The sequence below is a fragment of the Dendropsophus ebraccatus genome, chromosome 14 (genome assembly GCF_027789765.1).
Source record: "Dendropsophus ebraccatus isolate aDenEbr1 chromosome 14, aDenEbr1.pat, whole genome shotgun sequence".
NCBI classification, from domain to species: domain Eukaryota; kingdom Metazoa; phylum Chordata; class Amphibia; order Anura; family Hylidae; genus Dendropsophus; species Dendropsophus ebraccatus.
This window is the reverse complement of record NC_091467.1, coordinates 48,811,898-48,942,947: the sequence shown is the minus strand read 5'-3', so window position 1 is coordinate 48,942,947 and position 131,050 is coordinate 48,811,898. Positions and strand designations below refer to the sequence as shown.

Sequence of the window (131,050 nt, the reverse complement as noted above, 5' to 3'; positions counted from 1 at the left end):
ACCATCTATAAGGGGGGGGGCCATCTATAAGGGAGGGGGGAGAGGGGGACCATCTATAAGGAGGGGGGAAGAGGGGGACCATCTATAAGGGGGGGAGGGGGACCATCTATAATGGAGAGGGGACCATCTATAAGGGGGGAAGAGGGGGACCATCTATAAGGGGGGGAGAGGGAAGAGGGGGACCATCTATAAGGGGGGGAAGAGGGGGACCATCTATAAGGGGGGGGAGAGGGAAGAGCGGGACCATCTATAAGGGGGGGGGGAAAGAGGGGGACCATCTATAAGGGGGGGGGGGAGAGGGGGACCATCTATAAGGGGGAAAGAGGGGGACCATCTATAAGGGGGGAAGAGGGGGACCATCAATAAGGGAGGAAGAGGGGGACCATCTATAAGGGAGGGGAAAGAGGGGGACCATCTATAAGGGAGGGGGGAGAGGGGGGCCATCTATAAGGGAGGGGGAGAGGGGGACCATCTATAAGGGAGGGGGGAGAGGGGGACCATCTATAAGAGGGGGGAGAGGGGGACCATCTATAAGGGAGAGGGGACCATCTATAAGGGGGGGAAGAGGGGGACCATCTCCTAAAAGATCAGCACCCTCCTCTCCTGACATCCTCTGTGCTGCTGGGACTTCTTCTATAGGATTAGCACCCTCCTCTCCTGACATCCTCTGTGCTGCTGGGACCTCTCCTATAGGATTAGCCCCCTCCTCTCCTGACATCCTCTGTGCTGCTGGGACCTCTCCTATAAGATCAGCCCCCTCCTCTCCTGAAATCCTCTGTGCAGCAAGGGACCAAACATTATGTTTATTGGGGACAGCAGTGGGTGGGTGGGGGGGGGCAGTAGTGGATTATAATGTGGGCGGATTGACGGGGGGGGGGGGGGGGCGTCATCCTATAGTTCGCCTCGGGAAGCAGAGAGGCTAGAATCACTGCTGAATAGGAGGCAGTATTATAGTAGTTATATTCTTGTATATAGGGGGCAGTATTATAGTAGTTATATCCTTGTACATAGGGGGCATTATTATAGTAGTTATATTCTTGTATATAGGGAGCAGTATTATAGTAGTTATATTCTTGTATATAGGGAGCAGTATTATAGTAGTTATATTCCTGTACATAGGAGCAGTATTATAGTAGTTATATTCTTGTACATAGGAAACAGTATTATAGTAGTTATATCCTTGTACATAGGGGGCATTATTATAGTAGTTATATTCTTGTATATAGGGAGCAGTATTATAGTAGTTATATTCTTGTATATAGGGAGCAGTATTATAGTAGTTATTTTCTTGTATATAGGGAGCAGTATTATAGTAGTTATATTCTTGTAAATAGGAGCAGTATTATAGTAGTTATATTCCTGTATATAGGAGCAGTATTATAGTAGTTATATTCTTGTATATAGGAGGCAGTATTATAGTAGTTATGTTCTTGTACATAGAAGCAGTATTATAGTAGTTATATTCCTGTATATAGGAGCAGTATTATAGTAGTTATATTCTTGTATATAGGAGGCAGTATTATAGTAGTTATATTCTTGTACATAGAAGCAGTATTATAGTAGTTATATTCCTGTATATAGGAGCAGTATTATAGTAGTTATATTCTTGTACATAGGAGCAGTATTATAGTAGTTATATTCTTGTACATAGAAGCAGTATTATAGTAGTTATATTCCTGTATATAGGAGCAGTATTATAGTAGTTATATTCTTGTATATAGGAGGCAGTATTATAGTAGTTATATTCTTGTACATAGAAGCAGTATTATAGTAGTTATATTCCTGTATATAGGAGCAGTATTATAGTAGTTATATTCTTGTATATAGGAGGCAGTATTATAGTAGTTATATTCTTGTACATAGGAAGCAGTAGTATAGTAGTTATTTTCATGTACATAGGGAACAGTATCATAGCAGTTCCACACATTTATAAGGTTAGAGTTTTAGAAGTTTGTTCTGGTATAATAAAGCTATTCTACTTTGAGCACCGAGCCGTATAGAATGTAGTTTTCTGCACCATTGATGTTACAATTAGCGTGACTGTGTAGACATTACCTGTGTGTTATACAGGGGAGCGGTAATGAATATACATTGCAGAATGACTTGTAGATGACGTCAGGTCTATTCACTCCTTTCTCGCTGTATTTAAGATGGGGAATGTGAGAAGATCCGTGTCTCTCATTAACACATGGCCGTCAATGAGAAGAATTATCAGAATGCTGCATTACACACATGCGGTGCCCTTCACACATTAAACAGCTATGTTCCTTTTTTCATCCCAATGGGTTTGGCAAGTTGAGCGTTTGTTGCTGTCACATGCCTTTTCCGCCTGCGGTGAGGGATGCGTCCGGGCTTTGAACATGTCCTTCATACAACGTCAGCTAGTCTACAGTACTTTACCAAGATTTACAGAGGCTGCAGATGAAAGGCGGCTGATGTAGAGATCACAGGCGTGTGTACTGCCTCCACATTGAGATTTAAAGGCAAATATCATAGATAGGTTGTTCTCTTGCCCTTTAACCCTCATTGTTCTTTTAAAACACTTGAAAAAAAGACACCAACTCAGGTTGGTCACAGCATTAGTATTATAATAAGGGGAGAGGGCGCCCCAACACTATTAACATGCACTGCAAGGGAACAGTGACACTTGTTTACCATGATGTGGGACATGATAGTATGGCCAGCTTTTTCTTAAAATGTTTGTTCAGGGTTAGAAAAAACACAGCTATTTTCATGCAAAAACAGCGCCCCCCCTGTCCTCAGATTCTGTGTGGTATTATAGTTCAGCTCCATTCACTGCAATGCAACTGGGTTGCAATACCACACCCAAACTGAGGACAGGAGTGGTGCTGTTTCTCGAAGAAAGCAGCCATATTTTTTGTAAGCCTGGATAACAACTTGGAAATGTTTTTGCTTTTCGTCATAACTTTTTTTTTTTCATCACTACAGTCAAATGGGGGCAGTTTTCAGTTTGTACAGTGAAAGGCATCACAGCAAAATAGCCCCACACAAGGGGATAAAGTATTAAGTATATAACAATGGTATCCTAATAAAAAACAGGAACCCTCATCCTGGCTGCTTCAGTGTGACACTGTTTGACTATGGGAGGGCTCGCACGTAGAGATGAGCGAACCAGGTTCGGGTTCGAGTCCATCTGAACCCGAACGTTCGGCATTTGATTAGCGGTGGCTGCTGAACTTGGATAAAGATCTAAGGTTGTCTGGAAAACAGCCAATGACTATATCCATGTTTTCAACATAGCCTTAGGGCTTTATCCAAGTTCAGCAGCCACCGCTCATCAAATGCCGAAAGTTCGGATTCGGATGGACTTGAACCCGAACCTGGTTCGCTCTTCTCTACTCGTGCGCCTTCGCTTCCATCGCTCTCCACTCAAAGAATTGACATGTCAATTCTTTGAGTGGAGATTGGAAGCGCACAAGCCCTCCCATTGAAACAGATGGCACGTGGGATTCTGCGGCGGAGAGCTCCACCACGGAATTCTGCCGATTTTACTCTGTGTGGAACTGGCCACAAGTTGAAGTGATGTTTACCTGGCCGGTACTGCAGTATTGGCCGGGTTGAACATCTCAGACAGCAGCCGTTCTGGGACAAGGCCGTGTCACAGAACGACCGCCGTTACGCAATGTGTGAACATGGCCTTAGGCTGAGTTCACAGTATTTGCTTCTCTGTCTAACCACCCTGATCACAATCTCTAATAACCAAGGCGTCTAGGGAATTAAATGGCCACTATAAGCTATAGATGGCTCAGCCCTTAGGGTGTGTTCACACCTACAGGATCCGCAGCAGATCTGCAGCAGATCCGCAGCAGATTTGATGGTGCAGATTTGATGCTGTGTTCAGTTATTTAAAGGAAATCTGCTGCGGATCTGCTGCGGATTTGCTGCGGATCCAGTAAGTGTGAACGGTGACTGGTCTGGAGAAGTGTGGGATCCACATGAAACAGCTGTCACGCATTAGCAGGGTGTTGGCGTCGCAGCCATCCGAGGATGTTTGCCATGAATTTTAAAAGAAGTTACCAATAAAGTGCAGTTCAAGATACGGGTGAGTGCCAGCTCATTTCTTTTTTGCGAGTCACTTTACACCATGTTTGATAAATCTCCCTCTATATACTGACATATGTCCCCAGCCCATTTCCAGACTGAATATAGTTGAATAATAACATTTTAGTTGCCTGTAGTCACCACTAGGGGAAGCTTACTGCATACAGTTTATACGCTGAACTCAATACTGGCACAGAATGCAGTAAGCTTCCCCTAGTGGTAGTTGCATATATTGTAACTACGTATATACAAACTGTAGGGATCTTCCCGGGGGATGGTGTGGTTGGACACAGTTCAGACAGCAAACTTGGACTTATAAAAAACAACTGGGTGTTTATTAGCTGCATAAACAGTCCTCAACAGAAATGTAGCAATACCATGCTTTTCAGAACAAAACAAAAACAAAAAGGTCCTTGCCCGTCCGGGCACTTACTAACAACCGGTCACCTATCTGGCACTTGGTAAGCAGAGTCGCTGAGTAAGCCCCCAGCAGCGACAGTATCCTTTGCTCGCAGCAAACCCAGCCTGCAGGCTGTTCACTTCTGGCTGAGAGCAAACCAAGGATCCTCTGCAGGGCTTTTCTCTGTCAGGCTGATTAGGGCCAGAGACACCTGACCCCAAAACCTGACCTGGATCGGGGGGGAGGGAATGGCAAATCCCACTACCAAAACCTATCTGCCATTCCATGTAAGTCCAGGCCCGGCAATAATAAATAATAGCTCAGCAGCATAACACTGCTGAGCACAGATGCCTCCTGGACTCACCATCTCACGTTCCGTATTAACCTGGGTGAGATGTACACCCCCTCGAGCACTTTTCCCGTGACATGTCCACATATCCCCCCCCTCTTTTTCAGACCGGAGGGCTGAGCGTATTGTCCCCACAGGCAGTGTACCCTTGATAGGGCGTCCGCATTTGCCTGTAATTTCCCTGGCCGGTGTTCCACAGTAAAATTAAAGTTTTGTAGGGACAAAAACCATCTAGTCACCCTTGCGTTTTTCTCCTTGTTTAGCTTCATCCATGTTAGGGGGGCATGGTCTGTCACTAACCTGAATTTCCTGCCTAGCAAGTAGTACCTCAGGGACTCTAGGGCCCACTTCACTGCCAGACACTCTCGCTCCACAATGGCGTAGTTTTTCTCGGCCGGGGATAGCTTCCGACTCAAGTACATCACCGGGTGCTCCTCGCCATTCACGACCTGTGAGAGGACGGCGCCTAACCCTGTGTTAGAGGCGTCTGTCTGTACCAAAAACTCTCGCCTAAAGTCAGGGGTAACTAGCACAGGCTGTTGGCATAGGGCAGACTTAAGGCTTTGAAAAGCCTTCTCAGCCTCTGGAGTCCATGTCACCATTGCGGACTTCGTACCCTTTGTCAGGTCAGTTAGTGGGGCTGCAACTGAAGCAAAATTCGGCACAAACCTTCGGTAATAGCCCGTAATACCCAGGAAAGCTCTGACCTGTTTCTTTGTGAGGGGTTGGGCCAATTCTGTATTGCCTCAATTTTATTTAGTTGTGGTTTCACTAACCCCCTCCCAATAATGTAGCCCAAGTATTTGGCCTCCTCTAAGGCTAGTGCACACTTCTCTGCATTGATGGTTAACCCCGCATCACTTATGGCATCTAACACCGCCTGGACCTTACAGAGGTGACTTTCCCAATCAGGGCTAAAAATGACCACATCATCGAGGTAGGCAGCGGAGTAATCACGATGTGGTCGCAGAATCAAGTCCATCAACCTCTGAAAAGTGGCAGGGGCTCCATGTAACCCGAATGGCATCACTACGTATTGGAAGAGCCCATCAGGGGTGGAGAATGCAGTCTTCTCTCTAGCCTTAGGAGTGAGTGGGATCTGCCAGTAGCCCTTAGTGAGATCAAGGGTAGTTATGTACCTGGCATTACCCATCCTTTCTATCAACTCATCTACCCTGGGCATGGGGTAGGCATCGAACTTGGAGATCTCATTTAACTTTCTAAAGTCATTACAGAACCTCCAAGTTCCATTGGGCTTTGGGATTAACACAATCGGGCTGGACCACTCGCTCTGGGATACCTCAATGACTCCTAGGTCAAGCATACGTTTTACCTCGGATGATACCGCCTCCCTCCGTGCTTCTGGTATCCTATAGGGCTTAAGGTTTACTCTGCTTCTAGGCTCAGTTTCAATATGATGACTAATGAGATGCGTACGCCCTGGTAGGTCAGAAAACTTGTCTTTATTTCTCTGCAGGAACTCCTTAGCTTCCTGCTTCTGGGACACTGATAGGGTGTCACCAATCCTGACCGGAGGGATTGGTGGTGACAGATGACCAACAGGCTTTGTCGCCACCAAGGATTCCCTGTCTTTCCAGGGCTTGATCAAGTTTATGTGATAAACTTGGAAAGGCTTCCTTCTACCTGGTTGGTGTACCTTGTAGTTGACCTCACTGATCTTCTCTACAATTTCATAGGGACCCTGCCACTTTGCTAAGAATTTGCTTTCTACCGTGGGAACAAGTATGAGGACCCGGTCACCTGGGCTAAATGTCCTGACTCTTGCAGAACGATTGTAAATTCTGCTTTGGCCCTCTTGTGCCCTCTGGAGGTGTTCCCTTACTAGGGGCATTACAGTGGCTATACGGTCCTGCATTTGTGCTACATGCTCTATAACACTCTTGTATGGGGTGGACTCACTTTCCCATGTCTCTTTCGCTATATCCAACAAACCCCTAGGGTGACGACCATAGACTAATTCAAAGGGAGAGAACCCTGTGGACGCTTGGGGTACTTCCCTAATAGAAAACATTAGATAAGGTAGTAAGTGATCCCAATCACGACCATCCTTTTCCACCACTTTTTTTAACATATGTTTCAGGGTTTTATTAAACCTCTCCACTAACCCGTCTGTCTGTGGGTGATATACAGAGGTACGTAGGTGTGAGATTTTAAACAGTTTGCATAGCTCTTTCATTACCTTTGACACAAATGGGGTACCTTGGTCGGTCAAGATTTCCTTGGGGATCCCCACCCTGGAAAACATATAAAACAATTCCCGTGCAATTGTTTTAGAGGCAGTGTTTCTTAGGGGTACAGCCTCAGGATAGCGGGTCGCGTAGTCCAACACAACTAGAATGTACTGGTGTCCCCTAGCCGACTTTACAATGGGACCCACCAAGTCCATTGCGATCCGGTCAAAAGGTACCTCTATGATGGGGAGGGGGACCAAAGGACTGCGAAAATGCGACACTGGAGCGCTAAGCTGACATGTGGGGCACGACTCACAGTATTTTTTTATGTCAGCATAAATCGCGGGCCAATAAAACCTCTGGAGGACTCTCTCCTGTGTTTTATCTGTCCCCAAGTGGCCCCCAAGGACATGATTATGGGCCATGTCGAGTACCTGACGCCGGTACGACTTAGGCACCAGAAGCTGTTCCACCACCTCATCATTAATCTTAGTGACTCTATATAAGAGATCATTAGTCATAGAAAAATGTGGAAATTTTTTCTCAGCATCTGGTTCCTGAGGTACCCCATTCATAACAGTGACCTGCTCTCTCGCATTTTTGAGAGTGGGGTCCTGTAATTGTGCAGTACCAAAATTATCCCTAGACACCTCTAAGTCTGGAACATTCTGCGCAGTGGGAGGAGCCTCTTCCTCACCAGCCAGGACCTGCAAAGGAAAAGCATCATTTTCATCCTGTACATTTTTAGCATTTACCGTGGGTAATGCAATAGACTTAGGGGTCTCCTCACTCCTTTCAGGGGATTGTTGTTTTCCCCATAGAGCCCAGAACAAAGGAAAATCACGCCCCAATATCACATTATGCATAAGGTTTTTAACCACACCCACTTCATATTGTACCGTGCCTAGTTCAGTCCCGACATTAGCCAGTACTATAGGGTAAACCTTTGTATCACCATGTATGCATACCACACTCATATGTCTTTTTGGCACAAAGTCCCCAGTCACCAGGCTGGCATGCACCAAGGTGACAAGGCTTCCTGAGTCCAGCAACGCCTTAACAGGGAAGTCATTTACAGTAATGTTGCAGACTTGTGGTTCAGTCTCTAGTCCAGTGACTGCAACAAAAGACGGCTCCGCAAATAGCGACTGACGCCGGCTAGCGTCACACTCCATGGGCTCAGTGGTAAGAGGGCAATAGGCAGACATATGTCCCGTCTCATGGCATCTCCAGCACTGGATAGGGCCTGGTCTCCTTGGCAGGGAGTCCTTTTTAGGGCCACTTAGCCACCGGGGACCATCACCAGTCTTTTTCCCCTGAGACATCTCCTGAGCGCTCTTCCCTCTATCAGCACCCCTCCACACTCCCCCAATAGATGGAAGTCTCTTACCAGATGATGGCACAGATCTGGCACTCCGGGGAGGTGACGGTGCTGCAGGAACATCACGGAGGTAGTCCTCGGTCGCCTGGAACCTCTCCACAAGGCTGACGAGTTCGTCGGCACTCCTAGGGTCACCTTGTCCTACCCAGCGTTGTAGATCAGCAGGAAGGGCACGGAGGTAGCGATCCATCACGACCCTCTCTAGGATCTGGGCAGGAGTAGAGGTGTCTGGCTCCAACCACTTTCTTGCCAAATGGATCAGGTCATACATCTGGGACCTCGCTGACTTGTCCAGACTGTAGCTCCAGTTGCGGACCCTCCGGGCACGGACAGCAGCAGTAACTCCTAGTCGGGCGAGTATCTCTGCTTTTAGCCGAGGATAGTCTTTGACCTCTTGCTCACTGAGGTCATAGTAGGCCTTTTGAGGTTCGCCTGTTAAATAGGGCGCAATCACTTCTGCCCACTCAGTGGAGGGTAACTTCTCTCGCTCAGCCACCCGCTCAAAGACAGTTAAGTAGGCCTCAATATCATCATCAGCAGTCATCTTTTGCAGCGCACGCTGCACGGCTCTTTTCACAGACAAAGTCTCTGGCGTGGCTGCTGCCACCAGCTGGGGATTAGCACCTGCAGACGCCTCCTGCTTTGCTATCAGGTGCTCAATAAGTCTCTGTTGTGCAGCCATTGTCTGTTCATGGCGCAGGTTAGCGTCTGTTAGAGCTTGTTGTTGCTGCAAACTCACTTGCATTAACTGCTTCATCATCTCCTCCATGTTGCTTGGCTGTTTTTGGAGTGAAGCCGCAGCCTTCACCCAGGACATAAGCAGCTGTAGCCAAGTTGATGCACACCGTTGCCCCTAGCAACCGTTTTGCCTGCATCCTCCACCAATTGTAGGGATCTTCCCGGGGGATGGTGTGGTTGGACACAGTTCAGACAGCAAACTTGGACTTATAAAAAACAACTGGGTGTTTATTAGCTGCATAAACAGTCCTCAACAGAAATGTAGCAATACCATGCTTTTCAGAACAAAACAAAAACAAAAAGGTCCTTGCCCGTCCGGGCACTTACTAACAACCGGTCACCTATCTGGCACTTGGTAAGCAGAGTCGCTGAGTAAGCCCCCAGCAGCGACAGTATCCTTTGCTCGCAGCAAACCCAGCCTGCAGGCTGTTCACTTCTGGCTGAGAGCAAACCAAGGATCCTCTGCAGGGCTTTTCTCTGTCAGGCTGATTAGGGCCAGAGACACCTGACCCCAAAACCTGACCTGGATCGGGGGGGAGGGAATGGCAAATCCCACTACCAAAACCTATCTGCCATTCCATGTAAGTCCAGGCCCGGCAATAATAAATAATAGCTCAGCAGCATAACACTGCTGAGCACAGATGCCTCCTGGACTCACCATCTCACGTTCCGTATTAACCTGGGTGAGATGTACACCCCCTCGAGCACTTTTCCCGTGACATGTCCACAAAACATATATTAAGAATATTGCCTAGAATCTTGAAGATTCCCTTTTCTCCCATTCATCGTCATCACACAGGACACACCATAGAAATGAACAGAAGACCACAGACAGATTATCCTGAAGGTTTCCTTCATGTTTATTCACCCACCTGCTGCACACCAGCAGGGTTTGGTCAGAACACACCATTGCTTTGTGCAGTGAGCTGTGTACAGCAAATATTTAATGAAGGATTCCTTGCCACGGACGCAGGGAACGCCTTTGAAATGGATTTCTGCCCTCGGGTATCCCCAGGAGCTTTCCGAGCTCACTCATGCGAGTCAGACATAGGATTAAATATTTATATACTACAGACACTGTCACACGCATTCGCACTCTGGTCCTTCTCCTCCACTTTGTCCTAGTTTCGCCTGAAATCTTAAGTACCTCAGTCTGTTCTCGTGTCCGGTCCAGCCTGTCTGCATACACCATGCATTCATGCTCCCCTATATTCCCACCCTAGTCCGATGTTTCCCCACCCACAGTCGGCAAAGCCAGTCTGTGCGTTGTCCTAGGACATTGAGGTTATATCATTCCGGCTAACCAAGGTGGAAGGAATAGTCCAACAGTTCCCAATAGGCAAACGATGATGAACATCCATAGGAAGATCCGGTCAATCACCATAGCAACATACTTCCAATCCTGTTTTACCTGGAGGAAGGAGAGATAAATCTACTTAATGGATAGCTTATACATATACCATGTAGATGAGACAAGGAATATGGGAAGAACATCAACTTATTAAAGGGGTAGTCACACCTTATAAAGCATGAGTCTCCAAACTGCAGCCTGTCCAGCTGTTGCAAAACCACAATTCTTATCATGCCTGGACAGCTAAAGCTTTGGATTTGGCTGTCCAGGCATGATGGGAAATTTAGTATTTCAACAGCTGGAGGGCCGCAGTTTGGAGACCCATGTTATAAAGAGAAGGTATCCCCCTATTAGAGGGGATATAAACACTGGGACCTCCGCCTATCCTAAGAAAAAAAGGGTTTCAGTGTTGATCCACAGCTGTGGCCCTTTCACTGTTTCAACCTCCACATCAGTCCTGGTCATCTGCATCTTTAACAGTACCAAAATTAAAGGGGTTATCCAACGTTAGAAAAACATGGCCACTTTCTTTCAGAGACAACACCACTCTTGTCTCCAGTTCAGGTGTGATTTGCAACTAAGCTCCATTCACTTCAATAGAACGGAGTTGAAAAACCTCACCTAAACTGGAGACAAGAGTTGTGCTGTCTCTGGAAGAAAATGGCCATGTTTTTAAAATCCTGGATAACCCCTTTAAAACTCACAGTTAGCCCTGACAGTTTTTGTCAGGGCCTACTGGGAGTTGCAGTTTTGCAACAGCTAGGCAGCCACAGGTTTGGGATCAATGATCTGCGATACGTAGCCTTCAGTCGTGCTATAGTGCACATCAGCAATCCTAGGAAGGACAGCAGTAACACATCTTTAACAGGTTGATGTGTGCTACAGGCATGGCCACCGAATGGCAGACACAGGGGAAGGCCTTCAGAAGTCAAGCAGAACTGTGAGCCTGAAAGCCAGTCAGCTACAGAATGCAAAAGAGAGAGGAAGGCGATGAGTGCCGAGGAAAAAAAAATGTAAAGCCTTGGCATCCACAATGCAAGAAGTAGAGGGGGTTGAAAGCTATGGAGAAGGATGCTGAGAGGTAAGACAGATAACAGCTACTTGAGATGGAAATAGACTAAATGATTGCAGGCTGTGCGCTCACTTTATCACACTGTGAGGAGCTTGCTGACAATGGTCTCCATTTAAAGCTATCAGACGGCACAGCGTGCACCTGCTGCATAATGACCCGAGCTGAATCATAGAGAGCCAAGGTCAGCAGCGTCTCCTGCACAGGCCGAGACTAAGCAATGAGGAAGTGCTCCATGTGCCCCCAACCCTAGTATGGCACGGCAGATAAGATGCTCCTACATCTTAGGTCCACTGGTAGATCATTGCCAGTACTCTATAAGTTCTTAACATCTTCAACAGTCAGACAACAATGGCTGGCTTTTATCCATAACCAGGGTCACTCTTACCTTGGGATCAGCTGCAGAGGCCAGAGAGTGTATGAAGCTGAGCAGCAATACTGCACACAACAAGTGTAGTGCTCTCTTTCCCTAGGGAACTAAAGGATCAGTTGTTGAAATTCAACATACGTTGTTGAAATTCAACTGGCTGACTATCATTTCCTCCGACACCGACAGTCAGGTGATCCTGCCAAAATCTGAAGCTAAAATTCATGTCTTCTTTATAGGGGTTCAGCCAATTTAGTCTAAGGTATATGGTCATACATCTTAGAGTAAGGTTGGACAAACATGGCGACCACCTAATGGTTATGGAGGCCTCCCATCAGTCCTTCATTGGCAGTTGTTGGGATTGGATGGTTGGATTTCAACATGCTGGATCCTTATATATGTCTGGCAGCAGCTTACTCACTTCATTCAGAGTATATGCAAGCCAAGAGCTATCTTTCTTAATTCTGCTTCATGTCTTTGGAATGGAAGGATGGAGAAAATTGCTGCCAGATGCCTCTGGTAATTACTTATATTCCCAAAAGCAAAAGGATTGGGCTTGTTCAAATCCAACATGCATGATCCTTCTATCCTCTGTCACCTGGCATTAGGGGATAGTCAAGAGGTCACCATATACATTAAATTGTTAGCTGAGATTGTTAGGTTTGGCCAGCTTTACCTAAACTTGCTATACAATTAAGAGCAATCTAGTCTTGATACGTCAGCAAAGTACAAAGTTATAAAGAATTTTTATAAATTCACCACTAATTGGCCAGATTCGTACTGACTCGCCAATTCCCAATGGATAGACTCTTCCTATTGGTGCCAACACACACACCTTATAATTTTTTCTCCACCGCTCACATCTCCATACACCATATAATGGAATTTCCCTGCTTTCTTGTCTTTATCCTAACCGCAGGACATTTGCTTATTCCCTCCTACTAATGCACTTGCATCACCTCAGGGTTAATGCATGCACATCAATATATTGATCACCAGGATACATGCACTTAAAGAGGTCTCCTGAATGTATTACAGATACCTTTGCCTATTGCCTGTTACATTATACATTGGCCATTAAAATTCAGTAAATATTCATCAGTATACTCACAGAGAAGTCTGCATCCTCTGCTCTCAGGTGATCTGCGATGTAGTGGACACCCTCTATGGCCAGCTTGAGAGATGGGGACATTAGGAGTACATGCTGCTCTTTGGCGCTAATTGTTTTGGTCACTTGGCTGGCACCACTTGGTTTCTCTGGGGTTTTGGGCTTGCATTTACATTGGGAATTTTGACTCCCTTGCTGTCCTTCATGAACATGGTGAGACAATGGTGAGTTGCTGGACTGACCATTGGTCTGAGAGGAATCCTCATGAAGGTAGCAGTACTGTATGCTCCTTGAGCGGCAACGAATTGTCCCCTCATTGGTTTCTTTGGGGGTGTACATCTGTTGGACACTTACAGAACGCACTTTTGGCATCAGGTTAGTTTGAGGCTCTCCGAGAAGATGGGTCTTGTTTTGAGGAGAAGGACAGCTAGCCAAGGTTGACTCTTCACACAACATTGAGTATTGCCCTGATGGAGACTTGCAGATCACTTGGGTATTTGCAGTCTGTTCCAACTGGTGGCAGCACGAAGATGTAGGTGAAGCCCTCTGACTGGTGGGACTGGCTGACGATGAGCTCTGGAAGGTTGGTTCAATCTCTGTCTCATTCCACAACCTAGGTGGAGGACTAAGTCTTCCAGCATGTAAGGACTCTATCAGCTTCTTGCAGTTATCTTTTGCTGGTCTCTTCATAAATAGTACCCGAGGCACCACATCTAAGAATATTCGACGTACCCAAGCTGGCATGGTGTGTGTGCGAGGAGAGCGGTGGTGCACATTCAACACAAACACTGTGATTATAATAGAAAGCGTAACAAAGATCATAGTGAACAGTAGGTATTCTCCGATCAAAGGGATGACCAGAGAAGTGGATGGGATGATCTCTGTAATGAGGAGGAGGAAGACGGTCAAAGAAAGCAGCACAGAAATACACAAGGTGATCTTCTCCCCACACTCTGAGGGCAAGTAGAAGACCAGCACAGTCAGGCAGGAGATGAGAAGGCATGGGATGATGAGGTTAATGGTGTAGAACAGAGGGAGCCGGCGGATGATAAAGGAATATGTAATGTCCGAGTAGATTTCTGTGCAGCACTCGTACTTTTTGATGTTGTAATTGCCGACAGCATTGACGATAACCCATTCGCCGCTTTCCCAGTAGTCAAGCTGGTCGACATGGTTGTGCATACTGATAAGGTCAATCTTTGCTCTATCGTAAGTCCACGAGCCAAACTTCATGGTGCAATTCTGCTGGTCAAAGGGGAAGAAAGTGACATCGATGCTGCAGGAGCTCTTGTAAATGGCAGGAGGCATCCATTTTATGCGCCCGTCATGAAAGAGATGAGCTTTGGTCAGGTGGGTAACGGCAAAGTCTCCATCAGCACTAAAGGGAACAAGAAGAAAGGAAATTTCTGAGATGATGTGATGTTTACATATAAAAAATGGATGTGACAATGGTGAAAATGTCTCAAAAAGGGAATCTATTAAGATTTTATTAAGGCCAATTACACAGTTCTTGCCTTTACAGTTGTATACAGACCACTTGCCATCATACAGTTGTATACATGCTTCTTGCCATCATACAGTTGTATACATGCCACTTGCCATCATACAGTTGTATACATGCTTCTTGCCATCATACAGTTGTTTAAGCTCGTACGAGCTTATATATACTGCTTGCTATCATATGAGGGTATACACCCCGCTTGCCATCATACAGGCATATACACCCTGCTTGCTAAAGGCAATATACATTGCTTACCATCATAAAGACATATACACACGGCTTGTGATTATACTTATATACCCTGCTTGCCATAATACAGGTGTAATACATTGTTTATCTTCATACAGGTATTTATACACAGCGCTGTCATATATAAAATTACTCTTCCTCCAACTCTATATTTCAAGCCAGAAACCAATGATCAGTACTAGGAATAAAAACTTTATAAAAAAATTACTCGGTATATGTACATAACATTCTGGTCTGCCCCAGATAAAGGATTATACAACTTTCCCAAGCCCACTTTGACTATTGTATTAAACATGGTAAAAATGTGCTTATTGCTGCAGTGACGTCAGACCTTCTGTTCTACTAGTTGAGGAAGAAATTTGCCATTTCATGTATAGGCTAAGGGGGTTGTTCAGTATTAGAAAAACATGGATGCTTTCTTCCAGAAACAGTGCCACTCCTGTCCACAGGCTGTGAGTGGTATTGCTGCTCAGTTCAAGTAAAATGAATGCAGTTGAGCTGCAATATTACAAAAAATCCACAGACAGGTGTGGCTCTGTTTTATATAACCAGTAGCCATGCTTTTCTAATCCTAGACCTTCCCAACATGTGATCGCATGGACTCACCAGCTCTGTCCGCTCAATATATGGTGGGTGATGGCTGTTTAATGTCAGCAGCTAGAATGGGAAATAACTCTGATCCCTGAATCCATTCAATCTCTTTGATGGGGTACTTTGAGGTTAAGACAGCACTCCGGGGTCTAGTCAAAGGCAGGGCATACTAACAGTGATTCCAGCACAACACACTGCCATACAAAAGCATTGCAGTGCATTAAAGGGGCTCTGTATCCACAATCTGCCCGTCACATAGCTGCTTTGAATCGAAAATCTGTCCTGTCCTAAAAAACTACTTTTAAACAGCCCTATGTCAAATTGGTGTGGCCTAGAGTGTCTGTGCCCTATACTTGCACTTACTCTCCGGCCCTCTTTACCATTAGGAATGCCCCAGGCAGGATTTCTTCTATTCATCACCTGTCTGAACACTGCACAGGTGCTGGATCGTTAAGGCTCATTTGCAGAGTTCAGACAAGTGATGATTAGGAGAAATCCTCCCCAGGGGCATTCCTAATGATGAGGAGGGATGGAGAGGCGGTGCACGCCTAGGGCACAGACACTCTAGGACACACCAATTTGACATAGGGCTGCAAGTTTAAAAGTTGTTTTTTAGGACAATAACTGCATCACCTGCCAAACGGACCTCAGGACAGATCTTGGATTAATAGCAGCTATCTGTAAATACAAGCGGTTTAGGGGGGGGGGGGGGGGCAGATTGTGGGTACAGAGTAAGGGTGCAGGTACAGATTTCAAACAACTTCCCTCCATTTTAGCCCAGAAAAGAAGCTCAAAAGTCTTGTCCACCAGGTGTCTCCCTTCCCTGCAATCTGCTATTAACTTCTTGCCCTCGGAGGGTTTCATAACCAGAGCTGCATCTCCCATGAGGCAAGATGAGAATCTTGCCTCAGGTGGCAGATTATATGTTGCATAGTGAGCGGCTATATATACATTATATTTATGACCACTCAATACAGTACAGGAGCAGGGAGTTCAGCAAGAGACTGATGTCCCTGCTCATGTAGGCATAGTTTGTGGTGTGCTACGCTAATAGTGTACTGTACAACGGAATATGCATACAGCAGCAGGGACTCCAGTCTGATGACAGACCTTTTGCTCCTGTACTGTACCGGTGTCTTTCACCACTCTGAGGGGTTAACCTAATAAAATTGAATCGCTGAATGCACATAAAAAAATGGCATTAAAGCTCTAAATTTGGAATCGCTCTAATCGTTTTGACCTGTACAATGAAGTACGATGAACTCCATAAAACAAAGCACAAAAAACAATGGCGTAATTTTATCCCGTGTATCCTAAAATAAATGGCAACATTAAAAAAAAAAGTCGTTTTGCAAAAAAATACCAGGCCACCTGCAGAGACGTCAATGGAAAATGTAAAAGTAATGGCTCTTGTAAGAGGAGGATAAGAAAAAGCAAAAATGCTGTCGAGAAAAATTAGCTGTGATGGGAGGGGGTTAACATTGTTGCCACTAGGCAATGATATTGGGGGGGGGGGGGGTTTGGGTTAGAGCTACGTATCAACGTCTCCTTGTACGCATTTTGGCTCTTGTAATTTGCAGGTATTTATTCCACGCGGCGTTCCCAATTTTAACACTTACACATTAAGCCGCACAAATCCTCCCGTGTTGACTTATCAGATCCGGCGCTGTCTTGCATATTTAACAGACTGGGTAAAAGGTTTTCTGTATCCTCGCATATAAATAGAGGAAGTGCTCGGTTTGGTGAGCAGGAAAACACCTTTCAGCAGGCAGATGATGAGCGCCAGTGGTTCAGAGCCTGTGGTCAGACTGCACGGGATACACACAGGCCGCTTGGCAGCTCCTCACTATAATGTACAATCGTTTTATTAATGGAGAATTACTATGGAACGGCTTTAGCTTCCTAAAGACTGTTCTACATGGCGTCTCACTAAATACCGAGACCTGTGGTATGAATCTCATATAGAGACCATTACATATGTTCTGCATAGAGAATGCTGCACATCATCACGGGTCATCCATGAGAGTTGCTTTGAAGATAAACGCAGAACATTCAGACAGCCCGGATCCATCCCACTTTGTCCTCTACTTCGAGAATGTGCAAGAGACCTAAGATATAGTGATCCCCAATTTGTGGCTCTCTAGCTGTTGCTAAATTACAACTCCGATCATGCACCTTTGATTGTTCTGCGCTTCAGCTATTCCAAAACTACAGTTTCATCAAGTCTTGACAAACTCTGCTATAACATGTATCTGAGGCAAAGACTACAAAGACTTTAGGTGCCCACCATGCTGCACCATAACTCCTGAATGTGGACACATTGCAAGTAACCTCAGAGCTGTCCAGGATGATTTTCTCATTCCATACAGGCCATTCCATGCAGTTCCATGGCTACGTTCTTTTCTATTATCTGCAATGGAACAGCAGAACATACAGACTATTAGCAAAGTCACAATGCCCTGGCCCCAAGTTCGGATGACTCCTAAATGCCTCATGATTTGGCTCAGAGTCAGCCAGTGCCACCAAAATTGTCAGGTTTGGCCAAATTTCTCTCCATTTCTATAGCATATACAATCCCTATAGAATCCCAAGTGCCAATACATGGTCCTGAGGTTACAGGGGGCCATACAGCACGTAACGTTGGATGCACATGGCTCAACCCAACAATTTTGGTCAAGTTGGCCAAAAACTAATGTGTATGGGGAAGTTCTGAGTTTCCCCAGAGGCAGAAATCGGGGGAGAAAAGACCCTGGCATGTTGATTTCTTTTGTCCAATCCTGTTGTTCTCTAGGAGAAAAGGGGAATCTGGCAGCAGCTTAGCCCACTACGAACACATAAACGCTTGGCTGAACACATGCAAATATATTTGAGGGGGGGGGGAGGGGTTGAAGAGAAAGCTGTACCTATGACCACCTTTAACTTTGGGTATTTTCCTTATAGAGGGAGCCATTGCATATCAAATCAACCTCAGTGCAGAACATAAGTCTCCCCTATTGTGACATAAGCCAATGCCAACGCCAATGCTAACATCAATTCCCAATTACAATCTTCTAAAACTGGTCTATTATATTAGTGCTGAGTACAACAAACAATATAACCCCCCGGGGGAGTTGGGACCGTACGAAGCTCATTGCTGACCCCTGCTCCTTCTCATTGGCACAGATGGCGTTTCATATAATATTAATGGCGTGTTGATATATATAGAAGGAGACTGAAGTTTGTTTCGCTCTTCCTCCAGCCTGAGCAGATCACTTCTGTTCCATATACAAACATTCCCCTCAGTTCCTGTATAAGACAGTTTGACATCTGACGCTCTACGCTATCACAATCTGGGATGAAACAGCGAGATGCTTCTGCGCTCCCAGGCTCCTGTCACTATCAGCCGGTAGCAGCAGATTTTCTATCTTTCCCCACTAATGATAGCAGAGCCTACACCCAGTCCTGACCCCCGCACTAAGGAGGGAGGATGAGGAAGGATGAACCTCTGCTGTATAAAAGAGATGGAGGCCCCCAGAGAACCGCTGGTGTAAGGAAGGGGAAATTATCTCCCAATAAATAGTTGCCAAACTCAGGTTCTCTCTCTAGTTCCAGGGCATGGGAATAACATTATTTCCACCTTAAGATGCTGCGTGCAAGGAATAAACACGACGCATTATGCTGCATGTTTACTGGAGAGAACTAGGTCATTGTAGATGAGTGGTTTCATTTAATTTATATCCTTCAGGTAGGACCTGAAATTAACAGCAGCTCAGTCCGGGCCATGGATTAACATGCACCAAATGTATTAAAAAGTACATGACTCTTAGAAAATGTGACTTTCTTTACGCCAGTTATGAGATATCTGCTATAATTTTATTTTTAATTACCGCAATTGTATTGGGCGGTGGGAGACCATTTCTGCTGAGCCCAGTTAAAGTTTCTTAAAAAATAAATAAAGAAATAGAACGAATGGCACAAAACACCAAAAAGTTGTGTGCAAATATTTGTACACTGGAGAACTGGTGTATATAACATAACCCCCCCCCCCCCTCTTCTGCCCCAGCTCTGCTGGTAGGGGTACCTGCTCAGGTATAATGCCCTGGAAAACCTTGTGGGCACTCTAATTGGCACTATATTGGATGCCATCTAGATTTCTAAATAGATACATAACTTGAAGCTCTTGGGCTCCAGTTGAAAACTTGCAACAGAGCCCCTATCTACCATGTGGCACCAGGGCTCGAATGTGATTGTTCCATCTGCGCCCCAGATAATAATGCTCTTGTTCCTCAGTAGGTCAAGTACAAAAGACATCATGGGCTGGAGGTTTCAATGTAACCTACAGACCTTTAGCATGGAGACTTTAACATTTTGTAATTGATAGATGATGTCCCCAACCAACTTCTTATGTAAGCTATTCCAAATCCAGAATGCTATGTATGTGTCATCTCAAATGTGTAGATATATACATGGATGATGGGACAACATAGCCCATGGCTAATCCATGAACTCAAGTATATCAGAGCAGAAAGTGACTTTTTCACAAACAGGAAAAAGTTTTCAATGATCAATTGTGGGATATTAAATCCTCTCTGTAACCTTCTCTACAACTATACACCAAATGCATCGACTATAACCTTGTAAACCTCTAAGAAACTTAGTGGGTCCATAAAATTTTTATTTCAACCTTCTATAATCCTGTATCAAAGACATTGATTTTGTCCACTAATCCCTCAGTAGAAGCTTCTAAAGGACTCTGATCAATTTATTGATCGGATCTACTAGAAACTTACAGTACACCTGCAACACTATGACAACCATTGATTACTTTACTAGACTCTCTTTGTAACCATCTCCATGAGGAATTGCTTGGGTCTACCATAGTTTTACTTTAACCTTATATAATCCTCAACCAGGGACAAAGATTTCTGCAACTAGGACCTGCAAGAGCTTTGTAGTCAATCCCTGGTGAAATGCATCTCTTTGGCCCACTAGACACCCACTACAACCATCATTGATTGGGCCTTCTAAACTTTTACTATAATACTCACACATCCCACCATTATGACTATTGATTGAGTCTAGCATACACTCTTTTATAATCTTCTACGACTCTCCATTAAGAGGCTTTGCTTGAGTACATTTTTATTCTATAAACCTTCTCCAGACCTATAACAACAACTGAATAGATCTACCAGATTCTCTTTATAACCATCTTCTACATTGAAAAAAACATGAAATGGTTCTATGACAACCTTTTACGGTCCCTATCAGGTGATGATTTAGTCTAGTAGACCCTCTCGAAAACTTTATACTTTTCTCAAATTTCTACCATAAGTCTATCTTTACCAGGTTTCTGTATTGAGTCTTTGAGACACTCACAACTTTCGACTTTGACTTTACTCAAAAAAACATTCAAGACAATTTTATTACATACACTGTTAGGGTCTACTAGACATACACCTCCTTCAAACATGGATGACTATTAATGATCAGACCTACCGGATTTCTCACTGTAACCTTCTCATTGTAATCTTCATGATAGAGCAGTTGGGTCCACTACACTTATATTAATGAATAACATTTACAGGGGTGTAACTACCACTGTAGCAACCATAGTGGCTGCTATGGGGCCAACCTAATCAAGGGGCCTGGTGACCTGCTCCTGCACTGGCCCCCCTGATCTGTCATCCTTTACAGCACCCGGTGGCTGAGCAGACCTCCTGGGATCTGCAAATCCCTATAACTGAAAGCTCTACAGACGAGCACTTGCAGTTAAAGTGATTGTACCACCAGGCCCAGGCTGAAGCACTGGAGGCGGGCCGACCCACCCTTAGTGGGAAGAAACCCCAGCCCCTCTATGACGTGACTCCATTAGAATCAATGGAACCCTATCATAGAGGGGCTAGGGTTTCCTCCCACTAAGGGAGGGTCGGCCCGCCTCCAGTGCTTCAGCCTGGGCCTGGTGGTACAGTCACTTTAAGCAGTTATGGCTACACTTTACGGCTTAGTGGTCAGTCGGGAATGGGGGGGGGGGGAAGCAAAAGTTTGCTATAGGGTCCAGCCATTTCTAGTTACGTCCCTGATCATTTATCCAACACTAACTGATTCTGCAGCACTTAACATAGATTTGCCAATTTGGTCTTGTGTTAACCTTTTCCTATCCTAACCTCAACCTTGTGGTCCTGAGATGGTTGCAAAAAGATTTTAGATGACCAAGGGGGTTGTAGATGCAGTCAGTGCCTTAAATTCTTTAAAATGTTCCACTCAGGGTCTAGTAGAGGGTAGAGGATTGTAAAAGGTTAAAGTAAGGAGGTAGTGGACCCAGCCTTTAACCTTCTAAAATTCTCTTCCAAAGGCATCAATTTGGTTTATTAGACTCCCCCAGTAGAACCTTCTACAGTTCTCTATCAAAAGTATCAATTTGGTTATTATACTTATTAGAACCATCTAGAGTCCTCTGCATAAGGGACTGATGGGGTCTACCATACACTCACTGCAACCTTCTATGCCCTCCATTGATTGTCTCTTCTAGACTTTTACCGTAACCTCTGCGATCCTCTACTCTGATTGAGTTCTTGACCTTCTTATCAAGATTAATCCCATCAGAACTGATTATATAAATACAAAACATTTCTCGAAAGAAAAAAAAAATCTCATCCTCCGTCTCCGAGGCAATTTAGTAGTTACACAGTCCTTATGAGATTATCCCCCTCCCCTCGATGCCCGATCTCTGCATTCAGAAGTTAATCACAAATTAAGAGAAGGAAAAGATAAGAGAATTGCGATCACACGTCTGAGAAAATACAGAGACTTTGTCCCGTACAAACATTTCCATCTCAGTTTTAGCGGATCTTGAAAGGTCTGTTTGATAATCACAAGCTTCTTTCATGATAAGTGGTAATTCCCTAGCTAACACTTATCGAAGCAGACGGCCTCTCTTGGGTCCCCAGAGTGTTTTTAGAAAATGAAGACCACAAGAAGGTTTGCTGCCGGAGCAGAATCCTCCACTTCAGCCCTCCCGCGTTAATTACAGTGGAATCTAAATGACTGGAGCAGAACAGGAGAGTCGTCGAAAGTGCGTCTCAAGCATATTCACACAGTAGCAGGTTATTTAACTCTGAGATGACACAACCTCCGATGGGAACTGTGTGCAAAGACAAAACTAAAGGCCATTAGGAACTTTCCTGTTCACAAACGATAATGAGGATCTATGCGAGGCCTGGAGCTTTTCCTTGCTTGGTCTTTGTCTTGGTCAGCTTCCATATCTGCATAATACATTCTGAGAAACAATTAATTCCCAGCAATTAAAGTAGGGAAGCTGAATTTAAGGATTATGAGGCTCAGTCTCATCCAGACTGACCCCCCATACATGGGGTATCATAACCTGCCCGGATACTGCCATTGTGAAACTTATTAAAGGGGTTATCCAGCATTTAAAAAACATGGCCACTTTCTTATAGAAATAACACAACTCAAGTTCAGGTGTGGTTTGCAATTAAAGGGGTTATCCGGCGCTACAAAAACATGGCCACTTTTGCACCGCTCTTATCTCCAGTTCAGGAGTTTCAAAACCACACCCGAACTGGAGACAAGTGTGGTGCAAAAGTGGCCATGTTTTTGTAGCGCTGGATAGCCCCTTTAAGCTCCATTTACTTTAATGGAACTGAGTTACAATACCTCACCCAAACTGGAGACAAGAGTGGTGCTGTATCCGGAAGAAAGTTTCCATGTTTTTCTAATGCTGGATAACCCCTTTAGAGTTATAAAAGGTGCATAACAGGAGCCAAATTGTTTATAATACTAACTAGCAGAATAGAGAGTGTAAAACAGGATGTAACTCAGGATCAGTACAGGGTAAGTGATGTAATTTGTACACAGTGATCCCACCAGCAGAATAGTGAGTGCAGTTCTGGAGTATAATATGGTATATAACTCTGGATCAGTACAGGATAAGTAATGTAATGTATATACACAGTGATCCCACCAGCAGAATAGTGAGTGCAGCTCTGGAGTATAATATGGGATATAACTCAGGATCAGTACAGGATAAGTAATGTAATGTATATACACAGTGATCCCACCAGCAGAATAGTGACTGCAGCTCTGGGGTATAATACAGGATGTAACTATAACAGGATAGGTTATATGAGGAATGTGCAAAATGTAGAAAAATCCTGATGGGTTCACTTTAATTTTGAGACTTGTTCTATTTTCAGAGCCTCTCCAGATAATCCATTCTATCCTCCGTGTGCTTAAATGCCTTTGCTGTATGAAAACGGGTAAAGCGGGATGAGAGATTACTGCAATAAAGCGAGATCTCGGCTTGTACTTTTCTTGCGGTGTCCACTGCTTGTGTTATAAAGGCTCCTGTAGACGACCCTTCCATGGGGGTCATTCTCTGTACAGCCTATGCAGCACACGTGCTCAGGTCTCACTCCCTCCTATTCCCCTGCAGGGATTTTGAACATTTTGCTAAACTCACAAGATTTGTCAAGCAGTAAATGACATTCAGATAATGCGTTTGGTAAATGAAATGTCAGGCAGATGAAAGTAATGACATGAAACGCACCAGCGCCACCAGACTATGGAGATATTTCCTTGTAACGGACGTTTTAATTTAACAAATTTTGGATGTTGACATTGCGATTTTTATTTCCTTATCAGGCTTTATACTCCTTACTTGTCAGAACTTGAACAATCTAGAGACATCTCTAATCTCCTCCTCAGAACCGGCTGCCCCAGATCACTTTGTGGGAAGATCCTTCCTGTCTATCAGCCGGTGATGGAGAAACAATAGTGCTGCCTCACCTAATACATGCCTCAGCTGCTGCAGAACCTCATAATACACACCTCAGCTGCTGCAGAACCTCATGATTAACACCTCAGCTGCTGCAGAACATCATAATACACACCTCAGCTGCTGCAGAACCTCATGATTCACACCTCAGCTGCTGCAGAACCTCATAACACACCTCAGCTGCTGCAGAAACCCATAACACTCCTCAGCTGCTGCAGAACATCATAATACACACCTCAGCTGCTGCAGAACATCATAATACACACCTCAGCTGCTGCAGAACCTCATAATACACCTCAGCTGCTGCAGAACGTCATAATACACCTCAGCTGCTGCAGAACTTCATGATTCACACCTCAGCTGCTGCAGAAACTTATAACACACCTCAGCTGCTGCAGAACCTCATAATATACACACCTCAGCTGCTGCAGAACCTCATAAAATACACACCTCAGCTGCTGCAAAACCTCATAATACACCTCAGCTGCTGCAGAACCTCATAATACACACCTAAGCTGCTGCAGAACCTCATAACACACCTCAGCTTCTGCAGAACCTCATAATACACACATCTGCTGCTGCAGAACCTCATAATACACACCTCAGCTGCTGCAGAACCTCATAACACACCTCAGCTGCTGCAGAACCTCATAATACACACATCTGTTGCTGCAGAACCTCATAATACACACCTCAGCTGCTGCAGAACCTCATAACACACCTCAGCTTTTGCAGAACCTCATAATATACACACCTCAGCTGCTGCAGAACATCATAATACACACCTCAGCTGCTGCAGAACATCATAATACATACATCAGCTGCTGTAGAACCCCATAATACACAGCTCAGCAGCTGCAGAACATCCATGCTATACTCCGTTATCGCAATACTACAACTACCAGCATACCTTGACAACTGGATATGACTAGTATGAGATCATCTTGGCATATCCTACTGCAGTGGTCCCCAACCTGTGACTGTCCAGCCATTGCAAAACTACAACTACAACTGGGAATTGTAGTTTTGCAACAGCTGGACAGTCACAGGTTGGGTGATCAGTATTCTTGTGCAGAATCCCTTTAAATGCATCGCATTCTAATGGAATGCAAACAATGATGGCGGCCTCACTTGTTATACAGGACGATGTCTGGCCTCCAGATCAGCTCGGAGGGGATCCTGATTGATGTGACGTTCTCATATTCCAGGGGGTCCCAGCGCAGCTTGTAATCATGCCATTCCTGCAGGAGGGGGCACACAACACACGGGTTATTTACCGGCTCTTAAGAGGAATTACCAGGGGGCGATTCAATTTAAACTGATATCAAAGGATTACATTACTTAAAGGGGTCCATGATTCCTGAATAATGTAGACAAGGCGTCCTGTGTTAAAAGCTAGCCCCCCAGGAGCAAACATCTGATAATAATATAAACATTCCCTATCACTATGTAACCACAAAACACTGCAGCGCCCCCTACAGGACTGACATGAACACTACACTGTCTCATATATACTGTGTGGGGGAGATTTATCAAACATGGTGTAAAGTAGGATTGACCCAGTTGCCCCTAGCAACCAATCAGATTCCACCTTTCATTCCTCACAGACCCTTTGGAAAATGAAAGGTGGTATCTGATTGGTTGCTAGGGGCAACTGAGCCAGTCTCACTTTACACCATGTTTGATAACTCTCCCCCTATATCCCTATAACCTTTCGGTTGGTTTGTTAGAAATATGGAGGAGAGTTATCGTCCTACAGTAAGATTCTTTGTTGCCCATAGCAACCAATCACAGCTCAGCTTTAATTTCTCACATCGCTCTTATAAAATGAAAGCTGAACTGTGATTGGTTGCTATGGGCAACACAGAGAAGTTTACTTTAAGAGAGCGCCATAAATCACCCCAAAATTACAGTGTTTAGAAACCACAAGCTTGTTGATGGATCTTACTGTCAATTTTTGCCTTAAAGGGGTTAAATGGGTTAAGTGTTAAAGGGGTTACCAAAGAATAAAAATTAGAAGAAAAAAAACAAAACAAAACCCCCCCCCACAAACGCTTTGGTCTGAAAACAGCACCACCCCTGGTTGTGTGAGGTATAAAAATTCAACCCCATTCTTTGTAATGGAACTAAGCTGCAATACAACACATAACTTGAGGACAAAAAGGGTGCTGTTTTTCTAAGCCTGGATGATTTAGAAAAGATTGACCCATGCACATCCAAATTATTGGGTTTACATATGAATTCCTACAAATTTGTCTAAAAATTGGTAAAATAAAAAACAAACAACCACTTTATTTAGATGCTTGTAAACCAATACGACCTATGGCCTGTATACAGCACAATATAAGGGAGATAAGCTAAGTGTATGGCTAAATGGATCAGTCCACAGCTGCTTCATCAATCATCATCCTTGCAGAAATTCTTTGTAGCTCCACATCATGTGAAAGTACCGTGGCCCGGGCTGCTGCACACTGGTGGTGAGGAAGCTTGTGGGTTCTGGTGTTTGGAGGACCAGGAGTAGCGATACCCACCCATTGGACACACGGGCACTGCACTTGAAAAGTAGGACAGTTGTGTTGTGTGAGGGTGCAGGTGCAGTGTGAGTAAGGTGACAGAGTCCAGCACTAAACCAGTAGTTGGTACTTTACTTGTAAGGGTATAAACACACACACCGTATACACAGCGTATTTACTGCTGCGATACGCAGCAAATACGGAGCAAATACGCAACAAATACGCAGCAGATTAGATCTAAATAACTGAACACAGCATCAAATCTGCACCATCAAATCTGCTGCAGATCTGCTGTGTATTTGCTGCGTATCTGCTGCGTAAAGGGTGTGTGTGTTTGTACCCTAAGCAGTGGCGGATTAAATGTACCCTGGGCCTGGGGCTGTCCACCCAACCCGGCCCCCCCCCCCCCCCCCCATAAACATCTTGCCACCTCATCTGGTCCTTTGCTCTGCCCCCCCCCCCAATAAACATCTTGCCACCTGGTTTTCTGTTGTTGCCCTTAACATATGGCCATCTGGCCCCCCTATGCAGCCTGCCCCAATAACCATCGTCCGGTCCCACTGCCAGGCAGCCTCCCCCCAGCCTCCAATGGTCCATGTTCCGGTCCTAGCACCCCCAGTGCCAACACACACTGCTTACATGTTAGCAGGGCCGGACTGGGACTGAAAATCAGCCCTGGCATTTCAGAGCACACAGGCCCACTCAACGCGCAGTGATAAGTTATGAGAGGATGTTGTGATCGCAGCATGGCTACATGTTGTATCATCATGGTCATGACTGGAATTACAGATAATAACACAGTAAATGGGGTCAGAAGCTTCTGTCTCTGTACTATGTTGCAGTGCTGCAGTTACAGGTTGTTACCACTACACAGTGTACAGAGAGAGAAGCTTCTGGGCCTGGTCACCGTGCTGAGATTAACACCACCACCACATACTGACTAATACCACGGCATACTGACTAATTCCACCCCCTACTGACTAATACCACCGCATACTGACTAATGTCACTGCATACTGACTAATACCACCGCATACTGACTAATACCACCACATACTGACTAATGTCACTACATACTGACTAATTTTACCACCTACTGACTAATACCACCGCATACTGACTAATGTCACTGCATACTGACTAATACCACCGCATACTGACTAATACCCCCGCATACTAACACCACCGCATACTGACTAACACCATTGCATACTGACTAATACCACCACATACTGACTAATGTCACTGCATACTGACTAATGTCACCGCATACTGACTAATACCACTGCATACTGACTAATGCCACCACATACTGACTAATGTCACCACTAATAGTGACTAATACCGCCGCTGCTACTGAATAACATCCATTGTACACAGATCACTATCACCTCATCCAGTCATATAGAGGTACCCAGCTCTACACAGGTTCTGTACACCATATACATTACAGTGCTGTTATATCAGGTGACTCACTGGGGACGTCTTCTCTGATCAGAGTTCTTCCCTTTTCATCTTCGTCTTCATCTGCTCTGGACCATCATGAGAACTTCTCCGAGCCACGAATCCACAGAATCTGCCAGACAGACATATTAGGCTCCTCACACTGACACCATCCTCATCTCTATACAAACTGCACATCTGTATTGGCCCCTTTACACCCTCGTTTAGTAGGTAGGCTGACTCTATGTGACTCCCTTATAGTATATGCATCCCTCTATGTAGCCCCCTTATAGATGGCCCCCTCTCTCCCTATGTTCTCCCCCCCCCCTTATAGATGGCCCCTTCTCTCCCCCCTTATAGATGGCCCCTGCTCCTCCCCCCCTCCCTTATAGATGGCGCCTTCTCTCCCCCCCTTCCTTATAGATGGCCCCTTCTCCCCCCCCTTATAGATGGCCCCCTCTCTCCCCCCTTATAGATGGTCCTCTCTCTCCCACCCTCCCTTATAGATGGCCCCCTCTCGCTTATCCCCCCCTTATAGATGTCCCCTTCTCTCCTCTCCCCCCTATAGATGGCCCCTTCTCTCTTCTCCCCCCCCTTATAGATGGCCCCTTCTCTTCCCCCCCTATAGATGGCCCCCTCTCTTCTCTCCCCCCCCCTTATAGATGGCCCCCCTCTCTCTTAACCCCCCTCCCTTATAGATGGACCCTTCTCTCCCCCCCCTTTTAGATGGCCCCGCTACCTTATCCCCCTCCCTCATAGATGGCCACCTCTCTCTTAACCCCCCTCCCTTATAGATGCCCCCTCTCTCTTATCCCCCTCCCTTATAGATGGCCCCCTCTCTCCCCCCCTTTATAGATGGTCCCCTCTCTCTTATCCCCCTCCCTTATAGATAGTCCCCTCTCCCCCCCTCCTTATAGATAGTCCCCTCTCTCCCCCCTTTATAGATGCCCCCCCCCTTTATTGATGGTCCCCTCTCTCTTATCCCCCTCCCTTATAGATAGTCCCCTCTCCCCCCCCTTTATAGATGGTCCCCTCTCTCTTATCCCCCCTCCCTTATAGATAGTCCCCTTTCTCCCCCCCCCCCTTATAGATGGTCCCCTCTCTCTTATCCTCCCCCGCGCAAGGCAGATAAAAAATAAATAAAAAAACTTACCTAACAACCCGCTCCCCCGCCGATCGTCTCTTCTCCTCCAGCCTCCGTCTGTCCCCGTCTGATGTGCGGCTGCCGGGGGTGTCACGTCCTATCCCCGGCAGCGCGCGAATCATAGAGCTCCCTGCACTGCAGCAAACGCAGCAAATACGCAGCAGATCTGCAGCAGATTTGATGGTGCAGATTTGATGCTGTGTTCAGTTATATAATCTAATCTGCTGCGTATCTGCTGCGTATCTGCTGCATATCTGCTGCGTATCGCAGCAGTAAATACGCAGTGTATACAGTGTGTGTGTTTGTACCCTAAGGGTACAAACCCACACACCGCGTACGTAGCTTATTTACTGCTGCGATACGCAGCAAATACGCAACAAATACGCAGCAGATTAGATCTAAATAACTGAACACAGCATCAAATCTGCACCTTCAAATCTGCTGCGTTTTTGCTGCGTATCTGCTGTGTATACGGTGTGTGGGTTTGTACCCTAAGGGCCACATGTATCATGCTGCGAACTGAAGATTTTCCGCATAAAGTGCCGATTTGCGTATTTTTTTTTATACGCAAATGGCCGATTTGCGAATAAAATATTCGCAAATCGGCACTTTCCGCCGAGTACGCCAGGGGGGGCGGAAAGGGGGCGTGTAGTGGGCGGAATGAAGGGCGCGGACTCAGAGTCCGCGCGATTTACCATCCGTTCTGCCCAAATATACGCCGAAAACCTACTCCAGTCCTCAGCTGGCGTAGGTTTTCAACGGTGCGCACCGGCGCGCACGGGATTTATGTAGAGGCAGTCCGCCTCTACATAAATCTCCGTAGCGCCGGAGCTGCGGGGGCATTTTTAAGTCCGGCGTAAAAAACGCCGGACTTAATAAATGCCCCCCTAAAAGTTTCAGTGCAATACAAAAATATACAAAGGGAACTGCTCACAGCTGCTAGTGCAAAAAGTAATACAACTCTTGATTCAGACTTTAGGTAGAGGTGAAGAAAGTAGAGAAAGACTTGTAGCAGGCATAGCAGTGTAGTGTAAGGGAAGTGTAGGGACCCTTTTCAAATTATTGCAGAACTCTGCCGGGACTATGGTATAGATACTTGAAAAAAGAACTTCTAGTCCTAGTATTACAAGTACTCGTGCATATACAGTACATGGGCTTTGCATATATGACTCCCTTCTGCCCCACCAGCTCAGAGACTTCCAGCTAAGGTAGTATGAGTCTTAGGTCTCTGTCTCTAGGTTGAGCTTCCACTGAAGATTCCTCCAAGTGTATGAGCATTGTCAGTAAGATATGCCGGCACTTAGCAGCTTTGTCTTACTTGGGATCAGATCCTCTGTCACTTATCTAGGGGGTGACTGTCCTGATGGTTAAGAAGATCCACAGCGTAGACAGATTTCCCCAAATGGATGAGCATTGTCAGTAAGATACGTCGGCACTTAGCAGCTTTGTCTTACTGGGGATCAGTCCCTCTGCCTCTCTTCTACGGGGTGACTGTCATGACATTTAAAAAGATCCATGGCGTAGACAAGGGTGTCCCAACCCATGGTTACCCCATTTCTAATGGCTCAGCACTGCATACAGGTGGGTTCAGTCTCTGTTAAGAATAACAGCTGTAGTTCCCATCAAGGGCTCTGGCACAAGCCAAGGCCGCTTAGTCACTGTCTTATCTTTTCTCTGTCTCTCATACACACTGACTAGAAGATCCAAAATAGGAAGCTACTTTGACCTATATAGAGTCGTGTAACCCTTGTACTGGGACACTACAAACGCACCGGAGGTAACTCACCTGTTTGACCCAGACATTGGTCGTCATCATCTGGTTCTTCTCGTCCTGCAAAAAAACACCAATGAGTCAGTAACATACACATAGAAATCATGATGACATAACAAGCTAAACTGAGAGATCAGTCATCAGGGCTGACATGGACAGATCTCAAAGGGAACTTATCACTATGACAATATAGAAAGCCCATCAAAGAGCAGGAGTAGCTGAGCAGATTGATATATAGTTTACTGTAAATGGTTCAGTATAACATTGATTAAAATACCTGCTCAATCTCGGTTTAGGAGTCCAGTGGGCAGTCCTAATTGACTGACAGTGCATCAGTCATTGTGTAGGTCCTCCCCCTGGTGAGTAACCTGGGCCTACCAGTGGTGAGGGTTTAATCCATTCGTTTTTCTTCTGTGACCCCAGAGAGCACAGGAAGCGAGATGGGACGTAGAGTACTACTCAGAAGCTCATGGACTCCACTGCAATATCTGCTGGTGTACTATGTGGCAAAAAGGAACTTTATGCCCCCAAAATGGTCACAGCATAGATGTGACTTCCACCATTACAACCCCAATAGCTACTCCTCTGGTATACCAATCTTTTTACATTTTTTTATATGTCGGTGCTATCAGATGCAAAATAATCCTCTCTACATGTGACTTTGCCAGTTCTGACCATGACTAGATACCAAGTGCAGTTACCAACAGGGCTTATGTACTCAGCAATCCACTTAACCCTTCTTTGACCCCCTTCTCCTCCAGCAACTGTGGATTCTTTTCTTCTAACTAATTGAAGGACCGTCCAAAGAGAAGAACCCTATTAAAGGGGCTGTCCAGATTAGAAAAACTGTTTTCATACACTATATTAGTGAGTCCGTTCAGGATCCTCCTTTTTTGGAGAGTGGTTATAAAGAGGGTCTCTTGCCCTTGAGTGCCTGTCCTGAATTATACACACAACCCATTGATGTGAACAGACACTATGCAATGCTTCATTTTCTCTGGGGTGACGCTGCAGGGAAATTGAACACTGACTGCCAGGTCTCCTAGAAGGAGATCAGTTTATTCTCAATGGACTTTTCTAACAAGCAGAGTTTGTCCAAAGTGGAGATCCCCTTTAACTAATATCCCTTGGTTACAATGTCAAGGCTTGCTGGTAAGTGTGGTTCTTCATGTGATATTAGTTGTATGTTTTGACTCTCTATCATTCCGTCGCAGAGAACAATTCAGAGGGCGGCAGCTAATTTCTGCTATACATTTCCCATGCTGCTCCAGGCTGAGCCTTTCTTCCGCTCTGGCCATAGCACCACCTGCTACATAAACGCTTGCTGCAGTGAGAGGGTGTTGTGCCAGTCGTGCTGAGCCCTCGCCGTACGTGCCAGCAAAGCCCGAAGATAATTGATTATCCGGATGAGGGATATAATGGGTAAACATACACAGAGCTGGAGGCGGCCTTAATACCATTAGTGACTCATGCCCAATGCTATCAATTATTGAGGCGGCTTCACACCACTAAACGCTGTCAGTACTATTTAGAAGGGGGGGGGGGGGTGCTACGGCTGTCATTAGAACAGGACACAAGGATTGGCGGTATGTCATCCACATAAAGTCACATAGAGGAGGCAATGGGTCGCTTTCCACAATTTCATTGATTCCTTTTGATAAAGTCTTTGTCATCCAACTTTCCTACTGTCCTGAATGGCTAGTATAGAAATGCAGCATTGGGATCTGTCTCAGGCTATGTTCACACAACATATTTTTTCGTATTTATACGGCTTATAGTGTAAGGCCATGTTCACATGGCGTAAGAGACAGCCGGTGAAGGATCATGATCTTTCAGCCCGCAGAGTTCTGTGCGCGCCCGCATCAGAACTCTCCACTGCACTCTATGAAGCTTGTGGCCGGAGCCGCTCGCTTCATAGTGTGCACTGACATGGTTTTCTACGGCCGCTATTCACTGAGTAGCGGCCGCAGAAAACTGACATGTCAATTGTTTGCGGCGCCGCTAGGGGTCCCGGCCAGGATCCCATAGACACCTGGCCAGCGTATTTTCTCATATTTACTACGGCCGTTGTTGCAAACGAAAAAATACGTTGTGTGAACATAGCCTAATGTTGTAAAATTGCCTTTCATGAACCTGGAAAAGTTGAGATGACCCCTGTAGGGGTTGTGGTGGGTGTTGAATATTAAAAGTTGTTTCTATAGTCAGTATATTGTCACCCAGCTTTTATTACTGTCCTGAATGGCTAGCATTGGGTGCTGACTCATAGTATAATGTTGCATCATTTTTCAGGCACATGGAAAAGCTGGGTGATGCCCTCTATAGGAGCTGTAAGAGATGTCACATATATAAAGTGTCCACATAGTCAGTGTTATTGTCACCCAGCTTTCTTACTCTCCCTGGCTAGTACCAAGACACACAACATTGTTGGGTTGGGTGACTTGTGGTATAACTTTGCTAAACTCCCTCTCAAGAGTCTGGAAAAGCTGGGTAATAGCCTCTGTAGGAGCTGTGTAGGTGTTATGTAGGGTGTTCATAAAGTCTGTGCATTGTCACCCAGCTTTCCTATTGTCCTGAATGGCCACTACATTTAATACTGGGGACCAACTCAAGGTATAATGTTGAAAAAACTCCTTTCAGGGTTGTGGAAAAGCTGTGTGATGCCCTTTATAGCAGCTGTAATGGGCTTTCCTATTGTCCTCAGTATTGCAATTGCAAATGTGCCTTTCAGGAAACTAGAAAAGTTGTGGTAGATCTACGTAATAGCTGTAATCAATGTTAAATGTGTAACGTGCTAGTACAGTCAGTGAACTGTTACCCAACTTTCCTAGTGTCCTGAATGGCTCGCACAGAGCTGCTGCATTGGAGTCTATGAAAGCCTGGTAGGTGACACATCAAATCTGTGAATCATATTGGTGCATATTTTATCCTCTTTAACCAGATAAAATTGCTGCTCATAAGTTCAGGAAAGATGGGTGACTGTGACCATTTCTTCATATAATTCTGTTGGTCATCACCCAGCTTTTCCTGGCACTGTACTATTTATAGGGGGCTCTATAGTAATATTAATTGGCCAGTCAGTTACTATCATCAGGGGCGGATTAACTTTACCATAGTCCCGAGGCTGTTCACCAAGCCTCATCCGGGCAGCCCATAGCATATAGCAGCGGTCTGCTGCCGGTGCTCCTATTCCACAAAGCAATGCCAGCAGATCGTTGCTGTATGAGTCTTTGTCTTTCAACATTGTTCATGTCGGCTGATCGGTGCCTTCTATTACATGGGACGATTATTGGCCAATAATTGTTCCGTGTAATAGGGCCTTTAGATCTGAACCTAAAATTATCATAAATCGTTTGCTAATCGTTCGCTGTAATTTCACATTCGTTTGCTCAAGTTTACTAATCGTTCAGTGTAATTGCACATTGTTCATTGTTTTGCTGGGATCAGAAGGAATAAACGGTCATAGGGTGGTATTACAGGGTACGATTATCGTTTGAAAAATAGTTAAATCGTCCAGATTTGAACGATAATCGTTTAGTGTAGCAGACAACGATTAAACGACCAACGAGAAATCGTTGGTTGTTTAATAGAATCTGTACCTAATTTTATCGTTGATCGTTTGCAATAAGACGTCAAATAACACAGTGGCCACAACAGGACGAACGCAATAAGGATCATAAGCAACGATCACTGTTCCGTGTAATTGGGTGAATGATTTCAGGTCAGTTGGGGAACACTATTATATGGTGTTAGTATCTATATGCTCATTGACAGCAATGTGATAAAGGTAAAAAAAAAAAAAGGAAACTACATCTGAATGATTACCAAAGACAAAATAGCTCTTAATTTTGTCATCTCCCCGCCGTGTTGTATTGACTTTTACAAGCGAGTTCTTATCCAACAGGAGCCTTGTGGGATTCTTAAAAACTGGGTAAGCTCCTGACTAATTAGGGAAAACAAGTGTTTTAATTACTATAAATATATCCTAATTGTGGCCCCGGGGAGCCGCACATCTGTACAAGAGCCCAAATATTTACTTATGCATCAGTCAAAGTCTTGGGATGGAGCGGAGGGAGATTAAAGGGAAGTCTTGCAGAAAGTAATCACCCGGTAGATGTTGTAGATGTCAGTATGATAAAAAGATAAGGATGGCAGGAGGAAGGGGGGGGGGGGGGGGGTTATTTAAGGTGGAACTAGCAATATTTTAAGGATACTGGGCTTTTCTTCATTAAGATCAGAAGAAGTCTAACTTTCCCTGTGATATCTATTGGCATAGAGCTCAGTCCATGACCCTTATGTAGGACTAACCCACATAGAGGTTGAATGATGCAACCTTAAAGGGAACCTTTAAAAATACAGTCCAATCCTCAGACAGCATGTTATAGGGCAGGAGGTGCTGAGCAGATTGTTATATAGTTTTTGGGAAAATATTCAGTAGAAGTTGTATTTATTCAGTTAAACCTCTGCTCATTCTTGGTTTACTAAATACTGATTAGGACCACCCACTGGACTCCTATGCCAAGACTAAGCAGATATTTAAAGCGGTATTTCAACTTGCACAGGATAAGGCACATGTAGGGGATTTTGGGAGGTCCGACCTCCGTACCCCTCGGCAATCTCCATATTGGCCCCTTGCTCCTTCGTTTGGAATAGAGCTGTGGATATGCTATGTGACCCGTGGCTCAATTCATTCTCTATGGAGCCATCAGAAAGCGCTGAGTGCTGTACTCCATAGAGAATGAATAGAGCATGGCAGCTCCAAAGAGAATAAAAAGAGATGTGGGTCACGTGCCATACCAGCGGCTCTATTCAAAACAAAGTAGCTGGGGGCAAAATATGGAGATCAGACACCCTGCGATTTCTTACTTGTGGATAGGGGACAAGTTAGTTTTAAGTCTGAATACCCCTTGAGGGTGCGTTCACACGTACAGGATCTGCAGCAGATCTGCAGCAGATTTGATGGTTCAGAATTGATGCTGTATTCAGTTATTTAGATTAAATCTGCTGCGGATCTGCTGCAGATCCGCAGCAGAAAATCTGCTGCGGATCCGGTATGTGTGAACGTACCCTTAGGGTACAAACACACACACACACACCGTAAACGCAGCAGATGCGCAGCAGATTTGATGGTGTGTTCAGTTATTTAGATCTAATCTGCTGCATATCTGCTGCGTATCGCAGCAGAAAATACGCTGCATATACGGTGTGTGTGTGTGTTTGTACCCTTAACAAATAACTGACAAGTCCTACGAAATCTTTCCCCTATAAACATATATGTCAAACTGCTCAGCTCCTCCTGCTCTATAACCTGTTGACTGAAGTTTAGATATCATTTTCAATGTAAAGGTTCCCCAAAGGTGACAATCTTCAGATATCCGATCCATCTGAATCCCCAATTTACACAGTCCTTCAGCCAATAGGAAGCAATGGACAAACCAATCTGTCATTGGTATTGTTTCAAAATGGAGACCTGAAACATTGTCTATCTGTTTCTCTGAGGGATATGGGTGTCTTGAATAATCATGTCAAACAATTTAAAGGGAGATTTCCATTGTTACAAGGGTCTCCTGTAAATGAGGTGAATGTAGAGCGTCTTGCTGCAGAGACCCCCAGCGATTATGTGTAATCTGCAAGGAAGCCTAACAGCAAGTTTCTCTACAGTGCCACCACAGGTGAAATTAGGTATTACACTGTTCCTATAATTGCATTTTATGGGTTGCCTACACAGTATGTCTTACGCAGACATGTTGGCTCCTCCAGAGGCAGACACACTTTATAGTCAATTGATGGAGTTAACTGAATAGAGATGATCGAACAGCACTGATGTTCAGGTTCGTATGAACTCGAACCATCGGTATTTGACTCCCGCAGTCTTCCTGTTCTATGGGGAAGGTGGAGACAGCCCGAGTCCCCCCTGGAAAACAGGAATACAGCCTGGGCCTTAGGTTGTATTCCTGTTTTCCAGGCCGGACTCGGGCTGTCTCCACCTTCCCCACGAAACGGGAATATTGCGGGAGTCAAATACTGATGTTTCGAGTTCGTACGAACCTGGGCATCAGCGCTGTTTGATCATCTCTATTCCTGAATAAGGGGCCCATCTCTCCTGCTTCTGATTATTTCAACATTTACAGCTATGAGGAGTGTGAGTTGTACTTTTGCAACAGCTGGTGTGCCACAGGTTGGGGAACAGAACTGAGAATTGTTCACTAGTTTGTGGCTGGCTTAAAGGGGTGGCTCAGGTTGGCCAAAGTTGCATCTGCTTTTGCACCTATGCTCCAATGAATTGAATGAAGCTGAGCTGTAATACTGCTCACAACCTGTGGACAGGGGTGGTGCTGTATTTGGACAGGATCAGCATTGATCACCCTTTTAAAAATTGAACAGCAGAAAGAACACACACTTACCACATCAATGAGCTGAGCAATAGAAAGACCAAACCGCACAAGGACCGCATCGGATATATTAGCCACAGGGCGGGACCACTTGTTGTACCCCAGGAAAAGCTTTTTCAGCAATCTCTCTTCGGCATGGGCGCGGGTCTCGATGTGACACAGAGCTAGAAGAAAGAGCAGTGATGGATTACTCTGCAGTGAGACTGGTGTCGCCTCAGTACATTTGGTAGCCCCAACAATCTGGGGCCTGATTCAATTGCCTTGGAGTACCAAGTTGTAGTTAACATAAATTCCCCCTGGGAGGTGGTGCCAGCTGGGGATGAGAGAAACACAGACACGCAGATTGGTGTATCATATCCAGTGCACACACCCTCCTTTATATCTAGTGCACATGGCCCCATGCACACATTCCTCCATCATATCCAGTGCACACACCCTACATCATATCCAGTGCACACACCCTACTTCATATCCAGTGCACATGCCCTCCATCATATCTAGTGCACACACCCTCCATCATACCCAGTGCACATGCCCTTCACCATATCCAATGCACATGTCCTTCACCATTTCCAATGCACATGCCCTTCACCATTTCCAATGCACATGCCCTTCACCATTTCCAATGCACATGCCCTCCATTATATCCAGTGCACACACCATCCATCATATCCAGTGCACATGCCCTTCACCATATCCAATGCACATTCCCTCCATTATATCCAGTGCACACATTCCTCCATCATATTCAGTGCACATGCCCTCCATCATATCCAGTGCACATGCCCTTCACCATATCCAATGCACGCCCCCTCCATCATATCCAGTGCACATTCTCTCCATTATATCCAGTGCACATGCCCTTCACCACATTCAGTGCACATGCTCTCTATTATATCCAGTGCACATGCTCTCTATTATATCCAGTGCACGCACCCTCCATTATATCCAGTGCACGCATCCTCCATAATATCTAGTGCACATGCCCTTCACCATATCCAATGCACGCCCCCTCCATTATATCTAGTGCACGCCCCCTCCATTATATCTGGTGCACACAACCTCCATCATATCTGGTGCACACAACCTCCATGATATCCAGTGCACACACCCTCCATCATATCTAGAGCACACACCCTCCATCATATCTAGTGCACACACCCTCCATCATATCTAGTGCACACACCCTCCATCATATCTAGTACACACACCCTCCATCATATCTAGTGCACACACCCTCCATCATATCCAGTGGACATGCCCTCAATTATATTCAGTGCACATGCCCTTCACCATATCCAGTGCACATGCCCTCTATTGTATCCAGTGCACGTACCCTCCATCATATCCAGTGCACTCCCCCTCCATCATATCCAGTGCACACACCCTCCATCATATCTAGTGCACACACCCTCCATCATATCTAGGGCACGCACCGTCCATCATATCTAGTGCAAACACCCTCCATCATATCTAGGGCACGCACCCTCCATCATGTCCAGTGCACATACCCACCATCATATCCAGTGCACGCCCCCTCCATCATATCCAGTGCACACACCCTCCATTATATCCAGTGCACGCACTCTCCATCATATCCAGTGCACGCCCCCTCCATCAAATCCAGTGCACACACCCTCCATCATATCTAGGGCACGCAACCTCCATCATATCCAGTGCACACACTCCTCATAGCTGTAAATGTTGAAATAATCAGAAGCAGGAGAGATGGGCCCCTTATTCAGGAATAGAGATGATCAAACAGCGCTGATGCCCAGGTTCGTACGAACTCGAACCATCACTAGGGCACGCACCCTCCATCATATCCAGTGCACACACCCACCATCATATCCAGTGCACGCCCCCTCCATCATATCCAGTGCACACACCCTCCATTATATCCAGTGCACGCACTCTCCATCATATCCAGTGCACGCCCCCTCCATCAAATCCAGTGCACACACCCTCCATCATATCTATGGCACGCACCCTACATCATATCCAGTGCACACACCGCCCAATATATCCAGTGCACATGCCCCCATCATACCCGGGCTGCTTGCCCCACCTAACATACAGCACACATATCCTCCATCATATCCAGTGCATATGCCCCTATCACACCCAGTGCACAAGCAGCCTATAACACCCATCTCACGTGAAGCCCCCCCCCCCCCCCCCCCCCCCCACGGCACATCCCTAACTACACCCTTGGTTAAAGTACTCCGCTAAACAACACATCAATGTATCAATTAGTTTTCAGTACCAACCATCACTAGCATCAGTACTGTGCCATGTGACCTAAGTGCAAGTGCTTTACTGCAGGAGGGCGAAACATATAATAACAAATGGCACAAGACACTGCTGAAATTGTTCCATGCTCTCCTCACAAAACCCTAAGCCAATCAACCCCTCCATGGGCATGCTTCAAACAGGGAGATTGTAAGCTGTATACATCGACAAACCTGAACCCTATTATGTACAATCTTGGTGCTAGAATATTGCAGAGACTGAAGAAGAGGTCTACCCAAGTAAGTGCGACTAGAGGACCATCCTGGATGGATTTCTGGCAAACGTCTGGTCACAGTTGCAACCTTATTTGATTTCATTAGCTACTATACAGTGCAACTCAACAGTCCATTGCTGTGGCCAAAGTGGCAATGTAGTCCTGACCTTATACAAGCCCTAGACAGCAGCAGCCATCTCTCCCAATTTCCCCATAAACATACAACCACAGGAACAAAGGAGGAGGGTAAGCCAACATGCTTGGTGCTTTTATTCCTTCAAAAAGCCCCAATACACATAATACAGGTAGCCGATCCTGCCAATATTTGTGGGCTTGGCTGACTTTGGGAGAAATAAAGCTGGCCATACCCAACAGATCAAACCTGACGTCTGGTTGTATGCATGGAAGAAAACCCCAGGAACATTTACATAGTAGTGGAGACTGCAACTTTTCTCCTCTTTAACCAAATAGAAATAAAATTGTGTCAATGAGTCAACAGCATTTGTTGTGGAAACAGACGACGTGAGAAGTGCGAGCGGCTCCGGCAAAAAGGTGTTAATGGCGCCACAACGGTTATTATTAGCTACGAGGAGCCGAATACGAGCCAGGCATTGTTAGCACAATTATTTGGAACTTTTTGTTTTTCATTTCAAGAGAAAACATTTGGGCCTACAACATGGAGAACATTCAGGTCTCCTCTTTTCCTGTGCTGCACCAGGAGATTCTGAAATCTTTACTGCTGACTAATAAGAAAACAATAAGGGTCACCTGGACGATTCTATAGATTTTATTTTTTCGCCATCTTAAGGAGGGGAGTTTACCCAGCTGTTGCAAAACTATAACTCCCATCATGATTGCATAGTCTTTGAGTCCATTTACACAGAAAGATTATCTGACAGATTATCTGCCAAAGATTTGAAGCCAAAGCCAGAAACAGACTATAAAGAGAGAACAGGTCATAAAGAAAAGCCTGAGATTTCTCCTCTTCAAATCCATTCCTGGCTTTGGCTTCAAATCTTTGGCAGGACCTGAATTTCTTTCATGCCTAACAACCTTCAGCTTGTAGAAATAAAATTCCCAGTATGTGTGCCTTTAGTTTCCAAAACCACAACTCCTAATATACCCAACAGTCTTTAGCTTGCAAAACCACAACTCCCATCATGCCCCGACAGCTTTGGACTTGCAAGACTACAACTCCCATAATGCCCAACAATCTTTGGCTTGCAAAACTGCAAGTGCCACAATATCTGACAGCATTTGGCTCGACAAACTGCAACTTATTTCATGTGTAACAGTTGCTGCCCTGCAAAACTCCTGTCATGCCTGCCAGGCTATGGATTGCAAAGCTAAAACTCATTTTATGTGCAATTCCTATCATGCATTTTAGCTGTCAGCATGCAAAACCTCATGACCTGGTGAGAGTTGTAGTTTTGCAACAACTGGAGAGCCAGATTGAGGATACTGGTCTAAAGTCTTCATCATGACCTTTAGGTTGTATATGGCAGCCAGGCATTAATCTAATGACCAGGGCTCCATCCTCCTAGGGACCTTTAGATGTCATTAGACCTGTGTTTGTTCCAGGACTTGCAGCCATATTAGCGGCACAGGATTCCACCTGTACGACAGTCGTTGCGAGCCTGGCCTTTAGGAGTTCTCTAAAAATAGCGATTTACCAAAGGTCATTAAGACAACGGTCAGGACCCATTAACAACACCAAAAGCCTAATATTTTTTTTCTTTATTGACATCAAAAGGAAAAAAAAATGCAGAAAAAAATTACAATGGGAACCTCAAGGCTACGCTGTGTGAAAGAGACTTTTTTCCCCCTATTTTTCTATTTTATCAATTCAATGTAAAAATAATGACAAACTCAACTCTGCTACATCACGTCCTCACTTTCCCAGTGGTAATGATTATTTAACAACTGATCATAGGACCGTACACTTTGGAGGGAGGGCAGGAGCGGCAGCAGGTATGTGGGTCACCGGTCTCCGGAGAAGCCCATGCATTATCTATGACTTTCCTTAACGGGTAAGAACCTGCTCAAGAGATATAGCACTGACTTTGCTTAGCTGAGAACAGACTGGTTAACCCCAACATCCTGACCCCCCACTGGGGTCCAGCGATTATCATTCCCCGAGTAACAAGCCAATAGATCAAGACGCAGAGGAGCAAATGTGCGAGAACATCCTAAAACAGATTTATAAAAGTAGTAACAGCTCCCTATAGCTCAACCTCTTGGACCTCCATGTTCTATCCATAGGCAATAAATTCGATGAGCAGTGGAGCATTGTGGGAGTCTTATTTGATCTTTGTTGGGGGGAGGTTGCTGCTGCGGGGGGAGGTTGCTGCTGCGGGAAGCTTCCTCCCAGCCTTAGGGCCCTATACCCCCGGACGATTATCATTCAGATTATCGTTAAATCATTCGAATCTAAACATTAATCGTTCGGTTACAATGCAGTTAACGATTAACGACCAAACGAGAAATCGTTGATCGCTTTATTAAAACGTTCCCAAATCGTTCGCATTAAATAAGACATTGTTCGGTCGTTCGCAGTAGATACGAACGCAATAGCGAAGAAATAGCGAAGAAAAAACTATCGCAAATACGATCATAAGTAACGACTATCGTTCCATGAAAATGAGTGAACGTTTTCAGGTCTTTCACAATAGCGGTTGTTTGAAATCGTTAACGATTATGCGTACGATAATCGTACTGTGGAGTAGGGCCCTTACACCAGCAGTCTGAATCTTCTAAGTGGAGACAGAATAATGGGTTGTGAGCTGTCACATGAACCTGTAGGGTTTTAGCATGTGGGTTATATGAGGCAATATAGTCGCTCAATGTCCTTATAATAACATGAGGTCAGGGTTAAAGTAAATATGGAGGTTGCTGCTGCAGCAAGCTTCCTCCCAGCCACACACACAGCTGGAATCTTTCCTTTGCAAACAATATACATGTTTGTATCCCTTTAAGAAACCATTTCTGCATGACAATTATTGTTTTTTTTTTCAGTTGGTATCCAAAACATATTTCCAGTTTACATCACAGATGGTGTGGAGTTCCCTCAACTTGAAACAGTGAGCCTCTTTGGGTTGTGAGTTATGATATGAACTTACAGTACCCTAATTTCTTTTAGCATTACATATTTGGCTTATAGGAGGCAACATGGCCTAGTATGATGTGGACTGCAATGGACTTGTATGAGGATAGAAGGTAATGGGTAATGGGCTGGGAGGAAGCTTACTTCAAGAACAACCTCCCCCAACTTTTTTTTTTTTTTTCGATCTCCATGTTCCATCACTGAGCAATACATAGTGAATAATGAAGACTTTGTCAGTCTTTTTTGATTCCTGTATAGAGAATTGGAGGAAGGTCACTGCTGCTGCAGCAAGCTTCCTCCCAGCCAGATGCAAGAAGCCTAAACTAAAGAAGGGATAAGGAGGAAAAAAGGAAACGAATAGAGATGAGTGAACCGGGTTCGGGTTCGAGTCGATCCAAACCCGAACGATCGGCATTTGATTAGCGGGGGCTGCTGAACTTGGATAAAGCTCTAAGGTTGTCTGAAAAACATGGATACAGCCAATGACTATATCCATGTTTTCCACATAGCCTTAGGGCTTTATATAACTTCAGCAGCCACCGCTAATCAAATACCGAAAGTTCGGGTTCGGATCGACTCGAGCATGCTCAAGGTTCGCTCATCTCTAGAAACGAACATTGTCTGGAGATTCAGGTTATCCTCTACTATGTATCCCCATCATATGTGCGGCTTAGATCACAGATGAAACGTCCCAAAGAAAAAGGGCCATGAACAGTAAACATGACCCTCTGTGACCCCCACTGGGCTATATCACTACATACATGGGTTATGGGATGGCTGAATATCCTTAGAATTAGTATGAGGATAGGAGGTAAGGGACGAGCTGCTGGCTATAGATATACAAATAATAATCTTTGTATATTAACATTAATAATGCAGTTACCGGGGGGATTCTGCATAGCAACTACAGATATTGTGTTTCTCATACAGATCACACAATGCACCAAACACTGTCAAGGACATTACAGATTCTTTTGTGAGCAAGCGATGTACAGCCAGACGCCTGCTAAATGAGAGAAGGGGAGAGAAAGCGGGTCGCCTGTTATTGATGTCCTTGAATGTAAGCCGTGACCCTAATGATTGCCTCCGACGCTCAGCCAGGGGAACGGCACATGGATGAATTCTAGATGTGGAGCAGCTTGTGCTCGAAACCGTGCGTGAAGATACAGTGTAATTGTAGGGTAGTGGTCACCAACCTGTGCCAAAACTACAACTCCCAGCAAGCCTTGGGCATTCCAGTCTCAAAACACCTCAGGAGCCACAGGTTGGAGATCACTACAATTCAAAGACTCGGATCATACCTGAGCCCCACAGCCACATAAGACTATTAAGCGGTATAGATTTTGGACCCTCAAACTCTTCCAGTCCATCAATTACTAGAAACAAAGATTAAAAAAAAACTAGCTGCTTTCTACTAGAAACAGCACCACTCTTATCCTCGGGTCATGTGGAATATTACAGCTCAGTTGTATTGATGTGAATGGAATGTGAAAGTTGTAATACCACACCCAACCTGAGTAAAGAAGTGGTGCTGTTTTTGTAAGAAAGGAACTATGTTTTTTAATCCCTTTAATAAGTTTATGTTGACAGCCTAGTTAACGGCCCCATGTTACCCCACCCTCGGTTCCATTCACACATCTATATTATGGATCTAGACTGCACTGAAAGCACCATAGTGATCTTTTAGATTAGGTCACTGGACCAGGATCTGAATCTGAAATATCTCAAACTTGCTTTTGAGTTACAGATGTGTGAAGGTGATCTTACTATTTCCCAGAAAATATGTTTTAGAATTTCCTCCAGAACTGGTGTGACTATTACAACTAGCTCTTCCCTTCTGTATTTCTAGTGTAACCCCGGGGTGATGTTATGTTGGAGAAACGGCCGGTCACTTGCTAGGTGGCGAGGTGTAACTCCACGCCGGAGGTGATTGGCCGAGATACAGCCGGACCTTGGAATGTTACTTTGTGACGCCAGTCCAGAGTAGGCACAAAGGTGTGATGGCACGCCTGCTTTTATTTGACAAGGCCGTTGTACCCTTTTCCCCTGTGGTCAGTGTCCTGCCGGGTTGCTACTGGGTCCCTTGGGATAGTGTGATCACGGATGGCCAGAATGGTTTAATGACCCTCCCGGACTATCGGAACTGCCACCCACAGAAAGGGGAAATGTGCCAAGGTTGCGGTGTGTGCTGTGTCGGTGGAAGGCGTAAGATCACAGAGTCTCTTTAACTTAAAAAAGTTTGTTTTACTGAGAAGATATGTGCTTAAGGCAAGGTTACACAATTATGAGGTTTCTCTTGATAAAGCACTTGGTAATACACTTGACAAAAGTTCCAGACCAATACTTGGCAATACAGCAACCAAATCTATAGTAGGAATGCAGTGTAGGGTACAGTCGTGCCGACTGAGTAGTGTACTGAATAATACAAAAAAACTAAATAGCAGAGAGGAGGATGTTATGAGAGTCTCAACCCAAGTAGTACTGTGCTCTGCCGGGATGTTGGAGGATGAGGTAGAATACTTAGAAGAAGAAGAACACCTGTGCCGTGTATTGACCTTGAATAGTCTTCACAACACCTTATGCCCACTAGACTAGGCTGAACCTTCATAGAGGATGACACAGGCCCCAAACCTTGTTACCTGGGATGAGCGGAATGCTGAGGGTTCCCTGCTGCGAGATAGAGTTCCTAGACTTATCACAACTTTGCTCTATCCGGATCAGTTTCTAGCTTCTGTGGCTTTTATTGTGGATACTGTCCTGCTCTGTTACTTTCCTTGTCCACGGCGTGGGTTGTTTGTCTCTGACTTGTCCTCTCTTAAGAGTGTTTTAGCAGTGCATAGTGCTGTGTAGCGTTACTAAGAAGAAAGTTGTTAGAGGTGTACTGTCTTGCTTCCTACCCATATGAGGTTCTAGCCAGGGCCGTTTCTAGCGGCGGGCGGGCCGGGCGATCGCACGGGGCGCTGACAGATAGGGGGCGCTGGTGCACCCTCCGGACCTCACTCAGCCCCGTGCGTGCCTTCCGCCTGCACGCCCGCCCCATCATCTGCCCCTGCGCTCGGCCCATCACCTGCCACAATACCGCCCGCAGCTCCCTGGAAGATCCCCTGCAGATCCCCCCCCTTCCCCGGACCGCGCCTCACCTCAGTGGCGTGCGCGCCAACCCCCCCCCCCCCCCCCGCGCCCCATCACCTGCTCAGATGACCCCTGCCTGCAGCTCTCCCCGGACCGCGCTCAGCCGCCACCGCCGGGCCGCAGCCCCCGCACGCATCTTCTCTGCTGGGGGATCCTGTTTCGCGCAGGCTTGGGGAGAAGAGGAGAAGAGAGAAGGATCCCGCCGTATGCCAGGATGAGGTGAGTATAATGTGTTTTTATTTTCTCTTGTGTGTGTGTGTATTTAGCGGGGCGGGGGGGGGGGGCAGTGTTGCTATAGGGGAAAACCACAAGGGGGTTTATTACTATTACTGTGGGGAGAGCCCTGGGGGGATTATTACTATTAGGGGGGGGGGGCGGCAGTGGGGGGATTATTACTGTAAGGGGGAGCACTGGGGGGATTATTTATTACTGAAAGGGGGAGCACTGGGGGGATTATTTATTACTGAAAGGGGGAGCACTGGGGGGATTATTACTGTAAGGGGGAGCACTGGGGGGATTATTTATTACTGAAAGGGGGAGCACTGGGGGGATTATTACTGAAAGGGGGAGCACTGGGGGGATTATTACTATTAGGGGGAGCCCTGGGGGGATTATTTATTACTGTAAGGGGGAGCACTGGGGGGATTATTTATTACTGTAAGGGGGAGCACTGGGGGGATTATTACTGTAAGGGGGAGCACTGGGGGGATTATTACTATTAGGGGGAGCACTGGGGAGATTATTACTATTAGGGGGGAGCACTGCCGGGATTATTACTGTAAGGGGGAGCACTGGGGGGATTATTACTATTAGGGGGGAGCACTGGGGGGATTATTACTATTAGGGGGGAGCACTGGGGGGATTATTACTATTAGGGGGGAGCACTGGGGGGATTATTACTATTAGGGGGCAGCACTGGGGGGATTATTACTATTAGAGGGGAGCTCTGGGGGGAATTATTACTATTAGGGGGAGCACGGGGGGGATAACTATTTGGGTACTGCACAGTGGGCATTATTATTATATAGAGGCAAAGCAGGGGGCATTATTACTATATGGAGGACACAGCAGGGGATCCTACCTACAGGGGGCAACCTACATACCTACTGACTTTACTGCATATGACACAATGAAGTGGAAGTTGTTGTAAAAGTGCGGAGCCTAAGATGTTTGTCTGGCAGGTTCAGAAGAGATGAATTGTGGCTGCAAGAAATCATCATGGGGGTCCGGGCCAGATGGAGGGGAAAAGTGACGCCCCAGATCAAAGAAGACGTCACCTGTGAGTCACTGAATTACTTTTTTTCGCCTCAAGTTAAAAAAAAGGTTGAATAACACGGCTCTATGCAATAATACACACACTGCTTCTCTATAGCAACAATCGCCCCCCCTCCCCCCTCCTTGACATTACTTGAAGGGGGGGGGGCGATTTTAGCAAGATTCGCCCTGTAGTCAAAATTACCTAGAAACGGCCCTGGTTCTAGCTAAGACTGACCTAGGTAGGGGACCTGGCACAGGCCAAGGGCCCGGATAGGACCACTGTGGAGAGCTACGTAGCGTGCGTCCCTCCTGTCCAACACGAAAGACCTTCACACTTCCTCCACCCATGTGACTTCCTATCTCCCAGCATTTAAGGTGCGCTGTGAGTGGGTAAAAAGTGCAAACAGAAAAAGTAAACAGAGAGCGGATAAAGAGAAGAAGAACAGATTCCTACTGATCTGCAGGTTCATGGTCTGCAGATTTCATAAGGAAACAATAACCCTTTATACACTTCAGCTGTGCAGCCTCCAAATACACATAACTAATAGAGCGACATCTATTGGCGAAAATTTACTACTACTTTCATCACCACGCAAGTACAATAAGTACAGACTTTTACGAAGGGTGTATGGAACTATAACACCCGTGTTAGGACACCACATATTGAGTGACACCTTTTGATCCCCACAAACAAGGATATGGATTTCCACGGCCACATGGTCCTTAGAAACTAGAAATACTAACTATTCCTCTTCTTTTCGTACATTTCATGGGATGGGAAGGCCAGGCAGAACAGCTATAATATGATGGTACTGTATTACATAAAGTCCAACGTTTTAACGGTTTAGGTTATAAATAGAAATGAGCGAACCTCTAGCATGCTCGAGTCGACCCGAATCCGAACTTTTGGCATTTGATTAGCGGTGGCTGCTGAAGTTGGATAAAGCCCTAAGGCTATGTGGAAAACATGGATATAGTCATTGGCTGTATCCATGTTTTCCAGACAACCTTAGAGCTTTATCCTGCTGAGCCCCAGGTAATCAAATGCCGATCGTTCGGGTTCGGATCGTCTCGAACCCGAACCCGATTCACTCTAGTTATAAACCATCACCGATGACATCACGGCTCCTAATTTAATTCAAAATTATTTTTTTCCCCTGTAAACAACAGAAATGATCTTTGGCTGTCAGAAGGAGAATGGATGAGAAGGTTGCACAGATGTGTGAGGGCGCGGGGGGCGGCAGAGAGGGGGAGCAGGTGTTAGGATATTATGAAAGCAGCAGGTAAGGAATCCGAGTGAAGAATGAGAGGATTTGGAAGGTAGATTGAAATTTTTTGAAGAGTTACTGTCAGCTCAGTACCATACATAATGTGTATTCCCTTGCCAACCGCTCATGCAGCAGCCAGACCACCGCAGACAGCAGCAAGCAACATAGAGCAGGAAGGAAAGAAGGAACATCATAAACAAGGGATAATGCCAACTCCATAATTACTGCTAAAGTTCTGCAAATTTTTATTTATTTTTTAAGTCAGAGACTGGATATAGGACCGTGGGGACCTGAACTTATGTCAACTCTGGGCTGGTTGTAGCTGAAAACAGCAGAGTATCTCTAATACACCTCCACGTACCTCCATGCATTAGGATATGTTCAATGAGAACTGTGTAATGTCACATTTGCCCTGTGGTGGCGCTGCAGACATTGCTTTCAGATCACTGCTGATCGCTTAGGGTCTCATCAGCAAGAGACATTGTCATCCCTTTAGTAATGGGGGACAATTCTAAATCCTCAAAGTAGAACCCCTTTTAAGGAGCACTCTATGTAAATTTGGGCAGGGCCTCAGGAAGAGGAGCCTGACATGCAAATTTTCTTTAACGTTCTTTGAATCCCTGTGTCACGCTCCACCTTCTCAGACCTGCACTTAGTATAATACAGTACCAATTTTACATGGAGTGTTGCTTTAAGTGAATATAATATTTGTATCTGTAACTCATCAGCAACTTAAAGGAGAAGTCCGGTGAAAATTTTTATTAAAGTACTGTATTGTATTGTCGCCCAAAAGTTACACAAACCACCAATATACACTTATAATGGGAAATGTTTATAAAGTGCTTTTTCCCAGCACTTACTACAGCATCAAGGCTTCAATTCCTGGATAACATGGTGATGTCACTTCCTGGATAACATGGGGATGTCACTTCCTGGATAACATGGTGATGTCACTTCCTGGATAACATGGTGATGTCACTTCCTGGATAAAATGATGTCACAACCCGACTCCCAGAGCTGTGCGGGCTGTGGCTGCTGGAGAGGATGAAGGCAGGGGGACACTGAGGGACACAGGGCACTGGAGGGACACTGAGCATCCCTCTGCCATCATCCTCTCCAGCAGCCACAGCCCGCACAGCTCTGGGAGTCGGGTCGTGACATCACCATTTTATCCAGGAAGTGACATCACCATGTTATCCAGGAAGTGACATTACCATGTTATCCAGGAAGTGACATCACCATGTTATCCAGGAAGTGACATCATCATGTTATCCAGGAAGTGACATCACCATTTTATCCAGAAAGTGAAGCCTTGATGCAGTAGTAAGTGCAGGGAAAAAAAGCATTTTATGTGCATTTCCCGTAATAAGTGTATATTGGGGATTGGGTAAAATACTTTAATAAATAATTTTTGCCGGACTTCTCCTTTAATCCTCTCTGTATGTAGTTTGATGGGGCTGCAAGGTTCATCATACCCTGGCACAAATAAGGCAATAGGTTTAGCTGCAGTCCTATGTAAAACCTTGGCCCAACACAGCAGCCCCCCCTCCATCACAGCACACCTGGTTTTTATGTCGCTTGTGTATGGCGCCATGATGGAATAAAGTGCTTCTTTTCCACTTTTTAGCGCCTCCTGGATGCTGTTACCTTTTGTTAGCCCCTTATCATTGACCAGCTCTACCTATCTGTGGCAGCACCCGCCCATTACCCTGGCACTTGCCAGCTGCCGATATCTTGAACATTACATACAGCTACTTATCTAGAAGCTTCAGTCCTTGGAAATCTCCACCTTTGCCTTCGCCATCACCACTTGGGAGCTGTCCACAGTGCTGGAGGGACAGCCGCGTCTTACAGAACAAGTGGCTAATCCTTAGGAGACAGACATGCTGCTGCTGCTGCCCAGTGCTCTTATTTTGAGCACTCTGCTACATCTTAAAAGTTCTCTTACATGACGCGTTATTCTTTTCTTTACTGTATACCATTGCATGGTATAACATAGCCTACTATGCTTTTCTATACTGCAATAATCAAGATCTATTGGCATAAAGAGTCCAAAATGATACTTTAAGGGTAATTGAAGCCCTGTGGATATGATTAGTGTATGAAGCCCTATATATATATGATTGCTGTATAGAGCCCTATGGACCTACCTGGTGTATGGAGCCCTATGGACATACCTGGTGTATGAAGCCCTATGGATTTACCTGGTGAATGTAGCCCTGTAGATATGATTAGTATATGGAGCCCTATGGTTATGATTGGTGTATACAGCCCTATGGATATATCTGGTCTATGGAGTACTATGGATATGTCTGGTGTACAGAGCACTATAGATATACCTGGTGTATGGAGTTCTATGGATATGTCTGGTGTACGGAGCACTATGGATATACCTGGTGTATGGAGCCCTATGGATATGTCTGGTTAATGGAGCCCTGTAGATATGATTAGTGTATGGAGCCCTATGGATATGTCTGGTGTATAGAGCACTATGGATATACCTGGTGTATGGAGCCCTATGGATATATTTGGTGTATAGAGCCCTATGGATATGATTAATGTTTGGAACCCTATGGATATACCTGGTGTATGGAGTCCTATGGATATGTCTGGTGTATGGAGCCCTACAGATATGATTAATATATGTAACCCTAGAGATATGCCTGGTGTATGTATCACTATAGATATGTATGGTGTATGGAGCCATATGGATATGATTAGTATATGCAGCTCATCCCCTCGGAGACTAGGAAGCGACCAGGGGACCGGAGATAAAGTATACAGACACCAGCCAGGTAAGTACATGTTTTGAAAAAAATGTCCCTGCTCGTTCTCCTTTGAGTGGGAACTGTGTAATTTGCCCTGTGGTGGCACTTCAGGGACATCAAGCACTTAATGCCAGATTACCTCCCAGATTACAGCTAATTGCTGGGGGTCTCGTCAGTCCAGTGGTCTCCAAGCAGTGGCTCCACAACTACAGTACAACCTCTAGCATTCCTGGACAGCAAACAGCTGCCAGGACATGCTGGGAGTTGTAGTTGTGCAAGTAGTTTGGTTTGGAATACTTAACCAACGCAGTGCCAAATGATTCCATAAATTATCCAGAATTTATTGGTCTCTCTGTTGTCACAGACGACCCCTCCCCTCCCGCGTCTTCATCATACGCTACATTAATTTTACTGGTGCATTCTGCCAAATGTATTTCCATATGTAGCTGGTAATAAGCAGCAATTAGGTCTTCACAGTTTGGGGGGACGCGCTGATTAAACATTACGGCTTCTGTTTTTTCTATGCGATTTGGCTGTAAAATTCTACGTGCCTCCATAATTCATGACATCAACCAGCAAAATCTATAGTCAGGGTGTGTAGGAAGTAGTTCCCACTGTAGTATGGATGTAGGCATGTAGGCAGGGGCGGTCTTGGCATTTCTGGGGCCCCAAGCGAAGTTATGTCTGGGCCCCCCCCCCCCCCTCGACACACGTTCCAAAACAATAGACCACTGTGTGTTGCCCTCAGTAGTATATACCCCTTGTGCGCTACCCCCAGTAATATATACTCCTTGTATGCTGCCCCTAATAGTATATACCCCTTGTGTCCTGCCCCCAGTAGTATATACCCCTTGTTTGCTTCCCCAGTAGTATATAGACCCCTGTGTGTTCCCCCAGTTATATATAGCCCCCCCGTGTGCTCCCCCAGAAGTATACAGACCTCCTGTGTGCTGCCCCAGTTGTATATAGACCCCCTGTGTGCTGCCCCCAGTTGTATATTCCCCCTGTGTGCTCCCCCACTAGTATATAGGCCCCCTGTGTGCTCCCTCAGGGGTATTTAGCCCCCCTGTGTGCTCACCCACTTGGATATAGACCTCCTGTGTGCTCCCCTACTTGGATATAGACCCCTGTGTGCTCCTCCAGTAGTATATAAACCCCCTGTGTGGTTCCCCCAGTAGTATATAGACCTCTGTGTGCCCCACCATTATTATATAGACCCTTTGTGTGCTGCCCCAGTAGCATACAGACCCCTGTGTGCTCCCCCAGTTATATATAGACCACCTGTGTGCCTCACAAGTAGTTTATAGACCCCCTGTATATTCCCCCAGTAGTATATAGACCCCCTGTGTGCCCCACCAGTAGTATATAGACCCCTGTGTGCTCCCCCACTTGAATATAGACCTCCTGTGTGCTCTCCAAGTTGTATATACACCCCATTCTGCTGCCCCAAGTAGTATATTGACCCCCTGTGTGCTGCCCCCAGTAGTATATAGACCCCTCTGTGAAGCCCCAGTAGTCTATAGCCCCCCTGTGTGCTCCCCCTGTTATCTAGCCCCCCTGTGTGCTCCCTCCATTTATATAGACCCCTGATGTGCGCTCCCCCAGTTAAACAGACCCCTGTGTGCTCCCCCTCCCAAATAGTATATAACACAATAAAACAAACACTATACTCACCTGGGTCCGGGCGTCTCCTCTTCTCTTCACTCTTGTGGCCACAGGAAGGGTTTTCCCTGCGATCACAAAAGGCCGCACTCCCCTTGTCCTGGCGCCGATGCTCCAGTGATGTCACTGGAGCGTCGGCACCACAAGGACAAAGCTGCCACTTGTGACCGCAGGGAAAACCCTTCCTGCGGCCACAAGAGTGACTGACAGGAAGGGAGCCAATGTCTCCCGCCCTGTCAGTGCTGCTGCATGTGCTATGAGCGCTCATTATGAGTGCTTATAGTTACAGTTCAGATGGCAGCAGCAAGCGGGGCAGCGGCCCTGGATGTTGGGGGCCCCAAGCGATCGCTTGGGGTGCTTGGTGCCAAAGACCGCCACTGCATGTAGGGAAATGTCAGCATTATCTAAAGGGGTTGTATAGGGTTGGAAAAACTGGACTTTTTTTTCTAGAAACAGCACCACACCTGTCCACAGGTTGTATGAGGTACTGCAGCTCAGCCCTATGGATGTCTATTCAGCCGAGTTGCAATATCAAACATGACCTGTGGGCAGAGGTGGCACTGTTTCGAGGGGGGGGGGGAAGCAGTCATGTAATTCTGACATAGCACAACCCCTAACAATATATTGTTATGGGATATAACTATGGAAGTCCAACTTCTGGGACCACAACCAATCCAGAGAGTCAAGGGGTTTCACTTGCTGCACTGTTCCAGTTAATAGGGATGTGTTTTGATGGGATTACAGCAATACTCTAACATTGTGGCTGCTTTCTTTTCTTTCAGAAAAAGCGTCACTCCTCCCCATAGGTTATGTCTGGTATTACAGCTCACCCCCATTTCTGATGAGTTATAGGACTTCCAAATCGTAATTAACCCCCATTCTTGCCAACTGGTTATGTTTAGTATTGCAGCAATCATATAAATCATAGTTAAGCTGCAGTTCCAGATTCAGCACAAGAGTGGGGCTGTTTGTAGTTGGAGTTGATCTCCAAGTTGTAATACAGCTATGTCCCTTTCACTTCTATAAAGCCGAGCTGCAATACTAGGTACCACCTGTGGTCAGATGTGGCACTATTCTAGGAATAAAGCAGACATGCATTTTTAATCCTGCAACTCTTTTAAGCTCCTCATACCCAGTAAAAATGTGTTAATAATATGTATAGGGATTCCCCTAAAGAAACAGGTCCAGTATATCCATCTCTGAGAGATAGGTGGCGCCAGAGGTGTCTCACAGCTGCTTATCTCCTTCTTCTAATTTAAATGAATGAACTTCTAGTGATTTTATATATATATATATATATATATATATATATATATATATATATATATATCAGAGAAAGACCCCTGACAGTCCTAAGTCAATTACTGAACAACAGAGCTCCTGCAGAGTGTGTAGATTGTCAGCTCCTCTGGTGCTAAGACTGGATGTGCTCCTTGTAAATCACTGCAGACTGCACTACAGTATATAATAGAAATGCACCATTTACCAGTCCCTTCCCCCCACTCCATAACAAGTGGTCGATATGGGGGGGTCTTATCTCCTCAGGGGGTCCTGTGTTTCGCTAAGATCAGCGTTACGTCATAGTTTCCATTCCATGCCACCCCGGGGATCAGATCCAGATGAAAATGAGGTATAATCATCTCTTATTAAACCAATAACCTCAGGGATCTGAAAATTTTAATGTAGAAATAAAAGGGGGTGGGCATCAATATAACATGTACAGCAAGCCCCCAGTCACAAACAGGGGAAGCAGTGGAAGACTCAGCAAGCAGGCCGGTTAACTCTTTCCTTATGGATGGAGCAGAGCTGGATTTATCTATTTTAAATCTTCCTTGAATGCTGTAGGTTTAGTTATGTCACATAACAAACTTAGCTCTGCTACATCTGTACTGTACTAAATAGTAAAAATAATTGTGCGGTTAGACCAACAGGTTGCATCCCCCATGACTTAAGAGACTTACTCCAATATAGGTAACATACACTAAAGACCTCTGGATAGATGGGGGTCCCAAGAAAGCTGGAGACCCCAATGTCAAATATTTTCTATGTACACCATAGTTTTGTAACAATTGTAGTTTTGCAACAACCAGAGAATCGCAAGTTACGGAACAGCTAAAGGCTGTCAGGGCATGATGAGGGTTGTGGTTTTGCAATGGTCAGATGGTAACAGTTTAGAGACCAGTTACATGCTGTCAGGGCATGATGGGTGTCGTTTTGCAACGGCCAGAATAGCCACAGTTTAGGGAAGAGTTAAAGGCTGTCAGGGCATGATGGGAGTTGTAGTTTTGCAGCAGTCAGATAGCCACAGCATAGTGAACAGTTGAATGCTGTCAGTGCATGATGGGAGTTGTAGTTTTACAATGATCAGATAGACACAGTTTAGAGAACATTTAGGCAGGTATTTATCAAACTGGTGTTAAGTAGAATTGTCTTAGTTGCCCCTAGCAACCAATCAGATCTCCCTTTTCTTTCCTCACACATTCTTTGGAAAATGAAAGGTGGAATATGATTGGTTGCTAGGGGCAACTAAGACAATTCTACTTTACAGCAGTTTGATAAATCTCCCCCTTGCAGCAGTCAGATAGCCGCAGCATTGAGAACAGTTATATGCTGTCAGTGCATGATGGGAGTTACAGTATTGCAACGGTCAGATAGCCACAGTTTGGAGACCGGTTAAAGGCTGTCAGGGCATGATGGGGGTTGTAGTTCTGCAACAGCTGGAGAACCATACATTGGGGAAACACTTATCTGAACCATATGACGTTATCAGCAGCCACCTATCCAGACAGATCTAGCAGCATAGACAGACTTGCTGTAGCAGAGCGGAATCTCTCATCACAAAGACTCTGATGAGGCAGTAGATTTTCTTGTAATACCTTGAATAGTACACGTGAGTGTGAAAAACATTGCAAATCAAGGGTTCTTGTTTCATGTCTTTACTCATCCTGGAAGTTGCCTGAATAACACTTTCATCTACAGTAACTGAATGGGAACCTGCCGAGTATAAACCCATATCTATCCTAAAATAATGATAAAGGAGATAATATAAGGACGGACTAAATGGTCCAGATGGTCTTTTTCTGTTGACAATCTTCTATCTATATTGAAAATGCTGGAGTTCTTCTTCTTCTTCTATACGTTGTATACTTCCCAGTACCCCATGTCTCCCTTACCTGCGGGGGAGCTGCCTAATTCTTACAATACAATGAGATATCATCTTGATTTATAGTGAGTAAAAAACCCATCTCCACTACAGCTGTAGGCAACTAGGATGGCCAGGACATCAATTGCGCACACCATACTGCAAGATATTCTAGTGATATTTGTATGCAAGGCTTATACTTGGAGCCCAGACGCCTCCCTCCACCCTTAACTTCTATTTAGTAATGCACTCAAGATCTCTATACATCAAGTGCAATAAGACTACAAGCTCCATCATATCCTGACACAAAGATTTACCTGAAGTCCTCTATGACAGCCCCTTACCCTAACCAGCTCTAACTATCTGTGGCAGCACCCCTCCATTACCAGCGCTTACTGCCTGTATCTTGTATATTATATACAGCTACTTATCTAGAGGCTTCAGTCCTTGGAAAATCCCACCCTTTGCCTTCACCATCAGCACTTGGGAGCTGTCCACAGTGCTGGAGGGACAGCCGCGTCTTACAGAACAAGTGACTAATCCTAATGCTGATGATGCCCACTGCTCTCATCTTGTGCACTCTGCTACATCATGAACATCCAGTTACTCTTATCTGCAAGTCCGTTGACGTAATGTGAACAGTCCCTTTAGTGGCGCCTAATTGCAATGTCTTTAAGATGCCATTGTTCCTTTAGAACCATGGACAGCTTTTAAGTTCTATATTAGAGTACATTAGAATACACTATACTAACTTGTAGTTAGGCTTAGTTACTTGTTCTTGGTCCTTCAAGACACCATTGTCCCTTTAGCACCATAGACAGCTCCTTAATCCTATAACACAGTATGTACACTATGATAGCTTGTTATAAGTCTTAGTTACTTGTTCTCGGTTCTTTGAGACACCACTGTCCTTTCAGCACAATGAACAGCTGCTAAATCCTTCCTATAATTGAGTATACAGTATACTATACTAGCTTGTTATTAGGCTTAGTTACTTGTTCTTGATTTTTCAAGATTTTTCCACTTTTCCTTCAGCACCATAGACAGCTCCTTAATCCTATAACACAGTATGTACACTATGATAGCTTGTTATAAGCCTTAGTTACTTGTTCTTGGTACTTTGAGACGCCACTGGCCCTTCAGCACAATGGACAGGTGCTAAATCCTTCCCATAACACAGTATACTATACGAGTTTGTTATTAGGCTTAGTTACTTGTTCTTGGTGCTTTGAGACACCACTGTCCCTTCAGCAGCATGGGCAGCTGCTAAATCCTTCCCATAATTAAGTTTACACTATACTAGCTTGTTATTAGGCTTAGTCGTTCTGAGCTCCTCAAAATCATGGATAGCTTCACATGAAAATTAACATGGACTGGCATAACCTGGTGACTGAATAGGTGGCACTGGATCTCAGGATACAGGACAATGCACAAGAAAAAGGTCTGACAGACTGAAGGATTAACATGCTACTGTTACCTTAGAACCAAGGATTGCTCCTAAGACTGTACACATAGATTTACGTGGGCTGTGGTGATCTGACCTCTAACTTGTCTTTTAGGATTTAGCAAAGTGAACACATTCTTAAGACGTTTCTGTCTCTTTAGGACCATGGACAGTTCCTAAGATGGACAGTTTCTAAGTACCAAGATGTACATTAGATGGCAGATAAAATATATAAGATTTGGCCACAGAAGTATTTTCTATCATGAAAGTCCAGTTACTCTTATCTGCTAGTCCTCCTCAGTCCTTGTGAACAGTCTTTTTGGTTGCACTTAATGGACAAGTGACTAAGTCTCATAGGATACTTATGAAACGTGAATCATGCAAATCTCTGAATAGTCCCTTTGGCTGCTATGATGAGTTGTGCATGGTGCTGAAGGTAAGTCTTATAAGATAGTTATGCTGCAATGTGGTCCATATAAATCTCTAATAGGTCCCTTGGTTACATTTATGAGGTGGAAGGTAGAAACAGCAGTGTCTTACAGATAAGTGAGTAATATAAGATAGTCAGATTGGTATGTGGTTCATGCAAACATGTAGTTCTGCAAATCTCTAAATAGTCCATTTCTGTGTGGTACCAGGGGGACATGTTATGCTGCCATGTTGTCCATGTAAATCTTTATGAGCTGTACATCTTTGGAGCTATTCTTGGTGCTGAAGACACCTTCAGTCTATGAACCTGTCTGTGCTTGAGAAGGATACAATGAGGGGATTAAAGTCAATGTATGGGAAGGGGATTATAGAGGAGAGTTCAATTGTATCTATGACCTGTCATATGCTGTCAGAAGTGCATTCATGTGCACTCCTATCTCTCCCATCACATATTGCTAGGCAGGCTATTATATCTATGGGGCAGGTCAGCAGGGGAGCTGAATATTGCATTGGAGTTGTAAGAAAGAACTTAGACTTACCTGGAGGCAGAAACAAACAAGACAACAGGAGAAGGGAATCTTGGAGATTCATGATTGTTACTCAAGGATCAAGTGTTTCGTATGGAGAGCGGAGCAGCTGTTCACACCTGCAGTCCTGGTGTCTTCTCCACTAGAGTGCTGTCACCTTCTCCAGTCACTGTGTAATGGGACCTTCCTGGAACTGACCCTTTGCTCCATAGGCTGATGTCACCTGAGTCTTGCAGTGTCTTTGAGAATTCTCATTTCACATGCTCATCCATATAGATGCCCTCAGAGTTAATGTAGGTTGCTGGTTGCTTGATGCTCTGTTGAGATCTGTGTCTGGCAGAGAAGGGGCAGTCTGCTTCTGTTCATCTAAGTCCTGCCCACCTCGGGCACTGGGTAGGGAGAGGTGTGTAGGACTCTATAAGGTGCCAGGAGACAGAGATACCAAGAGGCAAGCTTCTCAATCCTCTCTCCCCCTCCTCCTCTTATGGATGCCTGAGTGCCAATCCCACACCTAAGACTTATGTATAATTAAAGTGCATGGGGTCTAATCACATTAGGACTAGACTGAATGGACACAGTCAATGCATTAGCCCATTAATAAAAGAATATTGCCCCCCTTCCCTTCCAGCAGCGATTACTTTGGTAATAGACTAAATGCTTTATGATGCAGGACACATTTTATCTCAGCCTACAAAGAGACGTGACAAGCAGTGCTGGAGAAGTGTTGCAGGCGGAGGGAATCTGTCTATTAACAAGCAAGGGATGTGCACGGTGCAGGGAAGAGTCCAGGAAACATTGTAACCCCCTCCCTATTGTAGCCCACTAGAATTCAATGTTGCCAAATTAGCATATGCCCAGAATATTAACCCTAACACAGGCATCAGCCTCAGCGCTACATGGTCTATATACAGTAGAGCAGAGGTGACCAGGGAATTCAGCAGCTGAGACTGATCAAACCAATATTCCTGGAGCCTCTGGGGACTTGGACAGATGAGTTGCTGGAGGATTCCCCAGTAGCCTCACTTGTTGCTTGTAGATAAGATTTCCTATATCAAGGCAATGAAGGCTTTCCTGAAGCAGTGACACACTGGATCATTGCTGTGTTTGGCATTGTAGCTACGCCTAACATTAGTGAATGCAAAGTGATGCACAGGTATGGGCAAGAGTGGTGCTGATTCTGCGAGCTCCCATCTGTGGATATTCACGGATATGCCCCAGGAACTGTCCATGCCCCACCACTAGCCCACAAAGGTGCCAGCTATTCTGCATTCTCTATTTTGCTTTAGTTCACACTAGTGATGAGCGAACATGCGAAAACATACGCTTTTACTGTACATCCATTATTTGTTTGAACACAAACATGAACCAATCACGATAATTTTTTTTTTAATGTTCATGTTCAAGATCTGAACCTAACATTGGGATGTTCGCTCATCACTAGTTCACACGCAGCAGCTTTAAATTGCAGTCATAGGCTGGGTAGGAAAAACATGGAAAAATATGATTAATGTTTAAGAAGAGCAGTGAAAAAATGCAGTTAGTTACATAAACCTCACATGGTTTTGTACACTAGGTATGTGTTAATCCATCCTTACAGACCAATATTAATATATATTGGTTTAAAAGTTTTCATAGAATAGGTGATAAGTGTCTGGTCAATGGGGGTGTGAAAGCTGGGACCCTGATCATAAGAATGGGGATCCTGTGCTCCCCTAGTTGAATTGATGGATGCTGGATATACATACTATCACTCCTTTCACTGATGACACGTTGGGCTCTGCTACCATCTAACATCCTATAGAATTTGAATGGAGTGGAAGAATGCAACCAAAATCACTAGCTTTAGCCAAGAGCAATGCAGGGGCATCTACTGAGCCCCACTTTGCATGAGAAGGACCTGATAAAGTATTAAGCTGGACATATATTTTAGAAAATGATGTCCAGACATATTGCCTGATCCCAGCATACACAGCCTGAGCGTGTATGTATTTGCAATGGAGAAAGGGGGAAAACTGCTGCCAGATTATTCTGGCTTCCTTCCAAGTGCAAAACGACTGGGAAATTGAAATCCAACCAGTCTGATCCTTCTTTCTTCTCACATCCACCTTTGGGGACAGTTGGGAGGTCCCCATACACTTTAAATGGTCAGATGGCTGAACTAAAATCTGTGTGAATGGCCACCTTTAAACTGCCTCTGCAAATAGCACTCTAACATAGATATGCATGGCCAGCTCAGCAGTATATGCATATTGTTAACCAGCTACCCGAAGGGACTAAGCCACTGCCTGACCGCCCTTGGCGAGACATATCTCCTGCATTGGGTGAGCTAAAACACAACTTGATAGCTTCTTCTTTCCTCTGATATCTACCAGTAGATAAGTGGTTACCAGCTGTTGCTTAAAGACATCCCCCTGTCTATACAGCATGCTGGGACTTGTAGCATTACAATACTAAGACTATGCCACCAAAATCATTGAATTAGGATGACATTTATCTAATGAGTTTGGCCATTCCAGAAGAGGTCTTATCTTGACTGTAGGCAAACTTCCAGCCAGATGATGCATATGCATGAGATGGTTACATAGACGACATCCCCCTATGTACATAGGCATTCAGCCAAACCAAATGTCCATGTTGGCATCTCATATTAAAGAAAGAGGTAGATCCAGCATGCCAAAGTCTATGTTAAACCCTGTCTCTGCAGAACTTTACAGTTGGATAGTGCATATGGTTAATTTCCCACCATGGGCTGCAGTTTAGTAGCAACAACTGGGCTGATTGTCCCAGGGAGCTAAATAGCTCAATTTCACTAGATTTGCATCTCATTTATGCGGCCAAACGAGACGTCTATCTTGCCGCCTGACCCACGGGCATGCAGCGGGCTCTGATGGCATGCAATAGCAGTCACCATGATGATTGTGTATTTTAATAATGAATCGTCCCTATAAGTTGTTGTTTCTCTCGTAGCCTGGAAGCCTTGTCAGATTTCCTTGTGTGGTAAGCAAAGAAAAGATGTATTATCAGTAATTAGAGGCTGGTAAGTGAGGATGAGAATCAGTGTCAGCCCCCCTGGTGGTATTAAAGCCATAAATAACATGAATGCAGAGTAAGCGTGCGAGCTACACTCAGAGTGTAAAGGGCAACACAGTGCAAAAGTCTCCACCCCCCAGGGTGATGTTATGGGGGCGAATGCTTGTACAATCACACGAGCCACAAAGGAACGGCATTTCTAATCCAACACTATCCTTCCTTACTATCTATACAGCTTAGATAAAATTTAAAAATGATCTACTGGTTTTAGAAATAGCGCCACTTTTATCATCTGGAAGTGTTTGCTATTACATTTCAGTCTCTTAAATTTGAATAGTGCAGTACCAGACATGGCCAAATGATAGAGGTAGCACTGTTTCAGGAGAAAACTGTGGATTGAATGCTTTGCACTCAATCATGGTTATGGGGGCAGATTTATACTATTTGGGGCAATTCACATCAAAACAAATTTTCACCAGGCACAAAAAGGGACATCACTTACATAAAAATGGGCATGGGTTCATTGGAAATGAGCTAAGGCTTAAGAGTAAGTCTAGAATAAAAAAGAAGTTCCAGATTTCTCATAGAGGCTCATGTTGTTTAATAACTGTGATACTGTATTGGACATTTATTATTAAATCTGCCCCATCATATACATGTGGAGTGGATTTGTGGAGTTCAATGTGCAGTCCGGTGAACTCCATGTCTCCCTACAACTTCATGTCAAGAGTTCTAGCAGATATCAACAACATTTTCCCCATAGGGAAACATGGGGCTAGTCTAAATTTTAACACTGCAGGGATTTTACCATAGCTGCCCCCTAGATTTTACCATAGCTGCCCCAAACTAGAAATATATGTCTGCTTTCATCTCTAAACCCCTGTCCACAGGTTGTGTGTTAAACTGCAGCTCAGCCGATTTCAATTCAAAGGAGCTAAAGGGTTATACCAGACACAACCTGAGGACAGGTGTGGCGCTGTATTTAGAACATAGCAGACATTTTTTTCTCTTTAAATCTACTTTTATACGGCCCACCCCCTGCATCTGATTAGAGAGCATATACTAAATGCATAGTCCACAGATCAGAGCTGATGTAATCTTATCAATGTCTGCGGATTTACATAGGACTGCATTTTAACGTTAGCTCTGCTATTCCTGGAAGAGCTGTTTAATTAGTGCAGCATAAAAATCATTTGAAGATCTACCAGCAGTCCTATGTATTACATTGTGATTGTAAAGTGATTTGTACTAAATATATAAACCCAGCTCTGCTACATCTATCGTACCATTCATATATGATTCAACAATTTGTTGCAGAGCCAAGCTGACAGCAAAGAGATCAAACATCTCTTATTAACATTGACAGGCTGAGGTGAGGAAACCAGATCCAGGCGGAGGGGAACACAATCCATCCTGTATGGTGTCTCTGCCGTATTTGCACAGTTACGTTGGAGAATCTTTCTGTTACATTTTAGCATGGGGCGAATTGTTTTGCTTCCATCGGTTACAGACACAAAGCTACAAATACCAAGATCAAAAGGTAGCGGTCCCACTGGGAAGCGAGAGATTGTCCGACCTGAGGAGCAGCGAGGGAACAAGATGGCTTTGATTAGAAGAGAGAATGTATTTATCATTGTAGCGAAGGCTGAAGCATCGCATTCCTCCAGAAAACTGATTGGCGTTAACCTTATTACAACCTCCCTGCGACCACTGCCTCTAATGAAAAGGAATGGAAGCAGTCATAATAATGGTGGGCTCCAGTCCCACATGGACCCTTGGAGCAGGTGCACACAAATGATCCAACATGAATATATGTATGATCCATTAACACACAAAATTGTCTGCATGCTCATATAGAGAAATGGACACTTGGTCCTGAATCAGATATTCTGATGAAACAGGGAAGATGAAAGACTATAACTACCACACCAATGCCCCCTATGAACAAAAACTTCACTAATATATAACTACCCCCTAGGAACAGGAAAAAAAGGAAAAAAATTGCAGCACCTCTATGCCTCTGTTCACACTGCAGGTTGCACACTGCATGTGTCTTAAGTACAGACAAAAAAAAACAGAAAGTGCAACAGCAACCCACAGGTGCAATCATTTACCGTATATACTCCCCGTCGTGTACACATGATAAAAACCTGCTCTGAAGATATAAAAAAATGAGGATCAAACAGAGTGCACCATGTCATCACGTTAAGATGTTCTCAGGGACATAGTCCTACTCTAGCATTTTCACACTAGCAATGGCCTCTCCTGGGCTGAACAAGCCAACAACTGGGCAGATAGGATCCAAATATTTTTTTTAATAGCACCCTTAGGATATGGGTGGAGTGCAAGCTAAAAGGAGGTAGCCACACCCCCCACATTAAACAGAAAAAAAAGGAACAATTGGCAGCACATCTATGACTCTGTTCTCATTGCAGGCTGCGTGCTGCATGTGGGAGTATATACGCTAAGCACTTGCTCCTGTAGGTTGCTGTTGCACTTTTTTTTTTTTTGTCTGTATTAAAGCCACATACAGCGTGCAACCTGCAATGTGAACAGAGGCATAGAGGTCCTGGCATTTTTTTCCTTGTTTTCTGTTGTATGTGTGAGTGGGGGTGGCTACCTCCTGTTGGCTTGCACTCCACCCATGTCCAAAGGGTGCTATAAAAAGAGATTATTTGGATCCCATCTTCCCAGTTGTGGGCTTGTTCAGCCCAGGAGAGGCCATTGCTAGTGTGAAAATGCTAGTTTAGGTACCATGTCTCTGAGGACCCCTTAACGTGGTGACATGGTACACTCTGTTTGTTTAAATACTTTTTTAAGAACCTCATTTTTTAAATATCTACAGAGCAGGTTTTTATGGTGTGAACACCAGGGGGAGTATATACAGTAATCACTTGCACCAGTGGGTTGCTGTTGCACTTTTTGTATAATACTGCCCCCTATATAGAAGAATGTAACTAATATAACACAAGCCAAAAAAAGAGAGCAATAGTTAGAACTCACCATCCAACAATGTGTTCTTTATTTTGGAATATTCCGTATATTACTTTAGGCATAACATCGGAGCAGGGAGAGAAGGGAGCTGGTGCCAGTGTTCCTGCATCTACTCTCCTTTTCTTTCTCCCTGACCTGATGTGATGCCTAAAGTAATATACGAACTATTCCACAATAAAGAACACAATTTTGGATGGTAAGTTCTAACTATTGCTCTCTTTTTTGGCTTCTGTTATATGAACTGTGAATTTCTTCCTGCTGAATCAGCACCACTGCGTGTGTTTGCTGTGCATAAGGACTGTTACCAGGCACTGGCATCTCACAATATATGTCCCACTACTGTTGCATTAACACTGTGCATAAAATAGATTAATTGCTGGACTCACTAAGGATAGTGCCAACAATCTGTTTTCTCTGTCTTGTGCAATATAACTACTATAATACTGCCTCCTATGTACAAGAATATAACTACTATAATACTGCTCCTATGTACAAGAATATAACTACTATTATACTGCTCCTATATACAAGAATATAACTACTATAATACTGCCTCCAATGTCAAGAATATAACTACTATGATACTGCTCCTATGTACAGAATATAACTACTATAATACTGCCCCCTATGTGCGAGAATATAACTGCTATTATACTGACTGCTATATACAAGAATATAACGACTATAATACTACCTCCTGTGTACAAGAATATAACTATTATTATATACTGGCTATCATAGACTGCTGTGCTTTGCCCTCCTCCATCATACAAGAATTAAAGGGAATTCTAATTACACCTCAGGGCACAAGGATAGTTTAAGGGTCATGAATCAAGATCCAGTAATTACCATCATGTTCGTACGATTTCATTCATTATTCTCTATCCTCATTACATGACTTATTGACAATGCAAAGTCACCCGCAACCCAGGGTGAAAATCTATCAGGATGTCACATGTCTACAGGATGAAGCCAAGGACCAATATGTACATAGAGATTAATTGTGATTAAATGTGATAATATATGCCATACATAAATGGAGAGAGCTATCTTGTGTTGTGAAAACCTAGAATATATACATAATTTGGGAGCTATAGACATTATGAGAGCCTGCATGCTGTAATTTATAACATATATATAAACCACAATTTCACGGCTATAAATTTTTTTTCTTACAAACATATTCTGTTATTATTCTGTTCTGTTATTCTATTATTCTTATGTACAAGAATATAACTACTATAATACTGCCCCCTATGTACAAGAATATAACTACTATAATAATGCCCCCTATGTACAAGAATATATCTACTATAATACTGCCCCTATGTACAAGAATATAACTACTATAATACTGTCCCTATACACAAGAATATAACTACTATAATCAACAATCAGGTAGGAGATAGCGCCCGCACTAAAGGTGAACGTGGCTCACGTCTGGATACTCGGGCAGTGTAAAGACATAAACGAACAGACTGAGATGGCAGTCGGGGTGCAGCAGAGGAGAGGAGGGCAATATTGGCATAAGCAAGGAGACAATAATCCAATGCACTCACCGATCAGATGCAGTCTTCAGTAGTTTATTGATATCGTATCATACCGAGGAGGGGGAAGGGTGGAATAGGTGCGGGAGCGTCTCTGCAATAACAGCAGTTTCACGCTGCAGCGCTTTGTCAAGTTCAGAGACAAACTTGACAAAGCGCTGCGGCGTGAAACTGCTCTTATTGCAGAGACGCTCCCGCACCTATTCCACCCTTCCCCCTCCTCGGTATGATACGATATCAATAAACTACTGAAGACTGCATCTGATCGGTGAGTACATTGGATTATTGTCTCCTTGCTTATGCCATAACTACTATAATACTGCCCCTATGTACAAGAATATAGCTACTATAATACTGCCCCCTATGTACAAGAATATAACTACTATAATACTGCCCCTATGTACAAGAATATAGCTACTATAATACTGCCCCCTATGTACAAGAATATATCTATTATAATGTGAAATGGAGAGAAGAGTGCAGCTGCACCTCACACCTATGGCTGATACTAAAGCTGCTAAGCTACTTTAAAAACAAACACCAGGAATTTGGTATACAATTTGATCAAACCAATACGCCCCGTTTACCACGTGCAGGTATCCTGGTTCACACGGGTCCCTACGCTAACTCTGTACCGTGTCAGTCAGCGACCGCCTCCCCTGCAAAGCGTGCACATGCTGGGAAGTGAGGCCATGGAATGTCCCTGCAACCCCACTGTCACAGGACCAAACCCAAAATGCCCCACACAGACCCTGCCGGCACCACCGGCAGAGACGGCTGCCCCCAAATGACACAAGTACTATTATACTACTATAATACTGCCCCCTATGTACAAGAATATAACTATTATTATGCGGTTCAGGGAAGAAACAGAGTGCTGCACCTCACACCTATCAGCCATAGGTGTGAGGTGCAGCACTCTTTTTCTTCCCTGAACCGTATTTTGTTTCTCTCTTTTCTCCGTGTTTTGCACTCCTCCTGGTGAGACCCACATGACCGCAATTAGCAGGAGACATCTGAGTGCTCATGGTTTTAATCCCTCCTGTCTGTCCCATTCTATCTTTGATAGCTATGGTGAGTGCAATACCTTATCCAGACTTGTGCTGTTTGGGGGCAGCTTCCTCCGCCGGTGGTGCTGAATATATAGAATATAACTACTATAATCCTGCTCCTATACACAAGAATATATATACTACAATACTATAATATATAAGAATATAACTACAGTAATAATCTTTGCTATGAAAAGGAACACGCATTTGAATAGGTTGAAATAACTTTTTATCCACCTACTGTTGCTTTGTAAGATTTTGTGTCTTTGATGTTAGATTGCTTCGGGGCAAGTGCTGCGGGCCATGATGGGTAATGAGTATTGGCAGTGTTGGAATATCTGAGAAGGTGGGAACCTCTAGCAACTCATTAAAGACCCACATGGGAAGAAGACTCTTGGACATTTGAGGCTCAGTAACCCGCTATCTACTGGAATAAAAGCAAGAATGATTGATCAAAGTTAGGAAGTTTGTACACTGGGCTCTTAGATCTTACTTGGCACCGTGTCCATTGTGGCTCACGTAGGGTAGATTGTGGAGATCGTAACATGCACTTTTCATTGATTGTCAGCTGTTCAGATCAGTCGGCAGGATAAACTCATTGGCAGCACTATACTCTGACACATTGTTTCAGATATTGACAAATTTATAGGATTGGTTCAAAACTGCGGCCAACTTCTGCCGCTTCATTAAATCACTAACACGAGCAGAAGAAAAAAAAAGAACTGACACCTATCAACTTCTCCAGAGCAGAGAAAATCATTGGTGATATTTGGAGCTGCGATGGATTGTCTTTGATGTTTGAAATTCAGAAAAAGGAAAGACCATTAGAGAAGTAAAGAGGGAGGAGAAAAAGAGAAAAGAGAAGAGCACAGCGAAGATGAGAGAGACAGGCGAGGAGAGAGATAAAGGGGTGAGGAGAGAGGCTAGGCATGAGCAAAGATAGAACTGCAGAGAGAAGAGAGGTGAAGAGAGAGCAAAGGGGAGGAGAGAGCACAGGCGAGGGGAGAGAAGAGGTGAGGAGAAAGCAGAGGGTACTAAGGAGAGAGAAAAGGGGAGAAGAGATCTGAGGAGAGAGTAGTTGAAGATGAGGAGAGAAAAGAGAAAGGTAAGAAGAGCAGAGAGAGCTAAGGGGACAGCAGAGAAAGAGGTGAGCAGAGAGAGGCTAGGTGAAAGAAGAGGTGAGGAAAAAGCAGAGAGAGGAGAGGAGAGGGCACAGAGAGCTGAGGAGAGAGTAGAGAGGTGATGGGAGAGCAGAGAGAGCTGAGGAAAGGGCAGACAGAGAGGTGAAGAGAAAGCAGAGAGAGAAGTAAGGAGAGAGCAGAGAGAGGTGAAAATAGAGGAGAGAGTAGAGAGGAGAGGGCTGAGGACAGAGTAGTTAGAGATGAAGAGAGAGAGGAGTAGAGAGGCAAGGAGTGAGCAGAGAAAGGTGGGCAGAGGGCAAATAGAGGACAGAGCATAGAGAAATGAGAGTAGAGAGCTGAGGAGGGGAGAAAATAGAGAGAGGAGAGAGCAGAAAGAGAGGCAAGGAGAGTACAGAGAAGAGTCAAGGAGAGCAGAGGTGTGGAGAGAGCAGAGAGAGAGAGAGGGGGGGGAGTGTACAGAAAAGAAAGGAGTAGAGAAATAAGGAGACACCTGAGAGAAAAAGATAGGTGAGGAGAGGGTTAAAGAGAGAGCACAGAAAAGTAAAGAGATAGATGAGAAAAGAGAGGGAGATGAGGATAGAGCAAAGGGAGATGAAAAGGGATCCTAGAGAAGTGAGGAGACAGCACAGAGAGAGAGAGAGAGAGAGAGAGAGAGAGACAAAACAAGGTGTGAAGAGAGGTGGGGAGACAGTAAAGAGAAGTTAATAGACAACAGAAAGGCGTCAGGAGACAGCAGAGAGGGGTGAGGAGATCACAGAGAAAAGAGAGGAAAGAACATTGAGAGCCAGAGAAGTGAGGAGAGAGCAGAGAGGGATGAGAACTGAAAGAAGAGAGAAAAGAGCAAAGGAAGAGAGAAGAGAAGATAGAGGGGCCAGGAAAGAGCAAAGAGAGAGAGGCAAGGAGAGAGCTGAAAGAGGTGAGAAAAGAGAAGAAAAAGGGTTACGTAGACAGCAGAAAATGAGAGGCAAAAGGGAATGGCAGGAGGAGAAAGGGGTGGATTAGCCAGAGCAGAGACGGGCAGCCAAAGGATTGATGAGCAGGCCAGAAGGGTGAGGAGCAGAGTAAGACGCAGACAGGAAAGGCGAGGAGCAGGCAGAAGAACAAGAAGTAGACAGAGGGCAATAAGCAGCCAGAATGGCAAGGAGCAGGCAGAAGAGTAAGGAGCAGACTAGGAAAAGTGAGAAGCAGAAAGAGCGAGAAGAGACGCAGTCAGAAGAGCAATGAAAAGCCAGAAGGGTGAGGAGCACAACATGATGCAGGCAGGAAAGGTGAGGAGCATCCAGAAGAGCGATGAGCAGTAGAAGGGTGAGACACAAACAGAAGGGCAAGGTGCAGCCAGAAAGTGAGCAACAGCTAGGATAGGAAGCAGAGAGAGGCAGGGAGGTGAGGAGGAAAGTGAAAAGCTGCTGGAAGGGTGAGGAGAGAGAAATACGTAGAAGATGTAGGTAGAGAAGGAGATGCTGAGAGTCGGCACAGACCAAGGGAAGATTGAAGCCGCACTCACAGGAGAGCGCACCATCACTAACCCCTATATGAAGTTATAATAATCTCTCTCTGAATGAAGTGAGGATGTTATATGATGTTATAATAAATCCATGTGCAGGAGGCCTTAAAGGGAACCAGTCCCTACGAAAATGGCACCTAAGTTATTGATGTCATGTTATAGAGCAGAAGGAGCTGAGTGGATTGATATATATATCTTTATGGGTACAAGCACACACACCGTATATGCAGCAGATACGCAGCAGATTTGATGCTGTGTTCAGTTATTTAGATCTAATCTGCTGCGTATCTGCTGCGTATTTGCTGTGTATCACAGCAGTAAATACGCTGCGTATACGGTGTGTGTGTTTGTACCCTATGGGAAAAGATTCAGTATAATAATTTATATATATGATATAATTTATTGATTGAAATCTGTGATGTTTCTATGCTAAAGAGTCCAGTCCATTGAGTGACACCGCCCACTGGACTCCTTAACACAATGATAAGGGATTTCAATCAACATTGACAAGTTATGTTGAATTTTTTCCCTCTTAGATATATATCAATCTGCTCAGTTCTTCCTGCTCTATATCATGATGGCGATAGATTAGATAGCATTGTTCGGTGACAGGTTCCCTTTAAGTCTGGAAAGTATAACAATGATCTGTTTGGTGGGCTTAGGATATAAGCTGAGTGCATCTACCACATGCATCTGGTGCTGCACTTCTCCCTAAAATCGTTGACCCAATAACCAACATGTACATACGTTTCTGTGTGGGGAATAACTGTGACTGTAGAAGATAAGTAACTCTGCGCAAGATGAGTACAGGCCCACCACAAGAATTCCTTCTTCTCTCATACTTCAGGATCAATAGCAAAAAAAGAGCAGAAAATAGCCGGAATAATCTCTGGATGTAAAATCCTATGAAGTGCTCAGGACGGATAGGACTGAACATAATCAATCAAGTGGCCGCTGATTGAAATCCATTCAAACTGATTTTCTATTGATGCTTTTTCCTTTGAAATTTTTTCCAAAGGTGACGCAGCTGTGACCGGGTGCTGAGCCGCATGAAGGACCTTGAGAAGCACAATGGCGGCTCTGCAGCAGCTAATACTGCCGCTTAGGTATGTTCACACAAAGTTTTTTGAGATTCACAGAACGTTTTTCGAGGGAAAAACACAGCCGTATTTCAGTAATTCCAGACGTCCATATTGATCATGATCGTTATTTAAAGCTTTTGGCTATGTTCACATTATGTAAGACACCGGCCATTCCGTGACCTGGCCGTGTCATGGAACGGCCGGTCTCTGAAAAGATCATGCCATTCGGTACTGCAGTACCGGCCGGATGATCTTTAGCGTGGCAGACTTCTGATGTTGGCGCATCTGTGCATGCCTGCATCAGAACTCCCCACAGCACACTATGGAGCGTGCGGTCGCAGCCGCTTGCTCCATAGTGTGCACTGACAGGGTACACTGAATAGTGGCTGCCGAAAACTGACATGTCAGTTTTCTATGGCGCCGCTAAGGATCCTGGCTGGAGTGTATACCATGTGTATACACTCCGGCCGGGATCCCTTCAGCCTGCAGCACTACGTAAGTTCCGTGGAAATCACGGCGGTTAACATACAATACAGCTGTAACAATCCCACTGCAGATCCTTCTACTGTGATAGGTCAACCTGTAGACCCCTGGGGTAGGACGCTGTGGAGATGCACATGATTTGTTTTAAAATTATGTCAGGTGACATAACATGGCAAGTTTATCTTTGTTGCTGTCAGCAGCTTTCTGTAGCTGTCACTGATCATCATGATGCTGAGAAAGTCCCTCCCAGGCCCAGACGGCTGTAGGGACTTGGTGGTTTGCGTTGCGATATGTGCCCTGGTGAAGGTGACCTGGTAACTACTGGGTCCAAGAATGGTTCAGAGCAGTTGAAGGAGTCTACTATAACAAAAGAACAGACGACTGCTGCTGTTCCTGAGGGGAGGTCCAAGATCCCCAGCCCCAGGTTCCGGTGCTCAACTACTGCTGTGCTTAAAGGGGTCATCAAGGGAAAATGTTTTTCTTTCAAATCAACTGGTTTCTGAAAGTTATAAAGATTTGAAATGTATGATAATTTACAAATCTCCAGTTTTCCAGTACTTATCAGCTGCTGTATGTCCAGCAGGAAATGTTGTTTTCTTTTCAGTCTGACACAGTGCTTTCTGCTGCCACCTCTGGCAGACAGGAACTGTCTTTTGCTGGATAACCCCTTCAAGTATTATAGTTAAAGGACATTGGCCGAGCTGAGTGCCAACAAATTACAGGAACAGTAGCCTCAAAAGTTGTGTAAAAAAAAGTAAATCTGTGCAACCATTTTAAGTATTATTTCTTACCTCTGGAGGAACTGGGATAATTTTTTCTGCATTAGTCAGTACATGTGTTGGTGTGACTGTGTACATGTGCGCTCCACGTGCCACCACTGATATCCAGTGACGTAATGCAGGTAATGGATATGAACACAGCCGGAGCTGGAAAAAACGTGAAAAGTAACAGTTAAGGATAGGGCTAAACAGTGATCATGGAAACAGTCGTCATCATCATCATCATCATCATCATAGCAGAAAATGGAGTTTCCCTTTAAATTCCTGCTTTATGAGGTACTGGGAGCTGCTGAACTTCGGGGAGCCGTCTTATGGAAACAACACAGATTTGTTTGTTCATGATGTTGTATAATGAAGCCTGGGAGCATGCATAGATATGAATTATTAAAACCATGTAACAAAACACGATAACGCTGTACGCCTCTAATTACCCCGCGCAGGGACGCCAGGAATTATTCAATTTGCTTTATTTAAAATTACCATTGGTACGTGCCCATGTGCGCTGGCGGGATGGAGGCTTTAATATAGCGTGATGAGCCTTATTTATGATGTTAGCAGCCATCCCTCTGCAGACGCCCCCCAGCCATAGACGTGCTCCGCTGTAATATATTGCATTTCTCCGGAATATCTTATTGCGCTAATGTTCTCTCGTCTCCACTTAAGCGTTTACAATGTATCCACTGGTAGAAAACTAACACAGACCTTGATCCACTTTACACAGAATTACACAACCTCCATCGCTGGGATTAGTAGCAAATGAGTTTGTCCCTTCCCATGTGTCCAGGGATCCGCAGCGCAGGCTTCATTGTTCTTATCGGGAAATTGTAATTACGATTAGAGTCTTTTATTTGTGGGAGTGCAAAACTGTAATACCTATCAGATAAGCTGCAGGCTGTCCGTTCATGATGGGGGTTGTAGTGTTGCAGTTCCTGGAAAGCCACCTTGGTCTAGACTGGTGGGTCTCCAAAACTACATACTGTAGTTCTAGTTTTACACCCACTATGGACCGGTATGAGACCAGGATTGCACTAGGAGTCCAGAGAGAGGTCCGGACCAGGACTGAAATTCAGCCCTGCCATTGGAAAACACAGAGGTCCTGTTTACTGTTTGATTTATGTTAAACATTGTTAATGTTATTGTTTTAGAATGCTTTTTGGGTGGCTTTTTATGAACAAATAGCTGATGTACTCTATTCACACAATGGACATATACTGCATGTGTCACTAATATACCCAGCAGCGGATTACAATAGGTCCTTTTCGGGCGGTGGCCCGGGGCCCTGAGCTCCTGGGGGGACCATGGCCACCCAAAAAGACTTATACTTTCAGTGGTGTGCTGTGTCCTGGCTACATTTCTGCCATGATTTGCAAAAAATTGCTTCTTTTTTTACCACAAATCAAGGCATCATGATATTATCTATTCTGTACTATGAACACCACTCTAGTGCTGCCATAGTTACAGTGGGGTGGGGTGGGGGCCAGGGTTGGTGAACAGCCCAGGGCCTATGGTAAAGTTAAACCGCCCCTGAATATACCCGCTACATACCGCATGTGCCACTAACATGCCCACTACATACCACATGTACCACTAATATACCCACTACATACCGCACTTGCAGCAAACATACCAACTATATACTGCACGTGCCGCTAATATACCCACTATGTGCCGCTAACATACCCACTACATACGCAAACATACCAACTATATACCTCATGTTCCACTTACATATCAGCTACTAACCACATGTGCTGCTAACAAACCCACTACATACTGCACATGCCACTAACATACCCACTACATACCACATGTGCCACTAACATACCCACTACATACCACATGTGCCACTAACATACCCACTACATACCACATGTGCCCCTAACATACCCACTACATACTGCATGTGCCCATAACATACCCACTACATACCACATGTGCCCCTAACATACCCACTACATACTGCATGTGCCCATAACATACCCACTACATACTGCATGTGCCCCTAACATACCCACTACATACCACATGCACCACTAACATACCCACTACATACCACATGTGCCACTAACATACCCACTACATACCACATGCACCACTAACATACCCACTACATACTGCATGTGCCACTAACATACCTACTACACACCACATGTGCCACTAACATACCCACTACATACTGCATGTGCCACTAACATACCCACTACATACCACATGCACCACTAACATACCCACTACATACTGCATGTGCCACTAACATACCCACTACATACTGCATGTGCCACTAACATACCCACTACATACTGCATGTGCCACTAACATACCTACTACACACCACATGTGCCACTAACATACCCACTACATACTGCATGTGCCACTAACATACCCACTACATACTGCATGTGCCACTAACATACCTACTACACACCACATGTGCCACTAACATACCCACTACATACTGCATGTGCCACTAACATACCCACTACATACCACATGCACCACTAACATACCCACTACATACTGCATGTGCCACTAACATACCCACTACATACTGCATGTGCCACTAACATACCCACTACATACCACATGTGCCACTAACATACCCACTACATACCACATGCACCACTAACATACCCACTACATACTGCATGTGCCACTAACATACCCACTACATACTGCATGCGCCACTAACATACCCACTACATACTGCATGTGCCACTAACATACCAACTATATACCTCATGTGCCACTTACATATCAGCTACTAACCACATGTGCCGCTAACAAACCCACTACATACTGCACATCCCACTAACATACCCACTACATACTGCATGTGCCACTAACATACCTACTACACACCACATGTGCCACTAACATACCCCCTACATACCACATGCACCACTAACATACCCACTACATACTGCATGTGCCACTAACATACCCACTACATACTGCATGTGCCACTAACATACCCACTATATACCACATGTGCCCCTAACATACCCACTACATACCACATGTGTCACTAACATACCCACTACACACCACATGTGCCACTAACATACCCACTACATACCACATGCACCACTAACATACCCACTACATACTGCATGCACCACTAACATACCCACTACATACTGCATGTGCCACTAACATACCCACTACATACTGCATGTGCCACTAACATACCCACTATATACCACATGTGCCACTAACATACCCACTACACACCACATGTGCCACTAACATACCCACTACATACCACATGCACCACTTACATACCCACTACATAGTGCATGTGCCACTAACATACCCACTACATACTGCATGTGCCACTAACATACTTACTTGATAACACATGTGCCACTAACATACCCACTATGTGCCGCTAACATACTCACTACATATTACATACATATTACATGTACCACCAACATACCTGCTAAGTACTGTAGCTTATGTGCTGCAAACATACCCACCACATATTGCATTTGCCGCTAACATATCCACTACATAACTCGCGTGCTGTAAACATTCCCACTACATACCGTATGTGCCGCAAACATATCCACTACATACTGCATGTGCCACTAACATACCCACTACATAAAACATGTGCCACTAAGGGCATGTGGTGCTAACATAGCTACTATGTGCCGCCAACATACCCACTAGATACCGCATGGGCCACTATCATACACACTACATACCAGTTCACACGGAGCAAAAGCGCTGGAATCCCACCTGCCTCTGTGTGTTAATGGGAGGGCTTGCACGCTTCCGCTTTCGTTGTTCTCTGCTCAAAGAATTGACACCACATACTGCGTGGGCCACTAGCATACCCAATACATATCACATGGGCCACTAGCATACACACTACATACTGCATGGGACACTAACATACCCACTACATAAAACATGTGCCACTAAGGGTATGTGGTGCTAACATACCTACTATGTGCCGCCAACATACCCACTAGATACCACATGGGCCACTACCATACACACTACATACTGCATGGGACACTAGCATACCCACTACTTGCACATGGCTATTGAATACTTAGTCAGATAGTCAAGTTGACCATAAAGTCCATCCTTTGGCATTGCTGCTACAGGGAGGGGAAAGGGGTAAACAGTAGTGCCATTTGTATTTCTCAGTATATCCTCCTGGATAGAGCAGGGGAGGTATACACCACTAGCCATTTTCTTTGCCTTACTCCAGGCAGATATCTTAGTGTCATCATGGTGCAACTGTCTAGTACCAAGTGCAATCAAACACTCAAAAGATCTAGCTCTCTAGCAAGGCTTAAGGACCTATTACACGGAGCGATTATTGGCCGCATTCGGCCGGTAATTGTCCCGTGTAATAGAAGGCAACGATCAGCCGACATGAACGATGTCGGCTGATAGTTGCTGTAGTTTGTCTTTCCAACATGTTCAAAGACAAACGACAACGATAGCAGCAATCCACTGCCACTGTCGAATAGGACCGGCGGCAGCAGACCGCCATTATCCTCTATGGGCTGCACGGACGATCAAGCGATCACCCGGGCAGCCCCCCTGCAGCTCCCTGCGGCCCACCCTGTACTAACCTGCTCGCTGTTGACGCGTGTAATAGTGCTAGCACATTCAGGGAATGAAGAGCTAATAGGGGCTTTATACTCACCCCGGGCAGAAGCTACTTCCCTTTCTTAGTTTTGTATCTTAAGGCTATCTTAAGAAAAAGACTGCAACATTAAGGACCTTGTAGACATCTGGATTAACAAACAATACCTATATAATATCGCCATACATTAGCCAAATAATACTGTCCTAGAATGCCATCGTACTACCATGTGTTGCTTACAAAACACTCCCTGGCAATGGCCGAATAAAACTGCCATATAAGGTCTATATATTGCCACCATACAATGCCTAGATACAGGTCCTATACAGCATCCACACAATACTGCCATACAATGTGCAAAAAAAGGCAACACAGGGTCCAAATATTACAGCCACACAATGGTCCTATAAAACGTCCTTTGTTCTTGGGATCCCATGGAAAGGAGGCTCCTAGCCACCTCTGTTGGCCCTTATGTGGCTCTGAAGTGGCTTATTGGTGACATCCTTCTGCTCCCACATCTCATGTCCGACCCCTCGGCTCTGGATCTGTAATATTATTAGCTCTGATCCTTTATCGCCTGCAGCTTTATCCTTTGAAAACCGCCAACCTCTGCAGACTTCTATGACAACCTGGTCCCAGCGATGATGAATAAGTGACCCTGGCATTTTGCTGCTAGTTATAAAGACGAACCCGGCTGGAACAAAGAGGGACGACTCTGCTATCAACTATGTGTTTTTTTTAACCTCCTACTCCATATCATCTTCTGCCAAGTCACTTACTGAGCCTGAAATTCTTCATCTTAACACTATAAAACCCTTTCTTATCTTAATAGAGGAATCGTGTTCTGCAGTGGAGAGAAGCCAAGTACTTTAGTAACATGGAGAACAAACACTTAAGGTTAAAAATGTATGTAGCAGAGCCAAATTTGTTATTTGGTTATTGTCATACTGAACTGCATTGTGATTTTTTTTTACAGTTCTATGTAAAACAGATTTGTACGTCTACACACAGACGGATGACCTACCCCATCCATAGTGCAGTATAAGACTGAGTTAACACTATGGAATGATAAATTCCGGCGGATTCCATCGCTAGTACCCGCTTACGGCCACACACCTTTCGGCCAGCTCCATAGACACCATTCTATGGGTGGGCCGATTCAGCTATCCGCCGAAAGAACTGACATGTCAATTCTTTTGGCGGAATGCGGAATCCACCCGCGCATAAATTGGTGTCTTTGACACGGGCATAGAGGGGCACAGCCGCAAACAGGAACGAGCGACGGAATCTGCTGGAATTTATCTGCGCGGATTCCGTAGTGGGAACCTACTCTCAGAGGAGGTGATCTCAATAAAATGCTGGAAATTGTGAACATAGCCATATTTCTATGGATGATGCTGGATTCACACGAGCATATTTGCACCCATATGATGAGCACATTCCCAGCCCAACTAGGTTATAAGTTATAACCTAGTATAAATAAAGCCCGACCACTGCATCGTACAGTGGTTATAACTTATAACCACTGTACAATGCAGTGGTCGGGCTTTATAATGTTGTACCTCACAAATGACAACCCCTTTGATCTCATTGCAATATACTGACAGGACATTGATAGAGAAAATGGGGAACCTAGTTTAAAAACACTATACAACCTTTCTGTTCCTATCGAGTTTCCTATCGAGTATAAAAAAATCCGATAAGAGAAGAACAAGCAATGAACAAGATGGAAGATGACAAGTAACGACCCAACATATAAGACATTGACATATGTATGGCTGTACAGCACTGGATAGGCCTGAGGCTGCGACAAGCTCTAGTGGTTGTCCATGGATAAGTTGTGTGCCCAGCAGTTCAGTGTTGCTTTCCAGCTGTTGCAAATGCCCTCATCAAATTTTTCTTGGAAATTCTTTAGTACTTCCTTATCGCTCAGCCGAACCCTCAGAGAGTCCTACAGGGAATGGAAGGTAGCACATCATCAACATTGCAGGGCAGGACTGTGGAAGTCAACATTGTGATGTTTAAGTTGTGCTGCAGCATCAGTAGGTGGGGCTGGCGCCTCTGGTGAGCACATGTGCATTAAAGTGTTGCTGTCAAAATCTAAATTAACAGTATATGTAATAAAGTAAGTTTGCAATATACAGTCATTGTTTTGTTTTTTTTTTAGTTAGGGAAAACACTGCACTTCCTGTTTTCGGAGTGTTTTTTTCTCAAAGAGTCAGAAAACAGGAAGTCCTGTGTATCCTAAAGAGAAGACAGTCATGTGATTGACAGACATATTGAGCCATGACTCTCTCTACTGACCGGAATTCCTGTGTTTAGTCTGTTTTTCTCAATCAGAAAATCTGCTTTTAGGGGACTGGACCTGGATTTCTGGTAAGTTTAGCTTTGTTTTACAGCATGATAACAAAAAAAAAAAAAAAAAAAAAGAATGTATATTGCAACCTTCCTTAATTTTACATCTACTGTTGATTTAGATTTTGAAAGTTATAACGACAGGGACACTTTAAGAACGTTTGAGTTAGTCAGACCAGAATGGATTAATGCTGAATTAGTTTGCTTTTTGCAGAGTCCTATCGGCGTGCTACTGGTCACCAGAGAACTTCTTTTCCTTCCCACAACATAGAGGCTCTGTAAAGCTCAGGAAGCAGAACTTGGATGGAAATGAACAGAGTTACAGATGGCGCCACAAGTTTTCCTATGTAAAAAAAAAATGCTTTAAAGAGAAAAAAAATTGTTCAAATAGTTAAAAAGTTTAAAGAAACCTATATCTATATATATTTTTTTCTCCTTGATCCTCTAAGCATAGTGCATTACACCCAAAAGAAACATCACACACACACACACACACATTTAATTTTGTGGTAACCCCTTTAAATAAGCAGGTAGAGCACCTTGAAGTGCAAGTCTGTGTCAATGAGATGTGAAATCTTTCTATAGACCATAATCTTCCATATTTCAGCGACACAGAGGCTGGCGCTTCAAGGTGCTCTACCTGCTAAGTGAAAGGGGCTACCCCAAGATTAAACATTACCTTTTAATCCCAGGATAGGGGATAACTAGCTGACCCCCAATGATCCCAAAATGGTTGTCCCTCAAATGAACAGCAGTGCACATGTTCGGCCAGCTCGCCTTTCATTCTCTATGGAGGTTTCAAACATTTCTGAGTTCCGCGCAATATGTATAGGGGGATGACATTTAAGAAACAGGGAAGAATCCAGCAACTTGTCATTTCTGCTTCTATAAAGTAATGCGTGTCCCATAGATCAGCCCCTCGTATACACCCGAGGCTACTGCACTTATCCTTTGTATGGAAGCTGAATGCACATATAAGCAGCAATGTCTCTTAAAGGACAGGATATTACCTCCGACATGTTTTCTGACCATTGCTCTATTACTATTGGTTCATAAATGTATCTTCAGAAATAAAGTGTTTGCACTAGAAGGCTCTGCTGACATCTATAAAGGCCAGAATAGGATGCAGCACAACCCCCTAATGGAACCCGAAAGATCCCATTATAACTCAGGGGGATCCACTGTGCATCCTTCATTGTCCATAACGTCCAAGACATCTAAATTCAGTTTTTCGGATATGTATACACCACAGTGCAAAATCCATTTGCATACAAAGAGAATCATATGTGTGTATAAGGAGACATTTTATATTGCAATTCAACAGAACTCAATAATAAAAAATTGACCAAAATATCCTAAAGCCCTGGGAACGCCACCACTTTTCTGGGAACCAAAATTATTTCCGATCCAACACAAAGCCACAATATAATCATGATTATTATTCAGCTCACCAAATAAAAAACAATGATACTTGGATGTCCCGACATATTTCAGCCTAAACTGGTATTCTCAGGGGACCATTGAGACTTAGAAATCCACAAATGTCCAGTCACAGCTGCTCAGCCTCCTTCAGCTTTGGCAAAATTACAAGTCCCAGCATGCAAAGACAGCCTATGGCATTGTAGTTTTGCAAAAGCTGGAGAGCCAAAGGGTGGAAAGCAATGTAATATAAAAATCGAAAATCCAGCTGTTGCAAAACTACAATGCCACAGGCTGTCAGTGCATGCTGGGACTTGTAGTTTTGCAAAACCTGGAGAGCCCCAGAGGTTCGGGATCACTTACTGTATACTTACAGGTATATATATATATATATATATATATATATATATATCCTGTATCCCCCCTCTTGATGACCATGGATGGGCTGGACACAAGGATCCTGACTCTACAGGGCCTCAGCCTGCTATAGCTGTTCTCAGTAGTCATATACTAATAATATCAGCGACCTCTGATATCTGTATGTACATTTGTGTAATATGCAGTGCTCATATAGCTGTATATACATAACATGCACTACTCACGTATAGCTGTATCTGTATACAGTATGCACTGCCCTGATATCTGTATATACACATGTGTTAAATGCACTGTTCCAATACTGTAAATACAGGTGTATAATATGCACTTTCTAGGGATCTGTATGTACACGTGTAATATGCACTGTTCATATATCTAAATACATGTGTATTATATGCACTGCTCATAAATCTGTATATGCATGCGTATAATATGCACTGCTCATGGATCTGTTCATACAAAAAGTCAAAGATATTTGGCTTGCGGGTGAAATTTATAGAAAATGTAAAAAGTTCACGCTACAGTGATACCATATCATGAAAGTAGGCCATTTAAGTAGAAGCAGCAATGGTGATTTCTTCATCTCAAACTATTTTTTGAACTAAAAACCCACAACAGGGGTGGGTATACTCCAACAAGAAATGTCACTGTCTTAGTAACTTATGTGCCTCAATTACATTACAATACAATGTCTCCTGCTGTTCACAAGTAACAAGACTTATTGTGTGCTGAGGCATGGCACCCCACTGTCCCTGAAGGGTGGCCCTCAGGTTAAGGCCCTATTACACTAAACGATTATTGGCAGTACTTAGCCATCTAAGGATCGTCCAGGCAGCCCTAGGTGACTGCGGGCAACTGGGTGACAGTCCCTCACTTGCAATAAGTGAAAACACAGACAAAATAAAATTACAGATAAGGAGTAGTGAACAAGCTGGGTCAAACCAAACAGAATCCAAAGGGAAGTAACAAAAGCTGAGGTCAGGACAGCCAGATAACAAAGCAAATATGTAGAAAACACTGGGCATGCTCGATATTCTAGTCTAATAGTCAGTGAAGGTTAACAGACCAAGGGGAAGTTATATAGGAGGTCAGGGGTCTTGTCCAACCATAGGCACCTGATACAAAACAGACTGACTGGCAGGGAATGGCACACCGATGGAGAATTAAACCTCTGAGTGACTGGTTGCCAGGGACGCTGCCGGGTATCCGTGATATCACCCAGCAGACAGCGCTGGAGCTGAACGATGGGACGTGCTCCTGCAGCATGCGGCTGCTAGGGCTAGTCCCTGCAAGCCTGCGGCAGTGCTCTGGATGCTGTGGGAGATGTCACTGGAGCAAGGTCAGGTAAGTACTGTATTTCCCAGCATATAAGACAACCCCTGACTTTTAAGAAGATTGTCAAGAGTTCGCCCTATTCGCCGGAAAATGTTAATCCCTGTCTGACGGCAGCAGGGTTTACAAGCTGGAGCCGTGCTGTGGTCAGGCAGGGGTTAACTGAAGTTTAACAATAAAAAAACAAACAATACAACTCACCTGTGACCCGTTCCCGGCAGCCGTGTGCTGTACTGCATTCTAAGCGGGCTCCAATTTGGGACTGGAATGCAGGGGACACACCAGTGGATCTCATTCTAGGAGCCACCAATGAAGAACCAGTGAAAGTGACATACTGACCCAGGCCTATCCTAGACTGACCACAGCTCCTTTGTGAATACCAACTACAACTCTCAGAATGTCCAACACTTTTGAAGCTCCTAAACCTTTATGGCACCTGAATAAGGTAGCTCTTTCGGGTTCACTCAAGTTAGATGAAGTATCCAAGTCAGTTAGTGTTTTTTCCGCTGTCACTAAAGTGTCTGTTGTCTTCTATGCATGGCTGAGGGAGACTAATGCCCCTATTCCACAGGTCGTCAGAGGAGCAAACGAGCGCTCTCAACGCGGCTGCAGCGAGCGGGTGAGTGCGGGAGGGGGCGGCGGGGAGCTGCGGGGGGGCTGCCCGGGGGATCGCTGATCGTCCGGGCAGCCCATAGGATATAGCAGCATCTGCTGCCGACGCTCCTATTCAACGGAGCGACGGCAGCAGATCGCTGCTATATCAGTCGCTTGTTTTTCAACATGTTGAAAAACAAGCGACTGCAATGATCAGCCGACATGAACGATGTCGGCTGATCGTTGCACTCTATTCCACCGGACGATTATCGTCCGTAGCGGCCGATATCGGCCTAATATAAACGATAATCGTTCCGTGGAATAGGGCCTTAAGGGTTATCTGTTATGTATCACATGTTGTTCACAGGTGAAGATGCCTTCCCTCCCTTATCTATCCTATCTTCTGCTCTCTCTCTCCTCACACACAGCCCCCACCAATCACAGACAGGTTTGATGGACCCCTGTAGGAAGGAGTTAGTTCCTGATGGGAGGAGTAAGTTGGTTGGCTCTAGTCACAGTGTGAGGAAGCAGCCAGGTGCACGGACAGGGACACAACTAAGCAAGCCCTAGATTCTTCCTTATGAGAAACAGAACCAAGATGCAGTGCTAAGGAATTACCAAGGGGAGAGAAACCACACAGGGATCATTTTGTTCATGAAAGAAACTCTAAAAGTGCAGGGCAGTTACCTCAGCAGTCACAGGAACTGACCCCAAAGGAACAAAGTTACAGAAAGTCTAGGTATTCCACTGGCAGTGCAGGATGACTGGGAAGTCTTGTGAGTCTGCTTAGCCCAGATAACTAGGCCTGGGGCTCATACTACCCTAGCAGGATGAGTAGGAAGTCTTACAAGTAAACTTTTCTGTTTGGATTCTAAGCATTGGACTCTGGCCTATTTTTGCTCACCCGCAGAGGAAGCAGGTTATTCTTGTGAAACAGCTGTAGCCCGCCAAGACAGCCTAGCCTGATGGCTGAACATTTTTATCTGCTTCAGTGTTTTGAAATACTCGGATGAAAAAAAGAATTTACAACGATTGGTGAGTGCCGCTGTGCATCCTTTCTACTTCTGATCTTGAGATATAACTGCTATTATACTGCTCCTATAGACAAGAACATAACTGTTATAATACTGCCATCTAGATACCAGAATATAACTACTATACACACACCCCAAACACCCTCTCACTATTAACAGGACTTGGAGGTGAGGTATCACCATGCTGACTGTGCCTATCTCGTCCTGGAGGATCCTGACAGCTGTTTCATCCCTGAGCTGCTCACCCAATACCATAATTACAGCTACAAAGACAAATTTCCTAAACCACCCTGCACCTGACATCCCCTCCCCGCAACGGCTTTCCTTTCTGGGCTCGGCACACTCACAACTTCTGCTGATGTAAGATGTTTTCTTCACCACTTAAACAAAGAAATTAAAATAAACCAAATGACATAGAACTAAAATGCAGAGTGCGAATCGTGGGCACAGGGAGGGGGGGACATGGCGATGCACAATCCTGGAGTGAACACAGGGATGTCTGTGTTCTGTGAAATTCTATGTGGGTGATGTCATTCAGGTCCAAAAAAAAAAACCCTTCCTGGATTCTTAAAGGGGCTTTAGAAAAATGTGTCTGCTGTGTTCTGAAAAGAGCTCCACTCCTGTCCACAGCGTATGTCTTGTATTGCAGATGATTTCCAATGATGTGAATGGGTATAAACAGCAAAACTACAACGTCAGGACCAGTTTGTTGATGTTAATACCACATGTGGTTTGGTATCTGGAGTTACAGTAATACTTAAAGGAATTTTTTTGTATTAAAAAATGTGTATATATATATATATATATATATATATATATATATATATACATACACTCTGTATTTACACAGTATAGTATGTACTTATACTATACATATAAAAGTAGCTCTTTCTATTTTTTTTTTTGCACGTGGCATCACAGTGTTATAACATTATGATGGCGGCTGCATAAGGGGCTGCCATGTTCAATAGCGTTTCATGTCATCAGCACACACAAGGTATAATGGATGGAGACTGTCTCAGTCTCTTCCATTGCATCCTCAGAAGCTTTGTACTACACAAACGTAACAATGTCGCGCAGTACACGGTATCAAATTACTGGTGGAGGGAATCAATGTATTTTATATGCACATAGGGCAGCTTATAACGTATAGCGCATCTTAGTGACCTTAGCTGTGGGAAAGGGGGCGGGGCCTAATTTAAGATGGCCGTACAAGCATGCCGGTCTTTATAAATCTCCCCCATGGTGTGAATAAACGCAAAGATCTGTTACTCTGCTTTCTCCCATTACTCTTACTCTGTAATTTCCAACCTTCACCTATCCAGTTGCTAGAGAACCACAACTGGTATGATCACCTGATAGGGGAAGGGGGTGCTGGTAGTTGTAGTTTTGCCACAACTGGAAAACCATAGGTTGAAGACTGCTGATCTATGGAGTACAAATACTTCTACAAGTTATAAGGCATGCTGGGAGTTTTGTAACAGCTGTAGAGCCACAGGTTGGAGAGCCCTGCACGGAATAATCATTTGGAATAGACTATGATCAATTCCAGGCCCTACAGCCTCATGCAGATACCCTGGGATCCACGGAACTACAGGGATTCTCTGAATTACTGAGCATCCTATGGATGAAACTCGCTAGAGCTCTCATGGGGGTCCCCCAGCTTTCCTAGAGCCCTGAATGGCTTTTCTTCCTAGTTAAGCTGGGTTCACACTGCATTTTTTGCAGTGCTTTTTTTATAAATCTGTTTAATGCAAAAAATATATGAGAAATGAATTAGAGTGCATCCATTTTTCCATTGACTCCTATTATAAAAAATAAAACTGAACAAAAAAACGCAACCGTTTTTTTGTGCACACATTGACCATGTTTTTGCGTACACTAAAAAAAGAGAGATGCGCTTTGATAATTTTCTTTCTGCATTTTTTTTACTAATGGAAGTCAAGGAAAAACGGATTTTTTTAAATCATTAAAACGGACTTAAAAAAAAAAAAGTGGGAAAAAAAAGCAGTGTGAACCCAGCCTTATACTCAGGAGCAGGTGATGGATCACTAGAGGACTAGCTAGAGCTGCCGTTTAGGAGTCCAGGAATGCTGGGTGGGATTTTTTAAGAGCTCTTTAAGGGAGCGTTCACATGTACAGTATCAGCAGCAGATTTGATAGCGCAGATTTAAATCTGCAGCAGATTTGATGGCTCAGATTTGCTTTGCTTTGAATCTGCAACTTCAAATCTGCCCCATCAAATCTGCTGCAGATCCTGTACGTGTGAACGCACCCTAAATAATCCCATCCAGATAATTGGAAATAACACAGAAAACAAGGGAGACAAATAAGCAGGATATATATGTAGACAGGCAACGCTAATCCAAAGCCACCGTGCAGCCTCCAGCTCTCAGATCAGACACATTACTGCACATCGCCATGCCAGACAAGTAGCCGGGCGCTGACATCCTGCGCCAATCATTTATTACAGTCTACGTGCCAATGACAACCAGGACCTGCCCACTACGTGTACACAGCCGCAGCTTATGGGGATCCTTGCTAGATTCTAGTGTCAGGTTGCTGCAAGACAGCAGATGGCAAAGTCACATGTGATTTACAACCAAAAATCCATCAACTCCATCCTGTTGCAATCAGGTTGTGATGCCATTCACTAACATTATGTCTTAGTCCAGGGCTGCACAGCAACAAGGAATGAACAACTTAGGATCTCCATGTTGTACATATCATATAATAGTTGGGGGCCCCTGCTACAGAGATTACATGAGGGCCCCTGATACACCTTTGATTTTAGATCAAATCATGAAACCGGATAAAAGCGAACACAAGACTATACACAGGCGACAGGTTCCCTTTAAACAATGGAAACAAATGCAGTGTCTCCATCAATAATACATATCCCTGTGGCAGCTCCAACCCCCTTCCTCCGAGTTCCGTCACCAGCATTATAAAGGATTTCTCTTAATGTATATTTTATGAATAAACTCAGCAACAATCACTGATGGATTCCTCCAGCCTCCTGAAGGCTATTTAGAGAAAATGGCCACAGGATCTGCTCCGCTGTAACGCCCTGCGGTGAGAACATCCCCGCTGCAGAGCATCTCACCCGCTCACCTAGGTGAGACAAGCATACGTACACATCCAGAAAAGAAGCTTCCGTGTTGGATCATGACAACTTTGTGATAGTGGATGTAATGGTTTTTTAATGGAATCCCCACAACTGTAGCAAAGAGCAAAGCAAGCGGTGCCAGCGGGAGGGCCCAGTGGGTTTGGTCCTGTGACAGTGGGGTTGCAGGGCTAATCTAAGGCCCCCCTCCCCTGTTCTCACGTGCTTTGCGGGGTTGGCGGTCGCTGACCGACACAGTGTTGGTTTAGTGTAGGGACTCATGTGGGCCAGAAGACCTGCACGTGGTACATGAGGTAATACGGTTTGATCAAATTATATACCAACATTCTGGCATTGGTTTTTATATGTAGCCGAGAGGCATTAGTGTGAGCCATAAGTGTGAGGTGCAGCAGCTCCTTTTTTTTTTTTTTGCAACTTGATGTTGTGCAACTAAAGTTGCCTTCTGGTCACATAAATGCAACCAAGGTCCTTACCCCAAGTTATTTCAGTTGGTATAATACGTGAGACTATATAAACTGTTTGTGTGTCACATGGATCTGTGAACCTATGGGAATCTTTTCTTCTTCTATCCTATCATCTGTCTCTTTACTTCTTCTATTGCACTTTTCACCCACTCACAGCGCACCTTAGATACGCTGAGGAAGGAAGTCACATGGGTAGAGGAAGTGCATGGGTCTTTCGAGTTGGACATTATAGAGGAAGGACGCAAGCCAAACAGCTCTCTACACTGGTCCTCTCTGGGCCCTGGCCCTCTGCCAGGTCCCCTACTCTTGAAGTTCGGTGAGATCCCTTATGGGTAGGAAGCAAGACAAGACACAGCTCACAGTTTCTTCTCAGCTAACTCTACACAACACTATGCAGTGTTAAGCCTTCACAGAAGAGGACAAGTCAGAGATCTCCTCAACCCACTCTGTTGACTAGGAGAGTCACAGTACAGGACAGTATCCACAGACAGCAGTAAGCTAGGAACTGATCCGGACCGAGCAAAGTTGCTAAGAGGCTATAAATTCTATCTCGCAGCGCGGTTGTCAGCAGGAAACCCTCAGCATTCCGCTCATCCCAGGTAACAAGGTCTGACACCTTGCGTCATCCTCATAGTACGGGTCACCCGACACTGGTGGGCATTAGGTGGTGTGAAGACCCAAAGGTCAATTTACGGGCACAAGTATTCTCTTCTTCTTCTAAAGTATTTTTCTACCTCTTCGCCCGATCGTACGATTAACGATGTCGGAGTAACGTTTTTTTTTCATAACGATCAGCGTTTAGACGGTACGATATATCGTACGGAAATTCGTTTTGCGATCGCTTAAGCCTATCTTACACATTGGTTACGATGGAATGATCTGCGAATTTTTTGCGAACGATCAACGACGCTTTAAGAACCTGCCGAAAGATCAATCGTTGATCGTTCGCTGCGTTAACACGTACGATTATCGTTTGAATTTGACTGTTATCGAGCAAATTATCGAGCCTTAGGGTGCGTTTACACACAGAGATTTATCTGACAGATTTTTAAAGCCAAAGCCAGGAATGGATTTGCAAATAGGAGAAATCTCAGTCTTTCTTTATGACCTGTTCTCTGTTTATAGTCTGTTCCTGGTTTTGGCTTCAAAGATCCGTCAGATAAATCTCTCTGTGTAAACGCACCAATACATGGGGTAATTAATGGCAGTAAGGGTCCGTTTACACAGAAAGATTATCTGACAGATTATCTGCCAAAGATTTGAAGCTAAAGCCAGGAACAGACTATAAACAGAGATCAGGTCATAAGGGAAAGACTGAGATTTCTCCTCTTTTTAAATCCATTCCTGGCTTTGGCTTAAAATCTTTGGCAGATAATCTGTCAGATAATCTTTCTGTGTAAATGGACCCTGATGCTACGTTTACACGGAACGATTATCGGGCAAATTTTCGCGATAACGATCGAATTGGAACCATAATCGTACGTGTAAACGCGGCGAACGATCGATAAATCGTTCATTTTAATCTTTTAACATGTTCTTAAATCATCGTTCGCAAAAAATTCGCTGATCGTTCCGTGTAAACAGTGGTTCACTGATTTTACCTATGTGTGAGATAGGCTTAAGCGATTGCAAAACGATCGCAAAACGAATTTTCTGTACAATATATCGTTCCATCTAAACGCTGATCGTTATAAAAAAAAATCGTTACTTCGAAATCGTTAATCGTACGATTGGGCCAATAATCGCCTCGTGTAAACTTAGCATGAGAGTTTCTGCCTGACGAAAATAGATCTGCGTTAAAGGACACAACTGATCTTTAGATCAGTCTCACAAGCTGTGGAAATTCTGCAGATTTGGAGGCCAATACATTAAGGGGTATTTCCATCTCAACTAATATAGTTAGAGTAGTAGGACTCGTCACATTAAATATTTTTGCAACTACAATCATTAAGCAAATTTGCCTCCATCTCATATGCTGTTCTTTCCCTCCCATAGTTACCAGGTCATTGTCTAGGTTACCGACCTCCACTCTGCTCTTAAAGCAGTGGTCTGGCTGATGTATATATAGCTATAGTATTAATATTTATATACTGTGTATTATACAGTATTTATACATTATCTTTATGCATCTACATTATAGTTATATATACACCAGCCAGACCACTGCTTTTAGAGCAGAGTGGTGTTCAGTAACCTACACAATGATTTGTTAACAATTGGAGGGAAAGAGCAGCATATTAGATGAAGTTTGCTAAATGAATGTATTTGCAAAAATATTTAATATGACGAGTCCTACAAGTCTAACTATATAAGTTGAGATGGAAATACTTCTTGAAAGTATTCGTCATCATTTTTTTTTCTATAAAATTTTTGTCATATAAAGTAAATATATATTTTTTTAAATAACATCATAGACTGGAGTGTAGCTTTTTGGAAAGACAGCACAGCAGTTTTCGATACAAAGGAATGGGAAATATAAACTTCTTTCTGAATCCACGTTTGGCTTTGGTTATCAAAAATTACACAAAAAAATCTGTCCAGGATGAGGTCCCTGTGTGTTTCCGGCTTTTCATCATCTGCACTAGAACAAGGAGCGGGCCGCCACGGTCAGGATCTTATGAATTCCTAGTCTCCTATGAGACGTAAGGAGCCTCAGGGATAATGAGTACAGTAGGACGGTATTCTTTAAGAGGCCGTCATCCCAAGCTGTCACATGCAGGAAGGCTTTTAAGTGCCTCCTTTGCTTGGTGCATGCCTCTGGCGATGTGATAGAGTGACAGGCACTGGATCCGCCGGTGACAAGTGGCGCACACATCACTTAATGCTGAATTTGCTTGCTAAGTTAAAGGCCTTGAATGGAGAAGGAAGAAAAATTCCAACAATTTACTTATAAGCCAACATTTGATCTAGAGGGACCGCGCTTCAGAGACAACAACAGCTCCCATTCCAGTCTAGCTCTCGTATAGCCGCAGAGGCTGCAAATGGAATTTCTTACATTTATGAGACACAGACGGTGATGTGGATGTGAAGGAATTCTCCGGGGCTTTACAATGGAGAGCTCAATATTGTCTTGGCCCCAAGGTATTCGCACTATCAATATTTCCAAATCAATAGGCGGAGAGCACCGGCGTAGACACTTTATAATCATTTCAGATACCTGAAGGCTGATATATCTTGTAGATTCCCTGGTGATACTTGGTACCTTGTAGGGTAGAACATGCATTTGCTAATTACAGAGAACTCCCAACTCTTAAAGTGAAAATGGAGTCATCTTTATCGGTTAGGTTTCAATTAATTCCGTCCCACCGATTATTGGCTATATGTCATGATATTTCCCTTTCATTCTGAATGGTGTGTAGACTGACAGTATCTGCAAAATGAAAGAAAAAGGGGGGTGAAATTTAAGTGGTTGAGATATATATATATATATATATATATATATATATATATATATGCAGTGCTATTGCATCAATCATTGTTAAATCAATGGTTGCGTCAATCAGGCTGTACAGCACCAATTTAGATGATCAATCTGCCATGGGAGGCATGGAGGCCTTCATAAGACCTCAAGCTAAAATGGCAAACAACCCTTTAAATAAGAGGGTACCAATCGGAGCTATGACAGGTGTCAGTCTAGATGTCATGATCGCAATTGGCAATTGATAGCAGCGTATATAGGGTTAGCTTGTTAAAATTTAAAGGAGTAGTCTGGCAAAATTTTTTATTTAAGTATTGTTTTGCCCCCTCCCAAAAAATAGTGGTTATGGAATGGAAGAGCACGGAGCCCCCCGCTCTGAGCAGGTGGATTCAATCGGTCAACACTTACGTTCCCCTATTTCAAATACTGTATGAAAGTCGTAAATGCCCAGAAAAATAAAAAAAAATATGGATCCACTGGTTGATGCTGGACTCCACAACAGGTTGAGTGCCTATGCGGTTGGAGCTGGGGGGCAGGGGGAGGTGCGCGGCGGTATGAGTGTGTGAGTGCTTGTGTGTGTTGTTTGTCCTATGGTTGTTCTTCCACTGGCTGGGACACAGCGACTACCTGAGAGTCTGTTCCAGATGGCCTTGTGCGCATGGACTGCTCCTTATACTGATGCTTAATTACATGGCTCCTGTGTTGCTTTGACGATCCTGGTACAATGTCACTTGTTTACTATCCCAGCTCGTGGATGCATCCTGTCTTTGTTCTTTCTATGCAAAAGTTGAAAAATAAATTCTTAAAAAAAAAAGTATTGTTTTGCCCCCTAAAAGTTATACAAATCCCCAATATACACTTATTACAGGAAATGCTTATAAAGTGTTTTTTTCCCTGCACTTACTACTGCATCAAGGCTTCACTTCCTGGATAAAATGGTGATGTCACAACCCAACTCCCAGAGCTGTGCGGGCTGTGGCTGCTGGAGAGGATGATGGCAGAGGACACAGGGCACTGGAGGGACACTGAGCATCCTTCTGCCATCATTCTCTCCAGCAGCCACAGACCGCACAGCTTTGGGAGTCGGGTCGTGACATCACCATGTTATCCAGGACGTGACATCACCATGTTATACAGGAGGTGAAGCCTTGATGCAGTAGTAACTGCAAGGAAAAAAGCACTTTATAGGCTTTTCCCGTAACAAGTGTATATTGGTGATTTGTATACCTTTTGGGGGGCAATACAAATTTTTTTTGCCGGAGTTCTCCTTTAACTAAAATCTGGCAAATTCCAGACCTGTTCCATATTTCCTGACCGTACTATTCACATACATGTATATGATTTTCCAGGAAGGGGTTAAAAAGGTTGTGACCTCACACAATTTTTGATAAGTGTATGATTGGGGTTGAGAATCCAACTGCGGCAATGCACCATCATATGGAGAACATAAGTGAGTTGAGTTTCAAACTTGAACAAAGTGGTGGTCATGCATAGTGATTTAATGTGTGTGTGTGTGTGTGTGTGGGGGGGGGGGGGGATTTGATTTTTTACAGTAGTCCCATAGACCATAAATAGTGCAGCAGGGCACAGATGTGACCACTGCTTCATTCTAACAGGAGTCTTAGGACCCCAGTTCTATAGATTTTGAGGGGTCCCAGCAGTGTTATCCACTGTGATCATACATTTATTGCTATTTATGGTTAGACTGCCTCTTTACCATGGCACATGGTAGATAGTGGTCCTGTTACATGTTACACATGGTAGATGGGAGTCCTGTTTTGGACCTAGGTTTCCTGTTATTTACATTAATTCTTTTTTTTCCTAGTTATCCTGCTTTAAATTAAAGCTATACTTACTTTTATCCAGGTCCAGCCTCCTGAAGGCAGATGTTTAGTCTTGTGCTGGTTAAAAAAACAGAGACTAAGACTAAACACATGAAGTCTCGGCCAGTACAGAGAGTCACGGTTTAATGTTTCCATCAGTCACATGACTGCCTTCTCTGTGAGCGCAGATGACCGAGACTCATGTGTTTAGTCTCTTTTTTTCCAACCTGCACAGGACTAAGAATCTGCCTTCAGGAGACTGGATCTGGATACAAGTAAGTACAGCTTTGGTTTACAGCATGATAGCTAAAACAATCATTAATATAAATAGCAAACCTGCTTTATACCACATCCCCTGGGGATTTAGATTTTGAAAGTTATAACAACAGTTCCCATTTCAAGTTAGGCCTAACATGGGCCCCTACAATATCTTCATAATACATGTGGTACCAACCTCTGCTCCTTCACACTCATGGTTGACACGTACCCTCATCACACTTGTCACCATTTACTTGGTCACATAAATGCGTGTGCCCACACAGACTGGCCAACCAGTGTCCATGACCCAACATCTAACCCAAGATGATGTCCCCACCATGGGCACATAGACAATGAACACATCGTCATGGTAACTGGGACATTTCCTGTGACAACTAATTTGTATGCTGACAATTAATATTACAAATTATCATTGATGTCACCCGAGGCTTGGAGGTTTCTGCAATGTGTAAGTATAAGTGATGGAACTGGAGTCGGCAGGTGTCAGATCTTATATCATTCCCCAAATTTTGTAAAGTAATCGCCTGACCTCCCCTACCCCAAACCCAAACATTGTCTATCTGTTCTCTGATACTGATAACAATATATATATAAAATCAGGGAGACTACTACTATGGGGCCCAACCCTGATTGTTTCTTCTATGTAAGGGTTTGTAATATTCATGACCTCTGCCCTACAGTATATCAGTGGGGGTCTGACTTTCCATGTCTACCATGTCAATACCATGTCTCCTCTATTATTTACAAGGCGCTGCACCATACATTTTGTAGTGGTTGTGCCTGGTACTGCAGAATGGGGGTTGTGTGGTCGGACAGCACTACTCAGACTGTAGGTCAGCAATGGGAGCAGGCGTGAATGGTACACCCACCCCCCACCAGAACAAGTTGGCATACCCCAGGAAGACATGATTCAACTTTCTTTGTTCATATTACATTAAATAAGCCTTGTCATTGCTTAATATATATTTAAAGGGGTTGGCCACTTTATTGTAAAATTTCTCAGTGTACCGTATTAGTAACTGTACTCAATGTATATACTGACAGCAGCTCCCTGTGTACCTCATAGAGCTAATATCAGACTCCCCTCCTCCAGGCTGTGCTGTCCTGCTCTGTGGTGTTTCTGTCCATGAGATGGCTGAAATGGAGGAGCATGTGACCATGCCCAGCCCCCCAGTGTTCCCCACTGAGCCTGTATACGCCTATGGTGGACACTGGGGGCGGGGCATGGTCACATGCTCCTCCATGTCAGCCATCTTATCGACAGAAACACCACAGAGCAGGACAGCACGGCTTGGATGAGGGGAGTGTGATTTTAGTTATATAAGGTACACAGGGAGCTGCTGTCAGTATATACAGTGAGTACACTTACTAATACTGTACACTGAACAGTTTTACTAAAAAGTGGCCAGCTCCTTTAACAATGTTTTGAGCAAGGGCTTTCATCAGACTTCTGGAAAATGGCATGAACAAAAAACATGGAATCATGTCTTGAAAAACAATGTGCCAAATAAATGTTGCTAGGAACACTCATTCCCGATGAAGGGCAAGTTATCAGCTTGTTTACATGTTTGCTCATTTAAAGGGATTTCCTGCAGGACATCACAGCAGCTGATAAGTATGGGAAGACCTGAGATTTTTAAATAGAGGTAAATTACGAATCTATATAACCCTGATACCAGTTGATTTGAAAGAAGAATATTTTACTAAGATAACCCCTTTAAATTAACATTATCGGACGTACTTTGTGTAAACAGCTGATACGAGGGATCAGTTTGATTTTTGCTGTAGGAGCCCTTCTTTACTGTGTGTGTGCACCACTAAAGTTATGGAGCAACCTTGTTATGCTTAATAAAAGTGATTTTCATTAGTGATTACTAGTCATTCTATGACTGCATAGCATTTATTTTCCTCTGCACCATGGATGTGTACTCACTGTATTCATTGCATGACACAAATAGTACAACTGTCTGTGTATTGTTAGTTTAATTACATAGTGTTCATTTATTATTGTGATGTGGATCGGATGCAAAAATCTAGATACTTGCTCTCATAGTCGCAACCGCAGCACGCCGTGGCCATGCTGTGATTCCAAAGGGTTCACTTATTTTTTTCATGCAACTGTACAGGGATCTTTGAATATCAGGCAGGCGCCTCTGATCCTGATGGTTGAATGCCTCAGCTGTCTGGATCATTGAGACAGGTACGCCTTTTAAGTTGTTCATTAAACGCTAATGTAAACTGGCTCTAAAGGATAAAACAACAAAAAAGTCAAATACTTGATGGCTTTAGCTGAAGGGCAGAAATCCCCTACTGTGCGCCAGGGAGCGTCCGACGTGCAGATCTGAACACTGCAGAAAGTGGGATCAGCAGAATTACTAAGGCTAATATTGGATATCTTTCCTGCCTTTGTACTGATCTATCATACGGCACTGAGTGCCCCAGCTGCTGACTGCTACAGGTATGCAATGCATTGTGGGAGCTAGATACTAACTATAAAAAAAAAAATCTTGGAGACTCCAAATGGCAGCCAATTAATTCCTGAAAAAGTTGTGTGTTCTTATTTGGACACTACTTGACAAAGAGGGTGAGATCCCCTATATTTTTTCCTTAGAGTTCTCTTGGGTATGCAAAAAAAACATCTGTACTGCACATTTGTATCCTCCGAAATTTATAAAGTGCTAGTTAATAAAGTTGAATTAGTTAAAAAAATGTTCTAGCTTTCCGAACCCCTAAAAAAGGTCATATAATCGCTTGCCATTGCAGCTATATACTGTTTAAAATGGCTGCCAGGAGGAGCTAAAACAGTGATGTACCAATTTGTGGATCCACAAAAATCAGGTGCTGCGGATTTGGAGTCCACCAAAAAAGGATCCCATTGACTTCAAGTACATGTCCATTTTTTGCGACACAGATCCACAAATATTGCGTATGCATGAATGAGGCCATAGAAACCAAGGGAGTGGAGGTGAAAGTGTTCATAAGGGGTATTGATTGATACTACTATGAAAGAAGAGGAAAGCCTATATAATCTTCTCCCTAGAGACCACCACAGTACTTTAGAGAACCCAGATGTGTGAGGGACAGCACCTAATACTGTGTTCACACTGACGTCAGAGTATGAGTTGATAGTACTGACAGATTTTAAGAGGGAATCTCAACAGATGTGTCACCCAGATTTAGTATCCATGTTGACAGAATACATATGAAAATCCAAGTAGGGTTGTGTGTGGATAAAGGGGTCAGAGGGTACTTCAATGGCAGTAAACCTCAGAACTAGGCTTGCCCCTATATCAGTCATCCTTACCTGTACTCTGATACGTTCATATGGATAGAAGATAAAGTAGGAACAAATAAAAAGAAATGACACCAGTATGCTTTCCATAATCTATTTGTAAAGTAACCTAACACCAGACAGGCTAACCACTCTGTCCCTGAAATGTTACTATAGAAACCCTGGACCAACTCTCCCTAACAGTTACAACAAGGACCCAGAGAAGCAAGGCACAGCAAAAAAAAAAAGAGAAACTAACAGCAAGGCAAAAAGTGGCAGCATCTTTAAAATGCCAAAACCAGGATGGCACAAAGAAGAACAACAAAAGAACTAGGAACCAAACTAGAAGAAGGTTCTACTGAGATACAAGAAATAATTGGTTCAAATAAACAAAGCTAGGGCTATATTTCACAAAGAACTTCCCAAGCTGAGAGTTTTCTAAGGTGAGCAAATGAACAATCTCCAACCTTATATTTCAGGGCTGCCAGTAAAGTAAGCTGATCCAGAGTAATGGATCATGCTGGGAAAGGAGGAGGAAACAAAATAGCAGGATAATTCTTGCTATTTGTACAGCGAATCTCTCTTACAGGTCATCCGTGACCTCTAATGTACAAATCTACAAATAAAAACTGACGGGACTGCTCCTTACCACACTGGATCAGTAAGCTGTCAATTCCTCACCTAATGAATACACTACAGTAATCAGTAATTACCGACAGCCATAGACCCATTGGGGTCAAATGGTTTTTACCTGGGGCCAGTTAATTGACCAAGACATAAGACGTTGACTGCTAGGGGGCAGATTAATGGATCGAAAACTTTGACTTCCAAGGTGTCTCTATAAGAGAGAAGGATGAGTGGATATCATGACGGGAAAGAGGAAGTAACCAAGAATGCAAGATTTAATTGGAAGTAATTGATACTGGGATCATCACCATCTGTGATCATCACCATCCAAAAACCCCTCCATTTTAGAGGCAATGATTTGTGGATATTTTAGCGGTTGTATCCAATATCCTCTGCTCCAATTTCCTCTACCCAGCTATTCATCATTCAGTTACGGATATCGACGTCTGCGCTGCAGCATACATGACCAAGGTCGCCTTCACTGTGTCAACGCTCATTGATTTTGCAGACTGGTTGAAAGGCGACTTATTTGGCTTTTTAATTTGCAGTTAGAGCTAATTTCAGGTGAGGGGCCACATAGAGGGCCCATCGATTGGTGGAATAATGAGAAATCATTAACCTGGGAAAAGAATTTTATGATGAGGTCAGTGAGAAAGGACATGTAATAGCCATAGGATATTCATAAAGCCAAATCCTGGAGGAGTCGCAGCAAGAGAAGGGGGGTTTCCAACAAATTGACTTTTATGACAGATCAGGGACCACCTCCGATCCGAGGTATCCACAACTCCGATTCATTTCAATTGAAAGTAACTGGGCAAGTGCAAGGAAAAGAGCTCATTTTTATCGTAGGTGTACTTTGGCTGTAAGAGTCTGTAGAAGAAAAAATTCCAGAAAATTATTCAATTTTTAATTTTATTGCTGCCAGGAGCCGGCGGCAGCTGCAGCGCTCATCCTGAGCCATTAATCACCTTGCACATGATTCCTGACTGACAGATTTTCCTGCCAATCAAATTTGGTTCTGTTAGGAGGGGCTGGAGTCCCTGCTCCAATCTTGTTAAGGGGATGGGACTTCAGCACCCATGTAACTACTACCCCCTCCATATTCTAACTGCCTGCTATAGATGTCATTTGGAGCGACTAAGCTAGCTATCTCTTGCTATTTACCGTGTCTGATACCTTGTTACTAGATCTTGGCTCTCGTTCTCGACCACTGACTTTGTACTTCATTGCCCGATAGTTATTGACCTGGCTTGCTGACCTCTTTATTATTGTGTTTGTGTTTTCAGAGTAGTTGCAGTCTTCAGATTGGGGCTGGCCTGTTAAGGAGTTGGGTTCCCCAAAAGGCAGGGACAGTTGGTGGGAGCAGTGCCAGGGCTTCACCTAGTCTGTGTATTCAGTGTCCTGACCTGTTCCTCACAATTGCATGAAATAAGTACATGAAACAATAGAAGATCAGAACTTAAAGGGGTATTCCACTCAAACATAACTTTTTATATGTTGCTGCCCATGGTGAAACAATTCCTTTCATTATTATCCATTCAGTCTCCTTTACCAAAACCAGCTTTCTGCTGGACACTCAAACAGTTTGTGAGTGTTTTTTCTCTGTCTCCCCCTTCTCTCCCCTCCCTTTCAAGATGTCTGATGTAAACAAGTTCCTATAAGCAACTTTATAGCAACTTTGTAGGGAGGATTAATCACAGCGAGTTCACCATCAACTTGAACCCAGATTAACCCTTCCAACATTGCAATGAAGCTAAAAAGTTGCAGATAAAGCCTGCCAGGGACTTGTTTACATCAGTCATCTCGGAAAGGAGGAGGGAGAAGAGCGGGAGATGGAAAGAAAAGCACACCCACTGTTTTTTCTGTCTTCAGCAGACAGCAGCAGCTTAGAAATGGGGGAAAGAGACTGAATAGATAAAAACAAGTTTGGAATAAATTGTTAATTTCACCATGGGCAGCAACATATGAAAACTTATGTTTAGGCAGAATACCCCTGTAATATTTGGTACAGAAACCTTTGTTTACATAGTTACATTGTTAATAATAGTACCATAGTTACATAGTTGCTAGCGATAAGGAAGCAGCAAAATACTCGAGTGCTCATTACTCGAGTCAGGTATTTTTCACCCTATTGAAATAAATGGGAGACTCGAGTATTTAACCAGGTGCCTTCCACTTAGCAAAGCAGAGGGTACCTGCTTAATCTGAAAGTGACAGTCTGGCCTCCAAGGGGTTACTGTTCTGTGTGGCCCCTAATTGGGTTAAGTGGGGATGCTATACATCCTCACTTAACCCCCTGGGGGCCTGACTGTTCTGTATGGACCTCAAGTCCAAATACAAGTACAGAGGTCAGACATTTCCTGTAGTTCTTGACACACTGTAGCAGCGATTTTGTCAGGTTCACACCACTCCTCAGTCAGGTCATGTGCTGGCATGACCAGGAAGACCTTGCTTGCCCAGCAGAATTTTAATCAATGATGGCATAGTACATTACTAACAGTAATGTGGTCCCAGCTCTCAGATCATTGACCAGGTCCTCCTATGTAGTTGTGGGCTGATTCCTGAGTTTTATCAGAATCAACTTTACCCCGCAAGGTGAGACCTTGCATATGGAGGCCCCGGCCTAGAAAGATTAACAGTCATCTTGTGTTTCTTCCATTTTCTAATAATTGAACCAACAGTTGTTGCAGGACTAAAATTTTGTCCCTGGTGCCCTGGTCTTGGCAATGGGCAAGAGGTTGGAGCGTGATTGATTGAGTGTGTGGACAGGTGTTTTTTCTACAGGTAACAAGTTTAAACAGGTGCATTAATACACCTGTACACCTTATTTCACGCGATGATGCGCTTCTTCCTACGGACCGAAAGAAGCGCGGCACCGCGTGAAACTCTTGTAGTCTACCTGTGAGGACGTGTTTTCTCCACATTCTCCCCTCCTTGCATGTATGGAGTAACCTCTGAATAAACGAGCCAAAAATGCATACAGTTGGTGAGTGCCCCCTTCTTTTCTCTTACTGATTTTACATATAGTTTCTGCCTCAGCGGTGCACCACTGTGGATAGCTGTTCTGACAGCTAGTTTGCTACCTGTTTCAGCCATGGACCCAGGTGTTGGAGATTGCATGAGTGATGCAGTCCGCTTCTCCCACTATAGATATAACTACTATAATACTGCCCACTATGTACAAGAATATAACTACTATAATACTACTCCTATGTACAAGAATATAAATACTATAATACTGCTCTTATGTACAAGAATATAACTGCTATAATACTGCTCCTCTATACAAGAATATAACTACTATAATACTGCTCCTATGTACAAGAATATAACTACTATAATACTGCCCACTATGTACAAGAATATAACTATTATAATACTGCTCCTATGTATAAGAATATAACTACTATAATACTGCTCCTATGTACAAAAATATAACTAGTATAATACCGTTCCTATGTATAATAATACGACTACTATAATACTACCTCCTATGTACAAGAATATAACTAAGGCTGCCAAATACACAAATTTATTACTATACAGCTATACAATACTATACTATACAACTGTGTAGAAGAATATAACTAATATAATACTGCCCACCCCCATGTAATACACTGTACTACTATAATCACCTTGTGTCACTAGAGCCTGATATGCTACTGACTTTTAGACATCTTACTCCTGAGTGTTCCGTTTAATCTAACACAGTACGTATTCAGACCTATAAATATCTGTCTCCCTCCTGTATAAGGTTCTGGGTTGATCTGTTCCTTGACTTTCTGGAGTCTCTTCTGCTTTAAGGGTGACTTTCCTGTCCTGATGTCTGACACTCGGCATTAAGTTACTCCTGGTTTCTAAATATAAAGGCAAATGAGCTTTTAGAGAAAACAAACAGAGCTCTGTGGCGGAGTGTCTGGGACCTGAATCACAAGGATAACAAACATCGGCTATGGGGCTCAACTAAGGAGAAAGTCATCACAGACAATTATCAGTCATCTGCATAGGGCTATGCACTCACTACGGGATATTAGCACAAAATTACATCCACCTATTGATAATGTCGGCTGCAAATAATGATCATAAACATGCCATCATTTTACGCTAAAATCCCATAGTGGAAACATAGCCTAAATGTAATTATATAGTATACACAAAACAGAGAGTGTGACTAGCAGAATACATGAAACACAAACAGGTTAACATCACATAAAAGCAATAAAGTAATACTATAAGCAGTGCTTGCTTTCTCCAGAGCGGCTCTTCTCCTTGTAACTAGACCAGGCAGATAAAGCAATAGTCAGAAAATGAACTCTATGGTCATTATATTATAGCAGTTACATTATTGTGCATAATAGGCAGTATTATAGTAGTTATATTCTTGTACATAGGAGGCAGTATTATAGTACTTATATTCTTGTACATAGGAGCAGTATTATAGTAGTTATACAAGCGAGGAGATGAAAGATCACCGAAGCACTCACCGGTTTGTAGTAGTCTTCAGAAGTTTATTACATAAACATCACAGGGAGGGGAGGTGGTGGATAAGGTGCGGGAGCGTCTCTGCAAACAACGTTTCACGCCGAAGCGCTTTGTCAAGTTCAGAGTACGTCACTACCGGGGTAGGTGTGTCTTATATACAAACAGTTACATGAATGAATCGTGAAACACAGAAAACAGGTGATTAAAGAAAAAACAAATATACATATGTATCTTACAAGAAAACGCTCCAGTCGTTCCTTTCATTGAGCCCCCCAGGGCCAGTAGCGTCTAACTTAGCAATCCATAAAGCTTCATGTCTAAGTAACCTTTGATGCCTATCGCCTCCCTTTTCATATGCATCAATACGTTCCAAGCCTAAAAAACGGAGGCATTTAGTGTTCCCTGCATGTACCTTATTCACATGGTCAATGAGCCGCGGGACTCCTTTACCCGTTCTAATGGAGTATGCATGTTCCTTATATCGTGTCCACATTGGTCGCTTTGTTTTGCCAATGTAGAACCGATTGCATGGGCATATGATGGCGTAAACGGTAAAGGGGGTTCTACATGTGATCAGGCTATCAATCTGGCAATCTACACCGTTAAGTTTGACATAATCGGTAGGGATGAGTTGGGAGCAATAATTGCATGTACCACAGCGTTTGTTACCTTTTATAGTGTTGTGGCTCAACCAATCGGTACGCACTCTTTTTTGGGACGTGTTCACATTAAGAACATCACCAATGGTGCGATTCTTACGATAGGTAATAAGTGGGCCTAATGTGGCTATCTCTTTGAGTTCTTCATCCTGTTCAAGCAAATGCCAATGCTTGTGTATGCTATTGGCAATAATGTTATTTAGCGGGGAGTTCTGGAATGCGAAAGTGAATCTGTTAGTTACTTTGTCAGGACTGGATTTAGATACAAGTAAATCGGCTCTAGAAAGTGTATTGGCCCTTTCCCTGGCTGTTGATACAATATTGCGGGGATAATTCCTAGCCAGTAGTCTCTGCTGGAGGGCATCGGCTTGTTTAGAAAAGGACTCGTCAGTACAGAATAAAATTCTGCTATCAAGTAACTGGTGAGTGCTGGACAATTTCTTATTTCTCCATACCTCCATACCATATGTTTATTCCTCCGTGCACCGCCATGCAGATGTCTTTAATGGAATAACCTCCCATCTGTGTTTCTCCCGGGCTCCACGATAGTGGCTGGTCTTATTGTTGTGCCGGCAGTGCTGAGGTCTTTGCTGCTCTACTCCCCTATTATAGTAGTTATATTCTTGTACATAGGAGCAGTATTATAGTAGTTATATTCTTGTACATAGGAGCAGTATTATAGTAGTTATATTCTTGTACATAGGAGCAGTATTATAGTAGTTATATTCTTATACATAGGGGCAGTATTATAGTAGTTATATTCTTGTACATAGGAGCAGTATTAAAGTAGTTATATTCTTGTATATAGTTGCAGTATTATAGTAGTTATATTCTTGTACATAGGAGGCAGTATTATAGTAGTTATGGTTCAGGGAAGAAAAAGAGTGCTGCACCTCACACCTGTGCCCCTAGGCTAGTGCCCCTAGGCTAAGTAAAAAACACATCAGAATTTTGTGTATGAATTGATCAAGCCATACTGCCCCATGTACCTCGTGCCGGTATCTGATACACATGGGTCCCTACACTAAGTCCACACCGTGCCAGTCAGTGGCCACCAACCCCGCAGGCACGCACAGTCAGGGAACGGGGGCCATGGGACGGCCCTGCAACCCCCATGCCACAGGACCAGACCCAAAAACACCACACACATTATAGTAGTTATATTCTTGTATATAGGAGCAGTATTATAGTAGTTATATTCGTGTATATAGGAGCAGTATTATAGTAGTTATATTCTTGTATATAGGTGGCGTTATTATAATAGTTATATTCTGGTACATAGGGAGGCAGTATTTTAGTAGTTATATTCTGGTACATAGGAGCAGTATTATACTAGTTATCTTCCTGTATATAGGTGGCATTATTATAATAGTTATATTCTTGTACATAGGAGCAGTATTATAGCAGTTATATTCTTGTACATAGGAGCAGTATTATAGTAGTTATATTCTTGTATATAGGGGGCAGTATTATAGTAGTTATATTCTTGTATATAGGAGCCAGTATTATAGTAGTTATATTCTTGTATATAGGAGCAGTATTATAGTAGATATATTCTTGTATATAGGAGCAGTATTATAGTAGGTATATTCTTGTATATAGGGAGCAGTATTATAGTAGTTATATTCTTGTATAGAGGGGGCAGTATTATAGTAGGTATATTCATGTATATAGGGAGCAGTATTATAGTAGTTATATTCTTGTACATAGGAGCAGTATTACAGTAGTTATGGTTCAGGGAAGAAAAAGAGTGCTGCACCTGGTGGTCACTGACCGGCACAGTGTGGACTTAGTGTAGGGACCCATGTGTATCAGATACCTGCACGAGGTACATGGGGCAGTGTGGGGCAGTTCTTGTACATTCTTGTACATAGAAGCAGTATTATAGTAGTTATATTCTTGTACATAGGTGAAAATATTAGAGTATGTCTAAGCCCTAGGCTACATGAATACGTGATGAAACCTATACTGTGTCATGTTATTGATTTTTACCAGACAACAGTGTCCCATCATTCCAGCCTCATCCAATGGTTGCAATGGTGCATGCGGTTTCAATATTCATTTGTCATCCTGGATCCCTATCTTGCTGTCAAAGAACTAGGTCTCCTTTTATATTTTAAGGTGTTGAGTTATTTTTATTCTCAAGTGGAACCAATCTCATTACCTCTTCATATGTGACAGCGATCAGCCTCCGGGGTACGTGGTGACGCACTCCAGATCCAGCACATACACAACCAAACTTTAGTTCTCCGCACCTACTATATAACAGACTCCAGGTCATGTGACCTCCCCACATAGGATGACTGCGGTGCGAGAACTGTATTGATTGCTCCACAGTCACCCTGGAGAGACCTTCATCAAACACCTGACTCTTATATCCTCATGGGCTACAAGATGTAAAACAGAACTGTATTGCCTTGCAGACTGTTTACATTGTAGAGAACTGCGAGAGGAAACAAGCAGAGAAAGAGTTAAAAACACGGCACCTGAGTGGAGTTTAATATTAGCTATCTCTGCAGGAGATTCAGGGATTCGATACCGTCCGCGAGGTATCATTTCTTTGATGGTTGTGTGAAAGCTCGCAGCAGGATGGCAAGGCGCTCCTGCTTACTCATTCCACTTACCTGGAGTCCTCCAATAAGGGCTCAGAGGCAATGTCCTTTCTACAGACAGAATTGCATGGACCATGTCACCAATAAGGACAAAGAGGTCCAAAAAGTAGGTGATGAACCTCATGATTGGAGTTGCAGTTCTGTAACAGCTGGAGAGCCACAAGATGGGGAACACTGCTTAGCTTTGGATAAGGTAGACCTCTACTGAACCTTATGGTCCTTGTTGCAGTTGTCCTCCTTGATCGTGACCTGGCCTACTGGAAGGTCATCTGGTGGTCCAATTTGACCCTGTAAAAAATAGGTATTTCAATGTGGATTAACATGGTGGGAAGAGTTAAAAAAGTCCCCCCTCCCCCATATAACTCACACTCACCACCGCTTTCCCTACAGTGCCATCTGTTTCATTCTAGCTCAGCTGCATCCATACATATCATTACTGTAAGCTGAGTCATGGGAACAGCACTCAGACCACCAGAAAATTGCTTGGCTTTATGGAATTGGTCTGTCTTTGGTAAGCCGACTTCAAGATGACATCATTACCTATCAGATCCCTACTGGCAACTCACAGACCCCTCCCCATTCAGCTGCATCTATTTACTGCTGCTATGTCTATGGGATAAAGATATATAGCATTTATAGACCTCCCCTAAGACTGTGTTCACCAGCTGCATTCTTGCATGAATTTTATTGAGATTGCATTAAAAAGTCTCTATTATACAGCAAATTGTGAAAATTGATAATTTTTACCTTAATTTTAGAAAGTTTTAACATAAAAACAGTCAACATACTGTAACGCTGAAAAATGCAATGTGTGAACATAGGCTATGATGTCTGTTCTTCACAAAGCAACTCAGTTGTGATTATAGGTCAAATTACTTTCACTTCATGACAATATTTTTTTTAAAATAGCGCTGTATAAGAAAATGCATAAAAACTGCATATAGTGTGAACTGATCCCAACTTACTTGTTTTTCAACTGTTCCAGCTACTGGAGTCCAGACAGATAATAAGGCAGTGATGAGACTCCATCCCTGTGTCTGACGAGGGCCCGAGACGTGACGTGAAAACGTGAAACGGATCCCGCCACCTTCACTGAGTGGCTGAGCGGATCTGAGACGTCACGTCTCGGGCCCGCGTCAGACACCCGGAAGTGGCCGGGAACTGGGCACAGGAGCGCTGCAATGTGGGACCCGTCGATGGAACCGGGGAGGTGAGTGGACGCCTTTTCCCTCAGCCACCTCCTCCCCAGTCCCAGCAAAAAAGTGCCCTTCCGCTGGAGTTCCCCTTTAACACATAGGTGCATTTTAAGAATATATAAGAGGATTACGTACCATGGCACTTCACCTTAAAAGCTTCATCTTTATTGTATCCCAAAACACATAACAAGACGTAGCGCTATCAAGCGCTTTCACAAGGCATACGTATGCCTTGAGAGAGCAATTGATAGCGCGAAACAGTTGGCAGGGAGTGTGCGTTCCTCTACGTCCTGTTATGTATTTTTGGACAAAAAACAAAAGGTGCAACAGCAACCCACAGGTGTAAGGGCCCACCGTATATATTCCTCCCAGCGTACACACGGTAAACACCTACTCTGTAGATATTAAAAATTAAAATATAAATTTTTTTAGAAAAGTGAGGATCTTAGCAAACTATTTGATCAAACTGAGTGTACCATGTCACCAGTGTTAAGGCGTCCTCGAGACATGGACCCTACTCTAGCATTTTCACACTAGCAATGGCCTCTCCTGGGCTGAATAAGCCTACAACTGGGCAGATAGGAGCCAAATGATCTCTTTTATAGCAGCCTTGGGACATGGGTGGAGTGCAGGCCAACAGGAAGAAGCCACACCCCCCCCCCATTCAACAGAGAAAAAGGGAAGTTTTGGCAGCACATCTATGACTCTGTTCACACTGCAGGTGCAGCGTGCAACCTCCTGATCATTTGGCTCCTATCTGCCCAGTTGTAGGCTTATTCAGCCCAGGAGAGGCCATTGCTAGTGTGAAAATGCTAGAGTAGGGTCCATGTCTGAAGGACGCCTTAACACTGGTGACATGGTACACTCTGTTTGATCAAATAGTTTGCTAAGATCCTCACTTTTCTAAAAATTTTTATATTTTAATTTTTAATATCTACAGAGTAGGTGTTTACCGTGTGTACGCTGGGAGGAGTATATACGGTGGGCCCTTACACCTGTGGGTTGCTGTTGCACCTTTTGTTTTTTTGTCTGTACTTAAAGGGGTGCTCCAGCGTGGGGGCACTTTTTTGGGGGGACCGGGGAGGAGGTGGCTGAAATAAAAGACGTCCATTTACCTCCCCGGTTCCAGCGGTGGGTCCCACATCACGGCGCTCCGGTCCCCGGTTTCCAGCCGTTTCCGGTTGTCTGACGCCACCCGAGATGCTACGTCTCAGGCCGCTCAGCCACTCAGTGAAGGAGGCGGGATCCGAGCGGACTTCAAACGGATCCCGCCTCCTTCACTGAGTGGCTGAGCGGACCTGAGACGTCACGTCTCGGGCCCGTGTCAGACACCCGGAAGCGGCCGGGAACCGGGGACTGGAGCGCAGTGATGCGGGACCCGCCGCTGGAATCGGGGAGGTAAGTGGACGTCTTTTATTTCAGCCACCTCCTCCCCGGTCCCCCCAAAAAAGTGCCCCCACGCTGGAGCACCCCTTTAAGCCACAAGCAGCGTGCAACCTGCAGTGTGAACAGAGTCATAGATGTGCTGCCAAAATTTCCCTTTTTTCTGTTATGTTTTTTTGGATACAATAAAGATGAAGCTTTTAAGGTGAAGTGCCGCGGTATGTAAACTTCTTGTAAATATTTTCAGTTATGTGCTTCTCCCATTACCATTTAAAAGTGACAAGAAAAATAGGTGGGGCTGAGGGTATGCGCCCCCTCTCACTGCTGCATGCATCTCCACCTGTGCCATAGACTCCACTCTATGCCCAGGCAGATTCCGTCGTCCGCCCGAACCTGTTCCTTCTTCAGGCAGACAGCGGAATCTGCATGACGATAGAATGGAGTATATGGCACAGGCAGATATGCACGCAGTGGCGAGCTGCAGAATCTGATGTGTGAAGAAACTAAAAAAAAAAGACAAACCTGTTCCTCTAGCCAGTGTTCCCCAATCTGTGGCTCTTGTCCTAAGGCCACAATGGGAGCTGTAGTTTTACAGCAAGTGGAGGTTAGGGAATGCAATAGTAGTACATACTAAAAATAAAAACTGTGGCGTTCCAAATAATTTCTTTCTGCTTTCTCTCATAGGCCAAGGGTTAATACTGGCAACAGAATTTAATTAAGAGCTGAGTGGTGCAAATCAGTGCCAAGCGTATGTTCTTCATCCTGCGCCCAGCTGCTCAGCAGGATCGACTATCAAGTGGTTCTTGGACACTTACAATAATAACAATGAGATGGAATTTTTTTTTTCTTTTTACATTGTAAAAAGTTCTGCAGAGTTTTATGATTCTGCAGAGATCTTATAATTCAGTTCCTTATAGATCTGCTACTTTCTTTCAGGGGTCATTCTTGTTTCTACATGTGGAGGCCAGTGGCCGAACCATTATGGTAGTACAATTAGGATTTCCTAACCAGGGAAAAGGATGTCCTTCATTTAAGACCTCAATCTATTTTTTTTTTTTTTTTTGAGCAGAGAGCATCTCTCTCTGGAGGACCCAACCTATGCATGCATTTTAGATAATTAATTTGAATTAGCATGGTGTAATACTTCATTTTTCCTGTAGGGGAGCTGTAGGAGAACCACACACTGGCTTGCAAGTTCTCTGTTTATTATTACTGATTGCAATAAAAGAATATAGTAAAATGTGGATGTCATGACTCACAGAGATGCAGGAGAGACAGTGTACCCTAAGCTCAGCCCCACCCACTGTCCCTGCCTATTTGCCGCTATCTGCCCTAAAGTGGAATTGGTCCCTGGCCTGAATGCGTGAAACAAAAGACAAGACAAACACAATAAAAATAATCAGCAATCCGGGTCACAACGATCAGGCAGCAAAAGTATAAAATCAGATCCAAAGACGAAGTCAAATAACAGGCAATAAGGTCAGGGGAAGGCAGCAAGCAGGGAAAGTCAGGAAGGCTGATCAAGGATACAAGGAACCAGAAAACAGACAAAATAGCAGGCACACAACAGAGCTGAATAACCGGCAAAGCACAGGCAGAAACCAAGATCTAAAATAGGAGACCAGGAACCCGGTTCAGAAGGCGATTGGAGGGACCAGCTGTCAATCACTGGGGCAAAACCAGGTTAACCATTACCTGACCAGATGAAACTAGCAGAAAGGATACGGGTGGGGCAGGGAAAACAATTAGCAGACCAGAAGGCAAGACAGAGTTCAGACTCAGACAGACAACAAACCACTGGCTCTCCAGCTGTTGCTAGACTACATCTCCCATCATCCATTGCTGTCAAACAATGCTGGAGTTGCAGTTTTGCAATTGTTCGATTTGTGGCTCTTAATCTGCTGTGAAATAACTACAAGAATTCATGCTAGGAGTTGTAGTCTCCAATAAACCACAGCTCTGCTCTACCGTCTCCAATAAAACAGAGCTCTGCTCTATATATCCACTGGTTGGGATTTTGTCTCATTCCTACAATCAGATGTTGTCTTATTTAGATAATGCAAAAATTGCTGTGAAAAGAAGCGGCTCTGGTTTTACAATAGAGAAATCTCGCTTGTTGCCTCGGAGGAAATGATCCAGGGTTTCTGGGAGTTAGAAGATTCATCCACTGCCAGCTGTGCTCAGTTAAGTGATAGCGCAATTGTGCTGGGAGGGTGTGTGGTGTAGCGGGCAGGTGTTCTCATGCATCCAGCTCTGATGAAGTGTGTCACAAGCCGCTCAGTGTATTCACAGCTACGAGGACGGAGTCACATTAACTGTTCTGACTCTTCTCTGTGACACTATCCTCTTACCGCCTTCCATTACAATTTATGGACTGTCTAAGTGCTGGAAAATGAGAACATTGCTCCTACCTACTAATGGTGCTTCAAAGGTTAGATTACCTTTAGCGTATTAATGAAACGTGTAACGAGCCAGACCCCAATAGACTAGGAGCACCATGGGGCCCCCAAGGAAGTGGATGCAGATACAACTGGATATGGTTATTGCTGTTGCCAAAAAAAACTAGTGCATTGTGGAAATTAACACCACTGTGGTGCCCAAAAGGAGAATGGGTGGATTAGCCCATGGTAAGTGAGGGTAGCAGTCCTCTGGCAAAGTCTCTAGTGGGGTCTAGGATGGCTTTGTGGCTATCTGTAATGACCTGAGGTAGTGGATCCAAAAGTAAGGTGCACAAGGGAGTGGTGGGGTGTAAGGGGCCACTGGTTTTCACCAGAGGCTGCAAAAAGATGGGACAGACTTGCTGCAGCTGGTGACCTCCAGGTTGCTACCCCTAGTGCGACTTGCTTGTGGAGGCAGCCAAGGTGAAGCGCAGGACAGGTGCATGAAGCAAACTCATAGTCAGGGATAGGCTAGAAGGTCAGGGCAGGCGGCAGGCACAATGTAATCAGGAACAAGGCAGAGAGGTCAGGGCAGGCGGCAGGCAGTACATAGTCAGGAACAGGGTAGAGGCACTGGTAAACTGTAGACAAGAATAGCAGACAGGGAAAGCTTAATTCATAGGTAAGAGGCACTGTAGATCTGACAATGACCCCCAGGAAGAGGCTCACTAAATATGGAAGGCCAATGACCTTCACCCATTAATGGTGCACTGACCCTTTAAATTTAACAGAGCCGACACGTGCACCCTAAGAAGTGGGGATGCACGCCTGTCAGAAGAAGAGAGGCAGGGAGCGTGGACAGGTAAGGAAGTGGAGAGAGGGCTGGGAAGAGAAGCTGGGGGGCATGAGTGTGGCCGCAGGTCGGGGCCATGACACTAACTCTGTACAACCCTGTGGAGCTGTAGAACTTTTACAAACTGACAATTGTAGGAAGTCTTTGACCCCAGGGTACATTTCTGTGTCTGGGGTCATACCTGTGATGGTGTGTATGATAGAGACTGCCCAGATTCATAGGTACAGTAGCTTGTAAAACAGGGTTAAATTTACTGAGATACACTGTGCACAACCAGACAACAAATAGTCCACACAGCATGAGGCAGCAGAGCTACTGTCCTTTGGATGGATGCTTGAAATCTGGTCAATCTGGTCAACCATGATCACAGTGCCAACCAACCAACAGCAAAACTGGAACTTGATGTAGCGTCACTGGCAGAGCCATGGTTTGGTTACTTACTTCTGGAAACAGGTAGACTGATCTAGGCCAAAACACTTTTCTTCTCATTTGACCTAGGAGGAGACCGACAGGCTTGATGCCCACTTCTCTGACCAGGCTCTACATGTGTAATCCACCAGTGGTTGCAGGAAAGAGTAATATTTAAAAATGACAAGTGACTAGAGATGAGCGAACCAGGTTCTGGTTCGGCATTTGATTAGCTGGGGCTGCTGAACTTGGATAAAGCTCTAAGATTGTCTGAAAAACATGGATACAGCCAATGACTATATCCATGTTTTCCACATAGCCTTAGGGCTTTATCCAACTTCAGCAGCCCCCGCTAATCAAATGCCGAACGTTCGGGTTCGGATGGACTCGAGCATGCTCGAGGTTCGCTCATCTCTACAAGTGATATATTTTAGACTCACAATACCTAGACAAAGATCTAGGTATTTGAAGAGAGATTCCTCAGCCACACAACAACCTTATACTACAGAAGCTGAGAGCTAGGTCCCAGGACACTGCATCACCACTTACTGGACCTTGCTCCTCACCCCCAACTGATCTTGACTTTTTTTTTCTGCATGCACAGTGATGTACAGTATTATGGACCTGTACAGATCTATAATACAGCACTCATAAGCTGCTATGGACCCATATTGTACCCTGTTATCCTTCACAGAGGCTCCATATCAATATGAATATGGAAGTTTGGTAGAGTACCATTGGAAGTCTATGTGCCACCTTTTAGAATCCATGTGTACCCTATGAGGGTAGTAAAATTATTGGGAATGGGCAAAGAGCATGCCCCTTACTGGTACTTTGGAGAATTAATTAGTTTCACACTCCATTGTCCTAAAATTAAAGTCCATATAAGCAAATTTGTCAGAGATTTACAAGTGCAATGAATTTTCACAGGTGACATATTTCTATACAAAGGACAGTGCAGATTTGCAGTACAGATGTAGCAGAGCTTCCATTTGTGCACTGTGATAGCGCATTGAGACAGGACACTGCAATGGGTTTACATAGAGACTGCAGGCAACTCATTATCCCATTATAATCAGTTCTACTAAATGATGAATCCAGCAAGGTCAGATCTGCTTCATCTGTACATCACAATGCCAAAATATAATTTGGTAACTGGTGGAATGCAGTGGAGCCATTTTTTGCATATTTCCACTTCGTAGGTGGCCTATGCCGCTGTCATTTTCCTATAATTTCCATGTTTTAACGTATGGTTGAGCATTCAACTCCCCATACATCTTCCCTGCAGCTCCCGAGCTCTTGGATTGCGTCCTGTATCCCCAATGCAGCTGGCACAGCCGACTCCAATCTTCATTACTTCAGCGGATGTTGGCAACTACTGTTCCTGCCTGGCCACCTCCTGAATTGTAATCTCAATATAAAATCCCCCAGAGAGCACCCGTCCTGGCCACAGGCTGCATACAGCCAGAGAATGCCTGCTTATTACTTTATCTCTACAACCATATACATTGGTTTAAGTGGGTGCACACATTAAGACTTTACCACCACTCCCTTCGGAGTTTAGACATTGTATGGCGGTGTAGCACAGTGTATGGTAGGATAGCTTAGTGTATGGCGGTGTAGCACAGTGTATGGCAGGATAGCTTAGTGTAAGGTGGGATAACACAGTGTATGGCAGGATAACATAATGTATGGTGGGATAGCACATTGTATGGCAGGATAGCACAATGTAAGTCGTGATAGCACAGTGTATGGCAGGATAGCATAATGTATGGAGATATTGATTGTACACTGAGCACCAGTTTAATTTGTGCATTTGTAGTGTCCCAGAGAAGTTGTGCCACTAGGTCCTAGCACAACCTGTCATCAGGTATCTCTATATATGTATTACACTCTGGGCTTAAGGTTGCTTTCTGCTATTTGGTGTCTCCCACTATACACTACACAGCTGAAGGGTTAAGTGTTATTATCTCTTCTTTGTTGTCCAATCCTTAGATTGGGTACCACACACCACACAGCCTCCCACACACTGAGGCCTGATTCTTTCTAGTAGCTTCCCCACACCACACTTCCTACACCTAGCTCACTGCTCACAACACCTAGCAACCCCATTGAATAGAATAGTAGTATTGTTGGGAGAACATAGGGAAGTGTTTTGTGGGACACTATATAGTAGTATTATTTGCATACTCTATGTAGGTATTATGTAGGCATTGCTAGGTTTTTAGGGATTTCTTAGTTTGCATTGTATTAAAATTATAAGGTCAACTGTCTAAACAGGCGAGAGAGGGGCCCCTGGGTTACTCCTTCTTCAGGGCTCCCCCTATCTCTTTTATAATTTACTATCTGTACATGCAAAGAAAAAAACACACAAACGGCGCTGCATGTGCAGGTCAAAACACACTTTGGAGAAACATGCATATGTGTGCAAATGCACGCTCACCTGAGTGGGTCGTACACAATTAGGCACGACTCTAATAAGCGCTCTGGATCAACGGGGGATGCTGCCTTCCACCTTCCGATTCTCCAAAGTGGATCCTCGGTGTCAGTCACAATAGTGGTAAACAGAAGAGGTTGGTGGGATTTGTCTGGCGCAACCACCCCTATTGGAACACCGGCCACGTTCCCCTGTAACTTCTCTGAATGAGGAGAACTCCTGGCACTGGTGTGAAGTCAAATTCAGGCTTTTATTTGATGCAACGCGTTTCGAGGGTGCAATCCCCTCTTCATCAGGCATAATACAGGTAACAAACAACAATCTTTTATAGTAAAACAGTAATGGATGACCTGGAAGTGCTTTCTGCTCTCTAGTGACCTCTGACATCATCATCCCACATTACACTGATACTAACAAACATTTGGCTAAAAACACATATCTTTCAACCGGAGATTGAATAAAATAAAATAAAAATACACATCCTCATAAAAAGCGTTCTTTACATTTAGTGGAAATGCTTCTCTGCTGTTTTCCAGACTTATAAGATCACTATCTCTATCCCATATGGCTTTATAGTGCTGAACATAGATCATTACCAATATCAGCTGCAGGAGGCAGAATGTCTAAATGGTCTAGTGGTAAGTGTCTGGCCTATGACCAATGAGCCTAGCTGAAGTCATGGGTTCAAGCCCCTTGGGAGGTAAATAAATAGAATAAGAGTATAATAAATTTCATTTTACATATATCTATATTGATACTACATAGTACAAGGTAAATCCACCCTACAGTGAGTGATTATGAATTTATATTGTGTGATTGATTATAACCTTAAAACATACATCAGATCTCTGCTACTTGGAAATCATTATAATATAGAATATAATATAAAAAGATATATAAAAAAATTGTATAAAAACGGCATTTGCTAAATACCTCTATAATATGTACTATTTGTGATCGTCGAACACTACCCATAGGTATAAGTATATGTGAATCTTCACTTGATAGACCTCAGAGTCTGTGGCTCACCTTCCAGCACAATATAAACATAGTTCTGTACTCCTGGGTTCAAATCCTCCATCCATCCAAAGTTTTCCATTATTGTGATCACTCGGTGTAAATCTAGGTCTAATAACATACAGACAATTGCCGCTGGCCAATAGTGCCCATATTACTTCCAATTAAAACTAGGAATACAGCTGTATAACCTATCTTGCATACAGGCCAACATTAATTTATGGTAAACTTCATGTACTCATATACACTAGTCTACAATGCACAAAAAAAAAAAAAAAAAAAAAAAAAAAAAAAAAAAAAAAAAAAAAACAAAAAAAAAAAAACAACACTTCCTACAACCCTCAGCAGTAAAGAGTGACTATCATCTTTGATATGGCGACCAAATAAATGCGTCTGGTGTGCACAAAAGCCAAAATCAATACAGTAGTGTAGTCCCATAGGTCTCAATATGACATGAAATACATTTGGAAGTGATGTCGAACCCCTCCCATCTGACATTCTTAATAGGGATCTGGGACCATGTTGTTCTACTGTATGTTCCTTTACTCGATTGGATCGCATGGTTGAACCAGTTGATTCAGACAATTAGTTCTGTTACTTCATTCAACCCTAAGGGCTGTAGTGTTTGCAAACGGTAGATCCAGTACATTTCTCGTTTGACCAACTGGTCAAACCGGTTACTGGCACTGGAATTAATCTGATCAATAGGGCAAACGGTCAAACCTTTGGGGTCAGAATCATGCATTTCATAGAAATGCCTAGAGACCCCATGTTTTAAAAAACCCTTTTTTACATTGAGTCTATGTCCATTGAGACGACAGTGCAAAGGTTGTGTGGTCCGACCCACGTATTGGAGTCCACACGGGCACTCCAACACGTAGATTACATAGCAAGATTTACAATTTGAGCTTTGCTTGATGGTATAGTTCTGCCCTGTTGCCCTGCTTGTGATGGTGGTAAAACCGTCCCTGATGGAAGTACAACACATACATCTCGGATGGTTGCATTTCGCCACTCCTACACATGATTTATTATTTGTTGTACCCTTCCTGTGTCTGCGTAGGCAACTGGGAGCTATTAGGTTCTTTAAAGTGGGTGCTCTCCTGTATGTTACCAACGGTTTTTTAGGAAGTAAGGGGCCTAAAAAGGGGTCTAGTTTCAACAGGTGCCAGTGTTTCTGCAATACTTTTTGTATGTCTTTGTGTGATCTGCTATACCGAGTGATGAAATTAATCCTGTTGGGCTCTTGTTGTACAAGATCTTTAGTGTTGCTAGTTAGACATGACCCCTGTGTCAGTTGACATGTTCTCTGGTAGGCATTATGTAGCAATTGTTTGGGATATCCCTTTGCTTTGAAACGTCTTTTCAAGATCGCTGCTTGTTTCTTGAAAGTAGTGTCTTCTGTACAGTTCTTTCTAATTCTTTTGTATTGACTATAGGGGACATTGGTCTTCCATTTTTTCAAATGGCCACTCTTGAAGGATAAATAACTGTTAGAGTCAACCTCCTTGAAGAAGGTTTCTGTAATGATTTCACTTCCTTTGTGACTAATTAAAAGGTCCAAAAATTCAATCTGGACTTCAGAATGGTTGGGAGTTAATTTAATCCCCCATGTATTCTCATTGATGTACTGTACAAATTCACTGATGGTATTTGCGTCACCTTTCCACAGGAAAAAAAGATCGTCTATATAACGTTTGTAAATAAGGACATGATCTTTAAACAGAGGGCAGGACCTGATGTGTGTGTTTTCAAAGACCCCCATAAAGAGATTAGCATACGACGGCGCCACCCGCGTCCCCATGGCTGTCCCACGGGTTTGGTGGTAGGTGGCACCGTCGTACATGAAAAAATTATTCTTCAATATAAATCCTAGGGCTTCAATGAGAAACTCTGTTTGTCCCACTGGAATGTGTTCATCTTGGACCAAGAATTCCCTGACACATTGGATACCAATGTCATGATGAATATTGGTGTATAGGGCCGAGACGTCCATGGTGACAAATGACATCCCTGATTCCCATGTTATTTCTCTTAGGATGGATATTAAGTCATCGGAATTCATTAGAAAGCTCTCCAGGTCCCTAACATATGGCTGAAGGATCAGATCTAGATATTTTGACAGGTTACTTGTCAGGCTCCCCACTCCTGAGATTATTGGTCTTCCCGGAGGATTGATTGTGGCCTTATGTATTTTTGGAAGGTGGTAATAGTAGGGTATGGATGGATTGGTTATATTAAGGAACCTCCTTTCTTCTTTTGTGATAATGCCCTCTTCATTAGCTTTATTGATCAAATCCTGATAGTGTCTGTTAATGATGGGGAAGGGATCATCAATGACCACACGGTAATAATTCACATCACTTAAATTCCTCAAGGCTTCTAGATGGTAATCACCATAATCTTGAATGACCACTCCTCCCCCCTTGTCAGCTGGTCTGATGACTATATTCCCATTATCTTTCAGTTTGGTCAGAGCTATGAACTCTTGTTTGGTTAGCCTCCCTTCATTTTTGGAACCAAACCCATAGTGATTTCCAGACAATAGTTTAAAATCCTCACATACCACGTCATAAAAGGACTTGATGAGATGTCCTTGACTCTCCAAGGGATAAAACCTGGATTTCAGTTCTAACTTGGGGTGAACCCCCATAGTCCTGGATGAGTTGTCATCCAGTTTGGTTTCTTGTACATCATTGTTCTGTGCACCGTACGGTTTTATTGCAAAATGCCTTTTTAACGTTAATTTTCTTATATACTGGTGCAGATCCAGATATAGTTCAAAATCATCTGCACGATTCTCTGGTGAAAAGGATAGTCCTTTTTGAAGTAGTTGAATCTCATGCACAGTTAGCTGGTGGGAAGATAAGTTGAATATTTTGACTAATTCATCTTTGGAAGTGGGAGCTTTGAGTGTACCTTCTGAAGTATCTCTATTTTTTCCATTCTTTCTTTTTTTGTAGCTGACACCCCCTCTTTTTCCTCTCTTGCATTTTTTCTTTTTATACCCTTGGTGGGGGTGAACATTTGTGGTATTAGTTTGGGTTTGGGGCTCTGGAGTGCTGGGCCTAAAAAAACCTGTCCTTCACTGGGGCTTGTTCGTTGTTCTCCCTTATTGGAGGGTGCCTGTTCCTGGAGTGATTTAAGGAACGGTACCAGCGCTTCATTACCCTTTTGGGTGTTGTCCACTGTGATAGTTCCTGTGGAACTGGTGCTACTAGTGTGTTTCCTTTGGGTACTGGACTCCTGCACGTCAGTCTGTGGGTGCTGTGATAATTTTGCCAGCTCCTCTATGTCCATAGGTGGTTGACAGATATTTTGGAATTCTAATCTAATATCCGTTTTGAGCCTTTCTATGGTGTTCCGAACCTGAGGGGTCTAGATTTACTATCTATTTATCTATCTATCTATCTGTCCAACCCATATCTATCTACTATTTTTTTTATTTATTTATCTATATATCTATCTATAGAAAAAAAAAAAGGTTGTTAGCATACCTTTTTATAAAGTAATGTGTACCATCCCACCGCAGTAAGGTGAAAGCATGGACCCTACAATATATACCTACCTCTCCTGGGCAAGCACTAAGCCTACAAATTCTAGTCATGTAGGATCCAGAAATTCATCGCTTAAGTCACCCAGGGGGGCGGGTGGAGTCACTCCCCTTACATATAAACACATGCACTAGAACATAGATATAATAGTTCTATTGGATGTGCTGGCCAAATGTTTGTATCTAATCTAATCTCTTGTAAGTGTATTATAATGCAGCCGATGGAGCTTCTGGCAGGTCCGTACTGTACTTGTTTTAGGACAGAGCCAAGGAAGTTTTGAACAGCGATCCAGCCGCACCACAAATGGAAAGTAACTTTCAAGTGGCCTCCATGTCTATTACTTATATGGCTGCCTTGTGACCTCTATAGACCAGCAGACGACCTGTTCACCTTGACGACATACAAAACTTTATTGCTTGTGCTCAGGAGGGTCAGGTTCTGGTTATAAAGCTTTATCAGTAGATGCAACAGAACTTAGTTTGTTACAATAGATCTCCTCTAGAGATGAGTGAACCTCAGCATGCTCGAGTCGATCCGAACCCGAACTTTTGGCATTTGATTAGCGGTGGCTGCTGAACTTGGATAAAGCCCTAAGGCTATGTGGAAAACATGGATATAGTCATTGGCTGTATCCATGTTTTCCAGACAACCTTAGAGCTTTATCCAAGTTCAGCAGCCCCAGATAATCAAATACCGAACGTTCGGGTTCGGATAAACTCGAACCCGAACCCGGTTCGCTCATCTCTAATCTCCTCCAAACACCTAATTAAATTAATTTCTTGTGGTCTTTATCACTTAAAGCGTAACTGTCATTTCAGGGTCATTTTTTTTAAAACAATAAATATCTCTAGTACAAGCGATTTTAGGAAACTCTCTAATAGGTTTTATTTACCCAAAGAGTTTCCTTCTGTACTGAAAAAGCAGTTTTCCTAGCTCCCCTGTCACTTCAGATGAAGCAGGATTTCTGTGTCCATTGTGTGGCTATGGAGAGGGGAGGGGCTGTTAGGAGTGACAGCATGGAGCAGTCCTGCACAGCACAACACCCTGCAATCTTCTCTCAGCAAGTTCCTAGATAAGCACTGACCTTTCTCACCCCTGAATCCAGCGTTTTAGGTGCCCAGACAATCTCCAAACAGCTGACCTTCATGTCTCCTCTTCCTGCTCACTCCTCTCCCTCGGCCCCTCACCCCTCCATAGGAGATAATGGAGACAGCAGAGCCCGTCTTCACTGGCTTCTCTGTAATGAAAACGGTTTTGCCTGCTAATGTACAGATAAGAAGTGTGTGTGTGTGGGGGGGGAAGCTTGGAAATTGCTTCTTGAGTACAGAAAGAGGCTTTTTTGGCTATAACCTATAACAGAGTTTCTTAAAATCGCTTATACTACTGTTTTCTGCAATAAAAAAAAAAAAACATGACAGTTACACTTGCATTTTTCCACCTAGAAACCCACATGAGCCCTTATTTTTTGCGTCACTAATTGTACTTTGCAATGACAGGCTGAATTTTTGCATAAAGTACACTGCGAAACCAGAAAAAAAGTGTGGTGAAATTGAAAAAAAAAAAACGCATTTCTTTTATTTGGGGGGAATGTGTTTTTACGCCATTCACCCTGGGGTAAAACTGACTTGTTGTGCATGTTCCTCAAGTCGTTACAATTAAAATGATATATAACATGTATAACTTTTCTTTTATCTGATGGCCGGTAAAAAATTCAAACCATTGTTAACAAATATACGTTCCTTAAAATTGCTCTATTCCCAGGCTTATAACGTTTTTATCGTTTGGTCTATGGGGCTGTATGAGGTGTCAATTTTTGCGCCATGATGTTTACTTTCTATCGGTACCTTGATTGTGCATATACGACTTTTTGATCGCTTTTTATTACATTTTTTCTGGATTTGATGCGACCAAAAATGCGCAATTTTGGGATTTTTTTGCGCTTACGTAATTTACCGTGCGAGATCAGTAATGTGAATAATTAATAGTTCTAGCGATTACGCACACAGCGATATCAAACATGGTTATTTATTTACTTTTATTTAAAACCTGGGAAAAGGGGGGTGATTCAGACTTTTATTAGGGGAGGGGGCTTTTTACTTATAACAATACTTTTTTTTTTTTACACATATACTAGAAGCCCCCATGGGGGACCTCTAGTACAGTGATTTTCAACCTTTTTTGAGGCGCGGCACACTTTTTATACTTAAAAAATCCCGGGGCACACCACCAACCAAAATGGCACAAAATGACACTAAAACAGTATATATTATACATATAGTTAATAATATAGATTCTAAATGTATTTATACTCACTCAGTGTGAAACCTGGGCCTGTTTTCTTCTCCCCCCTGTGCTTCTCTCCACCATACTTCTCCCCCCTACTTCTCTCCTGTGCTTCTCTCCACCACACTTCTCCCCCCTGCTTCTCTCCTGTGCTTCTCTCCACCATACTTCTCTCCCCCCTGCTTCTCTCCACCAAACTTCTCTTCCCCCTGCTTCTCTCCGCTGTTTCTCTCCCCCATCCCCATGTTTCTCTCCCCCATTGTTTCACTTCAATGGAACTGAGTTGCACCCCCCCCCCAGAGTGGTGACAAGTGTGGTGCTGTCTCTGAAAATAAGTGGCCATGTTTTTGGCCGTGCTGGATAACACCTTTAGGCTATGTTCACACTGTGTATGAATCCGTCCGTAGTGCAAACCACGAATATACGCACGTAGTTTTGATGTTGATGCGTTCACTTGAAAGTATACGATATACGCCCGCACAGTGCACACTACGTATGAGCTTACGGCCGGATCGTATACGGCGCCGTGAAAAATTAACAAGACCATTGTTTGAGGACGGAAATGTTGAAATTCACGGCCGTCGATTTCCGAGCGGTCCCGTACAAAGTACTTATTTCAGCCAAATTGAACTTGATTTTTCGAACCAAAAGGTTCTGTGTGTTTTACGGGGCTGGGCGAAGATTTCTAAGTAAATGACCTGCCTCAGATCACTTTGAAACAAGCTAGGGAAGCATAACTGTACTGCGGGCGTATGTTCGCGGTTCGTACGCATCCGGCCGCATGTCTATTTTTCCCACGGCTGTAGTTTCAGCCACACATGTACGGCGGCGTACGATCTACGGACGGAATCATACGCAGTGTGAACATAGCCTCAAGCTGTAGACTTTGCTAAATGATTACCTTAATTGTTATTAGGCTTTCATTGTTCAATTCTTGTTCTGTGTCTCTGAGGAGTGGGTTTGTAAAGGTTTATTGAAAACAAAATAAAAATTTATGATAAAAATGCACAGATGAGGACTTTGTCACCTGGCATAGTGAACTTATGCAACATAAACAACGTGACACGTTCAGCTACATCGGTTTATCATTACAGTTATTGGGAACAATTTTTTCTCAACTTTAGCTAATGGATAGACTATGCCTTTAAATCCTTTTAGTGAAGAAAACACAAATTAAAAATGTATGTAGACAAAGGCTCCTGGGACTCCTTGGGTGTCTAAGGTCCCCAAGAGGGTGTCAGATAGACAGCCCTGCAAGGATTAAGGTGATTCAGGTTTTCTTTGTGACACAACACACTTAGCTCTGCTTATTAGCCTCTTATGTAACCAGCAGATTTGTAGACTATGAAGGGTTAAGCAGCCCTCCGGCTCTCGGGTCCTTATATAACATCCTGCACATCTGCAAGTAGTTTCAGTGAACATAATGAGGCAAAGTATTGAGCGCAGGCACACGTCTCGCATATGATCAGTAGATTCAGCACCACGGAGAGCTCTCATCATTGTGCTCTATACACATCATGGGACCCTTCCCTCCTAGACACAGTCTCGGTACAGATGAAAAGAGCGAAGACTGTGCAAGCTTCATCCAATGATCCTGCTGCTCTGCCGGTCAAATGCATGAAGCTACTTAATAAAATATATCTGTGTATTATTCATTAAACGGTGGAAGCACGGATGCCCGCTCATTGTGGTGTGCAGCTGTTCTGTAGTGTAACCCCTGGAAAACCAGTTGCCTTATACCAGACCAGAATGGATGAAGAAAGGTTACAGTGATGGATGGGAGGTTTCCCTTTAAAGGTCTTGAAGGGGCATAACTGTAGGGCTGCAGGGATGGCAGTCACATCTAAGCCCTGAAGCCTTAGTGGGTCCAAATGTTTGCCATTTGTTTTGGCCAAATCTGTACAGGAGCAGGGACTCCTGTCAAAAAGCAAGCAGCTGCCTATTGCTACCTTGAGGCAAAGTGGAAAATACTGAAAGCATCACCACTACTGTAAGTCAATGCTCTATGCCCAGGCCAGCAATTTACTGAGCTGGAGCATAAAGTTCAACAGGTGTCTCAGCTCCTCTACAATAAGCAGAAATGACTATGCATAGCCACTTACACTCAAGATGCTGAATGTTCCACTCCTGGCTCAGTGGGTATAGTATCAAATCAGAATTGAATCAAATACAAATTGGATGGCTGATTCGGCAAAACTTTCAGGAACTAATTTTGGTAGTTTTGCTCATTATTAGCAGCAAGTAAGTGGTGGTGCATACAAGGGGGGGCTCATTGTATGGGAACAGGAACATATGTCCTCTACAGGAGCTCCTGCTCCTGTGCATAATTCCCCCTAGTAAAGAGGCTAGTTTTATTTACTTGTTGCACATACCCAAAAGGGAAGTATGCAGGAGCAGGATAACCGGCATGGAAGCTTATCAATGGCATTTCCAACTGGAGGCCTAGTAGAGGAAGGCAAAGCCAGGGGGGCCATAAAGAAGAAGCAATTTCTCCAACCCTAGTCTAGACGAAGAAGTAAAATATAAATGGATCCTTGCATCATGAACTGGTAATGACTTGCTGAATACTTGACTTGATTGTATAGGCAACAGGAGCAGAGCTGGCAAACATGCACATTGGCCAGGGGCCAGGACCTGAACTATAAAGACTTGTCTCATTCCACCCCTCTATGGACTACAGGGATTGCTCCCATTGAGGGAGAGACATGGGGTGATTAGTGCCCTCATTGGTAGAGAGACATGAGGTGATTTAGAGATTACTTTGATTGGCTTAGAGAGGGGCAGTGACCAGATTGGCATACTCTTATACATATGATAGGATGTGGAATAATGAGACAGTAGAAAACTATTAACCCTTGCACTTACAAAAAAAACTTTCAATGTATGCTCTTAGGCAGTGTGACAAGTGAAACAGAAGTACATAGATAGAATACATGGTACCCCAACATAGCATAAAGTGTAAAGTTAAGTACTAATCAAAACTGTTGAAACTTCTTTCCATGACAGGTACACATTAAGTGTGTTGTGCTAAAGAAAGGAAAACTTGAGGCTTTCCAGCTGTTGGAAAACTACAACTCTCACCATGCATTGACAGACAAAGGCTGTCAATGTATATTAGGTGTTGTGGTTTTGCAACAGCTGGAGGTTAAGGAACACTGCTTGCATCAAAAAGTGAATGGTCCTTGCAATAGCTGTGACACTTTCATAGAGCTAGCACCTGCAAGAAAACGCGTCGGTACACTTGAAGGTCGTAAGAGGATTCATTTGCAAGTACAATTTCAAGCTAAAACACCTCAGTCACAGCGAGAGTTGACTCTTCCAAATTCAGCCCATTTATATGAGAACTTGCAGAATATAAGGCTGTTACGGCTGTCAGGGCAAATCCAGCATGGCCCGCTCCCTGTACAAGGCCCAGCGCCGTCACATCGTGACTTTCACACTTTTAGAAATCCCATCTCTCCGAAGGCTCGGGACACTCGTCCTCTGTATTCAGGCAGGCTGCCGGTAAAGAAACATTATCAGGGGAGACATGGCCTTACTAATGACACATTTGCATCCAGGTTAGATAGCATGACCCAGATTATAATGGATCTTATGTCTCAGGCACGTGCAGACAATGAGGAAGCTGAGCTCTGGCTGCTCATGATAAGCAGGTTGGAAACTACAGGACATTATAAATAGCACTGCGTCTTCTGATCACACGTACAATAATGTGTTTCTGAAGGAGGCTACTTCAATGACTGTACGGTTAGGGGGAACATTATGAGCGGTCTGTAGACATTTGCTAGATCATTAAGACACAGTGGTCTTCAACACTCAAATAGCAATTTAATATTACCTGGCAGATTTGTAGCGGAGGTCGAATGCCAGGCTCAGTGAGTTATACATAGCTCCATACATCAATGCCATGGGAGCCAAGATCGATGAGGCTCTGTTGCCCTACTTTCTTAGGATCATTCCTATGCTTTGTGGCACATGTAGCCTGGAGCTCTTGGTCCCCATTGCAAAACCATCTACCCTGTACCATTTATATTACTTCTATTCTCCTAGGTGGTAAAAGCGGCTTTGGGCTATCTAAATCACCATGACCATGGGCATGACTACTACCTTTGTACTTCACCTTGGTGGTATTGTAACACACTTCTTGGCACTGGTGGTTTTGGGACCGTGGGATTGGTTCTCCAATCTCCATATAGAAAAATCTGAATGTTTCTCTACTTGGAATGCTTCTGGACATGTTGATGTCCACTCCATTAATGGGGTATTACACTCAGAATTAACTTTTACTATGTTGCTGCACAGGAGCAGAGCAAAACAAAAAGCCTATTCTTACCTCTCCATGCTCCCCCGATGTCCTGAGATAGGACAGCGCAACGGCCATCAATTGGTTGAGCTGACTTTCACTGCCAAAACAGTCTGGAAGTCTCGGAAGTAGAGGTGAGATTGTTCAGCCGAGGATCAAAGATTATGTAGAAGGACACAGGGGGAGCAGGGAGCTTTTTAAGAGGACAACACGTAGAGCTATGAGGAGGGGCCAAGGAAGTGTTTGGTGCAAAGAGTTCTAGACACTTGACATTTAGGATATTTAAACTAAGTTTCCTCAGCCGTGCAGCCTGCAAGCCCGTCAACTGAGGTATGTTTGCATAGCTCACCCTGTCCTTTGTATAGCAATGTCCACAGTTTGAAGGACTCAATGTACTGACATACTTTAAGTTCAATAAATCTCCAGGGCCAGACTGTATTGCTTTGGGCTTGGGTCCTAGACATTTATGCCCAGCGATGCCCCTGCCAAAGAGCAATATCTATGGGGCAAATGGCACCAATATGACCACATTCATGGTTATTAAATGTTTTAGATAATCTTGGCATGCAAGTAGGTACTATAGAATAATTCTACTTACTTAAACAAGTTTGGCCCCAACACCTGGCATCAGAATAATCCAACAAAAAAGACCCAATTTTATATTAACTCACAAAGTTGACTGCATTTTCTTAAGTAAATCTCCTCATTCAGGGATTCTGCAGCCAAGAGCTCAGTGATTCTTATTTGCCTTATGTATAAAGATGAAGGCCTTAAGCTGCTTTAACCCTCCTTTGCCAGCCTTGTGCCCGACCTCGGCTCTTCTTATCCCTGCACGGCAGGATGAATTCACGGCCCCCCTGGATAAATAAGGGACATCTCTTCTGAATCCGTCACATTTCTCTTCTCGAAACCCAAGGCCAGTGAGCACAAACAATTAGCCCAGTTCTATGCAATGGGTTGGCCCTGGTTCCCGGCAGTGGAGACATTGCGGGCGAGCGCTGAGGAGACAAACAGACTGAAGATGTTGCTTTCAATTAGTAACATTCAGAAGCCGTTGGCAGAGTAAACAAAGCGAGAAGCTGGAGGAGGCTAGGCTCCCTCACTCATGTATATTTATGGCTCCTTGTGACAGCCGTACATGACTTGTTATTATTAGATGCAAAGTATCATTCCTATTAGATCCTTAGCCCCCTAGAGCCTTAGGGTGCAGCCCCCACAGTGTCAGGCACATGGCAGTAGCCTACAGCGCTTATTGGGTGGGTTCCAGATGTATTTTATATGTATATAACTTAGAAAATTCTCTCTTTCAAGGATCATATCTACCTGCACATTAATTTCTGACTATTAGTGGAGTCATGCTGCTCTACCATCTAATATATATAGGCAGCGCTGGGAAGAATCTGTTTATGGGACTTGATTGTAGTTTCTAGACATTTTATTTTAGTCTTGTATTCCATAATATGAAATGCAAGTCATAGATATTATTATGGTGGAATGTTGCAGCTTTAGGGGGTTCCGCGTTTGCACCCTTGAATTTGGTACCAAGACCAACCAGTTTTCTGTGCCATCTATTGGACCCTTATGAGTGTGACCCATCTGGTGGCACTGACTAAAATTTCAGGAGACTCTATTGGTGTTGTCTCCATTATATTTCTCCCATTCCAGCACAGGAAAGCTGTGGTCTTGTTCAGCCACCATCATTCTCCCAGTGTGATGTGACCCTTTGGCCCATTGCTCAAACCTCACTTAGGAATGCTGCAGAACACACAACTAATAGAAAACATGTATGTGGACACCCTTTAATGACACACTTTAGCTGCCTATGCACTTTTGGCTGAATATATGTGAATTTACAATGGAAAAAGAGCCTCTGCCAGAACCTTATCTTCCATGGGAACCTAGTCAATTATATTGAAATTCAACATGCCTGATCCTTCCTGGCCCTTAGATCTGTTGTCTCGACCTTCTCTTACTTCTGTTAACATTAGATGTCAGGACTCTTCACAATTCTATTTCACTATCATCCAATTTGAATGGGTACGTAATTTTGTCCACATTCCCCCAAAGCATGTCTTCTTGTAGGAGGTAGATAACGTCTTCTCAACCTGGCCCCCAAAACTTTAAGAGGTACTGGTGAAAACCCTCAGATGACTTTATGTTGTTGGCCCCATTTGTAGGTTGTATTCTCAATAGTCCAAGCCACGTACAAAAGCAAACAAAAAAGATAAGGATCAGTTGCGTTTAGCATCAGCCTTTTATTTGCATCACTTTTATACCTGACCACCGTTATATAAGACCAAGCTGTATACATACCACAAGCCACCAGTTGTGACACATTGAGCATCCCAGTGATTAATTCTGTCTGTGCTAAGGAAACACTGGTATTGCTTATCAAAATCATTCTTGGAGGATTTGTTCCACATCCTTCTCTGTCGAGGCTGCCGGCACTAGTAGAGTTTTGCTTTCAACTTTAACCAGAAAAGCCTTTATTTCCCTTTGTTGACAGTGAAAATGTATTAATCCTGTCTATTGTGTGACACCAATCATTAATCAGAAGAATTTACCCTCCGTGAGATGACAGCTGCCTGGCTGTGTTTCTCTACCATGCAAAGAATAACATTGCGGAAGGAGAGAAACTTCTTTAGTTCTAATGAAATGGTATGTGGAAAAGGATAGCCGATGTTCATAGGGATGCAGACATCCAACATCCACCGCAAAGAAGATGGCCACTGTCTGTGGAGAAGAAGATCAATGTCCATACAGAAAAGGATTTTTATAATTAATGGTTACTAGAGATGAGCGAATACGATTCGATCGAGATGATATTCGATCGAATATTGCGGTATTCGAAAGATTCAAATTCAATCGAGTAGTGTGGCGAATATGTAGGAAACATTCAAAAGCCCTCCCATCGCAGTTGGTGCTTTTTTTAATCCAATCACCATGCACGGAGCCCATGAGGGACCCTGGGAGTATGCACGCAGCGCGAAAACGGCGTCTACCCTCATTGTATGGCTGAACCACATGACCTCGAATCTTAAACACTTGGCTCCCGCCTCTCGACCGCAGATGTGCTTTCAACCTAGCCAGGGAAAGATCTTGCAGCAGGGAGAGATAGGTTTTAGAAGCGTTTTGGTAAGGCAGGATTACTACAGAACCTAAAAGTCCTTTTCAAGGCTAAGATACTGCGAAAAAGTCATCTCTGAATCCAAAGCACTTCTCAGTGCTAAGAAATAGAAGATAACAACAGCAGCAGCCTGTGTGTACATATAGTGACATATAGTGTCCCTGGTTTAGCCCACTAAGGGCACGTTAACGTCAGGGGCGGTCTTGGCATTTCTGGGGCCCCAAGCGAAGTTATGTCTGGGGCCCCCCCCCTCGACACACGTTCCAAAACATTAGACCACTGTGTGTTGCCCTCAGTAGTATATACCCCTTGTGCGCTACCGCCAGTAATATATACTCCTTGTATGCTGCCCCCAATAGTATATACCCCTTGTGTCCTGCCCCCAGTAGTATATACCCCTTGTTTGCTTTCCCAGTAGTATATAGACCCCTGTGTGTTCCCCCAGTTATATATAGCCCCCCCGTGTGCTCCCCCAGAAGTATACAGACCTCCTGTGTGCTGCCCCAGTTGTATATAGACCCCCTGTGTGCTGCCTCCAGTTGTATATTCCCCCTGTGTGCTCCCCCACTAGTATATAGGCCCCCTGTGTGCTCCCTCAGGGGTATTTAGCCCCCCTGTGTGCTCACCCACTTGGATATAGACCTCCTGTGTGCTCCCCTACTTGAAAATAGACCCCTGTGTGCTCCTCCAGTAGTATATAAACCCCCTGTGTGGTTCCCCCAGTAGTATATAGACCTCTGTGTGCCCCACCATTATTATATAGACCCTTTGTGTGCTGCCCCAGTAGCATACAGACCCCTGTGTGCTCCCCCAGTTATATATAGACCACCTGTGTGCCTCACAAGTAGTTTATAGACCCCCTGTATATTCCCCCAGTAGTATATAGACCCCCTGTGTGCCCCACCAGTAGTATATAGACCCCTGTGTGCTCCCCCACTTGAATATAGACCTCCTGTATGCTCTCCAAGTTGTATATACACCCCATTCTGCTGCCCCAAGTAGTATATTGACCCCCTGTGTGCTGCCCCCAGTAGTATATAGACCCCTCTGTGAAGCCCCAGTAGTCTATAGCCCCCCTGTGTGCTCCCCGTTATATAGCCCCCCTGTGTGCTCCCCCCATTTATATAGACAACCGATGTGCGCTCCCCCAGTTAAACAGACCCCTGTGTGCTCCCCCTCCCATATAGTATAGTATATAACACAATAAAACAAACACTATACTCACCTGGGTCCGGGCGTCTCCTCTTCTCTTCACTCTTGTGGCCGCAGGAAGGGTTTTCCCTGCGATCACAAAAGGCCGCACTCCCCTTGTCCTGGCGCCGATGCTCCAGTGACGTCACTGGAGCATCGGCACCACAAGGACAAAGCTGCCACTTGTGACCGCAGGGAAAACCCTTCCTGCGGCCACAAGAGTGACTGACAGGAAGGGAGCCAATGTCTCCCGCCCTGTCAGTGCTGCTGCATGTGCTATGAGCGCTCATTACGAGTGCTTATAGTTACAGTTCAGATGGCAGCAGCAAGTGGGGCAGCGGCCCTGTCCAGCGGTCTTGAGCACAAAAGCGGGGCGTGGGGCCCCCCTGGATGTTGGGGGCCCCAAGCGATCGCTTGGGGTGCTTGGTGCCAAAGACCGCCACTGGTTAACATTATACATACTGTTCCAGCAGCCCACTAAGGGCACCTGATATATACTGTTCCAGTAGCCCAGTAAAAGGCACGTGATACATATTGTTCCAGTAGCCCAGAAAAAAGCACGTAATACATACTGTTCCAGTAACATTCCTACAGCATGATGCGTGATACGCGCGAATAACATGACGCTCTACGGACGCACATTGGAATCATGTATGTTAAGCTGCGCAAGGAATAAGAACGAAATGTGTGAACATTGCCATTAACGTTCGTAAAGCGTTTGCAAATATTTTTCCTTCGCAACTGCGGAGAGTGGCGTTATACTGCGATTTTGGGGTGTTGGGTGCACCCTGGCATGCTCCCCCTAATGTCCCAGTGTCATTCCGGAGATGTTCACATCATTTAGGGAGGTTTCATGGGGGACTTGGTGACTTCCAAGTGGTCGAATTTTGATTTCCAAGTGCCGTGAATTTTTTTCCCATAGACTATAATGCGATCGAGTATTAGTTCGAATAGTCGAATCTCGGTGCCTATCCGATTCGAATTCTCGAAAGTCGAATATTTCACTACTCGCTCATCTCTAATAGTTACCATCCACAGGAAAAAAAGATGGCCAGCATAAATGGTAAAGTAGATGGATAACAAAATGGGGACAAAAATGGTCCCAAATTCCAGAAGGAAGAAGATGGACAAATGTCCATGGGGAAGATGATGGCTTAAATCTACGGGGTAGACAATAAATGATTTCTATAGGGAAAAGGAAAATAATGATATCCTGGGATGGGAAAAAGGTGTCCATGAAGATGGGCAATGTCCATGAAAGAACATGGGCCTTGTCGATGGGGAAAACAATGGCCAATATCCAAGAGGAAGAAGTTGGTTTCTTAAAAAGATGATTTTTATTAAGTTTTTAACACACACCAAATTTTCAAAAAAAACAAACAAACAGTTAAAGGACAAGGGACAGAGACACTAATGAGATTGGACAAAAGCAACAATGGATGAATACAAAATCCTGTAACCGTACAAGTCAAAGCATATACACTCTAATTACATCTTATTGTATGCCGACATCATCTGGTGTCTCCCAAAAAGCCCCCATAGATATAAGAAAGAGAAAAAAAAAAAAAGGAAAAGGGGGGGGGGGGGGGAGAAAAGGTACGCAAAGAAACAAAAAGAAAAAGAAAAGAAAACTCAGAATACATAGTGACAAGCGTAACATAGCCATGTAGATAGGTAAAGTAATACTCTGCAATCCGTCAAGGGGCCAGGAGAAAGTCCCTGTGGATACGGGATAACTAGAAGGGTACACAGGTTTTCTCATGAATGCCGGGGCTCAACTAGTGTCTATATAGTACCTGATTCAACAAGTTTTGAACCGGATTCCTACAGCACTCCCACAGAATTCTCATTTGTAGACCTGGAGTATCTATCCATCGTCCCCAAATTTTTTCAAACTTGTTTGGACATTTGCGTTTAATGTACACTCCCCTTTCTAATCTGATCAGGGCATTTACTTTAGCAATAAATTCTTGTACAGTGGGTGGGTCAGCCTGAATCCACCTGGAGGCAATAGTTTTGAGGGCCTGGTAGAGCAATCTCTGAATGGCAATGGCATCACAGTCTTCCAGATCCGGAAGCGCCAGAACCCCCAACAAACAGACTTTAGGGTCTATTGGCAGGCCAAAGCCATATATTTTAGTAACTATGTCTAGTATTCCTTTCCAGAAACTTTCCAGCTCTCGACAACC

The 131,050-nt window shown here is 44.0% G+C and overlaps 1 protein-coding gene across 5 annotated transcripts; it reads right to left on the bottom strand.

Moving 5' to 3' along the window:
• Positions 1–9,980: 9,980 nt before the first annotated feature.
• CHRNA4 (cholinergic receptor nicotinic alpha 4 subunit) lies at positions 9,981–58,725 on the bottom strand. Of its 5 annotated transcripts, XM_069953891.1 has the most exons (6): positions 58,645–58,725; positions 37,407–37,558; positions 31,021–31,065; positions 25,266–25,375; positions 13,021–14,395; positions 9,981–10,533 (listed from the first exon to the last, which is right to left on the bottom strand). In XM_069953891.1, exons 1-6 carry the CDS (start codon positions 58,694–58,696, stop codon positions 10,408–10,410), a joined length of 1,860 nt encoding a protein of 619 aa, XP_069809992.1. In that variant the 5' UTR covers positions 58,697–58,725; the 3' UTR covers positions 9,981–10,407. The 5 variants fall into 5 exon arrangements, with proteins under 5 accessions (XP_069809992.1, XP_069809990.1, XP_069809991.1 ...); XM_069953889.1 differs by lacking the exons at positions 31,021–31,065; positions 37,407–37,558; positions 58,645–58,725 and adding an exon at positions 26,585–26,626; XM_069953890.1 differs by lacking the exons at positions 31,021–31,065; positions 37,407–37,558; positions 58,645–58,725 and adding an exon at positions 25,892–25,935.
• Between the last annotated feature and the right edge of the window lie 72,325 nt (positions 58,726–131,050).

Bases quoted from the DNA above. Each gene is read 5' to 3' on its own strand.
- CHRNA4 (XM_069953891.1), bottom strand. From the start codon at position 58,696: ATGAATCTCCAAGATTCCCTTCTCCTGTTGTCTTGTTTGTTTCTGCCT. The intron at 37,559-58,644 runs GTAAGTCTAAGT...TCTTTCTTCTAG, and splicing joins TTGTTTGTTTCTGCCTCCAG to CTCTGTGTCACATCGAGACC. The intron at 14,396-25,265 runs GTGAGGCCGCCA...TGTTCCCTTTAG, and splicing joins GACATCGTCCTGTATAACAA to TGCTGATGGAGACTTTGCCG.